At 39.6% G+C, this 144,179-nt stretch overlaps 1 protein-coding gene across 1 annotated transcript; it reads right to left on the bottom strand.

Moving 5' to 3' along the window:
• Positions 1–28,602: 28,602 nt before the first annotated feature.
• On the bottom strand, positions 28,603–141,690 carry CGNL1 (cingulin like 1). Its single transcript, XM_063449100.1, has 19 exons — positions 141,628–141,690; positions 121,182–122,791; positions 109,313–109,407; positions 102,416–102,509; positions 96,908–97,009; positions 96,233–96,381; positions 87,958–88,099; positions 85,551–85,763; positions 63,691–63,897; positions 60,080–60,184; positions 59,167–59,319; positions 49,454–49,624; positions 47,312–47,473; positions 46,279–46,368; positions 35,407–35,490; positions 33,518–33,642; positions 31,308–31,416; positions 29,698–29,861; positions 28,603–29,290 (listed from the first exon to the last, which is right to left on the bottom strand). The coding sequence occupies exons 2-19, from the start codon at positions 122,772–122,774 to the stop codon at positions 29,155–29,157; spliced, it is 3,894 nt and encodes a 1,297-aa protein (XP_063305170.1). The 5' UTR covers positions 122,775–122,791; positions 141,628–141,690; the 3' UTR covers positions 28,603–29,154.
• Positions 141,691–144,179: the final 2,489 nt, after the last annotated feature.

The raw sequence follows: 144,179 nt of genomic DNA, 5'->3' as shown, positions 1-144,179 counted from the left end.
GCTAGACCAGTCACATAGACAGTGACTAGGACACTATAGCATTAGGAATACATATTCCTTTAAGTAATATAAAGAAATAAAAAGTTACATAAAATAAAACATTTTTCTCCATGAGATTAATTTGCAGTAGGTGAAACGTGCTTGATCTCTACTGCCATCTAGTGTCTTCTTTAGGATCTCCAGTTAATCTATACACTCCTTTCCATGCTTTGGTCTCACTGTGAATTATGCTAACATTTTGGACTATTAACAGTTTGTTGACCCGTTCACATACTTACATATCTTACTTAGCTTGTTACTATAAACTGCAAATCAAATGTTAATTTGAACCAGGAAAAAAGTTCTGACGTCCTTTAGAGTGTCTAACTAGCCATTTGAAAAATACCTTAATTAAAGAAATACTTATTTTTGCATAATAACATTGTCCTCCTAACCTCCAAATGCTGCATTGCTACTGCTCTGATTTTGTACTCTGTTGTTCCCGTATCTGCTGTGTGGTAGTGTGATTTTGTGTTTGCTGCTGTCTTTTAATGCAGGATGAAGCCCACAGACTCTGTAAATACCGTTAGTGCCCCTGTAAAGGACGAGAGAGAGAGAGAGAGTGTGTGTGTGTTTTCCCTGAAATCGGAATGAGTTTAGGATAACATATTCTCTGAAGATCTTGATTTCCAACTTCACCAAGTGTCTTTTTATACCAGAAATACCAGACAGTTGTACGAAGCAGTCTAAACACATTTCATTGCTGTTCAACCAGGTAATGTCTACCGTTTGCCCTGAATAACATCAGATTTATGTTATGCAGGAGACCATAGTAGGAATACATCACATGGCAACAACATGAATCGTGTCCCATGGCTCATATGTCATTAGAACTTACAGCGAGCGCTGCTTCTACACCTATGTTTTCACTCAACAAAGCTGCCATTCTTTATTTGTGGATTAGGCCTAAAATATAATATCTCTGCCGCCCCAAGGTATTAATGGTTATCTGTATCTGGGTATTGTGTTGTCTTTTTATTGTGTTTTTTCTTTTTCCTTTTTCTGTGTTGTCACAGCAACTGTGCCCTTGCCAGCTCAGCAAATCTATCAGATGGAAATCACCTAAACTTTGGCTTGGGGAGTTGTGGTCTGCATGGAAGCTGGCGGAGTGTGTGAACTGCAGTGGACTTTGGTTGAAGTAAAGGTTTACCTGTCTGCCTGTACTCAACCGGTAGTTAGCAGTTTGTTATTTTGGATGGTTACTGGCAAGTTAAATAAAGCTGTGGTCTATGCCCTTTCCAGTTTGTGAAGTTGCCAGTCTCATTATTTGGGGAGTGGTTATTCAAAGAAGGGGGGTGTAGGCATATACTTGAAATTTATATTAGTGTTTAGTGTTAAGTAATTGTGTGTCAGCAGTTATGAACAGGCTCAGACTTTCACCATAACAACATTTAAAAACTACTCGCCACGCAGCACAGTGAGATGATGGTAAGGTGAGGTATAGAAGGGTGATTTTTCCAGATCCATTCTCCCACGTGGACACTAGCGGTGTACAATAAGACAGGCGGAGGAAATCCTGGCACATACAGCATAAATCTTCAAAGGCTCGCGGCGTACAAAATGTAACAGTGTACGCGTCAAAGCAATAAATACACACCTTATCATTATTTCATATAAACACTTTCATCTAACATAGTGGTAGTAAAAGAAAACAGTCATGATTTTTATTATTTCAAATAAAAGCTTGTATGTATTATAGCGTCTGTGTGTGGTGATACCAACACTCCGGGGGACTGAAGGTGAGTAAGACATTAATGTACTTGTTAAGGAGGAGGCAATAATCTAAATCTATAGGAAAACGTATTTGTATTGTTAATGTTAGAGTGTTCCTGTAAAGCCCCACAGACAGGCTCTGTAGCTGCATTGATATGAGGTGTTTATTTATTTGTATGAGTTACAAAAAATCTATAATACATGTAATATTTTACTTTCAACAGGAAAATGCTCAAAGAGGGTGTAGCAGATGGTGTCAGGGCTGTCCTAAAAGACTGTACTATTATTGCAATTCATGTGTTATTTTTGTTCCTATGGTTCAAATGTATGTGGGATTCGTATAATTGTTCGGTAGTTTCCATCCGTACTCCATACGAATGTAAACTACCGAACCAATAGACCACCTCAGAGAGAAGTGTGTACCTTATTAATCGTTCACACTTCTCTAACCGGAGGTTAATTGGTACTTTAGTGCGGTATCTGGGTGGCCGCTGTTCAGGATGCGAACACGTGGCGGCGGCCATCTTACGCACGAAAATCTCAGCGGTGTTTGGTCGTCGAGTGTCTGGAACTCAAATCGTACACTCGATTACCCGAACACTGCTGAAACCTCCATAGCTCCGTAACTCACGAACGGGAAGGCTAATCAGTCCCCCGTTCGGTAGTTTCAAAGTACCGAACAAGGGGATTCATACGAATCCAAGATTAATCGTGGATGGCAGTATTTAATGTGTGTTTTACCTCCCGAACGAAGACCGACCGGAGGGTCAAAACCTATGGAACTCTTTTCGGATACCACCTCGTGTGCGGTCGGTCAAATTATACCCTCCACCTAACTCCCGAACCCCTGGACCGATCTGGGTGATTGGATATGTTAGTCACCCAGATCAGGGCTACCAGGGGGTACCCCCAGGATTATTGTAACTACTTGTTTTAGGGTACATTCAGAACTGGGGGGAAACTACAGTATGTGTAATGGGATTAAGTGTCATACTGAGGGGAGGAGATGTGTGGGAGGTAACGGTTATACTATTGGATACTGTCCTAATTAATGTGAATCCATCCCTTGCATGGGAGAATGCTTTATAAGGAGACTGTGTGAATTAAAAGAGAGTTCTGTTCCTGATGCTGTGTGTCGTCCAGTTATTGGGAGTGCTGCTGGGATATTATTGGGATATACTTGTTCCTGAGCCTCACTGGGATCTATAGTGGAGTTAAGCTGTGGAATATCAGGCCTCCGCTACAGAGGGGAATTCGGAAACACCCAAGAAAGAAAAACGTTGAATAGAAATGTTTATTTATGTTTTCTGTCCTACTACCAAAGTGTTACATAACCCCTCTCTTCTCCTATCATGATATTTTTATATTAATAATAGTAATATTTTTACATTACCCTTCTATCAAAAGCACCCATATGTTAAAGGGATACTCCACGGCCCAAATACGAAATAAATAAAAATCACAATTTAGTAGAAATACCCAAAATAAAAGTTTGCACACATTTAAATATGCATTTTTTTTGTCATTGGGGGTATGTCTAAAAACAATTTTCTGCTAAATCTCCAGATCTCTTGTCTACAGCCTTTGCAAGCCCTCCCCTTCTAACCCCGCCCAGACATTCTGTGGCTGTCCACTCGCAGACTTCCCAATGCAGCTCAATGAGAAGTCTTCGCAAGGCAGGTGCTCTGGGCAATTGCTGCCTCTTGAGTACAGCTCCACTGAGCTAAACCAGGAAGTAAGAGAACCGATTGACTGCTTCAAAGCCAGGGGGTGTAATAAGGTTGATTTATTAGTCAATTTCAAGTGTCAATTTCTATTGACATCTGCACTTTTTGTAAAATTAAGAACAGATGACACACTCTTCACACATAAAGCATTTCAGCAAGCTAAAGCTTTAGGGGTCTGGAGTGTCCCTTTAAGATGCATTTATTTTAATGACATGTTTACAATTATTATACCTGCAAACAGTGGCGTACTAAGGAGGGGGCGGTCTGCCCCGGCTCCCACAAGGTAGAGGGGTGCCACCAGGGCTGGACAGGCTTGGGGGAGGTGTGAGCTGTGTTGCTGCACAGGATGCCAGGCAGCCGTCACAGCTCACACACGCAGGGGCCAGGAGAAGGAGTACTGCACGGAGAGTTGGGAGCGGGGCCAACTTGGCAGCAGGGGCGGAGCTAAATGCAGCCTCCACCCACTGCTGCTGCTACTGCTACTGCTGCACACAGAGGAGAAGCAGAAAGGAGTCCCTGCTTCCCCAACACCTGCAGACCAGGGACTTCACTGACTCCTCCCAGTGGCGGATCCAGAGCCTGATCTCGGGAGGGGCACTTGTAGATTATTTAAAGAAATAATCCAGGCACAATACCCACTACAGCTCAGTGTAGTAGTTATGGTGCCAGTAGTGCCAGGATCCCATCCCAGAGTAGGTCACAATGCCCTACCCATATGTTCTGCCATATGAACTAACGCCGGTGCTGCACACAGTGTGTGTTTACATTAAAAAGCCTGCAGGGACAAACTATAGACACCAGAACCACTTCATTAAGCTGCAGTGGTTCTGGGGACTAAAGTGTCCCTTTAATGTGAGGTAAATTAGAGATTAGTGTCACTAATAATATACTAGATTGCCTACTTACAGCCAGATGAGGATGGTGATGGGCTCTGGCTGCAGTCTGGCTCCACTGGTCTGGTGTAGAACAGGATCTCTGGAGGCTGTTTGTAACTGTGGTCACAAAATTCAATGTTCTGGGAGAACGGGAAGCAGCTCCATTTTTGGGGGCCCCTTATACAGCTCAAGGTCTGGGCCCCAGGGCCTGACGGTGAGTATGCCCATAAGGTCCACCCATAAGTCCACCTATTGTAACGAGTATATACCCCTACACGCAGGATCCAGCCAAACAGAAGACAGCACAGAGGAGAGATACGTCTACCGGACCTTAGAGTGGCCGGACTCAACGTAAGAGGAGAAGTACAGAGTCAGGAACGATCCGAGGTCAAGGGCACAAAGAGACAGCGTAAACGAGGACTAGCCGGGGTCTGGTACACAGGAATCAGCAAGCCGGCAAACAGTACAGACAAGGATAAAGCGAAAACGAAGTCAGAATACAAAGCCAAGGTCAAATACGGAGAAACACAACTGAACACAACAAGCACTAAAGGGAACTGTAGCAGAAACCACGATAGGGCAAGGAACTAAGGGAAAAGGGTGAGTATAAGTAGCCTTCAAACTAATGTGATTGGCTCCTGTCACTTCCACACCCCCAACAGGTAAGTGTATGGGGTGATTGGCATGACAGGAGCCAATGGGAGCCTTTTTGCAATTTAGGCTCCCACTGTCTCTTTAAGAGCGCGCCCGAGACTCGCGGCGCGCTCTTAGCTGCAGGCGGGACACGTGACCGCATCTCGCGGTCACTGCCCGTCTTCCTGTTAGGAGAGTCGGATGAGCCGCGCGCGGCTCGTGCAGCCGCAGGACCGCGCGCGGCTTGAAGAGAGGACCGCGGCCGGCCCCCGGGTAAGGTAAGTAACGCTACACCTATATGTTCGCTCACAAGAAGTGGAGTGTGTAGGGGATGTGTTATGGTAGAGGATCTAATGTGTGTGCTTATGGAATGTAGGTGATACAGTGTGTTTGTGTGTAGTGGAAGCTGTGTGTTTTTGTGTAAGGGATAGAAAGCAGTGTGTGTTTGTGTGTAAGGGATGTATTGTGTGTTTCTCGTTGTGTGTAAGGGATGCATTGTGTGAATCTGTGTTTGTATGCATAAGGGATGCAAAGTGTGTTTCTGTGTATGTAAGGGATGCAGTGTGTGTGTCTGTAAGGGGTGCGTTGAGTGTGTGTAAGAGATGCATTGTGTTTCTGTGTGTGTGTAAGAGAAGCAATGTGTGTATGCAGTGTGTTTGTCTGTAAGGGGTGTGTAAGATGCATTGTGTTTCTGTGTGTGTGTAAGAGAAGCAATGTGTGTTTGCATGTGTGTGTAAGGGATGCATTGTGTGTTTCTGTGTATGTGTGCAAAGGATGCATTGTCTTTATGTGTAAGGGTTGCATTGTGTGTGTGTGTAATGGATGCATTGTGTGTTTCTCTGTGTGTAAGGGAAGCATGTTGTGTTTCTGTGTGTGTAGGGATGCATTGTGTATTTCTGAGTATGTATAGGGATGCATTGTGTGTGTGTGTGTGTGTGTGTGCGCGTAGTGTGAAAGATCTCCCTGTCCTGCCCCCTGTCCTATAGAGCTCTCCCTTCCGTCCCTTAGAGATCTCCCCTGCCCCTTAGTGGTCTTTCCTCTCCTCCCCTGTCCCTTAGTGGTCTCTACTCTCCTCCCCCCACCTCCCTTAGTGGTCTCCTTTTCTCCCCCTTAGTGGTCTCTGCTCTCCTCTGCCCCACCTTTCCATTAGTGGTCTCTCCTCTCCCCCCCTTTCCATTAGTGATCTCCCCCACACCCTAAGTGGTCTCTTCTCACGCCCCCTTTCCATTAGTGATCTCTACTCTCCCCCTACGCCCCCTAGTGGTCTATTCTCCACACCCCCCCCTCCCTCCCTTAGTGTTCTCTGCTCTCCCCCCCACCCTCCCTTAGCGGTCTCTCCTCACCCCCCTCCCCTAGTGGTCTCTCCACCACCCCCTCCCTCCTTTAGTGGTCTCTCCCTCCCCCACGTTCTCCTCAACGCCCCTCCCTGTGTTCTCATCCCCCCGTTCTCCTCCCCTTCTCCTCTTCTTTCCCCCGTGTTCTCCTCTTCTCCCGCCTGTAATCTTCTCTTCTTCTCCCCCCATCCCTGTAATCTCTTCTTCTCTTCCCCCCCTCCCTCCCTGCAATATCTTCTTCTTCTCCCCCTCCCTCCCTGTAATCTTCTCTTCTTCTCCCCCCTCCCTCCCTGTATTATCTTCTTCTCCCCCCTGTAATATCTTCTTCTTCTCCCCCATCCCTCCCTGTAATCTCTTGTTCTTCTCCCCCCTCCCTCCCTGTAATCTCTTCTTCTTCTCCCCCCTCCCCCCGTAATCTCTTCTCCCCCTCCTTCCCTGTAATCTTCTCTTCTTCTCCCCCCTCCCTCCCTGTATTATCTTCTTCTCCCCCCTGTAATATCTTCTTCTTCTCCCCATCCCTCCCTGTAATCTCTTCTTCTTCTCCCCCCTCCCTCCCTGTAATCTCTTCTTCTTCTCCCCCCTCCCTCCCTGTAATCTCTTCTTCTTCTCCCCCTCCCCCGTAATCTCTTCTCCCCCCTCCTTCCCTGTAATCTCTTCTTCTCCCCCCATAATCTCTTCTTCTCCCCCCCTGTAATCTCTTCTTCTTCTCCCCCCTCCCTCCCTGTAATCTCTTCTTCTTCTCCCCCCTCCCCCCGTAATCTCTTCTCCCCCCTCCTTCCCTGTAATCTTCTCTTCTTCTCCCCCCTCCCTCCCTGTATTATCTTCTTCTCCCCCCTGTAATATCTTCTTCTTCTCCCCCATCCCTCCCTGTAATCTCTTCTTCTTATCCCCCCTCCCTCCCTGTAATATCTTCTTCTTCTCCCCCTCCCTCCCTGTAATCTCTTCTTCTCCCCCCTCCTTCCCTGTAATCTCTTCTTCTCCCCCCCGTAATCTCTTCTTCTCCCCCCCTGTAATCTCTTCTTCTTCTCCCCCCTCTCTCCCTGTAATCTTCTCTTCTTCTCCCCCTCCCTCCCTGTAATATATTCTTCTCCCCCCTTCTGTAATCTCTTCTTCTCCCCCCCGTAATCTCTTCTTCCCCCCCCCCTGTAATCTCTTCTTCTTCTCCCCCCTCTCTCCCTGTAATCTTCTCTTCTTCTCCCCCTCCCTCCCTGTAATATATTCTTCTCCCCCCTTCTGTAATCTCTTCTTCTTCTCCCCCCTCCCTCCCTGTAATCTATTCTTCTTCTCCCCCCTCCCTCCCTGTAATCTCTTCTTCTCCCCCTCCCTCCCTCCCTCTAATCTCTTCTTTCACCCCTGTAATCTCTTCTTCCCCCCTCCTTCCCTGTAATATCTTCTCCCCCTGTAATCTCTTCTTCTCCCCCCTGTAATCTCTTCTTCTTCTCCCCCTCCCTCCCTGTAATCTCTTCTTCTCCCCCCTGTAATCTTCTCTTCTTCCCCCTCCCTCCCTCTAATCTCTTCTTCCCCCTAATCTCTTCTTCCCCTCCCTGTAATCTCTTCTTCCCCCTCCCTGTAATCTCTTCTCCCCCTCCCTCCAATCTCTTCTCCCCCGTAATCTCTTCTCCCCCTCCCTGTAATCTCTTCTCCCCCTCCCTGTAATCTCTTCTCCCCCTCCCTCCAATCTCTTCTCCCCCGTAATCTCTTCTCCCCCCTCCCTGTAATCTCTTCTCCCCCTCCCTCCCTGTAATCTCTTCTTCTCCCCACCTGTAATCTTCTCTTCCCCCCTCCCTCCCTCTAATCTCTTCTTCCCCCCTAATCTCTTCTCCCCCTCCCTCTAATCTCTTCTCCCCCCCTGTAATCTCTTCTCCACCTCCCTCCAATCTCTTCTCCCCCCTGTAATCTCTTCTCCCCCCTCCCTGTAATCTCTTCTTCCCCCCTCCCTGTAATCTCTTATTTCCCCCCCGTAATCTCTTCTCCCCCCTCCCTCTAATCTCTTCTCCCCCCTCCCTTTAATCTCACGCCCCCTCCCTCCCTCTAATCTCTTCTCCCCCCCCCCCTGTTTTCCTCACCTCCCCTTCCCTGTAGCGTGGCCGAGCTCCTCTTCGGTCCGCGGTACAGGAGTTTCTATTTCCTGTACCCGGCCGGACTGAGTGTGCACTTCCTGTCAGTCCGGCTGGGACCGCGGACCGAAGAGGAGCTCGGCCACGCTACAGGGAGGGGGAGGTGAGGCAGTGCGGCAGCCGCCTGAGCGCTCTCTATAGAGCGCTCAGGCGGCTGCAGTATTTAAAGGGCCGGCCATGGGGATGCAGAGCGCCCCCTCCTATATGGCGCCCTAGGCGGTTGCACGTCCTTTCTCCTGGGGGGCTTCCCGGCCATGTGAGAGTGAGGTCCTTGCCAGGTTTTGTTTACGTTTTGTTTTGTTCACAACGTGTACATTTGGCTCAGTCCTTAAGGGGTTAAGAGATGTCAGCCAGCCCACAACAAGAAATCTGGGTGGCTAATGTGAATTCTATTAAAAAATCATGCTGGCATCAGACAGCCAATGGCAGCATATTACCACATAAATTGTTCCTAGGGTCGCCTCTGTGTCTGCATGTGTGTCAGTGGGTCTATGTATCTGCATGTATGTCAGTGTGTGTATGTGCATACATCTCAAAATCTCGCCAACACTACACAGAAAAACACACCCCTGCATTTCAACGTCAACACCAGTGGCGTACTAAGGGGGGGTGGAGGGGGCGGTCCGCCCCGGGTGCCACCAGGGTGGGGGGGTGCTATGAGCTTGGTTTGGGAGCTGGAGGGGACTGTGTGAGCTGTACGGCTGCACAGTGCCCCAAGTTAGTTAGGGTGCCGGGCGGCCAGAACAGCTCTCAAACACGCTAAGAGCTGCTGAACTGGCCGCATGGAGGTAAAGTGGGGGCGGAACTAATGAAAAATCGGGGCGGGGCCAAACTGGCAGCGGGGGCGGGGCTTAATATGGCCCTTACCCGCTGCTGTAAGAAGGTGCAGCAAGATGGAATCCATGTTTCCCCACAGGCTTCAGGGAATCCAGTCATCCTCCAGCCCACTGTCTGTAAGTAAGAGTGTGTGTGTCTGTGTATGTGTGTGTGTGTATGACTGTGTGTGTGTGTGTATGACTGTGTGTCTGTGTGTGTATGACTGTGTGTCTGTGTGTGTATAACTGTGTGTCTGTGTGTGTGTGTGTGACTGTGTGTCTGTGTATGTGTGTGTGTGTGTGTAACTGTATGCCTGTAACTGTGTGTCTGTGGGTGGGTGTGTAACTGTATGCCTGTAACTGTGTGTCTGTGTAACGGTATGCCTGTAACTGTGTGTGTGTGTAACTGTATGCCTGTAACTGTGTGTGTGTGTGAGACTGTGTGTGTGTGTGTGTGTCTGTGTGTAACTGTATGCCTGTAACTGTGTGTGAGACTGTGTGTGTGAGACTGTGTGTGTGAGACTGTGTGTGTGTGTGAGTGTGTGTGTGTGTGTGTGAGACTGTGTGTGTGTGTGTGTAACTGTGTGTGTGTATGTGAGACTGTCTGTGTGTAACTGAATGCCTGTAACTGTGTGTGTGTGTGTGTGTGTGTGTGTGATACTGTCTGTGTGTAACTCTATGCCTGTAACTGTGTGCATGTGTGTGTGTGCATGACTGTCTGTGACTGCATGTGTGACTGTGTGTGCGACTGTCTGTGACTGCATGTGTGACTGTGTGTGCGACTGTCTGTGACTGCATGTGTGACTGTGTGTGCGACTGTCTGTAACTGTGTGTGTGCGACTGTCTGTAACTGAGTGTGCGACTGTCTGCCTGTAACTGAGTATGCGTCTGTCTGCCTGTAACTGAGTGTGCGACTGTCTGCCTGTAACTGAGTGTGCGACTGTCTGCCTGTAACTGAGTGTGCAACTGTCTGCCTGTAACTGAGTGTGTGACTGTCTGCCTCAACTGAGTGTGTGACTGTCTGCCTGTAACTGAGTGTGTGACTGTCTGCCTGTAACTGAGTGTGTGACTGGCTGCCTGTAACTGCCTGAGTGTGTGACTGTCTGCCTGTAATTGAGTGTGTGACTGTCTGCCTGTAACTGAGTGTGTGACTGTCTGCCTGTAACTGAGTGTGTGTGTACCAAGCACAGGATCCGCCCCGGGTGCCAAATGCTCTAGGTACGCCCCGGGTCAACACTACATACAAACCCCACCATTATATATAACCACACCACTGCATTCAAAAACCACACTACACACAAATGCATGCTTGCATTTAAACGCCAACACTACATACAAACACACCCCTACATTCACTCAAACATACTCCATACAAAAACATGCTAACATTCAAACACACAAACACTGCTTAGTGCTAAATACAAGATGCATTCGTTTTTTACATTTTAAAGTGGGGAGGGGGTGGACAAAAATAGGACCCTCCCCAGGTCCCAAATGCTCTAGGTACCTGCCTGCATATATAGCAATATGTGTACACATATGCTTTTGCAAACTTCGGGCATGTAGGCATATATGTATGTCAGTGCATATATATATATATATATATGTATGTTGCATAAATTGGCCCTAGCAGCACCCTTATAATGTATGCATGTTCAGATGAGTGCAGCCCTATTAGTTTTGTGTGTGTATGATTATTTATATGATTATTTATATAGCACCAACTTATTCACATAGAGCTTTACAATACCATAAAGGGAAAATTTAACAATAAATTAGACAATTACAAAATGTTACAGGAACAATAGTTTGATCATTCGATCTCTCTAGGCATCATGCGTATTGTAGATTCTTAATCTGTGTCTTTTTTAAATCCTCCCCATCTAGTACCATCTCCTGCTTTGTTTGTTTTCTCTCTCTCCTCTCTGATCCATATGCAGGATATTTACGACCCTCTAGAAGACTATTTTATTTTTATTTATTACTGGTATTTATAAAGCGCCAACATATTCCGCAGCGCTGTACAATTGGGAAAACGACAATGCAATAAGAACAGGGAGAGGGTCCTGCCTCTATTTTATCTTTTCTTTCCTTTTTCTTACCCTAATTAGACGTGGATTATTTAAACTCATATCGCTATAACCCCTGTATCAAAACACGATTTTGAATTCTATCTGTTTAGGGCCGGCTCAAGACATTGTGCTTCCTGGGTCGAAGGATGAAATGCTGCCCCCACTCCACCCCAAACCATGCGCACATCCAGGAGCAGGGCCGTCTTTAATAGTGATTGGACCCTGGGCAAGCATTTGCTTGGGCCCCCTGGACCCTGCTGCCCTCCCACTCCCTGGCATGCAATCATGCCTTACACTCCAACCCAGTGGCGGAACTAATGCAGAGAAGCCCTGGTACAAGAAAGTTGTTTGGGCACAAGAGTGGTGAAAATATACACCCCCATCTGTCATACAACTCCCACAATGCTATGCCAGCTGGGGATCTATACTTTGCCCATCCTTGTAGGGTTGTATTTGTGTGCAGTGTTTGTGCATTTGAATGTAAGCCTGTTTTTGTATAGATTATATGTGTGCATGTAGAGGTGTATTTGTATGTACTATTACAATTGGAATGCAGAGGTGTACTTGTGTGTAGTGTTTGCGTTTGAATGCAGTGGTGTGTGTTTGTATGTATGGTTAACTTTTAAATGCAGGTGTGCAACTGTGAGTTGGTTTATGCATATCATTTTGGCATTTTAATACTGGGTTTTGTTTGTATGTAATATTTGCCTTCAGGGTTGTTATAGGACGTAGTGTTGTCTTCTAAACATTTGTGTATAGTATTGGTGTTTGAGTAAAGGGTGTGTTTTATATATAATCTTGGAGTTTGAAATCAGGGGTGTGTTTGTATGTAATGTTTGTGTTATCAGGGATGTGTTTGCATGTTGTGTTTGATTGCTGGGATGTATACACATACACAGTTACATACACATCAACACAAATATAAACATACTGACACATGCACATACCTTGACACACAGATACACACACTGGCACATGCACACAAATTCTGATATGCACACTGGCACACACATACACTCACTCTGACATACATGTGATCATTTTTATGTTTGCAGCAGGGCAGAAGCAGAGAGTTGGAGGAGGCACAAAGCTTGTAAATGCTGATGCTGCTGTGGCAAGGCAAGCTGGTACTGTTATATGTAATGCACAACAAAAAAAAGAATTAAAACATAAAAAAACCACTGTGCTTAAATGCAACTGCAGCAATAATTAAACTCATCTAAACAGAAAAAAAGCAGTGAGTGGGGGCACATAGTAGAAAGGCAGTGAGTGGGGGCACAGGGTAAAAAGCAGTGAGGGGGGAAGGCAGGAGCAGTGAGTGGGGGCACTGAGAAGCAGTAAGTGGGGGAACGCAGGGCAGGGGCAGAGAGTGGGGGCATAGAGAAGAGAAGAAGTGAGTGGGGGAAGGCAGGGCAGGTACAGAGTGGGGGCATAGAGAAGAGAAGAAGTGAGTGGGGGAAGGCAGGGGCAGAGAGTGGGGGCACAGAGAAGAGAAGAAGTAAGTGGGGAAGGCAGGGAAGGGGCAGAGAGTGGGGGCACAGAGAAGAGAAGAAGTAAGTGGGGGAAGGCAGGGCAGGTACAGAGTGGGGGCATAGAGAAGAGAAGAAGTGAGTGGGGGAAGGCAGGGGCAGAGAGTGGGGGCACAGAGAAGAGAAGAAGTAAGTGGGGAAGGCAGGGAAGGGGCAGAGAGTGGGGGCACAGACAAGAGAGGAAGTAAGTGGGGAAGGCAGGGCAGGGGCAGAGAAGAGAATAGGTAAATGGGGAAGGCAGGGCAGGGCCAGAGAGTGGGGGCACAGAGAAGAGAAGAAGTGAGTGGGGGCACAGAGAAGATAAGCAGTAAGTGGGGGAAAGCTGGGCAGGGGCAGTGAGTGGGGGCACAGAGAAGAGAAGAAGTGAGTGGGGGCACAGAGAAGATAAGCAGTAAGTGGGGGAAAGCAGGTCAGGGGCATTGAGTGGGGTGTTTTTTCTAAAAACAATCCTAGCTGCAGCCATTCACCCAGAAGGAGAGGATCAGGGACTGGACACACTTACCTTCAATTCAGCTTAGAGCTGGCTGAGGCTGATGGGAGTGGGAATGAGCAGCAGCTCATTCCTGCCTCTCCTCCCCATGCTGCTACCTCCTTCCTCCCGCGGTGCTCTCTTCTGAAGCTGGGAGGAAGTGATCGGCTGTCACTTCCTCCCAGCCAGCTAATACTACAGGGGCCCGGTCGGCTCTTAAAGGGCCAAGGCACCCCACCGGGTCCCTGTTCAGAGATACCCATCGGGTGGCCCTAAATGCATGGGCCACCTGATAGGCCCCTCCAAATTGTTGTGGGCCCACAGGGCAGCTGCTTTGGGCCCCCCAGGAGTAACTGGGCCCGGGGCAGCTGCCCTGTTTGCCCTGTGTTAAAGACGGCCCTGTCCAGGAGATGCAGTGTGTGTATTGTATGCAGTGTGTATAGTGGATACAGAGTGTGTGTGTAGTGGATACAGAGTGTGTGTGTGTAGTGGATGCAGTGTAGTGGGTAGTGTCTTTCTAGTGGATGTTTTATAGTGGGTGCAGTGTCTGTGTATTGGGTGCATTGTCTGTGTTTGTATAGTTGATGCAGTGTCTGTGTAGTTGATGCAGTGTAGTGTGTGCAGTGACTGTGTTTGTGTATTGTGTAAAGTGTAGTGGATGCAGTGTCTGTGTGTGTAGTGTGTGTAGTGCATGTAGTGTGTGTAGTGCACGTAGTGTTTGCAGTGCACATAGTGTTTGCAGTGTGTGTCTGTGTGTAGTGCATGTAGTGTGTGTGGTGGATGCAGTGTCTGTATATAGTGCATGTAGTGTATGCAGTGTATGTGTGTAGTGCATGTAGTGGACCTGTGAGGGGTGATTAGTTTTTTTTAAATGTATGATTAAGTGTATTTCCTCCTCCCTGCCTCTTACCTATGGTCACTAGTTTTCCTGGTGGTCCAGCGGCACATTTTGCTGTGTCTTGTGGAGAGGGGGCCCAGGGGTATGCTGTTTCCCTCCTGCAGCTTCATGTCTTCTCCTCTCGCAAGCCAAATGAGCGTTGCCGCGGGTTGCTATGGCAACGCTCCGCGCAGCACGTAATGCACGCCTGGGCGTTGCCATGTCAACCAGCTGCAACGCTCTCACGGTTTGCGAGGGGAACATAAGACCTCTTGGTCCCCACAAAGTAGCGGGGGCCCAGAACTGTGTGTATATATATATAAGAGTTATGGCCCCTACTCACCTCTGCCGCTCAAGGTGATTGTAAAAGTGCCCCCTGCTGCCGTGGCCCCACTGGGGCCAATGGACGGGCCGGCCCTGTATCTGTTCATGAATTATATAGCTCAGAAAGAGAGGATCTCCCTAAAGATAGTCATTTCCAAATTCTGTAAGTCCAATGAAAAAAAATATTACAAGATACTAGTTTCTGTTACAGCTACAACCTCTTCATACATACATACACACATACATACACACACATACACAAGAATATGAAGCAGCTGTTTAGTAAACGACTTTTCAGGACCCATCTAGATGCTCAGTCACTCATATTGCTTAAATGCTTAGTACAGATTTCGTTGTCAGCTGTAGTGAATCTGAAAATAAAATAAAATACCACTTTTGACCACCAGGTGGTGGTATGCTTCCATATATTGTACACAAATAATATGCAGTCTAACATATATGAGTGCACTCTTAAATAGAGTTATTTGCACCTGATTCTTTATTAGAAACATAGAAACATAGAATGTGATGGCAGATAAGAACCATTCGGCCCATCTAGTCTGCCCAATTTTCTAAATACTTTCATTACTCCCTGGCCTTCTCTTATAGTTAGGATAGCCTTATGCCTATCTCACGCATGCTTAAACTTCTTTACTGTGTTAACCTCTACCACTTCAGCTGGAAGGCTATTCTATGCATCCACTACCCTCTCAGTAAAGTACCGTATTTATCGGCGTATAACACGCACTTGTTTCCCCTGAAAATAGGGGGAAAATCGTGGGTGCGTGTTATACGCCGATATCCCATAATTACTTACCTGTCCTGAAGCGTGGGCCGGCTTCACAGCTTGCACCGCGGTACAGGAACTTTAATTTCATGTTCCGGTTTCCGGCGGGACTGAAAGGAAGTGTGCACAATAGTGTGCACACTTCCTTTCAGTCCCGCCGGAAACCGGAACATGAAATTAAAGTTCCTGTACCGCGGTGCAAGCTGTGAAGCCGGCCCACGCTTCAGGACAGGTAAGTAATTATGGGAGGGGAAGTACACTATGGGAGGGGAGGGGGAAGTACACTATGGGAGGGGAAGTACACTATGGGAGGGGAGGGGGGGGAAGTACACTATGGGAGGGGAGGGGGGGAAGTACACTATGGGAGGGGAGGGGGGGAAGTACACTATGGGAGGGGAGGGGGGGGAAGTACACTATGGGAGGGGAGGGGGGGAAGTACACTATGGGAGGGGAGGGGGGGGAAGTACACTATGGGAGGGGAGGGGGGGGAAGTACACTATGGGAGGGGAGGGGGGGAAGTACACTATGGGAGGGGAGGGGGGGAAGTACACTATGGGAGGGGAGGGGGGGAAGTACACTATGGGAGGGGAGGGGAGGGGGGAAGTACACTAGGGGAGGGGAGGGGGGGAAGTACACTATGGGAGGGGAGGGGGGAGAATACTATGGGAGGGGTGGAGAATGGGAGGGGAGGGGGAGAATACTATGGGACGGGAGGGGGAAAATACTATGGGAGGGGAGGGGGGAGAATACTATGGGAGGGGGGGAGAATGGGAGGGGAGGGGGAGAATACTATGGGAGGGGGAAAATACTATGGGAGGGGAGGGGGGGAGAATACTATGGGAGGGGAGGGGGGGAGAATACTATGGGAGGGGAGGGGGGGAGAATACTATGGGAGGGGGGGGGAGAATACTATGGGAGGGGAGGGGGGAGATTACTATGGGAGGGGAGGGGGGAGAATACTATGGGAGGGGAGGGGGAGAATACTATGGGAGGGGAGGGGGAGAATACTATGGGAGGGGAGGGGGAGAATACTATGGGAGGGGAGGGGGAGAATACTATGGGAGGGGGGGGAGAATACTATGGGAGGGGAGGGGATGGGAGAATACTATGGGAGGGGAGGGGGGGAGAATACTATGGGAGAGGGGGGAACACTATGTGATGAGGGGGGAATACTATGGGATGAGGGGGGGGCGATACTATGGGAAGGGGGGACATTTCCTGGAATTTCTTTCTAAAAATGAGGTGCGTGTTATACGCCGGTGCGTGTTATACGCCGATAAATACGGTAATACTTCCGGATATTATTTTTAAACCTTTGTCCCTCTAATTTAAGACAATGTCCTCTTGTTGTGGTAGTTTTTCTTCTTTTAAATATAGCCTCCTCCTTTACTGTGTTGATTCCCTTTATGTATTTAAATGTTTCTATCATATTCCCCCTGTCTCGTCTTTCCTCCAACCTATACATGTTAAGTTCCTTTAACCTTTCCTTGTAAGTTTTATCCTGCAATCCATGAACCAGTTTAGTAGCCCTTCTCTGAACTCTCTCTAAAGTATCAATATGCTTCTGGAGATACGGTCTCCAGTACTGCGTACAATACTCCAAGTGAGGTCTCACCAGTGTTCTGTACAATGGTATGAGCACTTCCCTCTTTCTACTGCTAATACCTCTCCCTATACAACCAAGCATTCTGCTAGCATTTCCTGCGGCTCTATTACATTGTCTGCCTACCTTTAAGTCATCAGTAATAATCACCCCTAAATCCCTTTCCTCAGATGTTGAGGTTAGGACTCTATTAAATATTCTGTACTCTGCCCTTGGGTTTTTACATCCAAGATGCATTATCTTGCACTTATCCACATTAAATGTCAGTTGCCACAACTCTGACCATTTTTTAGTTTACCTAAATCCTTTGCCATTTGGTATCATCAGCAAAAAGACATACCTTACCATCAAGACCTTCTGCAATATCACTAATAAAAACATTAAAGAGAATGGGTCCAAGTACAGATCCCCGAGGAACCCCACTGGTGACAAGCCCATGTTTCAAACACTCCATTGACTACAACCCTCTGTTGCCTGTCACTCAGCCATTGCCTTACCCATTCAACAATATTGGAATCCAAACTTAAAGATTGCAGTTTATTGATAAGCCTTCTATGTGCAACAGTATCAAAAGCCTTGTTGAAATCTAGGTAAGCAATGTCTACTGCACCACCCTGATCTATTATTTTAGTTACCCAATCAAAAAAAAACAATAAGATTAGTTTGGCATGATCTCCCTGAAGTAAACCCATGTTGTCTCTGATCTTGAAATCCATGTGTTTTTAAATGTTCAACAATCCTATCCTTTAACATGGTTTCCATTACTTTCCCTACTACTGAAGTAAGGCTTACTGGCCTATAGTTGCCCGACTCCTCCCTATTACCTTTCTTGTGAATGGGCACAACATTCGCCAACTTCCAATCTTCTGGGACTACTCCTGTTAACAATGATTGGTTAAATAAATCTGTTAATGGTTTTGCTAGTACACCACTAAGCTCTTTTAATAACTTTGGGTGTATTCCATCAGGTCCCATTGACTTATTTGTCTTTACTTTTGACAGTTGAAATAGAACCTCTTCCTCTGTAAACTCACATGACTCATTTGTCCTTTTTCCTCAGGTCCCTTTCCTTCATTTTCATCTGTAAATACTGAACAAAAAATATTAATTGAGGCAGTCAGCTAGACCTTTATCCTCTTCTACATACCTTCCTTCTTTTGTTTTTAATCAAACTAATCCTTGTTTTACTTTCCTTTTCTCATTTATGTATCTAAAAAATGTTTTGTCCCCTTTTTTTTTCACTGACTGTTCTATTTATTAAATCTAACCTTAAATTCATCCTAAATGAACTAAACAATCACACATGATACTGATACAACATAATACTTGATCTACAGTTCAGCAAAAGATTATTTCTACTCTGGAGGTCTGTTGCAAGGGAGATCCATCTACCATAAGCACCAATCCTCCTCAAACTTTACCGTTATAAGGGCGAGTTATGGACAAAATGTAGGACACGTGCAGTCAGTATAACCTCAATGCTTTAAGCAACTGTATAATACTTGCATAAAGCAAGCTAAACGTCGTAAGCTTAACAGGCAAATCAATCAGTAAACTATCAAATTCATCCAACTTCTGAAATGTGACCAAAAACTGTTCTCAGACCAGAAAGAGACCTTGGACCCATACAAAGTCCAAGCCCACTGCGACCACTTTTAACAACTTTTTGTGTACTGTCTCATTCCTAATAAAAGTGCAATAGTTGGGAGGTGGAAACCAGTACTGACCAAACATAAGGAAATACTTCCTCTTAACTGGTTCTGTTCTAACTCATCAGACAGAACCCAATATGTGAGTGTGTAAGTACGCATTGACAATGTTCTAATCCATTTAAATGAATATGTGGAGTTTTCCAAGGTTTCATTCTGGAGGCCTTTAGGTATATTCAAAAATGGTTTATCATCTATCAACACCTTAACTTTGCTTATTAATGAAGGTCACTCCATAATCTATACTTGGAAGCATCATAGCTTGAGCTTTTTTTACAACAAGATTTCTCTGAGATTGAGAGTTGGATCTCCAAAACAAACTGTTCCTTAATCCTAAAAATAGTTTAGAACAAAAAATAATCGAAATTAAAAAAATGATAACATTATAATGATTATTATATTATATTACAATTATATATTTCCTCAAGATATCTGAGACCCTAACCACTCATTTGTACTTCATTTTCCAATAAACTGTCATTTAACCCAGCTGGTGCCCAAAGGGCAGCTTCTAAAATGTTTTAGAACTGCAACATCCATGATGCTTGCTCATTCTAAAATCTGGCAAAGCATCAACGTTCTTGTAGTTCTAAATAATCTGAGGGCCTACCGTTTGGGGGCTTATCATCTGAAATCCTCTCTTACTCTGTGATCTGTTGTGAAAACAATATTTAAATCCAGTGGTAAGGTAAAGGATAGTGCAACAAATGCATCTCTTTTCAACACTCAACACTTATAATTAAAGTTGTTTATTTGTTTATTTGTCCTGCAATATATAAAATAATTAAATGGTTAATAGTCAAACCCATCTGTTCTCATTCATTTCTTGCCTGGTTCGTAACCACTTATCTGGTACCTTCCCAAACTGTAACAAACTTCTATTGGTATACTATGTTTTTGTATTGTTTATAAGGATCCTTTCACTGCCAGGCAATTTTTGTTAGATAAATAAAAATAGCATTACATTTAAACCTTTTTAATGCATATCTAGCAGAGAAAGGTGTGGTAAACATAGTTTTTTTCTGTTTAGAGAAAAGTTACAATTCTGAAAATGTATACATTTTTTAGTTTGCATTTATAAAGATAATAGAGGAATAAAAAGCCGTAGGCAGTATACATTTGCTCACATAAGCCAGGTGTGACTAAAGGTTATTGTTAATAACCCTGATGGCTTTACTAGCTGTACTGCTTACTAAAAATCTAAAAAGAATAATGTCTGTATTTCAGTCTCATGCCCAAATACAGTGAATCCAGTTTAATCATATATTTGTAAAACAAAGTTGTTGTTTTTTAAAGTTTTTTTTTTTTTTTTAATAGTAATCTCTGTAATTCTAATTGGCATATGAGATAACTCGTTATTTCCTGCCCCCATAGACTGTAGGAATGGTATAACTTTTGAAAACTTCTTTACTGTTTGGATGAAGTAGCGAGGCAGCTGTCACTTCCAGGAAATTTTCAGACATTAAATGGGTAGAAGTGGTTTTGGCAATTTGTCCCTCTACAATAATCTGGTAATAACTCCTTGCGTATAAACGTAGGTAAGGTTTTATGCACTAAATTTTATTTCGCAAAGCAAATTAAAGTAAATAAGCAAAGAAATAAAATAAAAAATAAAGAATATATATAATTTTGGTAGTGAAGGGGTTATATGTACATTATTGTAACAAAGCTTATATTGCTTGCCATAATTGAAATTAGAGAAATCTCAATATGCTCATGTTAAAACACTTTCTAGATATAAATCACAGTAATCACAAAGATAAAGCACCACGCTTACAGCAGCAGTAGCTTAGTATCCAACAGCTTAAAATACATAGTAAAAACCAAGAGAACGTTACCTGCGCTCTGGCCTAAATCCCCATGTGCATTTAAACAAAATGGAGGCTCTTTAGTTTTATTTTATTTATTATTATAAATCACAGTAATACCTGTAAAAGACTGAAACCTACTATGTTGCTCACACGGCACTCTTTATTTTTGCTTGGTTAAATTTGTAGGGGGGTATTGTTTTTTGTTTTTTTTTACTACTGAAAATTGTTTTTACAAAATAAAATATAATAATTTAATTTGTGTTGATATGTTGCATGTTCATATTCGTCATAAATAAAACCAAATTGTTTCAATTTGGGGGGAAAAAGGTTTTCCCAATACAAGTTGTGTTTATAGATCTATATTCACCTTGAAATGTTCTGAAATCTCCTAGAAGCAATGCATGAACATATGGTGTCAGATTATTGATTGTAGATTTAGAACAACCTTGTTAAAAACAAGCGATACAATCCAAGTGTAAGTCACGTTGAGCAGATCAATAACCTGTGGCATCAACCTTGTCTGACCCTTAAATTTTATTCTATCCTTCCTACCAATTAAAGATGAAGATCTGATTGTATAAAGAGGAATACTGCAGGCTAACGAAAAATGGGCTTATTGGAATGCAACTGCAACACTTAAGTTGTACAATACGATTAAAATAAATCATCTCCAGAGGACTGAAACAAGCATACTGTAATACAAACCACAAATATATCCAGGTTTTCATGTCAGTGCGCTCACTATTTTAAAAGTACCTGTATGTATTCTCTATAATTTGTAAATGTTGTAAAGCTGCCTTGAAAGACATCACAAAATATATTTCTCAACTCCGATACAAAATAATTCACCTGCAAAATATCTTTTGCTTTCTGAAAAATAATATAATTTACCAATGCACAAATGATTATGTATGGTTACTAAGAGATAAAATGGCAATAGAGATTCAGTAGAAAAAGAGAGAGCTCAGGGGATGAGACTCCAAATGCAGAGTTAGCATTCAGTATTCCAATGAAGATAACATCTAGCCTTTTATTCTCCCAGGGTTGGTTAAGTTGAGAAATCATCCTATGTATTTGGAAACCTGGGGAAAATATATATATATATATACCTTCCCTGATTAAATACGTATATAAGAAATGTAGAGTATTGCACAGCATCAATTTCATGAAAGAATAGAAAGTAGTTGGTGCAACACTTGGATCGCAGCATTGTATAATAATACACTATAATAATACACAGGTAATGCCGATATTGTGTGCCATTTGTCAGAGTTTGTCTATAAATCCAGTCACAAAAAGGATTTCTTTCTAACGTAAAGCCCTCCTTCCACTGTTCACCCCCCCTCCCACCCTCCTCAAAGTGTTGGTGTGTGCTCTTAGTTGTGGACAAAGTTCCAATTAAATAAAGCATTGAATTGGATAATGGAATAGGCATGGTGACATCAGGCAGGGTGTGGACACCAGCATGTGGAGCTTTTTCCAGTTCTGGATTCCACATAAATTTTAATCCATTTTATGAAAAAGGAGGGGGTGGACGATTGTTATCATACCCATTATTGGCTGAAAAATTATTTAATGGAAAATAATTATAGTAACCCTTTAAATAGAATTAGTGATGTCCCGAACGGTTCTCTGGCGAATAGTTCCTGGCGAACATAGCTTGTTCGCGTTCGCCACTGATGGCGAACATATGCGATGTTCGGTCCGCCCCCTATTCGTCATCATTGAGTAAACTTTGACCCTGTACCTCACAGTCAGCAGACACATTCCAGCCAATCAGCAGCAGACCCTCCCTCCCAGACCCCCCCACCTCCTAGACAGCATACAATTTAGATTAATTCTGAAGCTGCATTCTTTTTTTTTTTTTATTATTATTATTATTTTTTTTAGACAGAAGTGTGTTATATTTGAGCATGCTACACTGAACATGCGTATATCATGGCTAGTTGCACTGAGGGTATGAGTATATAGCAGTACATTGTTGTGAAAGATGGCTGTCATGTTTAGGGTGTAGCTTACACGTTATCAACTGTGTATTTATATCAGCAGCTCCACCACTAGTTATAAATCAAGTGTGAGTCGCCCCATGAGATGAGACTAGTGAATAACATAATACATGAACGGTTAAGGTAAAGGCATGTAAGGAACTAGGACAATAAACTCTTTAGGAGGTGAAATAATGACATGTTTAAATGCTTGCTACTTTACGATTAGTTAATGTGCAGAGAGCAGTTCATGTGATCAAAGGCATGGTATGGAGGATCGGCTATAGTGGGACATGCTTGGCAGGATGCTGCTTACTGCTTGTGCTCATCCGATCCCTTCTGGGTGCCAGGTGCAGACCCTGGGAGTCCCTGATACCTGGAACAACAAAGGCAAGTCTCTGGCTGAGTGCCGGGTTCGCGGCTTGAGGTGGTGGAAGCTTGTTTTGTCGGTTGGTCGGATCTGTCCCGGTGGTGCTTCACGTCCGGTGCGGGATTGTGGTGGCTTAAGGTGGAGGCGAGTGCTTGACGTGAGGCAGGCTCTGCATTTCTGTTTGTGCCTCCGGTCCCGTCTTCGACGCCTTTTGCGTTGGTGGATTTTAATGGGGACTGCTTAGCTGTGGTGGAGCTTGTTGGGGCTGTGGTGGAGCTTGTTGGGGCTTCCTGCTTGTTATTTGCTTCCAAAATTGATTAAAGAGTCTGTCCAGCTTAGACTCAATATCCTGCCATGCTTTGCTGGTACCAGGAAGACACGCGGCTGCCGCCATATTGGGAGAGTCGCAGATAAGTACGTCAGCCTGGGCGGCTGTGCTCTGTGCGTCCATTAGCTCCAGACAGCCTCTCAGGGGTAGACCGGGATAACCCCCACCAGTCCGAGGGGGGGGATAACGGAGCTCCTGCTGGGAAGTAGCTGCTCCTGGGCATCCCAGGATCGGGAGATCGGCCGCCTCTCCCGCCTGGTGAGCACCAGGCCACACTTGCCACGCGGAGGTAAGTAAGACTCTGTCGAGTTGCTGACCGCTATTAAGCATGTCGGGTCAGTCAGGTAGGAGCAACATTGCTGGGTCATCCCCTTCTGGGGTGAAATTCGCTTGTTGATAGTTGCTTAAAGTGAGATATTGAGGGAGCACACACGAAGTGCGTCTTTCCTCCATAACAGCTAGGCCCCGCCCCCTGGAAGCTGCATTCTTAGTGAGAGGAGGGACAGTGTAGCTGCTGCTAATTTAATAGGGAAATCGATAGCTAGGCTAGTGTATTCAGTGTCCACTACAGTCCTGAAGGACTCATCTGATCTCTGCTTTAAGGACAGCACCCCAAAAAGCCTTTTTTAGGGCTAGAACGTCTGCTTTTTTTTTCTGTGTAATCTGTGTAATCTAATTGCAGTTGCCTGCCTGCCTGCCTGCCAACTCATATCTGGTGTAACAGTTGTGTACATAAAAAAAAACTAGAAATTTGACTGTGAAATAATAGCAGTTTCCTTCACACGTGTGCGTGCCAGGGCAGTGTCACACCAGTGCAACTCATATCTGGTGTAACAGTAGTGTACATTTAAAAAAAAAAAAAAAATACAGGGGGCTTGTTGTCACCTTTCGGGGACCCTTGGTGTTGTACGTGGCTGGGTGGAGGAAGAGACCTTCAATGACATCAGTGAGGACAAGGAACGGGACATGGCTAGCTTGGTATCCAACCTTGTGCAAATGGGGAGTTTGCGGTTGTTTGCGGTGCGTTAAACGGGGAGTTTGGTCTGTCACTGTGAAGCGGGTGTAACCCTTACACTACAACATCATACCTGATGTTTTAAAGCACATTATTCATGCCCTTTATGGATTAAAACCAGATTCTGCATCAACTATGTAATTTTCCATGTGAGTTTTGCCATGGATCCCCTTCCGGCATGCAGAAGTCCAAGTGTTAGTCCCCTTGAAACAACTTTTCCATCACTATTGTGGCCAGAAAGAGTCCGTGTGGGTTTTAAAATTCGCCTGCCTATTGAAGTCTATGGCGGTTCGCCCGTTCGCAAACATTTGCGGAAGTTCGCGTTTGCCATTCGCGACATCACTAAATAGAATGCTATACTGGCAAGTGCACTCAAAATGTCACCAAAAAACATCTAAAATAAGAACACTGTTTAAATTTATTACAAACGTAACATACCAAAAAAAAAAAAATACATGCTAATAAATTAACCTGGTCTGGAAACATGGGGAAGTTTAAAGGCCTAATCCAGGGGTTCCCAACCCAGTCCTCAGGTACCCCCTACCAGAAGAATCCTACCAGTCCAGGATTTAGGGATTACCCAGTTGTGTCTAAGGTTTTTTTTCTTTTTTTCTAAAAGCACCTTAGACATAACTGGATAATCCTAAAATCCTGGACTGGTAGGATTCTCTTCCTAAACATACATACATGGAAATGTCAGTGGGGTTAATTTTTATTTGGACTATATTAAATATTGATCTATATAATTACCTAAGACAGGCATAGGCAACCTTCGGCACTGCAGATGTTTTGGACTACACCTCCCATGATGCTTTGCCAGCATTGTGTGTAAGAGCACTTTTGGGGATGTAGTCCACAACATCTGGAGTGCCATGGTTGCCTATCCCTTACCTAGCGTTTTTCTCTCTGTTGATTTTTTTTGTTACTCATCCTGTACATTTGAGAGGGGCGGGAGGGACAAATAAAACATTTACAAAGAAGGAACCCTCTGGCTACCTATTCAGGAGCAAACCCCACTGTGATCTGAAGATAACAATTTTCCGTTCTAGGAAATTTCATTAAACTAGCGATGTGACTCATGCACTTTAAAGGAAACACACCCTCCCCCTTTCACTTGTTTATCCTTTAATTTCCCGCTAGACAGACAATGTACTGAGCGGAGTATGGATTCCACCCAATGCATGCTGGAGTGTGTAGTGTGTGTGTGTGTGTGTAGGGATGACAGGACAAAAAAAGGGATCGGGATCGATAGGAAATAGTAGCATTCATGCATCACAATCCTCTCTGAATTAGACTAACCTCTAAATGAAACTCAAGTCAGGAACAATATAATTTCCCAGAAAAAAAATAGAATAGGATAAAAGCAAAGTGGGAGGATAGGGAAACAGAATATATGGACACGTTATATGTACATAACACATTTTATTGGGGATGTATATTTAAGAAAACATTTTATTGAAAACTAAACCATCTTAAATCATCTCTTTTAAAACTCGTTTTTGTGTTTAACTTTTTTTTTATTCCTTAATTTTGCAATGCATTGGATGAGTCATATATAAAGCTACTTTTTTAAGTTACCACCTGAGTACTAATGACAAAGTTCCAAAATGCTTTTTAAAATTTTTCATCATCTAGTACCTCCAGCACACTTTCAAATCTTCCCCAAGCCTAAAGTCCTTTAAGAGATCCCTTTCTACACATCTCAAAACATCTCAAAACAGAATGCACGTGTTATGGTTGATTATATATTTCCTACCTGTTCTATGTTAAATGTTTTATTTATTGTGTATTATTTTTTTTTTTGTATTTTGTTGTACCCTAATATAACAATGCAGTGTTTTGTGGACCCAGGACATTCGTGAAACGAGAGAAATCTCAATGTATCTTTCCTGGTAAAATAATATAAATAAAATAGTACAGTGTTATAATTCCTCTTACCCTTCTTCCACTACCGCACAAACTGACTCACTGATTATAAATGACAGCTGTCTGGAGCACGACTGGGAAAGGGTATGCCCCTAGAAGTTATGGTTCAAAAGTCTTTAAATTCGCAATGAAACCCATAACTTATGAGGTGGGCCTAGAGTTGGACAAAGCTCTGGAAGGAAATAGGTCATGACTCTCCTCATTCTCCACCACATCATTACATAGGTGGGTGTTACACTTCTTTCACTCCCACCTGCAATCTTCTGTGATTTGTCCTGATTGGCAATCTCCTCTGTGACAACCACTGAACAGAGTGAGGTTAGTCACTCTGTTTCTATATTCCCTAGCCATCTCTCACGTAGTCAGATAAGGAGTTACCTTAACAACCACAGTGCATATGCTGTGGTTGCTATGCTTGGGAGAGCAGAAGGATTGTCTCTGGAAGGTTTCCTTTGCTCTATCGGTCAGTCAATTCTTCGGCATAAAGTCTATGCCGAAGAATTGATTGACATCTGTGGGAAAGACTTATTTTTTTTAAAATAGGTTTTTCTCCTAATTTATACATTTGATCACAAATTTGCTAGAAGGAAGTAAAAATGTGATTTTATGCTATAAATTCATAAACACCTTGACAGGTACCATTTGACCACCAAGTTACAGAGGAAAACATGAAGTAGCAGAGCACAGATTCAATACTAGTACTATGTGTGTATAATGTTAATGGGTCATCCAATAGGAACACACAGAGTGCCTTCTAGAAATGTATTCCTCTTGTGAGCAATGTGTGTGTCTGAAAATGTATTCCACAAACTCCAGCACTGTGTGTCTCCTGGAAATGTTTGTGCGTATGTGTGTTGAAGCATTCTGACAGACGATACATGTTTTTTTTGAGGTACAGTTCCATTACTGTTTTACCCTGCATCCTTAAATCTTTAAAAAAAAAATAAAAAAATGTTGTGCTCACAATGGTAATTGTGTTTTAGCATAATTTACTGTATCAAAGCAGAAATAGTGCAATTTCCTACATACTAAGTTTTTGATAATTCTACGTTTTAACCCTTTCAGTTTGCCACTCACTTCTTTGCAATGTGCTGGTCATATCTCTGGCAGTCAAAGTCTAATGAAATAAAGGGTCCTTTTTTTTTCCAATTTGACAGCTATTTTAATATTTCACGGGAGCCCAATATATAAGGAGTTGGGGTTTCCAGATACAGAGGAAGGAGACTGGCACCTCAAAATCTTTAAATTTACGATAAATTACGATTCTAATTGCCACAGTGAACACAGATATATATGTACATGATTTCTAAGAGCTCCCAAACTGAAAAATATACTGGAAGGGTTGGCCTGAATCAAACTATCCAAAATGTTAAGCATAACAATCTGGTCAGGCTCGCCCACGTCCATGATAAGTTCTGAGAAATATGTTGTTTTTTTGCTGGACAATAAGTCAGAATTCAGCATTATTAATGTTATGAGTAACTAACAGGATTGGTAAGAGGTAAAAATTCAATGAATTTACACTGCAGGATTTGCTTAAAATCTAGTTTGTGTGGTTTGTTCTAATTTATTTTTTTACAGTTACAAAAGTGGATGTCTGTAAGTCATACAAAATGTACTGGAATAGACTTGCCTGCGCGCCACACCTGTTTTATTTTTATTAAAAACACACAAACATTCTGAAAGGTCACATCCGATTACTGGAAACAATAATAATGAAATCTGACTCAGTGCTGATATGCTAAGGAGTGAATGTAGAATGTCTGGATACTATTAGTCAAACGAATTTCATTTATTGTTATACTTTTCATATATAAAATTCAGCTCATCCATAAGTACTTATTTTTAAACTTCTTTACATCATAGTGAACCATTTAAGTCATTACTTTGTTTTATATATATATATATATATATATATATATATATATATATATATATATATATATATATATATATATATATATATATATATATATATATATATATAAAGGAAAACTATTAAAGTTAAAAAATGACCAACGTTTCAGTCCCCGGTTGGCACTTTCCTCAGGGTCAACAATAGGACAACATGGCAACGAGACGTCGCCGGAAGACGTGATTGGTTGCAGGAATGGTGTTCCACACAGTAGTGCGCATGCGCAGTAGGACCGGTCACACGCCGGGCACCGGGAGGGATTGGAAACAGCTGATTAGGGGAGTGCTTACTGATACGCGTCCTGATGAAAGTTCCGACCGGGAGCTGAAACGTTGACTATTCTGGATTGACTGCAAATAAACAGCGATTTTGGAAAGCCTAGAGTGTCGGTATTTTTTCGAATTTATATTAATATTGTGAATATTGTGGCACCGGGTAATACCTTTTTGTATAGTTGGAGTGCAGGAGCTTTAATTTTGTATATTTTAAAAATTATATATATATATATATATATATATATAATTATTTTTTTTTAAATGTAAACTTTATTTTAATTTGTTTATTGCTATTTTAAGATAGTGTAAGAATGTTGAGCCAAGTAAGAAGCACACACCCTGAAACAAAAAGGCTACATTAAAAAGTTATTTTATTCAAGGAAATAGAAAAAAAATAACATTTCATATGGCAGGATAAACATGTAATGAGAATGACTTGCATATTGATTTTACAGTAATTCAGTGACGGAATCATTCCATACCAATATTTACATCACAGTGCTATCTTTCCCATCATTTGATAACAGCGGATTGTCCGTGTCATGGGTGGCGAGCCTGTGACTATACACCTGACTTGCCAACACGCCACCCAGGATTGATATTCAGCAGCTGGGAAGTTAAAATGTAGCCAACCCCAGTCAAGCCGTCCTTTAAAAGTAAAAAAATATATAAGACATGATTTGTAACAGTTATGTGAAATGATTTGAAATATATATGTTTTATATCAAAATTATAGTATTTACAAAGAAACATTCTGATAATTGCAAAATATAGAGTCTGTTTGCTTCAGGTTATATGCAATACAACAGTCACAATGTTCGTTCTCGGTGGCTTGGTGCCATTTGGCGACAGCTTCTTTATAGATGAAGAGCTTTTAAGATGTACTGCATATTTACAGGGGTTTCGTTATGACGCTAAGACCTCGTCCCTAGATAATCTATATGGAGAGGCAGCATCGTAAAGGCTATCTCCATCAGTGCTGATGTCATCGTCATCATCTTCAAGTTCATTCAAGATTTTGTTGGAAGAACTCTTGCGCCTGCTGGGAGGGGGGGAGGGAGAATGTAGAAAATATTCTGTTATAGCACATTTCAATTTTGATATAAAATTAAAATAGGTTTGAAAAAGTTAGGATTAACCAATTTTACCTGTATTTTTTGTTTCTCAAAATTTAGAAGAATGTGGAACAGTAAAAAAAATAAAATAAAATAAAATATATAGGAAAATGCAGATTAGAAAAAGAAATCCGCTCTATAAATTACAGATACAATTCCCTTAAGTGCACTAGGGTATCCACCTGCTTGACAATAGTCACCACAATACCAGAATAAGCACAGCAGAGTACATTATTTTCTGATCAATAAAACATTTCCCCAAATGTTTGAACGTAGGGACTGCATTGAATGTATAAGCCTTTTAGGATTTGATTGTTTATACAACATTTCCTACCTCAGCTCCTTCTTTGCAGCATTCAGTTGACTTTGCAGTTGGTCATTTAGATCCACTTGCTCTTCCAAATCCCTTTGAATCTTCTTTTTGGCACTTTCTAGCCTGTCTATTTCCTCTTCAGCTTCTTGAACTTGCCTCTTCATTGATTTCAGTCTTAAACTTAGCTGGAAGATAAAAGAAAATAAACATTCAAAGAGTGGAACATGCTATTTGTTTTAGTGGTGGTTATTCATAATCTTCTTAAAGGGGTACTGTCACATCTCTGGAATTTACACTATTGAAAATCTCCTATAATTTGTGTTAACCTTTTATTTTTCCATGCAAGGCTCCATTTTTTTTTACATTTTTCTTTTTTATTATATTGAGAATTTATCAAAATGATACCATAATCCCAATCAGATGAGGCAAACACTACAAATGAAGTAAGATAAAAAGAAACATGTCTCCTCTTCTCTTTATGCTTACCAGAAGCTCTCTGCCAGGATCAAAGGACATAGCTTATAAAATGATTGACATGGTGGTAAGATGGTGGTCCCTTGTTGATTTCTACTTTTACATTTTTTTCACAACTCACAAATATGTATTTGTGAGGGGGGGAATGTACAAAGCACAGTATCTTTCATGATCAGGTTTAGTAAATTCATTCTTGAAATCAGTGATTTTCATATGATGCTGTACAACAAAAATATCCATCTTTTTTGTTTACCAAGCTGGATCTGTCAATTTCAGGGGTGTTTGCATATTGAAAGGCTCCCAAAGGTGCCATTACTGCTTAGTACCAGTGGCAGCAGAGTGCAGTGGAAGGTAGGTATACTTACCTGAAGCTATCCCTCGAGGCTGCTGCCATCTTCCAGAATAATAAATTCAGCTCCTGAAGCTTCATCTCCCAGCAGCCGCGAGAGTACAAGACTTTGATCTATGGTGGGAGCCACCACAGACCACATCTTGTAATGAGAGAGATGAAACCTGTATCCATACTTGTGATGGCTGCTGGGATTGACAGCAGAACCTCACCCTTTGACAGCTTTTAGTATTGTCTATCCACATACATCATGGGAAAAATAATTTCACTTTGTATTTGTTTTTCGCAAACGTTACATTTCACAAACTGTTTATTCCAAAACAGAAGTCTAAAACTTTACCATGAATCCATAGTTTGTGAAAACTCGGCTTATTTATAGAAAAACAGGGGGGGGGGGGGGGGGGGTAAATCTCTCAATACAGAACAATTCAAACCTCAAAGTTATAACATGTTCATAAATAAAAGTTAATTTAACTGAAAAAAGGCAACGTTCTGTTTAGAAAAAAATGCAGCAATGTTAATGAAAACCACCATCCCTCCTTAAAGATACACACACCCTTCCCTTTCCATAGTTCCTAATCTAGAGAGCCTGTTTTGTAAACCGAGATTATCAAATTGTTTTAGGTTCATGCACCATAAAATTCCTTATTGCCCCAATTAATTATCATGCTACAAAGTAACAATGAAGACTGATCACACATGCAGTTTAAAAAAAGGTATTACAACAGAGTTAAAATATTTGAAATGGTATAGATGTATCCTTTACTGACCCTTTAAATTGGCAAGTAAACATTACAAAGGTAACTACCTGATCTTTTTGATCTGTTAGACTGAGGTGTTCATCATCAACTTGCATCATTAACTCCTTCACTTTCCTGTCCAGCCTGCGATTGCTAAGTTGGAGATTTGCCCGATCTCTGAGAAAAAAGAGAAAGCACATTGTGTGGACATTTAGTAGGGACATGAGCCAGGTCCTTTTCAGTGCTCTAGTATTTGATCTGAATACTGATCGCACAAAATCCATTTAATACTTTGTGGGATTATTACAAGCACAACGCTGATTATTTAAAAAAACAAAAAAACAAAAAAAAGGAAAACAATACATCAAACTATGCCACTAAAATTCATACCGCACATATTAGCTGTTCTAAATGGACCATGGATGCTCTATCATTCCAGTTATTTTTGTTTTAATAAAACTACTGTAATTACAAAGATTCCAGAACCTTTTCAGCTTCAGAAACTACAGCAACCAATGTCATCGTAATGTGGCTTTCAAGAGATTGATACAAGGCAAACACAAAAGAGCTTTAAGAATCATAAAAGGATTAAAAAAAAAAAGAAGAATGCCCTTGCTTAAACTTTTACAAACATGTTTTATATGCGTAAAATTAAAGATATTGCATGGCTAAAAATCTTTTTAAAAAATAACTAAAAAAAATTGGGGTTCGCCAAATCACTTCATTCAAAACTGAAATTTAGTTCGGGACCTCTGACACTCGTTAAGTTGACAGTTTGTCAGATCTGGATATCATCCATGACGACAAATTGGCAAAGGATTAGGACGGACAAACAAAAAAGGTATGAAAATGGGCCATTGTTCAACAAAATATATACATAATATAAATATTTTAAAAATGCTCCTATCCATGTACTGCAATATATATATATATATATATATATATATATATATATATATATATATATATATATATATATATATATATATATATATTGCAGTACATGGATAGGAGCATTTTTAAAAGAATTGATTCATAGATCAAGTGAGAAAAAATAACCAACATAAGGAAAACAAAGATTAAAAATATACTAAAATATCTATATTTATAAATAGATTTTTTATTTCTGCTTCTATTTTTTCCCACTCTATTGGTCACTTCTCACTTGATCTGTGAATAAAATCAATATTTTGTGAGTGTCCACTAGCCATCAATCATCTGATTTACCCCACATCAATCATTTCTTTCTTTTTCTGCCACAGGCGGAACTCAAAATCCCGAATGAAATTAACATGTGCGGCTATTGTAGTAGCAGTCATTTGCTCAGATATGCGTACAAATGGAGCGTTGGAGATATAGAATTAGGCCTAAACTTGCACGAATTGCAATTGAGCAGAAACCGAATGCACAAATTTAGTAAATATATAAATTGTATAATAGTGGTTTACATATTATATTTACCAGGCATGCCTCCTGGAGTAATATATTACACATTTTTTCAATGCAGGACAGTAAATTACTTCTCCATTAACGTCGCTCTGTTTCCTCAAAACAAAATTGACTGGATTGAAGTTATGCTTTAGATAGGGTTTACCAATTCCTCCAAGTTTTCATGAGCACAAATGATTACCGGTAAGTCATGCAGTAGGGCAGTGCAGGAATAGTGCTACTCTGCAGTTCAACGATAATATTGCCTCTAACAGGCTGCTGTAATTTCAAGGATTCTCTTCCTGGTTCATGTAAATCACAACGCGCATAGTGGGGTTACAATCTTGTAACATGGTACGTTGTTACGAGCCAATTAAAACATGCAGAATACAGCAATCACAGATCCATAGGATTGTGTTGTACAGGAAAATAAAATGTAAATCTGAAACTAGATAACACTGACCTTCCAGATAATAATCTTACAATTGTTAATGTGCATTTTCACAGTTAACTTGTCCATTACATTGCTCAGATCATCCCAGGCCAAGTTCCATGCTGGGCTGCATTGTAAGTACTTGCCGATATTTTCACATGGTCACAGTGGTGGGAAACCCTCTACTACATACTACAGCGTAAATGTGAGCAGTGTCCAACACATAAATTAAAAGCACGCATTAATTACAATACAAAACAAACCATTCACTGTATAAATTCCCTAAACGTTCTTCAGTCCTTTTACTTCTAGAAGACTCAGGGGGCATATTTGTAAGTGGTGCATTGCAAGCCTTCTGAAAGCCAAGGGTTAAAAAAAAGAACCACTCCACATTCATCTTCTTTTAAATCACTGTACCTTTCTTCATTTTCTAGGCGCTCCTCCAATTCCGCTATTCTTACTTCCATCTGAGCGACAAGCCCTTCTTTATTAGATCTATGTGAACTTTCCAGATGAGCTATTCTGCTCTTGAGATCTTTGTTCTAAAACAGAGCAATTGAATCAAACAATAAACAACGTTATACAAACTAAAAGGCATAGACAATAACAAACAAAAGAGGATCTGAACAAAACCTTATGAATTTGGCTAGCACAATGTGTTCTTTCTGTTGCTTTCATATTTCATAATGGTTTTCTACAACCTTAGAAATGAATTCTTCAGACATTGCTGTTTCACGTTTATCTATCAACGTTTATTTAGTATCACAGAAAAGTTTGTTGTGAGCACCTTTAATTTAATAGACTATATAATCACATGTGCCTTAATTGTATTACACCCAGAAGAGTGAACACAAAAATGCAAACACAAAGAACAGTTTAAGTTTAAAGTTTTGAGCTAAATTACAACTGAAAACAAAGATGGACAAGAATCCCAAGGAGAAGAAACTGACGATGTACAGAGATGGCATGTAATCTGGTCACAAAACTGGCAAATTGTGTTGTACCAAGGAGAACCATCCCAAAGATAATGGAGACATATCCCATACATCGAAAACTGCACTGACAAAGGGGAACAGTGGTGGCAAGTGTAGATCCACCCTATGTTAATGGACATTAAGGACAGCTGCTAAATGACAAACATTTAGAAGCACCAAAAAAAAAAAAAAAAAAAAAAAAGAGAACAGAAGTGAAGCAGTAGCTTTTTTTTTTTTTTTTAATGATAAAGTTAAAGCAAATACGAACCAAAATTTAATGTCAGGCTTATTTTAATGGATATCTAAAATTTTAGTAACTGTAAAAATAACTAAAAATGCAAACATGTATCTTATCATGTTTCATGTCCTATACCGATTACTGTTCAACAAGTCCTATCCTATACCGTTTACAAGTATAACACATCTGCATCTATGTTTGTTTTACTACGATCTTTCTATTCTAATTTGTATTTACCAATAAAAAAAATGCAGACATTCACAGCTGCTTAGACCCAAGAGTACAAAGACACATACCATGGTGTAAAGAGCACTCCAATGAGAAGGGAAGAAAATATGGTCTGATGAGTCTTTGTTTGTGCTATTTTCAAGATAAGAATGTGTTAACATTTGGAGGTTATCAAAGAATTCCTTCCACCCATAATGATAAACATGGTGGGTGATCTCTAATGGCATGGGCAGGTATATCTCAGGAGTCATGAGGTCCATTGATTGCATGATCATAAGCCCATTTGCCACAGACAACCTTACTCTTCAAACATTCAACACTGCAAAACCCTCTACCAGATGCCTAACACTTTCGAAACACTATAAAAAAATAAATTAAAAAATAAAACCCTACATAAACATTTAATCTGATTTAAAAAAGTTAATGTAGTGCGTGCATGTTTAATGATGCAGAGTTAATACAGCATGGTGTGGAATACATCAAGTGTGGTGTTTATATTAACCTATATTTAATAATCATTAAAATATTTCATATGATGTGATTCATAAAACACGATATGGTTAAGGATTGGACTTAGGGTGTTGTAAACAGGAGGGCTTTAAGTTACAATTAACCATCGGATTATAGTAGGTTTCCAAATTACATTGCCCGGATTGGAATAATAAATATTCGTTTATATTTCTTAATATAGTCAAAATCATCCAACAGTCTTAGTTTTACGAAGATCCCTTTCTATGAGAACTGGATATCCCATTCTATGGAAACTGGATAAATCAGAGATGAATCCGTTCATGATCGCTCACTATGAATACACTTAACCTCAAAGTTACATTCATGATAAAATAAATAAAATAGACAGGTCTTACCTGTCTCTCCAAAGACATTTTATCACATTCGAGGTCTTGCCTTGTTGCTCTTTCTTGAAGTAGCTCCCCCCTTGTTTGCTCGATCTAATATAGAAAACACATATTTTGGATTTATGTTTCTGCCATATTCATCAAATCCAATCCAGTTACTGTTTACAATAATGATAAAGTATTTAACCGTAAAACATATTTGAAGTCTACCTTTGTATGAAGATGCTGGTCAGTCTACAGTAATCTTAAAAATCTACAATCCATATTAATGAAGTATACCTTAATAACCAGTTTGAGCTTCATATAAATGCCCCAACATAAAACATTTAAAGAAATATTCACATCAAAGATTTACATAGAATATTAAAGTAAATGTTACTTTGTCTATAGGTTGTCCATAATTAACAGATCATCACTCAACCCCATCCATAAAAACAAAACCATGTAAAACTGTTCCATGTAAAACTGTTTCATTATGAGACATAATTTTAAAAAAAAAATGAAACACATAAAAGATATTTTTATACATTTTATAAATTAAGATGCCTCTGAGTTGTCTTTTTGTGTTCCTCATTCTCGAGTCCTCTACCAGAGGCCTGGGAGTCTGAGGGTTCTGCGTAGCATGTAAGCTGTTCCTAGAACGTCCCTCTTCTGGACAGCAATGTCCAACCTGGAATCTGCTGAAGCCACTCTTAGGTTCCTCTTCCTGAACTGGTTATTTCCACATCCACCACCTGTCATTCAAGGTCCAGCCATATTTTATGCAGATAAATCAGTACAGAATCCCAGCAGATAGATGGTGGTGTTCCCTCATGAGGGTCCTTCATGACCAGTGTTGTTCTGCCTTGTGTTAGCCAGTCAGGGTGGAAGCCTGTTGCTAGTAGCTGGTTCATTTATGCTTCCCAAGTGCCTCTGTATTTCCTCAGTAGCCAGCATCTGTCCGGCTTGACTTTCTTGGTTCAGGTTACTCTCATTATGGAGGTGGGCGAGTACATATCATTAGGTGTCTTGCCCAGGGACACTTACAGGTGAAGTGGTATGACCAGAATCTAAATAATACTCAGTAAGATGCAGGTCTAAATCTACCTGTTCTAACACTGGGGTTAGACATCAGGGGAAAATATTTCAATAGATTTAAAAATCTACACCCCTCTAAGCCAGTTAGATAGTACAACATATAGATCAAATTATGTGCACTCAGAATAAAATACTCAGACATACTGCTTAACAAAAAACCCGAGTGCCATTTAAATAAGACATAGCTTCTTTATACTTGGCAAACAAACGTTTTGTTTAAATACATATGTATAGACACACTCTATGGGCTGGTGGTACATTTCGATTCTGGAAGAGAAATGTCAAGGTTGATCTTTGACAATGAGAAAGAAAAAAAAGTGATCATATGCCTCAATTAATCATTTTGCATTACTCTCAGTCAAGCATTCACCCAGCAAACGTTTATATTTTATGGCTCTAAATTAGCCTAATAATGCATTCAGAATCACGTATGTTGCCAATGTCTCTTGTATAAAAGGTGCTTGGCATTCCAAAGCAATGAGGTCACTTTAATCACTTTGCACTGTGAATGCTCGCATGGACTCATTTTTACTGTGCAGAGATGGCTATTCACATCCTCTTAATTGAAATGTACAGAACAGCCCCTGGGTGCCATAATTATACTTTGCTCCTGTTCGCATAACTTATGCACTCATAAAAAGGACTGTAGCAGGATCATCTGAATACTAAGGACTTCTCTCTCATAAACAAAAACCTTTTTTTATTCAATTTAAACGGTTTGATTTATTGGAGCATTATATTTTAAATGACGGCTTTGTGATATTTTTTTCAATGCTTTATCTAAATAATGCATTAAAAAGGGGGCCAGTTGATGCACATTGAGTCTCTTTAAGCCCATTAGAATATATAGGAATAAAATGGATTTAAAACCAGTAATATGTAAAACATTGCCATTTTTCACTAGTGGATGTCAGACATCTTGTAGAAGTCCTTCCTCCCTATAATCTTTGGTTTTTAAATCGGGTTGCCATACATCCACAACAAGTGGCAAATTACCAGATCTTCGTTGAAAAAAACAAAAAAAGGAACATTTTTCGATAAGTAAAAAAAATCATATATTTCGTCTGTTGCATACCACAAATATACCAAATACACCTCCTATATGCAAATATACAGGAGACAATGAATCAAAAACTATGGGAGCTTGCTTTTAGTTAGGAAATGCTATTTACGGTATGTGGATTTTGCCCATAGTTATAATATCTGCATTCTGCCCAGGGCCATTTTTATTTTTGTAAATATCAAAAGGTAACATTTTGAAAATGTAAGGTTTGAATATGACTGTCAAAATAAAAAGCAACGTGGGTCACTCCTGGCAGTTCATTTAATGCATTATTCCCACCAAGAGAGAGACAACGTACAACGCAGCTTATGACATAAGTTAGCACAGCTGGGTTCGGCGAGTAGTGGAAACAAAGTATTATCGACGAGACATAATAGCCCTCTGAGAACAGGCTTGGATTTAATAAACAGAACTTGTGTTTATGCTACACAAAGTATTATAAACAGCTGGCTATCGGCCCCTTGTTAATGAAACCAAACAATCTTGTTTCTTTTCAATTATTAATATCACAAAGATTGCAACCACTGCTTCAATCATAGCTTTTGTAAAACAGTTTGGAATCTTGCAGTTCCCATAAATACTGTGTTTAATATCAGAGCACATTGCAGAGGGAGGAAGGGCACTGTAAGTGTTCAATATCAGCAGACAGCTGACTTCATGCAAGGTAAGAGCACTGGTTAAGGGAATCAACCGAAATTCCAGATTCTTCGTTCTAATTTGTACATTTTGATTCACTAGCTCTAAACAACTGGGTTAAAGCAAGGAACAGGTGTTGAAGAAGAATCTATTGGGAATGCTATGTGCAAGTAAAAAGATTTATAAAAAAAAACACCAAAAAAACAAACAAAAAAAAACCAGACCACAAAATCTAGGTAGGAAGGCCAATGTAACTTTATACGTTTTCATTTACATGGTAACTATAGAAACTACCTTCTCTCCCACGGTTTAGGAGAGAAATCCACAGCCAGAAGGTTCTCGTTTGTGTTTTAGTTTTCCCCCTACTTTGAAGACTTTTTGCAATTAACTCCTTTCCGGTTACTCGGGTCCCAGAAGCTGCATTAGTTAATGTGCTAGAATTAAATAACGCACAACCACAGGACAAGTAATAGTTCTCCAATTAAGAGAGTGAACATTCAGTTAAAGAACAGACTTTAAAAAAATAAAAGAAATTGACAATATTAAATGACCCATCAAGGTTATATATCATGCAGACAAATCATCTCAATAATGCAATCAATATGAAGGTAAAGTATCACTACATTTAAAGAAACCCAAATCATATATATAGGAAGATATAGTTTGCAATGGCGTATTGTATACATACACATCTGTATTGAGAGAGGGTAGTAGTAGAGTAAGAGATATTGTTCCTATATCAATTTACTAACTTTATACATTTATACAGCACCAACATATTCTGCAATGGTTTGTACAACAATTCTACAATTAATAAAAAGGGTGCGTGATGGCATAATGACTACTTTCATATTCAATGATTATGGTGCTTAGACTGCACCCTTTAAAGCAAGATAGACAGACATAAGAGAATGGCTGCCAAAAAAAACATATCCCTGAAATAAAAATGTAAAAATTAATCTAGACTATGAGAGGACATTAATACAATTAGCTGGGCCTGCACTTAAATTAGTAGGAGTGAAATATGACTTTAATGATTCAAAATAATGTGTTTTATACAATTTAACAGATATAGAGATATATACACAGAGATCCGCAAATAGATAGATAGATTTTCAAATACCATACTGCACAGTCGGTGATGTCACCCTATGCAGTAAGATAGTTAACTTTTTTTTTTCATAAGTTTAAGGTAGGGGTTAATATTAAACAGTGTAGTGAAGTAGTACCCCTCACAAAACCTAAACAAACCCTTTCCATATTCCCAAATGTAATCACTCAATCCCTAAACCTAAAAATAAAAATAAAAAAATGAAATAGCTTTACCTTAGTCTTAGGCTTACCTCCTCCTAAATACTAAACACCCCGTCGGGCTGGGTGGACACAGACAAGACACAGAGTGAGGAGGGAGCACTTGACAGAGAGCCTCAGACTCCCATCAGTGGTAGCCAGCCTCAGGAAGTTACCTCTCTGCAACCAAAAGGTATGGAAGCAGGCTGGTAATTAACAATATGTAAATTGCAATTTGTGTGTGTGCATCTGTGTGTATGTAGGTATTTATGTAAGTGTATAGGTATGTAAGTGTATCGTAGTGTGTGCGCCAGATGTTTAGGTATGTATGTATATTTGTATGGGTGCCAGTATGTGTAGGTGTGTGTGTGTGTGTGTGTGTGTGTATCAGAGTGTGTGCCAGTGTAGTTATATGTGTGTATCTTTGTGTGTGTGCGCCAGTGTGTCTGTGAAGGTACATTTTTGTATCTGTTTGTGTCAGTGTGGGTACATGTGTTTATCTGTGTGTGGCACAATATGTGTATATGTGCATACATCCCAGCATTTAAACATCAAAACTATATACAAATACACTCCTGTATTCAAAAGCACTACACATGTACACTGCTTTTAAGTAGCAACAGTACATATTAACACATTACACAACTACATTTAAAATGACAACACTATACACAAGTATACCCCTACACACACACACACACACACACCATAAACAAACATGCTTACAATAATCAAACACACAAAAACACACTAAAGCCCCTATTCTCCATCTACAACCCCCTAACCTACAGCCTCCTATAACTCTAATACAGTTCCACACAAACTAGTTACAACCCCTACTCCCAACACTACAGTCCCCTATCAGTGCCCTGTTAAGACCTGCAGTGGTTATGGTACTGCGGTCTTCTATTCCTTTCCCAATAGCTGAGCATAAGTGATTATAACTGCAGTTAGGATGTAGAGGAATAGTGTAGATGAATGCAGCTTCCAAGACGATTCTCCCCAGCAAGTAGAATATTCCCCAAGAATGAGCCTAGACTTCATGAAGGGTGTAACAGGAATAACTTGTATTGATGCCACACTGGCTTTTATAAGAATCCTCCTGCAAGAGGACCTCCCACAGTAAACAAATACAATAACCAATCAGCATGCAGATTTACAGTAACACCCTCCCTCTCTCTGCCTAGGAGATATTGAGATAAGGTAAGGAATGACCCAATTATCTCCAGGCAGAGGGCACACAATTTTCCCAAAAATTAGAACACCCCTTTATACAACTGGTATCCCCTGATAGCCCCGATCTGGGGGACAAACATATTCAAATTTCACCCAGATCGGTTCAGGGGTTCTCAAAAAGTATGGAAGTCATAAGTTACCGACCACACATGAGGCTTCTGCCCAAAACAGTTCCACGAATTCAGCGTGTGCGGTCAGGCAATTCAGAAAATGGCATAAAAACAAATAAAGTCCCAAATGGATCCTCCTGGCTCATAAGAGCGATTGCTCCCTTTGTTCGTATGAACCAAACTACCGAATGGCGCTCTCCTGGCTGGTCGTCAACTAAAGGAAGCAGGCGTTCATATGTTTCAGCGGTTGTTCAGGAAGTCGAGTGTCCGATTTTAGTTCCAGACACTCGACAACCAAGTCTCGCTGCCTCCTTTCGTGCAAACAAGATTGCCGCCATTTTTCTGTTCCATGAGGCATTCGGCTATACGAACGGCGGCCGCCCAGAGAGCGCTTAATAGACGGTTCTCTTTGAAGTTAATGAGCCAGGAGGGTGGTCGGTGTTCGGTAGTTTTAAACTGCCGAACCAATAAATCTAAAACAAACGAAATGTTGCAGAAAAGCACGAACACAGAAGAAAATGCAGAAACTCAGTCTATTTTCTTCACATGCCCCTACCGAGATTTGGTTATGGATCTGCCCTTGCCTGTATACTAATCCTATATGTAATCCCGCTCTAACTCTAAACCCAATAATACTAAGCACCCCTTATACCATACGTATGTTTCTTCATTTTTGGAGGGTGGGGGAGGAGGACCTTAGAATTCTGGCCCTCACTTAATTCTGGTCCGGAATGAAAGGGCAGCATTGTCCCAGGATATATTTTCAGAAAATAGTTATTTCAGCTGACGCCACTGAAGTGGCATCATGTGCTACTCAGAAATATATTTGCCGATAATTCAGCTAGACTGCAACATGTATGTCATGGTTCTGCCATGGCAAGAGTCCCCAAACTGCAAAGAAGAGATTCAGGTATTATTTCTCATTGATTAAAGGAAATAATTACACAGATGACATCATATACACACACCGGCACCACCCGACACGTGATTATCCATACTGAATAAACATACTAGATTTCAAGACAGTTATGGCTACAAAGCTGCTTAGAGTGGCACGGTTTTATTGTTTACATAACATAAAAATGATTTATTATGTAATTATAAAGTCGTTACAGGAGTTATTTAGTGGGTCAGATGCACAGAGCACTAAATGAAATACTGCGTAATTCAGGCATGAATAAAAACATTTTGGACACAAAACTAAAACTTTGTTTTATACCTTGTATAGAATGTACATGTTAACCAGCTGTTAAGATTCCAAGTTAATGCTAATTAACTCATACACTGAGCTGCAATTTAATTTGGCTAATTTGTTAAACTATAACAGGCTATTCCTTGGTGTACATGCTGTAGTGTTTCACCTTCATGTTAAAGAATGGCAAGTAATTTTATTACTCAAAAGGCAGGGGATGGGAGATGCAGGAGGGCACTTTAAAGGTCTACAAATTTGACTGCATGGAGTTTACATAGAGACTGAGATTTACTTCCCCAGCTGTGTGTGCATGCTCCATTGCACCTCTATTCTCATTGCCTATTCTGTAAACCCCTTCAGTGATCTCTGCTAACATGATACCTAGAGTATTGAACCGACAAGAACAAAACAAAGCCCAGTATAAGACACTTGAGTTTAGCTAGCGTGATGTAGGAATGCTAAAGGGTTCCTATTAAGCTCACAGTAATGGGGAGGAAAGGTTAACAAAATAAAGTAAATATGGGTTAAAGGCACAGAGGAGGTGGATTGTTATGGTAGCGCTCCGCTGGGTACGCAAACAGTAGCCTAACCAGATTTATTGTAGCCTGAATGAAGTGCCCAAATCGTGGAGGGTTCATTTCTTTGTCAGGTCCTCTACAGTCAAAGCTAGGATAAAGTGTGTGAGAGCCCAGAGTCTGTTTGCCAACGCTGCACCAAATATATTGTGTAAAACCTTACACAATAACCACCTGCAGGAACGTTATATTTTATGCAGAATTAAGTGGTTTCAAGTGTTTTGATTGAAATTATAATAAGAGGATATATAATTAGAGACTGAAGAGATTAATATACAATATATATATATATATATACACACACACACACACAGTATCTCACAAAAGTGAGAACACCCCTCAAATTTTTGTAAATATTTTATATCTTTTCATTTGACAACACTGATGAAATTACACTCTGCTACAATGATAAGTAGTAAGTGTACAACCTGTATTACAGTGTAAATTTGCTGTCCTCTCAAAATAAATTAGCACACAGCCATTAATGTCTAAATTGTTGGCAACAAAAGGGAGTACACCCCTAAGTGAAAATGTCCAAATTGGGCCCAAAGTGTCAATATTTTGTGTGGCCACCATTATTGTCCAGCACTACCTTAACCTTTATTGGCATGGAGTTCACCAGAGATTCCTCTTCCACTCCTCCATGATGACATTACATAGCTGGTGGATGTTAGAGACCATGCGCTCCCCTAACTTCCGTTTGAGGATGCCCCACAGATGCTCAATACGGTTTAGGTCTGGAGACATGATTGGCCAGTCCATCACCTTTACCTTCAGTTTATTAAGCAAGGCAGTGGTCGTCTTGGAGGTGTGTTTGGGTTCATTATGTTGGAATACTGCCCTGCAGCCCAGCCTCCGAAGGGAGGGGATCATGCTCTGCTTCAGTATGTCACAGAACGTGGTTCTCTCAATGAACTGTAGCTCCCCAGTGCCGGCAGCACTCATGCAGGCCCAGACCATGACACTCCCACCACCATGCTTGACTGTAGGCAAGACACACTTATCTTTGTACTCCTCACCTGGTTGCCGCCACACACTATTGACACCACCTGAACCAAATACGTTTATCTTGGTCTCATTGGAACACAGGACATGGTTCCAGTAATCCATGTCCTGAGTCTGCTTGTCTTTAGCAAACGGTTTGTGGGCTTTCTTGTGCATAATCTTTAGAAGATGCTTCCTTCTGGAATGACAGCCACGCAGACTAATTTGATGCAGTGTGTGGGGTACGATCTTAGCACTGACAGGCTGACCCCCCACCCATTCAACCTCTGCATCTATTTCCCAAAGACAACCTCTGGATATGACGCTGAGCACATGCACCAAAGTCATGGCGAGGCCTGTTCTGAATGGATCCTGCCCTGTGAAACCGCTGTATGGTCTTGCCCACCGTGCTGCAGCTCAGTTTCAGGGTCTTGGCAATCTTCTTATAGCCTAGGCCATCTTTATGTAGAGCAACAATTCTTTTTTTTCAGATCCTCAGAGAGTTCTTTGCCATGAGGTGCCATGTTAAACTTCCAGTGACCAATATGAGAGAGTGTGAGAGCGATAACGCCAAAGTTAACACACCTGCGACCTTGTAACACTAACGAGCCACATGACACCGGGGAGGGAAGATGGCTAATTGGGACCAATTTGGGGGGGGACAGCAAATTTACACTGTTATACACGCTGTACACTTAGTAGCAGAGTGCCATTTATTCAGTGTGATCACAAATAAAATAAAAAGAGAGACACACACAATTTAACAAATAAACTAATACAGAATTATTAAAGCCATGAAGTGGGGGAATTGTGAACATTTCTTCATAACTGACATTAATGCATTAACATTTTAATGTAGGGTTTGCTATGCAATGAGAAATTCAGCATTGCTGTAAATAATTAAGTCTTCATCCTTCTCACAGAGAAACCAACAAGACAAAACCATTACAAGCAGTGGCGAAAAATACCCACCTTTAAAAGATGCTCAAGTGGCAGCTTCCCTTTTAACACACCTCCCAGATGTCCCTATTTAGGATCGAAGAGTCCATATTTTGGGTCTAAATCTCTCTCTGTCCCACTTTTCTATCTAAATTTCTCTTTTCCAGGAGCTCCATATTGCTGGTATGTCTAAGTGTATAACAGAGCTCCACAGCATTAATACTCACAGTAATGAGTCTTTAAGTCACTATAAACTTCATTAGAACTCAGTCTGTGTAAAGAAGATACATTATTCTTGTTCTAAATTATATTCTAGTTGCATGAATTGTGAATAGTAAAACACCTAAAAAGAGCCAAGATATCTTCTAATATTGAAGGTATATAATCCGCTCAATGGTGCCTCTCCCAATCTGTTGAGGGAAAATAGTCCCAATCCTTCATGGGTTATGGCTCCATTTTTACACTTGCTCCAAAACAGACTAACAGAATCTGGTAGTTTAATAAAAACATTTTTTATTGCTTTATTAAGAAAAAAAAAAAAAAAAAAAAAAAAAGTAGTACAAAAGACTACCAAGTTCAGTGTGTTATTCCTGTTGACATGACTTCTTTAGGGAACACTTGGTTATAAAATGCACAAAAATGAATATCACAATGCAAACATGCCATTAGCAGATAACTTGGAAATATGAATATAGGTATCCATGTAGTCACTTTCTGGGTGGGAAAATGAAAAAAGAAATGCAACGTTCCAGGCATTCCTCTTTTTATTGAATACAGAACATTTCTTCCTCCACCTCATTTCTGCCTCTGTTATTAAATCTTTCTCTATTTAAATGTACTCCTGCCATCTGGTTCCTCCTCCAAACCTCCTACCTTTATCACTTCCCATTATCAGAACATTGCCAGCAGTTCTACACATCCTAAATATGTGTAGCTCAAACTGCATTACAAAAGGTCAATGATAAAAGGAGTGAAACAGAACAGATACAGGAGTGTTGGTGGGCACTCCATGATTAAACAGATAGAAAATTACCAATTCTTAAAACTACACCTCAGCAGAATGGACAGGAGTTGATGCATCGCGGCAAAATGAACGCATATTTTTTTTCAATGTGGGATTTATTTGTTGTTTCATCTTTGGACTGTGTTACATCTTTACTAGAAGTGCTGGAATGAGCACCTTAGTGGAAACACTGATAATCTAACCACCCAGGCCTTCTTTTCCCACTAATGGGGAGAAATATTTATTGAACCAAAAGTGACCAAAAACCTACAATTATTTCAATATGCATAGTGATTTCACATAGTGCTCATGTAACGATTTTCTTTGCTTTTTATTGTATGCATTGTGGCTGATGTGTACTATGGTAATTGCTGCCACCCAAGAGTAGTGGAAGTTTGAACGCAGGACTTATTTCTGTACATTTGTATTGGCTTTTGTATCACACAGCTATGTTGCAGTGCAGCCGCCTATACCATGTGTTCTTTATCAAGAGTTAATGTAGGAGTTTAGTTTAAAAAAAAAACACTGTCTCAGAGATTTTTTTTATCTGAAGCTAAGAGAAACAATGTGAATTGTTAATGTATGACTCACCTAAGAGGTTTTGCCTGGTTATGGCAGGTGAGCTTACACTCAAGTGACCATTGGAGTGATGCAAAAAAACTCCAGTTATTTAAATGTGCACAGGGACTTGGGATAGTGTGCAAGTAACTCTTTTCTTTAGAAGTGACCAAATAGTTCATTGCATTTCTCCATCTCCAATTAAAAGATCATCATACCTGCTCCCTGCACCTGGTTATTCGCTCCAAAAGTAGGTCTGAATTGTTCTTTTCTTCATCAAGTTCCATTTCAAGCTGTAACATCTTGTCCTAAAAAAAAGTAAACAAAGCCATGTCTGTATCTAAAACCATACTGATGCAAAGATAAATGAATGGGATCATTAACCAGCATTTGTTGCTACTACGATGATTGATACACTGGTCTCATTAGCCATTAAACACAGCCCATGTGAACAGATTAATTGTTCGAAAACCTGAATGACCTGACGTGGAAGGTAAACTTTAAGCTGTAGTGATAGCCTCACATGGAAACAAATTAAAAGGGAAACTTGTTTCGTGTTGTCCAACATTCCGATGAATAATATATAGCTGAAATTTATATTATGTAAGTATATTTAGCATGGAATTTCAGAGGCAGAGCAATTCAAATATGTACGTTCACCGTAAATCGAAAGTGGCCAATAGGCCAAGAAGCCAATAGTAAAATTACTATTCTAGTTTACAGTCACATTTATTTAATGCTGGAGTTTACTTAGTAAACCGTAAACTGGGGTGGACTGCCATGGAATGGTAACATTTAGACAATGTTTTAACCGAAAAAAAAAAACCATGAGATTTCTTTTTCTGTTTATTGAAAAATCAGTTTTAAATTCACCAATAGTAACAATTTATACAATATAAGCTTTTCAAAAAAATATTTTATATATATATATCCCCAGAGATAAGATGATCAGTGTTTCACATGAAAAAAATCAAAAGATTTACAGTTATAACATAAGTATTACATTTCCCTTTCTCTATCACACACCAGGACAACTTCCTGCCCTCTTCTTATCACACATCACTACCTTAAATCATACAGCTTCCTTTCCTCCATTATATTGTATGACCCCTTACCCTTTGCACCATTCCTAGTCACACTGCAAAGACAGACATACAATGCACAAGCACACACATACAATATTGTAAACACTTGAGCTGCAGACTCCATACACATGAAATAGATTAGGTGTAAAATGCTACTTAATAATACCTCCATGGATTTAATCTGTCTAATACGATCATCTTTGAAGTGCGTTTTAGCGTCCAGTTCATACTGAAGGTCTTTAATGGTTTGCTGAAGAAGATGGTTCTTGGTTAATGCCTCATCGTGAGCCCTCTGTTGGTCTTGTAAATTCTCTTCCAAGTGCCGAATCTGTGGCGAAAACAGAAAATGGAAGCCATTTCGTCATTAATATAACTTTACTAAACGATCATTTCGCATTATTATATGTTATGTTTGGCTTTAGTTAAAAAAACATAAGATTCTATTAATCAGAATGTTTACAATTCTGTGCAGACAGTACCAAGAAAGCACCAAGAATTTAAATCACTGATTAGTGGCTTGTTGTTCAAGGAATATTAAGTATTTTTAGAATATACTCCAATTCTTCGTGCACGCTGTTTGGCTGAATATACTAAACATTTAAAGGAACACTAATTACTACTAGTAATATAATACGGATATAGACATCAACAGTAAATACTCAAACAAAGCTGAGGGTTTCAGCATTAAGTGATACTTTTTTCCTATTCCCTAGTGTGGTTTTCCGTCTAGTACCAGACAGACAGTGATCAGTTCATTAAAACATTATGCAAATGATTTAAAATAGCAAACAGCCTGCAGTTAGCTTATTTTCCACAACTGGAGACACAAGCAGAGATCCTACCTGGCTTATGTCAGATGACAGATGAGATTTTTTTTTTTTTATATATAAAACATGAAATGTAAATGATCTATGGATGGACAATGACCAAGTGTATATTTACTGAACAAACCTCCTCTGATAGTCCTAAATGGTATGTAACCTTCTACCGTTAAAACAAAGTTATTGCACAAAATTTGTACTTTAACAAAATGTGGACATTTTGGTTGAAATATATTCCCAAGAATTATAGGAATTACAGTCCAATAAAGTCAAGAAAGCTAGGAGTTCGTATCCCTGATATGTATCTCCATATCGTAAAATAAAGTGTTCTATGCTCCACATACAATGTTGGTTAAATAATTTAAGTGTTAACTTTTTGCCACTTCATCCACTAGTCTAATGTGAAATGTTGATTATACGGACAATTCTTTACAGCAGGCATCCATCAATAGATACTGTAATCTAATCAATAATATCACTACATTGAGGTGTATTTTCTACCACCGTGAGCATTAGGGGTACAGAAGATAAATACTGCCATTGGACACCTAAAGGCAAGAACATGATAGTGAATCAACTATAGAAACCTTTTATTATGGTGAACCATCGGGTTACAACTAAGTGAATATTGATATATACTGCACAGGGAATTGCAAATTTGTTGGGATGTTTTATTAATGCGTCCAACAACACAGATTCACTGGCATACAGGTGAAGTCCTGATGTTGGTGGATTGCTGATGTGGAGCTTAAAATCAGTATTGTATGGCTCGACCACGGTCAAGTGAGGACTGGTAACCTGGCTTATTAAATTAATGTTAGTATTGAAAAACATAAGCCTTTCCGTGGGTTTTAGCAATAAGTAACACACCAATATGTATTGTACATTTTTTTTGTTTCGTTTTTTCGGCCTAACAAATTTGTTGTTTTAGATTACCGGTATGTGCACTTTTATTCGGTTTCTTTAAGGTGCATCTTGGGCTTTGCTGCTACTACACATAATTTGGACAAGTAAACAGTAATTTCTCTTCAAATGCTTTTATTAATTAATTTTCAATAGCACAATAATAAAAAATAACTAACATCCTCCGATGCTCTAAAACAGAGACATATATATATACATATACACACACACACACACACACAAAGTAATATATTGAACAACTAAAAAGTAACGGTTAAGAAAGTTAAATAGGAATTTCTGTGTGTACATACAGTATTATTGCATCTTCGGTTAACACAATCAGCAAATGGAGTGGATATATTATTAATATTTAACGTGCATACATTCTACACAGTGAATTAACTTATTTAGAATGATTTCAAATAGTGTGTTCAGATTGTTTTGATCTGTACTTTTTTAACCCTTCCTAGTAATTGTGACAAGATATTCGCCTGATGGACTTTATTAAATGGTTTTATATTTTTAGTACAAATATTTTATTAATCCATGGTTGTAATAAAAATAAGTAACCAATAAAAAATTACCTCATCTTGTAGCTTTTTAATCATCTGCAAAGCCTTTTCCACTTCCAGAGTTTTATCATTTAAATGTCTTTGCATTTCAGATGTGTCCTTACGATGCTTGTCTTTGTACTCATCAAACTGCTTCTGAAGATCCACTGTAGTTGTTCTGGAAAATGCAACATTTTCGGAAATCTGATGTGAAAAAAAAAAGAAGCTCTTTTATACACGGGTGGCTTTATCATTGTGGAGATGTAACCAGCTGGTGGCGCTAGATTAGGTTTCTGATTTGAAAGCAGTCACATATTGCACAAAAGGTTCTGATCTGATACGTTCAGCTCATTTGTAACCTGCACATATTTAGTTTTAGAATGTAAGAATGGGTCATAAATCCAGTGAGACACTTTACATTACAGAGTCTCCTTTTAAGATGCTGATACATCTATTTATGCAAACCTCAGGGGCGTTTGAGAGAAAGTTTGACAGAAAGCATGCATGCAATATAAATATTCAGAAAACCACATATAGGTTTCAAAACCTTTTAATTAAATGACAAGAGAGAGAAAAAACGTATCAGACGTTTGTAAAATTAGACTTTAAATACCAAAGTTAGTTTATTTTATTTTTAATTATTAGAAATTAGTTTTATTGTGCCCTAATAAATTTTACATTTATTGAGGTCAAGTACCGATCCTCCCTTCCCCCCACAATGTGCTGTACGAAATACAGTAGCTATTGTGTGGATATTATCAAAATATACTTTCAGCAGTGTTTATTTCTAGTTTAAAAGGCTCACAATGGGTTTTCAAAGCTCACATTCATGTCATTGTTTCAGACCAATTACAAAAACATACTTGGTAGTGTTTTCAATGCTATAATCAATAAAACAAATTGTTATTGCACTATGTTTTGCTGTATTTTTCTATCCCCAGATATTTAATCAATGCTGGACATTTATGTTTAGTGTTTATATTCACTATCTAGCATTATGTTTAAAAGTGAATTATTTTTGGAATCGAATCCCTCTCTCACTAGAGGTACTATAGCATTCAGCAAGTTGTGTTTTAGTTCTGCTACAGTATCATCCCACTTTGTGGCATAAAACACAGCCAGCAAAATGGTCTATTTTCTGTGAATTTTCAAGACTGGTGCCCTTATCTGAACCCTACAATAAAATTACAATGATAAATTTAAGTTTAAACTCACCTAATAGGTTTTGTCTTGATGTGACAGGTGAGCCACCACTTAAATGGCCATTGGATTGATACTAAAAAAACTCCAGTTATTTAAACGTGTATAGGGATTTGGACAGTGGGCAAGTAACTTTTGTTTTTCTGTATTGGGGCTGATGTGTACTATAGTCATTGCTGCTGCCCAGGAGTAATGGCAGTTTGAGCGCAGGGCTTAATTTTGTATGTTCTCATTTGAAATCTAGTTGGCATTTTATTCACCTGTCATTGTGGACTAATGGATATGATTTCAAGGTTTTACACTGGTTTTAGATGGACTATTTATATTTCTTTCGGTTGGCTTATACAGATTTATACACTTTATATCAGCTCCTGGTCTCACTCCCAGTTTTCCTGGTTCTGTTTTTTCTTATAATTGGCTGCTGCCTCAGGCTCAAGTAAAAGGTTTAATGAATTATAGACACTATTGACCTTGAAAAAGACATGTCCTTTTGGGAATCGGTTTGCAGTTTCGTGATCCAAATAACTTTCAGCATGGCTCATGGGTAACAAGCAAAACGTCAAAGCAAAGCAGTCTTTGGACGCACATAGCTCAGACATAATGATTAATGTGTAACAATCTGAGTACATTTCAGTGTAGGTCTGTAGTCCAAAATGACACAGTAACGTGGTTTCAGAAATGGGGATTTTGCTGAAGGGGAATACTGTAGATACAGTTTAGAATAGAAAGTGAAAAAAAAAGTAACATCGTAGACACAGACTTGAAACAACAGCAAAAAAAAAATAAAAAAAATACAGAAGTAGTTTGTGTGTGTAACTTGCAGGGTTCCCTCTAACATGAGTTCCCTCAAACAGGGGATCTTACGGATACAGTAAACCATGATTGTCTGTCAGCGACCCGATCTCCTTTCATACAAACGTCAGACATTATATAAAAAAGAAGGAGTGTGTATTTTAGAAAGTACACGCCATGTTTCTCTCAAACAAAGAGAGGTTCTCCAACCTATTATAATATCTATGGAATGATTTGCAAAGGAGAGACAAAGCTCAGGAACACACTCCTGAGTACAATGTTATCAGTAAGAGGCAACGTGGCCCAACGAGTGATAGATCATAGCAGCAAGATCGCTTGACGTGAAGAAACATACCAAGATATTTCAGAACATACTTTGATTCTGAAAAGCTTTTGATATGATGCCAAAATGGAGGTCAGTGGACGTAATTTATTCTACAATCATATGGGACGCTATTGTTACCTTGCAGGAAAAACGCCTTTATTGTTTGCCAGAGAACATATTATCTTGTTAAATTTAGAACAAATACGATATCTGGGTGAGGTAAGTATTGAAAGCATTTAAAACCACAAAACATGTATGCATGTGGTGACAACATTAATGTACTTCCATTAATTAAGTAAAATGAAGTAGTATCTTCCAATAAATTCTCTCGGCCAATAACCGTTGATAATTATTGACTTTTTAAAACCGGTAAAAAAAACACAAAAAAAACCACTCTTACGACACAAACAACAGTGCCGTGGGTTGAGGCATGTCTACTATATGTCTAATTATGTAGAATTAAAAAGGCTCACGGTCATTAAAAACTAGCACTGTCGGTTACAAAATACAGGTCACCCCGAATCCCACCCATGGGCATTGGGTGGGGAAGGAAAATGAAATGGGGATGGAGAGTAATCACACATAGCCTGTGACAGGGATCTATTAAGTAAGAAAACAATTTAGGTCATTCTATCGTCCTCCCTGTCCTTACCTATGGGTTGCGAGTCAGTGAATAAATTGGGAGACATTCTAGTGTCACTCTCAGCCCCCACCTATGATATAAATGGGGCAGGACATTGCAGGTACGTTGGTGCTATTTAAAAAGAGAGAAGGAGTGGATATGCCTTTGTTCACCTCCTAACCCCATAGGCTTTGGGTAGGGGGTATTAAAGACAATACCTTTTGATTTATTTTTATTCTCATCTTAAGACCCACAAAATGCCAAAGAAAAACACAACAACCTATCATTATATCAAAGCCTCCACCCACTGCCCATGAGTGGGGGCTGAATGGGACAAAACAATTTCCCTACCTTTGTTAATAATAATTTTTCGGCATAATGAAGCAGATGATCTGGAGCATGGGGGAGGCGGCCAGCTCCCGACTCTGTGCAGCCCTGCCCCCCCCTCCCCACCCCCCAGAACGGCGGGGGATATCCCAGTCCCCACTGGGTGCATCTACACCTCCGCAGAATCAACATGACAGCCTAGCGTGTCGGGGACCGCATGGTCACCTAGGATGGCGCACGCGCTACAACCTCAGCCTCAATATGCCTAAACTGGTCTAAAGGGCCTGTCATGGAGGGAGACCTGTGAGGCTAAATTCAAGAAGGTCTGTCAAGCCAGCCTGCAACGGAGGCTACTTGACCTCCCTCTAGGTGTGGGGTCTTACAGGAGCTGAATCCAGCCTGACGCCCTCAAACCCAGAGAAGCTCCCAGCTTACTGTGGTAAAATTCCAGAGAAGATCACCGAGATGTCTCTCTGCAACATCACCCCAGCCTGACCCATTGCAAAATACAGCCGTGCCACGATCAGCTGGGATGAGACCATGTCGCAGTGCGGATGGTGAGGAGACAAATGGGAGCCTCAACAGCGGCGCAGATTCCCGCAACACGATCTAGCTGTGAGGAGAGCGCTCTCTGGGCCACAGCTCATTAAGGAACATCCAACACTCACACCCTCGGGAAGCTCTTACCCAGCAAGCGCTACAGAAGCATGTTAATGGGCCCCAAAATCAAGCTCAGCCCGCTGAACGAAAAGGGATTCGGGATTGTCTTCCTGCAGATGCCAATGACCTCCGCGCACTGGGGATCAGATAGAGGGGGACTTTTGTGGCTTACAGACCTTCAGCCTTTGTGTTGTTCACCCAGTGGAACTTTACTCTTAAATGTCACCAGCCTATGTTAAAGGGACACTATAGTCACCTGAACAACTTTAGCTTAATTAAGCAGTTTTGGTGTATAGAACATGCCCCTGCAGCCTCACTGCTCAATCCTCTGCCATTTAGGAGTTAAATCCCTTTGTTTATGAACCCTAGTCACACCTCCCTGCATGTGACTTGCACAGCCTTCCATAAACACTTCCTAGAGAGCCCTATTTAGGCTTTCTTTATTGCAAGTTCTGTTTAATTAAGATTTTCTTATCCCCTGCTATGTTAATAGCTTGCTAGACCCTGCAAGAGCCTCCTGTCTGTGATTAAACTTCAATTTAGAGATTGAGATACAATTATTTAATGTAAATTACATCTGTTTAAAAGTGAAACCAGTTTTTGTTTTTTTTCATGCAGGCTCTGTCAATCATAACCAGGGGAGGCGTGGCTAGGGCTGCATAAACAGAAACAAAGTGATTTAACTGATAAAATGACAGTGAATTGAGCAGTGAAATTGCAGGGGAATGAGCTATACACTAAAACTGCTTTATTTAGCTAAAGTAATTTAGGTGACTATAGTGTTCCTTTAAGTATTACTGCATGTGTTCTAGATTAGATTTTAGTTATTTTCATTAAGTGTGCATACCATGCCAGTTTTAATCTCTTATCTCTAACAGGCGAGTTAGTACTTCAGGTTACACACCAATAATTCAAGAGATACTAGCTTGTGTCTAAAGCATTTAGAATTAGTGAGCGATCTCCATGTCTGAATATACTTACCTCCCTATAATCTTAGAGTGTACCTAATTCTTGGACATGCCAGTTTAACCTGACTATATACTAACAAAAAAAATATGCAGTTGAATCGATTTGTCACACTATTATGCTCAATATGGTGCTTACCATTGCTGTTGTGGCACTGGAGACTTAATTGTATCGCTATGCACAACTAAAATAAATAATTTTTTAAATTTTTTTATTTTATACCTCGTTTTCCATATACAAACAGACAATGATCAGCTTCCGATAAGCCTTTAACAGCTTCTATTTAATCTATCCGAATTAATAAATTTGGATCGATTAAATAACAGATATCAGGAGCTGATAAAAACACCTGATAAAGATCCCAAGCTCTGATTAAACCAAGCCCCAAATGTAAAAGTGAGAAAGAATTAATGAATTTGTGATATTTCTGGTTTTAAATGTATGTTTCATTTAATTAAGCTGTCATTTAACAGTATTATTACAGGTGCTATATTCATCCATTATATTTATGTGATTGACAGCCACAGATAAGCTGCAATATCTAGAATACATTTTATAGATCTGCATAACTATTTCAATTTATAGTTTATGATTAGTGATGTCGCGAACATAAAATTTTCGGTTCGCGAACAGCGAACACAAACTTCCGCAAATGTTCGCGAACGGGCGAACCTACCGTCCTCCCCCCGGGCCCCCACCCCTGAGCAGTGGGTGGGGGCCCTAGATAATAATGGTGGGGGGGACCTACCGTCTTACCCCCGGACCCCACCCCTGAGCGGTGGGTGGGGGCCCTAAAAAAACAAAAAACCTACTGTCCCCAACCCTAAAAAACAATAAGGGGGGGGACGACATACTGTCCCCCCCGGCCCCCACCCCTGAGCGGTGGGTGGGGGCCCTAGATAATAATGGTGGGGGGGGGGACCTACCATCCTCCCCCCCGGCCCCCACCCCTGAGCAGTGGGTGGGGGTCCTAAAAAACAATAAGGGGGGACCTACTGTCCCCCCCGGCCCCCACCTGAGTGGCGGGTGGGGGCCCTAAATAACCCCCCCCCCAAATCAAGGTGACTAGGGGTCCCAAGCCCCTAGTCAACCCCCCCACCCAAATACAAGCTATCCCCTACCTACCCCCCTCACCCTAAAAATAGTGAGGGGGGAATAAAATAACTAACCTGTAAAAAAAAAATTAAACTTACAATTTGACGTCTTCTTTTTTCTGAAATCTTCCTTTTTCAGCCCCAAAAAAGGCCAAATAAAAAGCCATCATACCCGACGAACTTAAAATAAAATAAAAAACCTGAGCGCCCAAAAAAAAAAAAACAGACGGAAAAGAAAAAACCCGAGCGCAAAAAAATAATCCATCTTCACCCATGGAGGGCTCCGCGCAGACTGAGCTACGCAGGGCGGGGGAAGGCTTATAAAGGCTAAGAACACTCTGATTGGTGGGTTTAAGCCAATCAGAGTGCTCTTTGTCATTTTACACAGCGTGGGAAAGTTCTTTGGAATTTTCCCACGCTGTGTAAAATGTCAAAGTGCACCCTGATTGGTGGGCTTGAAATCCATCCAATCACAGTGCTCTGTGTAATTTTACACAGCGTGGGAAAATTCCAAAAAACTTTCCCACGCTGTGTAAAATGATAAAGAGCACTCTGATTGGCTTAAACCAGCCATTGTATAACAATGTTTGGTATTTAGTGAATATTCCCCTATATAACAATGTTTGGTGTTAGTGAATATTCCCCTAACAATGTTTGGCATTTAGTGAATATTCCCCTGTATAACAATGTTTGGCATTTAGTGAATATTCCCCTGTATAACAATGTTTGGCATTTAGTGAATATTCCACTATATAACAATGTTTGGCATTTAGTGAATATTCCCCTGTATAACAATGTTTGGCATTTAGTGAATATTCCCCTATATAACAATGTTTGGCATTTAGTGAATATTCCCCTAACAATGTTTGGCATTTAGTGAATATTCCCCTGTATAACAATGTTTGGCATTTAGTGAATATTCCCCTAACAATGTTTGGCATTTAGTGAATATTCCCCTAACAATGTTTGGCATTTAGTGAATATTCCCCTAACAATGTTTGGCATTTAGTGAATATTCCCCTGTATAACAATGTTTGGCATTTAGTGAATATTCCCCTAACAATGTTTGGTATTTAGTGAATATTCCCCTGTATAACAATGTTTGGCATTTAGTGAATATTCCCCTGTATAACAATGTTTGGCATTTAGTGAATATTCCCATGTATAACAATGTTTGGCATTTAGTGAATATTCCCCTATATAACAATGTTTCATATTTAGTGAATATTCCCCTGTAGAACAATGTTTGGCATTTAGTGAATATCCCCCTATATAACAATGTTTGGCATTTAGTGAATATTCCCCTATATAACAATGTTTGGCATTTAGTGAATATCCCCCTATATAACAATGTTTGGCATTTAGTGAATATTCCCCTATATAACAATGTTTCGTATTTAGTGAATATTCCCCTGTAAAACAATGTTTGGTATTTAGTGAATATTCCCCTATATAACAATGTTTGGCATTAAGTGAATATTCCCCTATATAACAATGTTTCATATTTAGTGAATATTCCCCTGTATAACAATGTTTGGCATTTAGTGAATATTCCCCTATATAACAATGTTTAATATTTAGTGAATATTCCCCTATATAACAATGTTTGGCATTTAGTGAATACTCCCCTATATAACAATGTTTCATATTTAGTGAATATTCCCCTGTATAACAATGTTTGGTATTTAGTGAATATTCCACTATATAACAATGTTTGGCATTTAGTGAATATTCCCCTGTATAACAATGTTTGGCATTTAGTGAATATTCCCCTGTATAACAATGTTTGGTATTTAGTGAATATTCCCCTGTATAACAATGTTTGGTATTTAGTGAATATTCCTCTGTATAACAATGTTTGGTATTTAGTGAATATTCCCCTATATAACAATGTTTGGCATTTAGTGAATATTCCCCTGTATAGCAATGTTTGGCATTTAGTGAATATTCCCCTGTATAACAACGTGACAGAGCATTTACCTGTCAGAGCATTCTGATTGGATGGCTTAAACCCACCAATCAGAGTGCTCTGAGCCTAATTGCAGGGCGGGGCAAGGCTTTATAAGCCTTCCCCCGCCCTGCAGAGCTCAGTCTGCGTGGAGCCCTTGTCCTTATGAAATTATTACTTTTTTCTTTTTTCTCTTTTTTGTACATATCTAAATACCTATGAAATGTATGAATTATTAAATATAGCACAATATTTTCAAATGTATTGAGTGCGGTATCATTTTGTTTTTAGATTATTAGGAGGTTAATGGGCTACCTGGACACCTTGCACCAATACGGATAAAAGAGTGCCTGTATATATGATTATTTTTGTACATGTCTTAGTCCACTTACAATATTCGGTGTTAGAATTACAATATGCAATAGTCCTTTTCTCTCTTTCTGGTGTTTATTGGGGCTTTTCTTCCAATAAACTTCCACCTATTACTCGCATTTGCATAGCATAGCATAATCTAAGCTCTCTCCGCTCCATTCTTTATTGGGAGCCGATGGATAACTGGGGCATTCGTTCTCCCTGTAAAATCAGAGGTGGTCCTACTGCTGATGCAGTTCATTGATGTCCATAGGTAGAATGCTGCTTCTATTTCCTCTGCCTTGAGTTTTGAGCAAATTGGAGATAGGGTGACATTTAGTGTATAGATCATGTCCCACCACTCAATTCTCTGCCATTTAGCAGTTAAATCACTTTGTTAATTCACACCTAGTCACACCTCCCTGCATGTGCCCTTCAGTCTCCCTACACATTTACTGAAAGAGAGTTTACATTTTAGATCTTCCATTATTGCACAGTGTGGGTTGATAAAATGTCTTATTTCTTGAACGGTTGTCTGCTAACCTTTGTGTGTTTAAAGTTATATAAACAAGTAAAAACACTGTGCTGTAAAACTTAATCATTTTTAATTTGTCCCTTGTGGGAACCACCATTATCTTCTGCCTTGTCCTCTTCAAATCCTGGAATAGGCGCGTCAGTTGCCAAATGCAGACGTCAGCGATATTGGTACTCTCGAGTAAGTACTTCTTGTCCCTCTACAGCCATGTTGATGGATGGGAAAAATGGCAAGCCTGACAAAAAGGTATCCCTGCCTTTTCTCAAGCGTACAATAAAATACGCTTGGTAAATGTTTTTTTGACTGTGTTGGAATTTCAGTGAAATTTTATCGTCCTTCAGGAATGCACTGCACCCATACTGACCCTCTAAAATGTGTTTTGTAGGACCCAAATACAGTAACTATTCATTTTAATTATTTGATTATCCATGTTTCATAGATACCAAAGAATGCTTCACAAAGCACCATTTTGGCAAAGACCCAAAACATTAATTAGTAATTAAAGGCAGAATCGAAAAAAGTCTATTTCAACTAAAAGGTGGAGAAAAATAACTACAAAAGTAACAAACGTATTGGACTTACATAGATTACCATTTCAGTGTATAAAAGAAGAGCAAAATCTACACATTGGTTCTTCGAAGTAGGTTCCCCTTATAGTAGCTTCTTCGTTCATAAATACATAAAAATAATATGTTAAACATTCATTAGCACTGCAAGCGGAATAGAAGCATTATAAGACAAGTGAGTGTTGCAATTTGCAGTGTTCTGTTACACAGAGTGAATTTTAGCTTGTTTGGCGTCATCAGGTTTTTTTTTTTTATAATCATTATTTTCATACATTGCCTGAGCATGATCCCAATGCATAGCATTACTAAAATGTTTTGTATAACGCAACTAGTTTGACAATCACATAGCTTTAGATTTACCTCCTTTTGTAATTTTTCAATGGTCTTGTCAAGTTGCCAACGTTCATTTTCCATCTCATTCTTCAAATTTCTTAATTGTTCTTTTTGGCTGGACTCATCTTTTAATCTCTCAGATAATTGGTGGTGCTCATGAGTAATTCTATTGAGGCTTCTCTGCAACACAGAAGCATGCCGTCAACATCCAGACTCCATCTCACCCACCTCCCTCCCCCAAAAAGGCTACTAGCCAAAGAAGCACACATTACTAAATGCTTAAATTATTGCGTAACAAATTAGTTTGACATCAGTATTTAGAATGACAAAATGTTACACGCCAAAAGGCTATCCAATTATCAATAGTTTTTTTGAAGCAGGAGAACAGCCCCAAGTACTCATTAATGTGTTTTTAGGGTGCAATGACTCCAGTCCCGTCAAAAGGAGAATGTACAAAAGTGAAAAAACAAATAATGCAATAGACCACTCTTTCTGGGGGGAGGGGGCTTTGCCCTTTAATAACAGTCAACTGTACAGCAGCAATCAGTCTTAGTAAATAAATTGCCAAGACTTCGCCATGAGAAATCAAGGTGGAAATATTTGCGATATTATTCTTTGAGTTTTTACTCATGTCAATAGTATTTATTCCTAACCAAACACAATGAATACTGTAAGCAGTAACCTTAAAAAATAGTTTAAAAACACACACACACACACAAATAAATATAAATGGTTTTCAGAGTGTTACAAGCTATATATTGTTGCACAGCTCACTAGTTTTACTAATTTGAGGTTCAGGGAACATTAGAGAGGAAGCACAAAGGTGACCGCTTTTCCCATGCGTTTCAGGGGTCACTGACTGGGGATGTCAGTCATGTGTATACAATTGCCATGGAAACAACGGAGCTTCACAAATTTTAAATATTAAATCTGTGTTTACCTTCATGTCTTCCAGTTGATTTTCTAGCTTTCTCGAAACTTGCAATGTCTCCTTCACTCGTTCATTGGCTTTATCCAAAGCTTCAGCCAGCTGCTGTTTTTCTCTCTGTAACCATTAAAAACAAAACAAAAAAATTAAGTTGGGGTTATTTACTAAACTGCCAATTGTAAATAAAAAAAAAAAACTAAAAAAACAAACAAACATTGAACCTTTCAGGAAAAATATTTCCAGCTCTAAAAATGTACTCCCGCACACTGCTCATTTTTTTTTTTTAAATGTGTAACATTATATGTGTTTAGGGAATTGGTTTGGGTGTTGCTGCTGAAATATCTACATAGGAAAATATGGCTGTGTATGTATGCATGCTCGCTCTGCACCAGATACTCTATGATACAGACCCTATACCATAGAATCTCTTACATATATACACAGAACACTGACCAGACAATATTAAAACCACCTGCCTAATATCATGTACTCTGAACTGGTTTACTGCCAAAATAGCTTTGTGGCATGCATGGATTCCATAAAACCTCTGAATGTGCCTGTGGTATCTGGACCCAAGACAGTACCAGCTGGTCCTTTAAGCCTGCATGCTACAAGGTGGGGATTGGATTTTGAAGTGAGATCTGGGGAATTTGGGGGCCAAGGCAACATCTTGAACTCTGCCATGTTCCTCAAACTTTCCTGAAACATTTTTGTGGTAGGGTGCATTATCCTGTTGAGAGAGGACAATGCCATCAGGGAACACCACTGCCTTGAAGCGGTGTATGTGGTCTCCAACAATATCTAGGTAGGTAGTTGTGGTCAAAGTAACATCCGCATGAATGATCAGGTTTCCCAGCGGAACCTTGTCAGGACACAATACTGCTTCTGCCAGCCTGACTTCTTCCCATATTGCATCCTACTGCCATCTCTTCCCCAGGTAAATGATGCAGATGCACCCAGTTATCCACCTTATCGAAAATAAAAAGTGATTCATCAGAACAGGTAACCTTCTTCCATTGCTCCATTGTCCAGTTCTGATGCTCACATCCCCAATGAAGGAGCTTTCAGCGATGGACAGGGGTCATCATGACCCAAACGCCGGTTCACCACTTTTGGTACATACTAACCACTGCATACCAAAAACACCGCACAAGACTTGCTGTTTGGATGCTCTGACCCAGTCTTCTAGCCATTATTCTATGGCCCTTGCCAGAGTCACTCAGATAAGTAAAACATGTTCCTGCTTTCAGTACATGAAATTTAAGAACCAACTGTTCACTTGCTTCCCCAATATATCCCACCCCATGACAGGTGTCATTGTAACAATATAATCAATCACTTCACCTGTCAGTGCTTTTAATATTGTGGCTGATCAGTGTATGTATAGTATACATTTTGGAAGAGCCATTGCTGTATGGCCAGTCGTCTGAAAGCCCCAATACACAAGGGGGCAATGTGTATGTGTATAGGTTTCTGAATGTTTGGCTGTTCCAATGTGTGTATCTATGTGATGGCATCACAGCACGGGCACACCAGAGCAACACAAGAGCAAACCACCATATTATCCCCCCTCATTCTGATTGCATAAACGTTCTAAGTATTGTTTGCTATATAAATGAGAAGGCATTATATGAAGAGCAGTAAAAGAGAATCTCCAAAACTTCTATAACTCATTCAATTAATTCCCCAAATCAAACTGAAAATGAATTCCTAAAATCACCTGTTACTTTCCTGAATGGGGAACAATAAACTCAATTCATCATTTTACAGAAAGCCTACAGACAGGCACAGCTCCAGCTTTTCATCAAAATCACAAACAAAGTCATCATTTATAGCCAAGCTTTCAGATTCCACAGGATTTGTTCTCATAGAGAAAACCATCATAAATACATCCATACATTATGGGACTTATGTAGAAATTTTACAACTGCATTTTTATTTTTAATAACTAAATAAATGCTGTCCTGCAAGTGCCATTTGCAGAATTGTGACAAGACAGAGACTAGATGTGTTGTGCTACTCACAAAGTGTCCAAGCAATCTTTATCTTGTCACATTATTCCCTCTTCTCCTTTTTCCTGTTTGTAGTATGTATTTTATTTTTAAATAAGAGTGGCTCCGTGATAGTGACCTTGGCTTGACTTTAGAATGGCTCTTATTTGTTATGCTTTTTTACAGAAATGAGAACCACCACAGGGGCCCTTCTAGTAGTAACTCTACGTTTTAAATCATCTGAAAGCAGCAGTCAAGAGGTCAAGATATTTTTCCACAATTTCGTGGCATTTGAACAACCCAAAAAAAAAAAAAAAAAGAAGAAAAAAAAAAAAAAAAAAAAAAGATCCACGTTTCAGTCCTGCATAGAGGACTTTCATCAGGATCAAAGTCCTCTATGCTGGACTGAAACATTGATCGTTTTTTTAAAAATGTTCTTCTAAATTTTAGACTTTTAACAAGTGAGTGCTCCTGCCTATTTTGGATGGATACATAATACTAGCCATGGCATGCTAGCACCCGATTTTTAAGGGATACTATATATATATATATATATATATATATATATCCAAAGTATTCCTGCACTCACAATAGAGATAGATATATATATATATATATATATATATATATAAATAAATGAATGAAAAAGAGATGCACTCACAGGTCTTGATAAATAAAAAAAATCTGTATTTTTATTCTCCAAACAGGGTACACATTGTCCGATCGACGTTTCGACCCCTTAGGGTCTTCCTCAGGATCCTGAGGAAGACCCTAAGGGGTCGAAACGTCGATTGGACAATGCGTACCCTGTTTGGAGAATAAAAATACCGATTTTTTATTTATCAAGACCTGTGAGTGCATCTCTTTTTCATTCATTTAAATACTACAACGTGGGATAGCACCTAGGCATCTATATTTATCAAATTTTTTGTTTTGGAAAGGGTGAGTGCCAAGATACATACTTTTTATATATATATATATATATATATATATCTATATCTATATATATCTATATCTATATATATCTATATCTATATATATCTATATCTATATCTATATATATATATATATATATATATATATCTATATCTCCGCACGTAACTGGCACAGGAATAGAACACAGAATAGCACTGGTTCCTGAAAAAAAACCAAAAAAAAAAAAATGTCTGCAAACTGTCAGCATAGACACCACATTTTATATTACTCACTACATTCTATCAAAAACCACAAAAAAACATTCACTCCATGTAGAGACCATTTGACCAGCTGGATCACACAATCTAAAAAACTTAAAAATACTTTGACAAACACTATACACATACTACAGACATCACACATATCCACATCACCATGCACCATCCACCATCGACCATCCACATCACCCCAACATATATAAATGTTACACAAGAAAAACCGCAAAAAAAAAAAAAAAAGCAGTCCTGCACCAATAGGTTGCCTCTCTGTATAAACTAAATATGACTAAATGCATATTCTACATTTTTACTACATTTTATATAGCTTACATTTATATTTACAATTCAAAATCCACTTTTATGTATGCGGACAGATTTGTACCCTTAAAAACTTCAACCCCTTATTGAACGTATTACATAGTCCAGATTAATTTTTTACCTCTGATTTCTTCATTTTCTCTCTCGTTCTGTCTGTGTCTTCATTTAATTCCTTAATCTCGGCATGATATTCAGCTATTTTGGCCTCAAGCTGCTGTATTTTCCTTCTTAGCTCTTCGTTCTCCTCCAATAATCCTTTCACTCTTTTTTCACATTCAGTTTTTATTCGATTGGCTTCACTCTTCTGTACAGTAATATCCTTTGTACTCTATTGGAGAAACGGAATGCATATAAAAAAAATAAAGTCATATACATCAGAACAAAAAAATAAAGTCACCTTGCCATAGAAATGATAAAACTTTACTAAGAACCAGAACTAGACAACAAGGATTATTTACCTCTCCAGATTCAACATTAGTTATAACAGACCCCCTGGCAGTAAATATATGATTTATTGTAAGTTGCTATGGAATTAGTTACCTGCTGCCCCTTGTACCAGTGTTGCTATTCTCAGAGGATATGTGGGTGTTACACGGTTGTAAAAACTACCCTCTGCTGCCTCCCCTTCTCTGCAGTGATCAACAATGACATTCTAACTTTCCTGCCAACACATTGGCAGAAATAAAATAAAAAATAAAAAAAAGAATTGGCTACAAAACAATTATGGAGCAGCAGTTTTATTAGGGGATTAGCCCCTACCAGAGATGAGGACGTTTTGGGCTTCTAACCTCAACATCTGTGTAGCTGTAGGCCTGTTCTTTGCTTTTTCAGCATTGATTGTGTGGTTTGCGGTTCCCCTAGAACTGTGCTTCAGCTGGTGGTTGCGTATGTCCGGAGTATGGTGTGTCTTTAGTGTATCATGCCAGCAAATTAGCATCTGAATACCCTATAGCAGGGGTAAGCAACCAAAAACCAAGATCTTACAGTTCCTCCTTGGCCTGCCGGTCCTATTTTTTTTTTAAATTGAGGTGTGTATTTATAGGTGCTACAGTTGTAGCGTTGTATTTGTGTGTATGTGAGCTGTTATACTATATAAATTCATGAGTAGTTTGTGGGCTGTGTATGGGGCTGCATGTGTAATTGTGTGTGAGAGGCTGCTTGTGGGGTTGTGTGCATGTACGTGGATTGTCAATTGTGTTTGTAAGAACTGTATGTGTGTGTGTGTGGGGGGGGGCTGTTTGTAATATTTCTTTGAGGGGAGGCTTCTTCAGATGCTCTGTGTATAGCAGTGTGAATGGCTTTCCTGGGTCCAGTGGGCTCCGGGATGGGCAGGTACAGATGATGTACAGGAGCTGCGACAGTTGCTGCAGGCTGCACTACTCCAGTGCAAATTCCCTTTCACAAGAGCTGGGAGGAAGTGATCTGAGATCACTTCCACTTAGTGCTGCAATTGTCCTTCACCACCTGCAATCACAACTGTTTGGCACTGGCTCCCTTGAGTGCCATGCAAAGGCAACTCGAGTGTCATAGATTGCTAACCCCTACCCTATATTCTCCATTCCAAGGTCGAAAAATGCTTACTGGGAGAGTAGCACAGTGATCGGGAGCAGAGAATGTCTACAGGACAGTTCTCTTGGTCTTCTCAGTCACCCAATACTCGGGTGAGATCTTCTGTGCCACTAGTGCAGTTAATCGAAAGGTAGGGGAGGGACTATATATACTGTACAATATATAGAATAACTATAATGCGTTAACAGACAAGTAAACACAGTCAGTAAACATATATAGGAGTACAAGCTTTTACCCAAGGTTTAGCTTAGTATTTAAAAAGTGCACATTACTTTGTTTATTCTTCTAATGGATTTGTAGTGTTACTTAGATATAATACAGCTCAATTCAATGTTCAGGGGTTTACAGGTCACATTACAAATTGTATTTTATCGGTGTAAATATAAAATACCAGGCTAAACATATAGATAATTGTTCACTAAAATAATGTGACATTTACATTTTGGAACTTCGTTGCCAAAATACTACAACTCATTGTTCTGTAAATTATCCTTTTTCATGTATCCTCAGACAAAAGGATCATTGCATTTTCAAAAAAAAATAAAAAATAAAAGAGTCAAGGTCTCACAAAAAGTCAGGCCCCCTTGTTTGTTGTGCAACATTAGAGAACACTATAGCTCCTTGTAAATAGAATGTGTAATACTTAAAGATACTATCCACGCGAATATAACTTTTTCAGAGATATCAAAAGGTATATTCAGGAAATGTAACAATATTTATAATTAAAAAAGCAAACCGTCTGTTTGTGCACAGATCAAGCACAATCCAGAATAAAGAAGTACTTTGAAACTTAGACGCCTGATTGGCGCCTTACAGCAAGCATGTCAGTCAAAGAATAGAAGAAAAGGCAACTCAATAAGGAAACAATGAATGTGGGTGCCATAGCTGACATTTATTCAATGGGTGAAATGTGCCTGTTACATAATCAGCAGGAAGATGAACAGACAGGTTTATTAAGAGCTACAAGAGACAAGGAGACGGCATTTGTCTGGATTTGTAGCTGGTGAGTGTGTATGATGAGATCTATTAAAGGGCAACCATCACTTTTATCTTGCGGTATCCTTTATGTGATGCCTTGTTTTCATGTAAATTTATAATAAAGATTTATCAATTGATATCACAGTTGAGTTCTGATGCTTAGTTCCAGGATAGAACCAAATGGATTTCTTCTTTTAAATTGTATTTTTCACAACTCACAAACACCTGCAATAACCTGAACTCCTCCTTACACATAACCCTGTTCAATGTCTTAGTTAACTGGGCTCTGTTTTGGTATTGGCAGAGCAGAAGGCTGCACAACAGGGTCAATATTGGCAATGGGAACCTAGATCAGAGTTCTGTGTAGACTGACTAAAGGCTCTGGTGAGGTTTTTGCATAATTAGCATGTGCTAACCCAGAATCCCTTGCAGTGATAACATCACTGCAAATTTGAGATTTCTGTGGGAAAAGCAAGTCTTATGACTTGACTGGTGTGCAGATCTGTGTTTAACAATCTATTGACTATCCACTGACACCAGGTTGAAGGGGTTTCCAATCACTTTTTTTCTTCCACCATAACTTTCTTGGTTTGTGCTCCGTAAGCAACGCCAAGCCTTACTAGCAAGCCAGTAACCAACCTAATGCCGATGAGTTGTATTAAAGGACCACTATGGTGCCAGGAAAAAAAAAAAAAAAAATTTTTCCAGGCACTATAGTGCCCTGAGGGTGCCCCCACCCTCAGGATCCCACTCCCGCCGGGCTGAAGGGGGAGGAAGGGGGTTAAACACTCACCTTTCTCCAGTGCCAGGCTCCCTCTGTGCTGGGGACTCTCCTCCTCCTTCCGACGTCATCGGCTGAATGCGCATGCGCGTCAAGAGCCGCACACGCTTTCAGCCAGTCCATAAGAAAGCATTCTCAATGATTTCCTATGGAAGCTGGCGTCTTCACACTGTGAAAATCAGTGAGAAGCGCGGAAGCGCCTCTAGCGGCTGTCAATGAGACAGCCACGAGAGGCTGGATTAACCCATATGTAAACATAGCAGTTTCTGAGAAACTGCTATGTTTACAGCCGGCAGGGTTAATCCTAGATGGACCTGGCACCCAGACCACTTCATTGAGCTGAAGTGGTCTGGGTGCCTATAGTGGTCCTTTAACAATAAAACAGCTGTCCATGAGGAGATCACTAGCTTTGTATCTCTTCCTCTGTTGTGTTTCAAAGCTGTTGTATACAGCAAAAAACTCCAAGGAATCCATGTTCAAAATGGAAAAATTAGACAAAATGTGATTCTTTGTTGAACTAATTAACATATGCCAACCCAGAATCCCTTGCAGTGATAACATTACTGCAAATTTGAGATTTCTATGGGAAAAGCAAGTCTTATGGCTTGACTGGTGTGCAGATCTGTGTTTAACTAAAATCAATAGATCAGATGAAATTTATATCTTGTAAATAAATTGGTTCCCAGTCCTATTCTAGCAGGTGTTTTAACAAAAACAGCACATCACGGCACATCATCTTTAGACCATCAATTGCCAGAACTGAAATGGAACATAAAAAGGAGTATATCTTCTATCTGCATAGATCATAGCATTTACATCTGTACTTTTACTTTCTACAAAACTGTAGAAATTCTTCTTCCCCATGGTTTAAGTTTTGATTGGGTCAGGAAAGTCATCACTAGAGAACAATTCCTGTATTGGATGATTCCAGCGAGACAAACACGCTTTTGGTCCCCCGTTAAAATTGGGGGAGGCACCCACATAATGATTATTTTATTCCATCTTCCTGTGAGTGCAACTATTTAAAGCTCAGAAACAGAAATGGTTATATGCATTATTGCACTATGTATCGTTTTTTTGTTTCTTTCTTTCTTGTACATCTGTTTTTGACAGGATCCTATTTTCTTTTGTATTTGTATATCTAGAATGCCTAACCAGCCTATCAACCAGGGAAGCCCATGCAGCGCACAGCAGATACAGTCTTGTATGAGCAGAAATGTCTGGTATTGACACTTGCAGTGTCTGCATTTCCTGCAGAATGTTCTCAGGTGGAACCAGAAATGGTACACCGCATGACAATACCTGGGACCACAAAACAAGGAAACACACAGAAAAAAAAAAGTGGATACTAGACCACAAAACAAGGGTCTAGTATCTGCTATATTCAGCACAATTGGGAGTTAAATGCATAATTCAACAGTATTCCTAACAGGTAATATTTCTGGACCCAGGACTTGTGGAGTGCATGAAGACTAGATTAGGATCACTGCAGCAATACTGAATCGTTCCACCACTGGAGAGGTGGTGCCCTCACATCTTGTTCCAACAGCAAATTGACAGCTACTAGCACAGAACAGGGAGACAGAAATAACTGGGGAGATATCGGAGTGGAGTTTGGTTTCAGGAATAGGTTGTTTTACAGCACTGATTCTATTAATACTGTGATTGAGAGATAAGGTGTAGTTAATTTTAAAGATAATTTGAATACAGAGAATATCATTATATAGGCTTAAATTGTCAACATTGTTTGCATTTACATTCTTTCCATTCAGTCTGTTTCCCAGTCCAACCGATCCACCCAGTAAAATTGCTGAAATACTTTGACTTGAGACAAGACCCAGATACAATCAGCTCACTTGTTACATGCATATTGTATATTATCAGTGAACTTGCCCTACAAGAAAGGCATCCAGATTCTTTGTCAGTGCTATTCACACTGGATGTGCTCTGTATAGGTGAGGAATTACTACATTAAGGTATTTAAAGGGACACTCCAGACCACCAAAGTCTGAAATTGGTACTTTTATAAATGAAACTTGTTAGACCCCTCTGACTGTCAGACAATCCATCTTGTTCCTTCCTGGTTTGGTTAGCTCAGTGGAGCTAAACTCCAGAATCAGACAATTGCTCAGAGTTCCTGCCTTGCAAAGATTTCTCATTGAGCTGCGTTAAGATGTTTGTAATTGGAAAGTCACAGAAAGTAAGGGCTGGGTTAGAAGTGAAGGGCTTGTGAAAGCTTCAGACACAATATCTGCAACCTTTTCAAGCTGTAAATGTAATTAAATGTATACATGTTTTTTTTTTTTTTAAATGAATGTATGCATGTTTGCATTGGGGGTATATCTACTAAACATGTTTTTATTATTTGAGCAGTGGAGTGTAGCTTTAAGGATAGTTTTTTTTTACAAAGCAAACATTATTTCTATAGCACAGTAATCTAAGCTGAAGATTTATGACTATCAAGTTCAACCACCTATTGTAGTTATAAAAAAAAAAAATAAACACAAATAAATGAAAAAGAAAAAAAAAAAAAGCACTCTACCCTTACAAGTATTTGTCTTGGTGCTTCCACACTAATTGTACAAGATAAAATAGAAGCACTTGCATCAAACTGTTCCTTTATCTCAATCTGTGAAGTGTTACATATGAGATCAACACCCGACCCCACCTGGGTCTTTCTCAAGATGAAAATATAAAACTTCAATGCCAACTATATATGAGAGATACGGAAAGTGACTTGGTAAGCAAGTCACTTTACTTACCGTCTATAGATTATTAGTTTGGGGATTTTATATAGCACGCGCGCACACACACACACCTTTGTTATGATGGTTATTTTTATCTATAGATACATTTCTTTCATTTACCATACTGGTGATTTACCTTCTTGACATTTCCTTTATACATATCTGGGAACAATACTCAAAGACTGAATGGCCTACAATGCTATTACTCTGACATATATGATAAAGAGAAAAAACATTTTTTAAGTATTTTCCCTCATTATTGATTAGATAGAGTAAAAAAAACAAAAAAAAAACGACACACAAACACTTGAAGAACCGCCTGATCAGTTAAACGATCTTGGGACTCTCAGTCCGTCCAGTCACTTTACTCATATTTAGTGATGTACCGAACTGTTCGCCAGCGAATAGTTCCCGGCGAACATAGCGTGTTCGCGTTCGCCGCGGCGGGCGAACACATGCGCGGTTCAATCCACCCCCTATTTGTCATCATTGAGTAAACTTTGACCCTGTGCCTCAGGGTCAGCAGACACATTCCAGCAAATTAGCAGCAGACCCTCCCTTCCAGACCCTCCCAGCATCCATTTTAGATTCATTCTGAAGCTGCATGCTTAGTGAGAGGAGGGAAAGTGTAGCTGCTGTTCATTAGATAGGGAAATTGATAGCTAGGCTAGGGTATTCAGTGTCTACTACAGTCCTGAAGGACTCATCTGATCTCTGCTGTAAGGACAGCACCCCAAAAAGCCCTTTTTAGGGCTAGAACATCAGTCTGCTTTTTTTTTTTTTTTCTGTGTAATGTAATTGCAGTTGCCTGCCTGCCAGCTTCTGTGTCAGGCTCACAGTGGATACTGTGCCCACTTGCCCAGTGCCACCACTCATATCTGGTGTCACAATAGCTTAAGCTTGACATTTAAAAAAAAAAAAAAAAAAAATTCACTGTAATAGATTGAATAGCAGTTAGTTGTCTGCAAGTGTCTGGGTGTCAGGCCTTCAGCGTGTACTCTGCCAACCTCTGCCAGTGTACTTTGCCACTCATATCTGGTGTCACTATAGCATGCCTTTAAAAAGAAAAAAGTTTTTCACTGTAAGCTAATAGCAGCCAGTGTCCTTAAAGCGGGTGTCAGGCCTTCAGCGTGTACTCTGCCAACCTCTGCAAGTGCACTTTGCCACTCATATCTGGTGTCACTATAACGTGCATTTAAAATAAAAAAAAACTTTTTCCACTGTTATAGATTGAATAGCAGTTAGTTGTCTTCAAGCGGGTGTCAGGCCTACAGCGTGTACTCTGCCAACCTCTGCCAGTGCAGATTGCCACTCATATCTGGTCTCACAGTAGCTTGCACGCATAGTACCACTAATCCAAAAAAAAAAATGACAGGCAGAGGCAGGCCACCCCGCAGGGGCCATCGTGGTCGTGGTGCTGTGATTTCCTTTTGCCCTAGAATAATGCCCAGTTTTCAGAAGCCACGTACCCTGAACTTGAAAAGTTCTGAGGACATAGTTGACTGGCTAACACAGGACACCCAATCTTCTACAGCTTCCGCTCGGAACCTTGACGCACCATCCTCATCCAGCTTAGCTTTGGGCATATCCATTGTGATTTAGGAATGTTAGGTGATTTATGCCCTTTATGGATTAAAACCAGACTCTGCATCAACTGTGTAATTTCCCATGGGAGTTTTGCCATGGATCCCCCTCCGGCATGCCACAGTCCAGGTGTTAGTCCCCTTGAAACAACTTTTCCATCACTTTTGTGGCCAGAAAGAGTCCCTGTGGGTTTTAAAATTCGCCTGCCTATTGAAGTCTATGACGGTTCGCCCGGTTCGCGAATGTTTGCGTCCGCCGTTCGCGAACCGAAACTTGTGTTCGCGACATCACTACTCATATATATTGTCATCTGACCAGGTTATACTTTGTTACTACATATTGTCTGACCAGCAAGGCTTTGCTTTCGTTACCTGTCGCTACTTTGTTCATGTTTTTGTTTCCTCTCTAGTTTAGCACAGTACACAACTCTGGTGATTTCACCTTTAGTTCAGTTGCCTCTAAAGGCACATGTAGGTAAAGATTTAGCAATTCTCTGGGGTGGAATCTAATAATTTCTTGAGTGTTCTACTCTCTCTGCTATGTGCTTGTGCCTTTTTGATACTATTTGTTATACTGTGCCAATCAGCCTCACTTTCTAACAGTTTACAATGCAGCGGATTTGTTTCAAAACAGCAATTTGTTACCTAGTACATTAACATTGTGCGTGACTGTAACCCTCTCTATCACCAGCCATTTAGTTACATTTACTTGTCAGGAAATCTGTCACTTCCAAACTGTTACATAACGAACGACAAGTAACCTATAGTTAAAACTTAAAGGAACACTATAGTCACCTAAATTACTTTAGCTTAATCAAGCAGTTTTAGTGTATAGATCATTCCCCTGCAATTTCACTGCTTAATTCACTGTCATTTAGGAGTTAAATCACTTTGTTTCTGTTTATGCAGCCCTAGCCACACATCCCCTGGCTATGATTGACAGAGCCTGCATGAAAAAAAAACTGGTTTCACTTTCAAACAGATGTAATTTACCTTAAATAATTGTATCTCAATCTCTAAATTTAACTTTAATCACATACAGGAGGCTCTTGCAGGGTCTAGCAAGCTATTAACATAGCAGGGGATAAGTTAATCTTAATTAAACAGAACTTTCCATAAGGAAAGCCTAAATAGGGCGCTCTTTACAGGAAGTGTTTATGGAAGGCTGTGCAAGTCACATGCAGGGAGGTGTGACTAGGGTTCATAAACAAAGGGATTTAACTCCTAAATGGCAGAGGATTGAGCAATGAGGCTGCAGGGGCATGTTCTATACACCAAAACTGCTTCATTAAGCTAAAGTTGTTCAGGTGACTATAGTGTCCCTTTAAAAGAACACCAGTGTCAGGAATACAAACTTGTATTCCTGATTCTCTAGTTCTGAAGTGACTCTTTAGGTAACTGGCCTCCCTCCGATCCTAATAAAATTGTGACTTCACTCATCTTTTCTTCCATGCTGCTCTACCTCCATTGCGGAGATCATCCATCGTGAAAATCTCAGCCAATCTAATGCTTTCCAAATAGGATAGCATTATGAGGCTTTTGAACATGTGCGGCAAAATGCTGATCCAAGCAGCATCTTCTCATAGACATGCATTGAATGACTACATTTCTATCGTAAATGTTTAGAGCATGGAGACACTAAATGAAGCACCTCTAGTGCTGTCTGAGGGACTGCCCCTAGAGAGGTTACTAAACAACAATGCAGGGACAAGCTATGGGATTTTTCAAGACGCAGCTTCATTTTATGAAATTAAACTTCAGGAAGTGTCTCTAGTGGCTCTCTTTAAAATGGTAATATTTGCAGGTGCAGGCTTAATGGGACAGGGACAGTGCATCCAGACTAATTCAATGAGATAATAGTGCTCTAGGTGCTTTTAGTGTCCCTTTATAAATTTCAGATTTTTTTTTTCTTTGTAAAGGGACACTATAGTCACCAAAAGAACTATAGCTTAATGAAGCATGCTTGGGGTTTAGATCATGCCCTGCAGTCTCACTGCTCAATTCTCTGAAATTTAAGAGTTAAATCACTTTGTTTATGCAGCCCTAGTCACACCTTCCTGCATGTGATTTACACAACCTTCCTAAACACTTCCTGTAAATAATCATCTAATTTTTACACTTCCTTTATTGCAAACTCTGATTCATTTACTATTTCTGATCTCCTGCTCTGTTTATAGCTTGCTAGTCCCTGCAGTTCAATATACAGAGCAGGAGATAACCACTTTTAAAGTAAGTTGCATCTGATTGAAAACAAAAGCATTTAGTTTTATTTACTTATTACTGCTATTTATAAAGCGCCAACAGATTCCGCAGCGCTGTACAATTTGTGGAGAACGTACAATGTACACAGACAGATACAAGAGGTAGAGAGAGCCCTGCCCGTAAGCGGATATCTAGCCATTGGATCTCTTTTAAACAAAGTGCTTAGCTAGATGGCCCGTGAGCTTACAATCTAAAGTTTTCATGCAAGCTGCGTTAGTCACAGCCATAGGAGGGTATGGCTAGGGCTCCATAAAAAGAAACAAAAGTGATTTAACTTCTAAGAAGCAGTGAATTGATTAGGGAAACTTTAAAGGCCTGATCTATACAGCAAAACTGCTTTGATGGCTATAGAGTCCCTTTAATAAGCTAGCTTAAATGGGAACTGCATAGAGAATCCTCAGGTGTTGCAGAGAGGCCTCAGTGCACATGTATCCCTCTTAGCTCAATCCTGCATCCAAACACATTTACAAGCCATGGGGAAGGCAATAACATAAATCCATAAGTTCTGTATCTGCACTTGAGTCGGCAAGTAAATATTAGGCATAGCTAGCAACATCATTTAAATTATGAGTTCTGGTTTTATTCTATAAAATTATAAATAAAATAAACATTTTGGAATCCATTTAAGGTTTGTGAATTTTGTGACAATTTCTGCACCTTTTAGGACTTTCATTTCCATTAACATACTTTTGGCGTAGGCGGAATTACAGTATTCTCAAAGTTTAGTGTGTTGTGTGTATATATATATATTGCTTTAGTCTTATAAATCACAGCAGTGAATACAATGATCTGTGTGTGTCAGAACAAAGGTATTTAGGGAGTTTATTGCAAAGAAGATAAGCAAACATGTGTGGTCAAACATGTCCAACATACTTGGATCTATAGAAATATTCCAGTAACGTAAACCAGTAACTGCACTAATCCTAAAGCGGAGATAAATTCACTATGTATACATTACATGCTCTGCTCTCTCCTGCTAGAAGAGTAAATGTATGTTAAGTCTTAACACAGCCATTCCACAAAATCAATAGCCGTCAATGGATCAAGATGTGATACCATGACATTACGAAATACCAGTAGAAAGATACCTTTTTTTTTTTTAACCCCTTCACCCCCGAAACAAGACGGGAGTGCCTAATGAAGGACAATAGACTTTTGCAAACAAAAGGAACAAACAAATAATATGAAATTACACCACACTTAACCAGCAACAGACTGCATTACAAATATAACAAAAAATAAAAAAATACTAAAACATCACTAGCAACAAGTGCTGTTGCTATAGTTATTATGAACATTTACTATAATACACTGCAAGACCGATTACAATAGAAACATAGAATGTGACGGCAGATAAGAACCAATTCGGCCCATCTAGTCTGCCCAATTTTCTAAATACAAATTGACAAAACTCCTAAATCTTAACAGTGGTTTTGGTGCATATATTATGTCCCTTTTTCTTTAACGTATGTATGTAAACAAAAATTACAATTTCACAGAGACAGCAATATTTACTCGTAATTGCCAGACAGTCAGTAGACCTGATTTTATAACTCAATGTCATTTAACTCAACTCATTTAAAATAAAATTCAATTCCATGCTATGTATGGAATGTAGACCTTTCCAGGGCATTTTGTTTTCTAAATCACACATCAATTATTCTGAATTTTTAACTGGGTCAAATTGCCATTTTAAAGCAACAGACCATGGCTAATTGAACACTATAGCATTTGGAATACAAACATATGTTCTTATGCCAGTAGGTGGCCGCAGTCCCCTGCCCTTACATCCCGCGGTTCGCAGGTTCATGCGAAGGCATGCTTCTTTGGCTGATGTAGCCAACTTGATGATCTCGGCCAGTCTAATGCTTTGCCATAGGAAAGCATTGGAAGGCTAATGTGCATGCACAGGTACACTAAATCATCTGCACCCATTAAGATATTAAAATCAAGTGGAAAAAAAATAAATGTTTGAAAAATGTTAATTCTTGTTTGTTTTTGTTTTTTGGGGGGGGGGGGGTTAAATTTAGTCCTTTGATTCCCACAGTCTGTATAGAAACATTCCAAGGTTACCCCTCATTCTTCTATCGCTTAGAATTTTGAACTATATTGCCACTTTTTATATAAAGCTATAAAAAAAATTGCCTTAATTGTATTCGAGCCTCATTAAAGATCTTTCAAGGTTTAGAAACGTGTAAAAGTATATTGTACATGAGAACTCCATAGAATTCATAGAGCATACTGTTTTTATTTATAGCATGCATATTTGCCTCCTAATTACATCCCCATTTAGGAATGAAACGTAGCAGAAGTCATTAGTCAGTTCACAAAATTAAAACAATCATTGTATTTCTGCAACAAGCAGAAAGATGAACGTATGTAAAATATGCTAATGAGTCTAAAAATTCCATCTCCATTCAAACACAGCAATGGCAAGTTACACACAATATGTTCTCTTTATCATAGCCACAACAATCTCAATAGTCTGCACAGAGATCCTCACAACATGAATTAAAAATGGAGTCAGTTTTTCTCTAATTAGAAAGCACTCAACAGAAACTGGCTTTGCCCATTTTACTGGGTAGGAGGAGGTGGTGAAGAATAGTTTTACTTTGATTTGGGTAACATTTTGGGAATATAAGGGGGGGGAGGGGCAGGTTCATCCTTAAAGTAACATTTCCATCTGAGTTGACCCATTTATTTTCTAATGCATTATATTAGGGATCGACCGATATTGATTTTTTAGAGCCGATACCGATACTCTGTGAACTTTCAGGCCGATAGCCGATATAATTTGCGATATTCTGTACATTTACCATTTTGGAAAATAAAAAAACTATTTCTAAAGGTAAATGCACAAAATATACATGCCACGTGTAGTGGATTCAGTGTGTTTAGACAGGGGAGCTGTGTATGTGTGTGTAGTGGATGCAGTGTGTGTAGTGGATGCAGTGTGTGTGTGTATATAATGCAGTGTGTTTGTATAGTGTGTGTGTATATAATGCAGTGTGTTTGTATAGTGTGTGTGTATGATGCAGTGTGTTTGTATAGTGTGTGTGTATATGATGCAGTGTGTTTGTATAGTGTGTGTGTATATGATGCAGTGTGTTTGTATAGTGTGTGTGTATATGATGCAGTGTGTTTGTATAGTGTGTGTGTATATGATGCAGTGTTTGTATAGTGTGTGTGTATATGATGCAGTGTTTGTATAGTGTGTGTGTATATGATGCAGTGTTTGTATAGTGTGTGTGTATATGATGCAGTGTGTTTGTATAGTGTGTGTGTATATGATGCAGTGTGTTTGTATAGTGTGTGTGTGTATATAATGCAGTGTGTTTGTATAGTGTGTGTGTGTATATAATGCAGTGTGTTTGTATAGTGTGTGTGTGTGTATATAATGCAGTGTGTGTTTGTATAGTGTGTGTATATAATGCAGTGTGTGTTTGTGCAGTGTGTGTGTATATAATGCAGTGTGTGTTTGTATAGTGTGTGTGTATATAATGCAGTGTGTGTTTGTATAGTGTGTGTGTATATAATGCAGTGTGTGTTTGTATAGTGTGTGTGTATATAATGCAGTGTGTGTTTGTATAGTGTGTGTGTATATAATGCAGTGTGTGTTTGTATAGTGTGTGTGTATATAATGCAGTGTGTGTTTGTATAGTGTGTGTATATAATGCAGTGTGTGTTTGTATAGTGTGTGTGTATATAATGCAGTGTGTGTTTGTATAGTGTGTGTATATAATGCAGTGTGTGTTTGTATAGTGTGTGTATATAATGCAGTGTGTGTTTGTATAGTGTGTGTGTGTATATAATACAGTGTGTGTGTATATAATGCAGTGTGTGTATATAATACAGTGTGTTTGTGTAGTGTGCATTATATATACACACACACTACATTATATATACACACACTATACAAACACACTGAATTATATACACAGTGTGTTTGTGTAGTGTATGTGTATAATAATAGTGTGTGTGTGAGGGGGCACTTTTTATTAAAAAATGTTTAAATTTTTATAATTTTTTTTTTTTTTTATATATTTAATTATTATCATTTATTTTTTGTTGTCCCCCCTCCCTGCTTGTTGCCTTGCCAGGGAGGGGGGATATGTTAATCCCTAGTGGTCCAGTGGCATTGGCTTAGCTGGGGGAGGGGAGGGGAGGGAAGTGGGGTGGGCAGCAAGCGTTTACTCACCTCCCAGCAGCTCCTCCAGCTCCCCAGTGTAAATCTCGCGAGACCCGCGGCCGTCAGAGCTGGCCGCGGGTCTCGCGAGATTTACACTGGGGAGCTGGAGGAGCTGCTGGGAGGTGAGTAAACGCTTGCTGCCCACCCCCCCCAGGAAGGCGGGCTTGTAATGAGCCTGGCGGTCCTGGGAGGTATTATCGGCAATATCGGTATCCCTATTGGCCGATACCGATATTGCCGAAAATACCGAATATCGGCCGATTATATCGGTAAAACCGATAATCGGTCGATCCCTAATTATAATGTATTAAATATGCAAAAATAATTAGAAAATAATACATATATACTCTTATGAAATGACTGCATTTATTTTTTTTGTCCATTAAAAGATGGGGTAATTTCGCAATCCACCAACTAAAATTAACACCAAAGTACATATATATGTATAGATTGTAAAGTAGACACAGCATACTCCCTACAAAGCATTCCATTACATTATCCTTGCACAAACAATACAATACGTGGTTCTAGATGTAAGATAAACAACTCCTCATGTCTGCAACTACTCTCTAAGATGGAGCTTATGTCTTACCTTACAAATCAGCCAATGTGTTGGTGTTACGATTGGTTAATTTATTTATTTATTTATTTTCTCCTTAGCTTACAAAATCACAAATCTAACCAGCATTCCACTAATCAAACAAACAAACAAAGCTCCCCAAACTGCCAGGAAGTACAAAAATATATATTTAACTCTAAGGCAGTGTTGGCAACACAGCCCACAGAATGTTGATTGGCTACAACTCATACAAGTCTTTGAATACAATACATGGGCAGAGGATTATGGGAGTTGAAATACAACAACATCTATGGTGCTGAAGTTTGACAGCCCTGTCTTAATGTGGTCCGATAAAACAGTACAGTACTGTTTAGAGTACAGTGATCAAGGCTTTAACCCATTCCAAACATGAGGAAGCAGGGGCCGATATATTCATTACATCTCTTGCTTTTTGACATTGAGTGAGCATGAGACTTGGAGAGTCAAACAAACACCACATTCAATCTCACATGTGATTTTGGATAAATTCGAAAATGTAATTCCAAGTATCAGTGCCATCATTCAGAGACAACCAATTATTTTATGCAACCATCCGGACGTCATCCAGATAGAAAGGCATTAAGCTACAATGTGTCCGCTGCCTACTTACAGTGTTTCCATATTAAACGATTTCTAATATTCCCCCATCCATACAGGCAGAACGTTATTCTCAGAAGAGAAACACATAGCACACCATTTATGGCAACGATAGATTTAACCCCTTAAGGACACATGACATGTGTGACACGGCATGATTCCCTTTTATTCCAGAAGCTTGGTCCTTAAGGGGTTAAATTTTATCTCATATAGTCCAAAATGGACCCAAGTATATTTCAATCTTTAACTATATTACCGGTTATGTGTAAAATTTAAATATCTTGATAAAGACCCAGGAGGGTCGAAACGTTGATTACTCGTTCAAATACCCTTTAGTAATAATTCCTAAGGAGTGCTCCGTTCATTTGAGAGAGAGAGAGATATATATATATATATATATATATATATATATATATATATATATATATATATATTCTTTTTTTAATTTTTTTTTTTTTTATTATTATTATTTAAAGTAGATGGCTGCACTCTCGGACTTCCATAAAAAAATACTTTTATTATAGCATTTAAAACAGGATCGACGTTTCAGTCCTCCTTGGGGACTTTCATTAGGTACTGTAGCATATATATATTTATTTATTGGATTAGCCGTATTAACTCAGATTGATCTGTATTGCTTCAGACCTGAGGAAGAGAGGAAAACTCTCGAAAGAAGGTCTTTGAAAAATTATGTTAGTCCAATAAAAAAGGCATCATTGTCTACAGCAATAATCTGGTATTTTGGATAGATAGATAGATATATATATTTATTGTATCATATTGTAACAATGCAATGAGAAATCTCAATGTATCCTTCCTGGTAAAATATTTTTGGTATGGTTTTTCCCAATATGGTAATAGGATAACTCATTTAGTAGCTTACCAACACCTTACTTTTGTTCTGTTAACTCACAACAGTTGAGCACTTTCTTTAGGTTTATTATATTGTTATTCACAGACTAGCAGCAAACAAAGAGAGGTACATTTAGAGTATTTGTATCAAGGATCATAACAGGTGCATGCAAATTTAAATATCAAATAGATAATTTATTAATTAGTTTTAATATAAACCTTGTGGTTTTGGCTGCAAACTGGTATACCATGTGATATAACGTGTAGCTGGACGGGTCAATCTTCTGTTTAATAGAATTGGTAATTACTGTAACTGTTACTCAATAGACTCACCAGTAATCCTTCAAGCTCACTTAACAAAAGTAAAGAACCCAAAGGAAACGGCCGTGAGTGAAACATCAAACAGAAGCATTCCAGGCAATCCACAGACAATCTGCAATGGATCGCACAAGTGGTTCTGTTGCTTAGAATTGTGTGTGCTCTCTCATTACTGAGAATTAGAAGGTCAAACAAGCAAACCTTGAGAATCCAATTTAAAGGATTAGATTATTAGACTTCAATGAACACAAACATCCTGTAAAAATGTCAGATCACAACAACCAAAACAGAGTTAAAGGGAGATTACAACAACAGCAACTATTTACGTTCACTGTATAAGGAAAGACGCAATGAAGAACGCTTGGCCCCACCTCTTTCCAGGTACAATGTGCATTAAAAAAAAAAAAATGAGAGAGAGAGAAAAATAAATAAATAAACAAAGCGGAAGCTATAGTCCCCAGCTCCAAATGAGTGTTGTCATGGGGGAAGCATGACTAAAACATATGTGAGAAAGGCTGAACTTGATGGACTCTTTTCAGCTATGTAACTATGTAACCTGTGCAGGTTCTCTCATAGCTTTCTGTGACAGATCCTGCACTGCCGTCACATAGAGAAAGGCCACACACAAAAAAAACAACAACCTTATTTATATAATTGAACACCCTGCTGAGAATAGGTTTATGGGATAGAACACAAACATTTACATAGTGTGTTAAAGTTTGAATTCTATCCCATAAACCTATTGGCAGAAGGATGTTTGTGATATGTAGTTAACTTCTTATGTATTTCATTCCTGCAAGTAAAAGCTTTAGCCATGTTCCACCTTCAGCTCTAGGACATAATTCAATTCTGATTGATTCCCGCTAATAATGATTGACTTTCTTTAATATTTCATTTACATTTGTGTATATTTAAAGGAAAGTGTACTCAGGAGGACATTGTAGTGAAGATAATGTCCTTTATTGTGTAAGAATACTGCTGGATATACGGTTTTTACATTTGTGTATGAATATATATTGCTCATTAATTTGGAACTAAAGTATAGGGTTTGACACGCTCTACATTGCTCTTGTTATACTCTGGAAATTTCCCCAGATATCCCAGTGTAACAAATACTCAAAAATAAGTCCTGCGCTCAAACTCCCACTACTCCTGGGTGGCAGCAAAGACCACAGTACACATCAGCCCCAATACATACAACAAAAAACAAATCCCTATGCATATTTAAATAAATTGAGTTTTATTTAGTAACTCCAAAAAGCCATTAGATGGAAGCCCACCTGCCATGTCCAGGCAGAACTCTTATCTTCAGGCAAAGAAATCTCTAATGGGGGGGAGATGGGAATTTTTCTAAACCCCTACATACCTATTGACCCTTAATATGGAACACATGGGATGGGTGGCAGCATTGTAATATGGCTCTGCGAATTGTTAGTGTGGGACCCACCTAAGAAGTTTGCCTTGATGTGGCAGGTGGGTTTACATCTAATGACCTTTAGCGTTACTAAATAACCTTGATTTATTTAAATATGCATAGGGATATGGACAAGTGTGCAGTAAACTTTTCTCTTTGGTTTTTGTTATATCCCAGTGTAAGCCTGTCAAAAGCAATATGGAAACATTGTGATAATCTGACTAAATAAACGGCTATACAGATTGACATATGGAAAGGATTGTTGCCTTCAATTCCTGTAATTGTGTAACCGACTACGTCAAAACCAGGAATGCAATGCATATTTCCACTTCGATAAACACAGTGTATGTTTACATTTTCACTATGTAAAACCATTTATATCTTCAGGCAGAAGTAACAGGTGCATAAACTGTATACCGGTTTGACACTTCCTAAATTAACTGGCTACCCTCAGGAACCAACAGTGCATACCTCCAAACACCTCAAATGTAATAACAGGAACCTCACTAAATAGAGCATTGTAGTGACCCACCTAATTAAAGGACAAAAATTTATTTATTTAAAAAAAAAAAAAAATGTTTTTACCAGGAAGGATACATTAAGATTTCTCTCGTTTTCAAGTATGTCCTGGGTCCACAAAAATCCCCAAATCCCAAAATAGCAGATTTGGAAAAGAAATCCAAATTCAATAAAATTCTCTGCATCCATTGTTTAAAGGATAAATCCATTATTGTATTGAGTTTGGAAAAGTGGCAGGGAATTACAGATGATTATTATTGGCATTTATATAGCGCCAACAGTTTCCGCAGCGCTTTACAATATTATAAGAGGGGGCATTTAACTCTAAATAGGACAATTATAAGAAAACTTACAGGAACGATAGGTTGAAGAGGACCCTGCTAAAACCAGCTTACAGCCTATAGGATAATTTTTAGGGGGATATATATATATATACATAACTATATAATAGACATAACTATTAACGGCAAAGTTTAACATTTTCCTCAAAAGGGTTTATACATACATTTGCTGAAGTTTAAAAATAAATGATATGTTGATACAATTTAATGAACGTTGATTGTTAGAATAGCCCTCTGTTTATCCATAGTACAAGGTTAAATATTGAGAACTTGTTCTGCATTTAGTACAATAATATGTAAATATAAGAGCAAACCTTAAATGTTTTGGAGTTATATTTAACAAAAAAAAGAAACCGAAAAACACACAGACCCACCTACTGTGACCTGACAAAAAGCAAAGGTCTCTGATGGAAATGCCAATAGCCTTGTTTCGATCAGTTCTTACCTAAACTGGGAATTTCTTTGAACAGCTAAAATACACAAAGCAAATTAATGATTGACTGTTCATGTTCACCAAACATTGTGAGTTTCACTGATTTGATACACTTTGTCTTTTATCACTTGTTATGGACATTGCCAACAAGGAACCAAAGGATAAATTACTCTACTGTGGCAGAGAATAGGTTAATTTTAACCTTGCTATTTGCCTGGGGCAGGGCTTGCCAAGAATGAGCAGAACCTCTGGTGGTTCTTGCCCAATGTTTTTGCAAAAACATCAGCTACCTGCATAGCAAGTTTTAGGTACACAAGATAAGAGATAAGCCGTGCGCAAACCACACCCTTAAAGAGATCAGTGAAATTATGGAACAGAATAGAAAAATCAAAGGAAAAACTATTTTTCTGATTTTGAGGAATGGAAATTTTTTACGTTTTACTCAAGTCCTCAGCTTGAATATGGAAATGTATGCATCAGTTTTGGTGTTTTATTAAATACAGGCTTATTTTTCCCCTCCTCCTTACATGATGCCTTAGCCTAGCTAGGGGATGTTTTTACACTCTAGGTTGTACAATTGTTTTTTTTTTCTTCCTCTAAACACAGAATTGCTGCATTAATGATGTTTTCTACCTGAGCATCAATGAGAAAGCAAACCATTATGCTATTACAGAAAATGTAAATACCTCTCAAGCGTCATGTATCTGATGGAGATGGTGTTGGAGGGAAACTCAAAGGATCTTTAAAGTAAATTCATACACCCTAACAGCAGTGTTCAGTGAAGCAGGAAGTAAATAGGCGGAGTAAAAGGGTGGGCCACTGACGCGAATCACATGACCAGAATTGCCAAAAGGGGCGAACATGCCCAAAAATGGAGCATGTCTTTCTAAAGAATTGGAAGGCCAGCCTATGTATCACAGTGTCAGTGTCATGGGGACACTGGGAGAGAGTGTCTCCGTGTCCCAATGTGTATTCCAATGTCCCTATGTCTCACTGCGTCCCCATGTCTCACAGTGCCCCCTAGTGTCCCCATGTTTCCCTGCTGCCTTTCCCCTCATCCCTCACTTCCCTGAGCTGTAGTTTGTCTCTGCAGGCTGGGAGCTGCTGTTTGAACTCTCTGTGCTGTGTAGCTGCTCCCCCATGGATTAGTGAGTAGAGAGAGGCAGGGAGGGATATGCTGTAACTTCCTATCCCTGCCTCTTTCCACACACAGTGATCCCTACTGGCTGGTGCTGGTATTACAGAGTTATCTCCGTATATACTGAGAAAAATATCTGCATTTGTATGAACGATATTACTGCAGTACCAGCACAGCCAGGCAGCCTCAAATACCATCTGTTCCAGTAAAATACCAGTCAGATGGCAAACCTCAGAGTAATGTGTAAAAAAAAATAAAAAAAAAAATGGGCCTATTCCATGCGCCTGGGCCTGGAGCTGCAGCTCCATCAGCCCCTATGTTAATCTGGCCCTGCCCCCCACCACTCAACTACAGCTCAGTGAGATCCGGACACTCTTGAGACACACGCTAGAAGTGCAGGGCTAGTGGAGTGACAGAGCGCATCATCTGATCTCTCTTAGCCAATTATTTAAGCCCAGTATAACTCTATGAGTTTCAGACTCGCCCTCAGCAGTAGCAGAGTCGGGAAGTGGTAACTGGCAATCCCCAGGTAAGACGTCAAACCATTCTCAAACATGCAGAAAGTTTATGAAGCTTGGAATGCTCCTTTAATAAAGCTTTGCGAACTTATGTTCACAGCAAAAGCCATCTGAAATGCAATCCACTGGATTTTCTAATATAGTGCACAACTGAATAGTTTGAAAAGAAACTTAATATTAATATTTATATAACCCAATGAATATCGTTGTTCACAAATAAATCCTCTTTATAGAACTACAATGCTGCACTACGGAATTTCACAGTGCTAGTGAAACCTCCCCACACAGAAAACAGAACAGGTTATATCACAGATTTCCAAGATTATGTCCTTTTTCATTCATTTTTAAGATTGTGCTTATAGCTGTACCAATACAACCCTCAACATATGAATTGTTATAGAACACAGACTACACCTAGTAAAAGTAAAGAAAAAAAACGAAACAAAAAAATCCCAACTTTTCAAAATGGTAAATATTATGATTTCAAGTAGCACGGGGTAGTCAAACTGTTTTAATACAATATTAAAACTTATATAGGTCAACTTCCGAACCTAGTCTTCTCTGGCAAGAGAGGCTGCATGTCACTATAGAATTAAGGATGGCCAACATAGGGCCATGCTCATTTGCTGGCACACTCAACCAGTGAGCACAGCCATCTTTTGTCCGATAGAGCAATCTGGTTCTCCTGATGAACAAGAGTAGATGCAGGGGAATCCGCACTGGTGCCCAAGGGAGCCCTGGTAAGTTGTCAAATCATGATAAAAAAAAAGTTTGGCCACTCCTAGCATCACTGCCAGCAAGCTGTATTGGTTCTGGTGCTTGGATAGTACTTTTAAATTATGATTGTTCACAAACCCCTGGATATTTTTGTAGAATGCTTTCACATTAGAAAGAGCTGTATTAACTATACCATGGGGATTCCCAGGTAACGATAGTGCATTAATAATATAGATCATCATGCTCATATTCATCCTTCCTAACATCTCATCCTGTTGTACTAACTCCATTCAGGATTATGAGAAAATAAATAAAAAAAAAAGGTAAATCCAGAACACAACTTTTAAGTTTTAGCCATGCTGTGATCACAGGTTCTTTGAAATAATTAGAATGTGTAGAATGGGTAAAAATGTATGTTGTTACTCACCTCAACAGCTTCTTCCAGACTATCACGTAGCTTCTTAAGTTCTTTATCATACTGGTCTTTGAGTTTATCAATCTCTTGATCATGGGTGGATACCTCGTCCTTTAAAGCTCCCTTTAAGGCAGTGAGCTCACGTTCTCGCTTTCTTAAGAGGTCTTCTTGCTCTTCTTTAGCAATCAGTAACTCGTGGACACCTTGTTTCATTTGAATCAGCTCCTAAAAGACACCCAAGAATGCACAAACTGAGCAAACATAGAACAGTTTACCAAAGTACAATCCAGAGTAATTTTACTATACTCTCGATAGCCCATCATTCCTCTGTTCATTCCCTTTCTCCATATCATCCTCATATATCTCCCTCTATATTCCTTTGGCACCTGTGGTCCTGACTTCACGTCACTCCCACTTTGTATACACACATAACATAGCTAATGGTATATAGGTAATATAGAGGATGGTAACTTAAGAACCATGTGCTATATACAATGTGGTCCACTCCTGTAAGATAAGAACAGGAAACTGAAGCTACATTCGGCATAGGTGCACCAAAATTGGACAGTAGAACACCATAAATATTTTTTTCTGAACTGCCAGATCTCCATTTTCTGTTGGAAATGGAATGTTTGAAATCTTATGTAAAAAACGAAGCAATGAATCAGTACTACTCGGTGCCAAAGGTTCAAGTTGGTGGAGGAAGTTGAATAGAGTGTAAAATATTTGAGGCACATGTTGGGCCTCTTAATGCCAACTAAGCATTGTTTGAATGCCACAGCCTACCCAAGAGTTGTGTTTGATTACATGCATCATTCTATGGTCTACATAATATTCCAATAACTACTGCCAGCAAGAAAATGCACCATGTCACAATGTCTACACCATCTCAAGATGGTTCCACATGCATGGTAATGAGTTCAAGTGTGCTTCAACAGCCTCTAAATAAATACCACTCAACTAATAACTATCTACGTAAAATGTAAAAAAAATTCGGTATAATACTTGATAATGTGAAATATTAAATATTTAAACTACTCTAAGTTAACTGGTGTACTACTGGAATTTTTTTTTTTTCTTTTGCACTATTTTATATGTTATGTTCAGGAGCTAATTTTATGAAAACTGCATCAGTTTTGTAGATGCAACACTTTGGTTTTTCAACCCAGGTAAACATGAAACAAAAAACAAAAAAAGAAGTCACAGGTCCATCAAGTTTAACTTTTCAAAACACATCTTTTCGAGCAATTGCTCCAAAAGAAGGAAAATAAAAATTGAAACAATTTGAAGCAATGGCCAATTATGTCACAAAATGGGAAAAAAGGCTTCTTGACGCCATAATTATATAATAGAAAACAGGCAGCACAAAACATTCCAGTAGGCTAGGATAAACACAATTGATTGGGGAATGCAATATCTAAACATACAACGACCCACCAGAATAAAGCAACTCGAACAGGTAAGGCATGTGTAAAACTAGTTAAATGTAAATTAGTGCAAATGAGCAAAAATGCAAATAACCACGCAGCAGAATGTTGGCTTACCATAACCCTCAGGCTTTATTCAAAAATACAACATGCAAGAGTATACCGAGAACAGACAGCAGCTTTATTCAAGCCCTGGCCTCTTGCAGAACTCAGGCAAAAAAGGATGCAAGAATAAAACACCAGATCGCAAACACATTAGCAGTAAAACAATGAGAGTCGCAGCTATATGCTCTACCAATGTAAAGACATATAATGCTTCAATACCATGTCTTCAAAGTTTGTGAATGGTCAATAGTTGGAGAACCCTAATTCCATCCATAAATAATGCCAAACCTGGATATGAAAAAAGTTGGATTCATAACGTGGTATGCGTGAAACCTTATACGTATATGCGCTAATCATTGTAAATCTTTAACATAATGGTCTGCTTCTTGCTTCTGCTAACAAACAATTCGATATTCCATGTTTTTTTTGGGTGGGTTTTTTTAAACATTAAGAATTCATAGAACATAAAATAAAAGAAAAATGACTAATTTATAAAAGTAAAAAAATAAATAAAAAAAGTTTATGAACACAATATTTCCATAAATATTTTACTACCTAGAGGGGTATTCACTTAACACCGAATTGTAGTGAACTGAGAATTGAAATAACAGAGTCATAAAGAGCACGTTGACAACAGTCACAGGTGGTCTAATTTAGATTTTCTACAATCAGGTGTTTATTGAATAAACCCATTAGAGATTCCCCTTTACAGCTGCAGTGTTATTTTGTACCAATTCCATCATCTTATATGGATCTTTTGAAGACCATTTTCACTTGCAGTAGGCTACTTATCATTTAGAAGGATTAAGTGCCTTGTATGCTGGAAAGGTTTTTTTTTTTTGGAGGGGTGGACTGACTGGGAAGGTAGTTAAGGTTTCCCCACTTACGTCTATCAATTCTTCTCTCTCACCATCGTCGACCACAGAGCTCTTGGCATTGTCCAGTTCATCATGCATTTCTGACAGCTGTTCCTGCAGGTCCCTTATCTCCGTTTGATACTGCTCTTGCTCCATTTTCAGTTCAAACAATCTGTCAGGAAAAAATGAGCAGTTTTACCATAAACAAACATAGGGCATTCGGTTACAGACACCAACTGGTAGATATTACATTAGCAAAAACATCAGGCTATCCATTGAAGAAGTCCAGCACCTTACCGGACGAAACGCGTTGGATCTATTTCTAGTGTATTTTATTTCAAGTTTTATTTGTATTTTATTGTCTATTTGGTTTTGGCTGCCTCTATGCCATTGCTCCTGGATTCCCACTGAGGATGCCGAATACCATCACTCAGGAGTTCCATGATTATATGGAGACACGCTACTTTTATATCTTCTATGTGTAAGTGCAACCAATAAATGTGATTTTGTATTATTATAACAAACTTCACTATATCTGATTTCCTTTATTTCCATATATCTTACTGGAAGACATACAAGCTCATATTCATCATATTACCCCTGAGAGGGTGACAAGCCTGATTTCACGTTCGTTTGTGAGTGTACCTATATTCACACTTACTTATTTAATTTTCTTTATACTATTTTACGCTATGTTAGCTGTCTGATTTTTCTATACAGACCATATCCACGGATATGTCACCTGAATTCAGGTTGTTCTATTTTATACTTATTTTACGTATTCTGGCTGTTTTCCACTTTTTTTGTTTAGTTGCATATTTCTTTAGGTGGTTGTGAAGTACACCTGGGATCACTTCCAGTTATACGTTCTCTATATTTTAGTGCATATACTTTTTTCTGTTTATATATCCATTGTACGTTCAAACATGAAGAAAATATTAGGAGAAAAAGGAAATGGAATTTATATGGGTGTTATTATGGAGTCTTAATAAATATCATGATTATCAGACATCCCTTGCATTCCAGTAATACCATAATGAAAAGGCATGTTTAAATGCCAAAGTAACCTAGAGCAGGGTTGCCCAAAAGGTGCATGCAAAGCATCATGGGAGTTGTAGTTCCACAATATCTGAAAAATCTAGCGTTACTGCACCCCTGCTCTACAGGATATCAGAAAGCATCAAAATAAAAATAAAAACACTAGGGTAGAAATTAAAACCTATTTTAATGCATTATGAGGTAGTGCCTTACAAAATATTCCTTATTTAACAGAAAGAAAATGGAACAAAAAAAACCAAACAAACCATATTTGTATTTGATTAGCTTGCTGTACCCTGGGAAATATCCAGCCTTAACGGCAACCAGGAAGAAGCTGAGATATTGCAGTCAATCACTGATCTCCTCTATTTTTCCTCATCAATCACTGTTCTCCTGACATAATACATGTGATTACATACAAGCTCTCATCCCCAACATTTAAATCTTACTCGCACCTTCTCTTCCTTTCCATCCTACTACTCCTAGCAGCAGGTGATGTCTCTCCAAACCCTGGTCCCTCCACTACTCAGCCACCTGGTTCAAACACCAGAAACCACTACAACCTAATACCCATTCCATGTAATTCTCACTATAATTCCTCTTTTAAAGCTGCCCTCTGGAATGCACGCTCTGTGTGCAGCACCTTTAAATCTACTTCCATCCATGACCTATTTATCTCACACTCCCTAAACCTACTTGCACTAACAGAAACATGGCTCTCTCCCTCGGATACTGCTACCCCTGCCTCACTGTCCTTTGGTGGTCTTCACTTTACCCACAATCCAAGACAAGCGGAGATTAAAGGTGGCGGTGTAGGTTTTCTTCTCTCACCCCACTGCTCCTTTAAAACCCTGCCCACCCCCCCTTCCCTCTCTTTCCCATCATTCGAAATTCATTCAATTCGCCTTTTCAAACCCTTCTCTGCTAACATTGCCGTCATCTATCGTCCCCCTGGTTCCCCTCTCCTCTTCCTTGACCACTTTGCTGCCTGGCTACCCTACTTCCTCTCTTCCAACATTCCATCCCTAATTCTTGGAGACTTCAATATTCCCATTAACCCACCTTTAACCCCAGCAGCCTCTAAACTACTTTCAATTACTTCCTCCCTTGGACTATTGCAGTGGGCTAATTCTCCCACTCATGTAGCTGGCAATACCCTCGACCTTATTTTCTCCTATTCATGTACATTATCTAATATCTGCAATACTCAATTTCCTCTCTCTGATCACCACCTCTTATCGTTTGCTCTCAATTACCCCCTCACCCAACAACCTCAGCCTAACCCCCCTCAGCTCAGGAGGAACCTTAACTCTATTGACCTCCAGCAGCTGTCGGCTGACATTGATTCACAACTGCTATCCATCCCTTCCCTCTCCTGTCCCTCACTGGCCATCTCCACATATAACACTACCCTCACATCTGCCTTGAACACTGCAGCCCCACTCCAAACATGCACCACGAGGAGAACACGACCCCAACCTTGGCATAATAAATCAACACGCTATCTGCAGAGTTGCTCCCGCTGTGCTGAACGCTCCTGGAGGAAGTCCCGCACCCAGGCAGACTATCTTCATTATAGATTCATGTTGCTTTCGTACAGCGCAGCCCTTGCCCTCGCCAAACAGTCCTACTTTTCCTCTCTCATTAGTTCATGCTCCCGCAATCCCAGACGTCTCTTTGACACTTTTAATTCCCTTCTCCGCCCTGCTGTGGCCACCCCCCAAACTAACCTTACAGCTGATAGCTTTGCATATTACTTTACTGACAAGATTGAACAGCTAAGGAAACAATTCTCCCCTCCTTGCCGTTCTCTTTCTCAACCACACATAAATCATGCTTTCCCTACCCTTCAAACTTTCTCCCCAGCTACTGAACAAGAGGTGGCTGCACTTCTCCATTCCTCTCGCCCCACCACTTGCCCACTTGATCCTGTCCCATCTCACCTCATCAGATCTCTCTCCCCTTGTCTTGTGCCTATCCTAACACACATCTTTAACTGCTCTCTCTCTTCTGGCACTGTTCCTGCTGACCTTAAACATGCCACTGTAATACCTATCCTGAAAAAAACATCTCTTGACCCGTCCTTCCCCTCGAACTATCGTCCCATATCCCTGCTCCCTTACTCATCAAAGCTTTTGGAAAGACTTGTCTTTACCCGTGTGTCTCACTTCCTTAATTCCAACTCTCTCCTTGACCCTCTTCAGTCTGGCTTCCGCCCTCTCCACTCTACTGAGACCGCTCTTATCAAAGTGACTAATGACCTAATCTCCGCTAAATCCAAAGGTCACTACTCCATATTAATTCTCCTTGACCTCTCTGCTGCCTTTGACACAGTTGATCATTCTCTCCTCCTTCAAACTCTTCAATCACTCGGTCTCTGTGACTCTGTCCTCTCTTGGTTTTCCTCCTATCTCTCCCAACGCTCATTTAGTGTCTCCTTTTCCAAGGATACCTCCTCCCCTCGCCCTGTCTCGGTTGGAGTTCCCCAAGGCTCTGTCCTTGGTCCCCTTCTATTTTCTCTTTATACTGCCTCTCTTGGAAAACTTATTGCCTCTTTTGGATTCAACTACCACCTGTACGCTGATGACACTCAGATATACCTCTCCTCACCGGACCTCTCCCCGGCCGTCCTGCAACGTGTCACTGCTTGCCTCTCTTCCATCTCTGACTGGATGTCGTCACGCTTTCTCAAACTTAACCTCTCTAAAACTGAACTCCTTGTCTTTCCTCCTCCTAATACTGATCCTCCTCTCTCACTCTCCCTTCAAGTCAGTGATATCCACATAAGTCCATCCCTACAAGCGCGCTGTCTTGGCGTCATACTTGACTCTGGTCTCACCTTTGAGTCTCACATCCAGTTTGTTGCCAAGTCCTGTAGGTTCCAACTCAAAAACATAGCCCGCATCCGCCCCTTTCTTACGCAAGATGCTACCAAGGAGCTTGTCCATGCTCTAGTAATATCCCGCATGGATTACTGTAACCCTCTCCTGATTGGTCTCCCCAAAAGCCGTACTGCCCCGCTACAGTCTGTAATGAATGCTGCAGCTAGACTGATTTTCCTATCCAGTCGGTCCTCTCACACCTCGCCCCTCTGCCAGTCCTTACATTGGCTCCCTGTATCCTATAGGAGTCAATTCAAAGTGCTAACCCATACATTTAAAGCACTGAACAATTCCAGCCCCTCTTATATCTCTTCACTGATCCAGAGGTATGCCCCTCCTCGTACTCTCCGCTCTGCCCGCGACCACCTCCTGACCGCTGCTCGCACCCGTACGGCCAACTCACGCTTGCAGGACTTCTCACGGGCGGCTCCTCTCCTATGGAATAACTTGCCTACTGCCATCAGACTCTCCCCTAGTCTTCAATCATTTAAGAAGGGCCTTAAATCCCATCTCTTCAGGAAAGCGTATGGCCTCCCAGAGTAATCTCTCCCTTACATACCTGTCCCTATGGGATAGTGCTTTGCTCTCTCCTCCAGCTCTGCTTCACTCCTACTTGATATTTCCTATCCTAATGTTTCTAATACCCCACTTCCTATAGACTGTAAGCTCATTTGAGCAGGGTCCTCTTCAACCTATTATTCCTGTAAGTTTTCTTGTAATTGTCTTATTTATTGTTACATCCCCCCCTCTCAAAATATTGTAAAGCGCTACGGAATCTGTTGGCGCTATATAAATGGCAATAATAATAATAATAATAATAATTACGGTCTATAATGAATGCGGCAGCAAGGCTCATCTTCCTGTCCGCCCGCATCTCACACGCCTACCCCACTTTGTCTGTCTGTAAGATATAGGACTCAATTTAAGATCCGGATACTTCCTTACAAATCTCTACACAATGCTGCTATCCTCATTAATACACAAATATGTCCCATCTAGGCCCCTACGCTTTGCCGGAGATCTATGTCTATCCTCTGTTCATACTCCTACCTCTGATGCTCACCTTCAATACTTATTTAGGGCTGCACCAATCCAATGGAACGTCCTTCCCCCTCTCTGTTAGACTTTCACCCAGTCTCCACTCCTTCAAAAAAATCTTTGAAAACCTACTTTTTTAGGAATGCATATCCGTTAAACTGGGAACAGCTTTCCCTCCCCACACCCCAATTCCTCTCCTGCAACGATCATCAAAACAAAACACTAAGCCCTCAGTGAATACTATCCTAGCAACCTACTTTTCTGCCCTTACCTTACAAATTGTGTCACTCTACCCCACTCCTTCTAGCATGTAATCCCTCAATCCCTCTGTTCCTCTGCGTCAAACTTGTCTGGTTACAAATACGTGTCTGTTAGTCCACCCATTGTACAGCGTTATGGAACTTGTTGGCACTTTATAAATAATAATAAAAACTGCAGTGCTCCTTCATATGAATGGTAGGTCATGCATGCGCAAATACTGCATCCCAGAGAGCTTCCATTCATCTGAATTTAACTCCTGTAATAGTGATGTGATTGTGCAAGTTTGGTCACATTTATTGCTAAGGAGAAGCTCATTCACGTGCAGCCTTCTTGATATTCACAGTCTTTATACTAATGGAGGTGTAAGATGGCGTACAGCTATTCACTCTGGGTTTTCTTCCGGGAATTTCAGAAGTTATAGTTCTATAACAACTAGACTGCTACATGTTGGTTAGTAGCTACCACTCATCTATAGCAATCCATCACTAAGAGCAGTGAATTATACTAGGGTGCCTTACACATAAAGACATTTTATAAAAGTGACGCCCTTCCGATTTTAATAAAGCCCTCACCCAATGAGATGTCCTATCCTGTTCAACACCATAAACTTACAGATACATATATTTGGGAAACAATATCCACATCGTCTGCTTTAAAGAGGTCAGGTCGATCCCCTGAAACTGTGACTCAATACCAGCTTAAGAAACCAGGCCAAAATGCAGGGCTGTTATTTTTTATGGATTCCAAGATCTGACAGCCCCATGCAAACCCATTGAGTTTATATGCAGTGATGGGGGTAAGTTTAAAAAATGCCCCAAAGTCTTGACATGGCTAGCTGCTCATGCGCTCAGCAGCATTTCCAGATAATAATAAGGGGGAGGAGGAAACTGCAGAACGACAGACAACATGTAACATATGTTTATTTGCTCTGGGTGCTACCTAGTCAAATTTTATTTTTTCCTTAAATTGACACTATAGTCACCAAAACAACTTTTACTAATCAGCTTTTGTGTATAGATTATTCCTCTGAAGTCTCACTGCTCAATTATCTGCTATTTAAGAGTTAAATCACTTTAGTTTCTGTTTATACAGCTCTAGCCACACCTCCCCTGGCTGTGACTGACAAAGTATGCATGGAAAAAAAAAATTGTTTCATTTTCAATTAGATGTGACTTCTTTTACAAGTTTTTATCTCCTGCTCTGTAAATTTATATTTAATTACACACAGTGGGCTACTGCAGAGTGTAGCAAGCTATTAACAGGGCAGGAGATTCTAAACTAAATAGAATTTGCAATAAATTAAGTCTAAACATTAGATGACTTTACAGGAAGAGTTTAGAAAGGCTGAGTAAGTCACATGCAGGGAGGTGTGACTAGGGCTGCATAAACAAAGCATGTTAGGTCCTAAATGGCAGAGAATTGAGCAGTGAGACTGCAGGGGCATGATCTATACAAAAAAACGGCTTCATTAAGCTATAGTTGTTTTGGTGACTATAGTGTCCCTTTAACTGCAAAAAAAAAATATTATGATTATATTTTAAAAGCTGATGGGAATGCTTGGCTAAAAGCCAAGTTTATTTAGAAGAAATTAATTATGGTGGAGTTGACTAGCCAAGTTCTACCTGAGCTCAGTGTGCAAGAGCGGTTTTCTCCAATTTATTATATGTACCGGTATTTCTGCATTGGGGCCATCGCATAAGCTTTAGCTACAAATGTGGAAAATGGCTAAAAGGAATAAATCCACGGAGTCTGGATCTATCTCGAGTAGCAACCAAGATGACTGCTACTCTTGCGCAGAGGAGCCCACTTTGGATGTTTATTGTCCTATTGTCAAAATAATTGTCTTGCTGTATACAAAAATAAAGGGGTTTGAAAATAAAATGAAAGTACAGCCTGGTACATTGTAACCTTGGGAAGGTATTATACCATAAGTCACTATTAAAATGTATTTTGGAATGGCCTAGAGGAAGTGATTCATTGGAAATAATGAAAAAACTTCAGAGAAGGAGTTTATGTTCAAAAACACTGATAAGACGCAGATGCTTTAAACTTGAGGAGTATCAATAAAACAAATGTTCGCTTTAAAAGGTCACTTTAAACTTTACAGTGTAGATGCTGGCAGAGGTCAGGTCAGTAGATATATTTTAAAAATAAAAAACAGTTCATTGGCATAAATCAGGTTGGCATTAAGGTTTTAACTTCCTGAACATGAGTTTATCTGTAAAGGTGACTCAAAAGTCTGGATTTTAACTCATTAATTCATAAACAGCCAAAAATAATTATCACTGATCACCTCCATGCTGAACAAAATTCTACTATGTGACCAAGAATAAACAAAGCAGGAGGTAAAAACCAACAAGTCACAGTACGGTATTGAAATATAGCATCTCAATACAGAGAATACAAAGTTATATAGCCATACAAATACTTTGAAAAACATATGTGCTCTATTAGAGGAAAGGTGTTACATTTGTCAAATTAACCAGAGAGAGAAGCCTGCACAATATAAAATACAATACCTTGGTTCTGGCCACAGGGAGGAAAGAGAAAAATATTTAGAACACCCTAACAACAAGAAAGGGACATTCAACATTTGATATATTTGGTTCAGCGTTTAAAATATTTTTTTTCAAAATATTAAAATATAAAAAAAAATATTGCACATAAAAGAAATCTACAATTCAAAAATATCAAAATATGTTTTTAAAAATATTACATTTTAACACGTTACCCAAAAATATTACATAATTAAAAAGATGTATCCAATACAATTATGAATCAAGGCCCGAGTAAGAAAACCACGAGTGGGCACAATTTAAAACAAATCAGTCACCTGGAAAAAATGCAGGTTTAACTACTATCTGTAGGTTATCTTAACATTTTAGATGATACAAAAATCTATTTTTTTGAGATAAATAATAAGGAAATATTATCATCATGTGATCTCCCTTTAAACATTTACAAATATCTTTATATCCTACTGAAAAAAAAGTTTCAAACTTGTCAGTCAACTACTATGAGTTTTATATTCCCACCCTTTAAAGTGCTACCGAAAATAATAAAAGCAATAATAAAATTGAACTTACTCTTCAAGATGCTTTCTTAATTCCTTCTCGCTCTGGCCAAGTTTCTCCCGGAGGACAATGTTTTCTTCCATATTCTTTTCAAGTTGTTCTTGAACATCCTTCATGTTTGCTCTGGTCTTAGATTTCTCTTCATAGTGGTTATCCTGATTCTATAATAAATGACAAAAGTTTTTTTTTTTTTTTGTATATTGCAGGCAAATTTACCATCACAAACACATGTTTTAAATTCTGGTCAAATGGCATCATGTTGAAACAAGCATTCAAACTTTGGCTTAAACAACAGAGATGTTCCGTAGGGGTCAAAGATTGTCCAAAATTTAATTTCAGGTTTGTTCTCATAAACTTACCCCAGGTGCTAAATTTGGATCAAGCAAAAAAGTTAACTATTTAAACTATACATTTGCCATCCACGAGTAAAGACTTTATGAATGTTTTAAGGGTTATCTTAAATTGTGAATCAAAGGGATTCCAAATTGAATTTTTCGTTTTTCGCAAGTATGTTTTCATTTAGGCTATTTTGTGCTTAAAAATTGAAACTCAGTTTGAATTCCTAAAAATTAAATTGACGAATAACTTATTCATTCATTTTTTTTTTTTTTAAATCAAACTGACTTCTGCTCAGCATTCAGAGCTTCATTTTCTTAATATCATTGGATTATACAGTGTATGTAGTACCTTCATCTGCTCATCAAGCTTCTTCTGAAGAACAACGAGTTTCTTTTCCAGTTCAAGTTTCTGTTCAGACAAAGTTTTAACGTCTAATGAAGGATCAGAAGCCTGCCAACATGGAAGAACAGTAGCAGTTATATTTTAACAATCTCAAAAATGAAATATCCAACTACAAATGTTTTGAATATATTTATCAGTATAACCATTTTGAAGGTACTTGGTATTTTAATTGAGGTCTACTTTATATCTGCATAATTCAACCTTGTACCTTTTGCGTCTTTAGTTACAAACACTGAACAATTCACTTGTCTTTAACTCTCCTTGTTACTCTACTTCTGAGACTTCCAGAACAGATCAGATTTCACTAGAGTAGATTTGTGTTTGGTTTGTTTGTTTGTTTTTTAACTTATCAGTGGAACCCAGGATGTAGGGGAGTGTGGCTTCAAGATGAGCATATCAGGCAGCTCTGCTCTTGCTTATATAACAACTTTCATCTCCACAGTTTCCAATTGTCACTTAATTAAGTCTCAGTGGTTCAGTTTGCTAGTGAAGTTTTCAGGAATAACCCAGGAATCCAGGATGGCAGGGGCCAGATCACAAAAATAAATCGAAACAAAACATTTCATATTTCAGTAATTTCCCTACAGCAAAATTGCAGTTTCAATCAAATATTTAAAATGTAAAAGCGTTTTAAAAAAACAAGGTGTTGTGTGAATAATGCCCCTTTGGGCATTATTGCTAAAACAGTGTGTTTGGTCACAAGTTCAACAACATTTATTTTTTTTTGACAATAAAAATGGTAAGGCATGTAATTTGTCATCACTCAATGTCTTAGCCTCATATGTTAGGATCCAGGTTTATTTTAGTTCAACTCTGTACATATCAGAAAGAAAGAAAAAAAAAAATCTGGTATGTACAAATGTCAGCCAAGTTTTGAAGCTTACTATGGAAGCTTAAAACAAATCCGTTTCCCTGGCACTAGAGAATCCTGGAGTGCCCCCCACCCTCCCAAGGGGATAAAAACCCCTTCAGCTACTTACCTGAATCCAGCACCGATGTCCCTCGGCGCTGGATCAGGCTCTGCCCATGCTCCTCCCCTGCTGACATCAGCCACACGTGCATTAAACCCCCCATAAAAAAAGCATTATTCAATGTTTTCCTATGGGGAAAATCTGACGTTGGAGGTCAGTGAGAACTATGTAACTGGGAAAACTAGGTTCTAATCCTGGTCAGACAACTTTTCCAGTAAGTGTCCTTGTGCAACAATATACAAGGGTTGTTTTAACCCCTTAAGGACACATGACATGTGTGACATGTCGAAGTTTGGTCCTTAAGGGGTTTAAAAGTATTACCGGTCTGCTATTTGCTCAGAGACTCAAATTTGAGGTTTACACCACCAGATAGAGTTAACTCCTTTTGCATGACTGACATGATGTCTGTAATTCTAGGTTAAGGTTGAGCAGAAACAAAGTGCTGTCATAGAGCTCTTGTCCAAGGAAGGATGTACTGCTGCAGACATCTACCAATGGCTAAGAAAATTGAATGGTTTGACGACAATTGACACGAGCAGTGTGCAAAGTTAGGTGGAAAAGTTTAAAGAAGGCAAAAATAGTGTTGAAGACAAGTTGTATTGTGGAAGGCCATCAACTCGAACCAAAAAAAGGTGGACAAACGAATTGATGCAGACCAATGTGTCACTGTCCGAGATTGTTGAGGAGCTTGGTTGTGGTCTCAGTACTGTTTAGTAGATTATCCAAAAAACTGGGATAGTGGAACGTGTTTGCCAAATGGGTTCTTTATCAAATAACAGTGGAATGCAAAAATGGGATGGCCAGAGGTGTCACATCCACCTTACAGCCCCAATATCACACCCTCTGACCTCTACTTGTTTGGAAGGAAAGTCTTTGGGGACAGCACTTTCATGATAGAGGTGAAGTGATAGAACAGATTAGATGCTGGGTGAGGGAGTGCGCGAATGACTATTTCCAAAGTAGCTTTGACAAGCGGGTTCAACGTTGGAACAAATACATTGCCACTAAAGGAGACTATTGAATAGCAACATGCTGAAGATAACAAGTTACTGTACACATGTATGTAGTTCTACATTTCTCACATTGTTAATAAAGGACCTATTATGTGACCGGCATTACTCTCAGTACAACCCTCATATAGTCACAATCCTCAGACTGTAAGCTCATTTGAAAATGGCTTTCTTTACCTCTATCGCCTTTCTAGATTTGTAAAGCGCTAGAGCTGCAGAATATGGTGGGGTTAAAATATGCCAATACTAATTAGCTCAAATTAAGCATAGTGAAAATTATAGGGTTTTAAACTAACCATTTTCTACTTGTGTGTTAACTCCTGTTTAGTTGAATGTAAATGTTTAATGGGCTGCTACTGTACATTAAGGGAAAAATCAATTACTGAGACAACAGTGTAGACAAGGTACTAGGGGATGGCAAAAGCAGCATGCCAGCCTGGAATACAATACACCAGTCTGACAGATGGCATCTCTGGCTAGTTCCACTCACAGATAACCATGTGCAGAGTGGTCTGCCATGGATTCAGTGTCATGAGGATACTCTGCACAACTGCGTCTAGTGATGACCCTTTGTGATGCTGATGGGGGACATTCCTTGTTTCAAGATGCCGTATACTATAGGACAAACTTGGGATGGTGACACAGGACCCTGAAGTAGTGACAGCCCCACCAAATCTGGGATATTTTAGAGGTATGCAGTCATTTACTTTCCTAGGAACAGAATAAAAGCATAACAAACATTTCAACCATTCCAAGGATGAGCGTTCGTGGTCGATGGATATTTTCCCTTACCACCTATTTATACAGGAGTTAAATGTCACACCGAAAACTGATCGTGAGGTTGTATGGTGACACATGCAGAATCATACTTGCTGTACTTTTCATGTACAAGAAGGGTTAACATAACTGTTCATGTACGTAATGAAATGGGTAAGCTTTGCTACTTGGTATTCACCCTTGTAGAGTAATAAACATTTCTTCCTCTCAAAGTATCTGTCCAAAGATCAGAAGAATATTGGATACCAAGTAGAATTTTAATAGATTGGATTACATGGATTATGGATCTAGAGATACCGCATATGGATCTGTTCTAATGGGTATATTATTGGATGTAATGGTCCACATTTATTTTGTTCTATTGCTAAAACTAACATAAGGAAAGGCAATTACAAACAAAATATTAATTGAACTCTGGCACATATAGAGTTAATAAATAACTACAAAGGTGAAATCTAACCCTAAATTACCGTACTCCTTTCATTCCTGCTGCTGAGCAAAACAAAACTACATTTACAAATTTTTAAACTTGGCCTGTTTTTTACGGGGGCGGGGAACAGTCTCTGTGTCCTGTCCAGTTTTTGGGATCCCTGTTCATTTTTTTTTATTCTACATTTAACAGTTTAATACACCTGTTTTATTTCTCTAAGTTTACTGGCAGCACATTTTATGTATATATTTGTTATGTCCATTTTAATACAGGATGCATCTGCAAATGGATACTGCAGGACTGAATTTATTCCTGGGAATATCTGTTTCCACGTACATCCCGTAATCCTTTAGAAGACTGGTTCGTCTGAGCATCAACAAATACAAGCTTGCTTTGCATAGATTTTCTAAAATTGCTGCTTAGGCTTCCAGCTGTACCACTCAGTCTATTGCCACCACAGCTGTAGAGAGGCACTAAGCTAGAGTTTAATAAATACATTTATATACATAAGCTGCAGAATAAACTTTTTTTTATTTTGTCCATATGCTTCCCATTTCAACTCCTCTAGTGCCTCATCATGACATACTTGCCCAGGTCGCTATATGGATTGCTTAGTCACAAATCGACATAGATTACAGAAATTACCAGTGTTCAATAATTCAGTGTCATTCCATCAATCCTCAATACTTATTACAGGTAAGAGATGGGTTAGATATACACGTTATAAACATTATAATAAAATATACATAACATTTTTCAAAATAAAGTAATTAAAACTCCAAAAAGGTATATCTATTATTAAATTACTGAATCTACCTAAAATAGCTACAGAAAGCCACTTATTGAAGAAGTGCATTATACGTACGTGTGTGTCAACATATTAGTATTAATCTGCTTTAACAGGCAGTCATGAGATTTGGATATTAGCTAAACACATGTTCTCATGCTCTTTAAGGCGTTAAATATTTGTGATTCACGTTAATATAATTCCATGCTCAGCTGGTAACATTCATGTTCTTAAGCCAGAACACAATGTGCTTAACCTGCCGCCTAAAGCTGACCTTTTGAAGAATTCCAGGACTAACACTAAAGTACTTTAGCATTCCATACGACAAAAACATGCCTTTAATAAAGAGACTAAAATGGAACACATGCACTGAAACACTGTGCTCCAAAGCAGCGTATGTAAAATGCATTCCTTCTATACCGGAAATCAAAGAGCATTCACTTAAACATGCACACAATCATAGGTAGACATGACTTAATCCACAAAGCTAGTGCAAACTAGATATAAGAGCTTGAACAACTACATTTATCCCTAACCTCTTTCAGCTTTTCACATTGTTGTTAATATGTAATCTTTTCATTTGTTTTTGGTAGGACTGTCCCAATTTTGGTTCCTTGTCCTTCATCCTGGATTAGCTTCCTGGTTTTTCGTATCTGGAGAAACTAGAGAACTGCCGCTACGTTCTGTGTAACACGCTCGATGGCACAACATTAAACTCATGGTATTGAGTCTATGCCCAGACCACTTCAAACATGCTTTGGCTGCACATGTGCAGAGCTGAAAGGGTGGTCACCCGGGAGGTCTGCTAATCAGCCAGGTATGCAATCACACCAAACTGACATGCCTTTTTTTTTTTTTTAGCCTCACCCCCACCCCCCCTTTTTGGGGGGCTGACCCACTTACTAGGTTGTCGTTGGCACTGATTGAAATGTTGGAAAGTTATGACACCCTGTATATTGATAGGGCAGGTGTTAAATGCTTTTCAGCTTTACCTCTCTGGAAGACTGTTCCTGAAGCAGGAATTCACTCCTACATCATGCCTCCAACTGTGCAATCTTAACACAACCCAGCGGTGCACAGACTTGGTGCTTCTAAATCAAGCATAGGAAACCCTGAGCTCGTCTTTGTAAAGACTAGTTAGCATGTGCCAATATCACCCTACAAGTGTTCACTGACTTCAACCTGAAAGAGCTCCAGAATGCCAACCTGGCACATGATTAAGATGAGGAATGAGCTGTAGCTCCACATCCAAGATTATCTAATACAAGAATTGGGAAGACCTAAAGGGACACTCCGGGCACCAATACAACTTGAATGCATTTGATAGGTTTAGGCCTCATTAATAGACTGTTTTCTGCATGTTCAAATCATAATAGTTAATAGGCAGGCACACCTGGCGTGCATTCAGATCAGATCCGTAGTGATCTCTAGATCCGCAAAGCATTTCCACCATTAAGGAAAAACAGTGTAAATATTTACTTGCGATGTGCTGGATGCTCTTGATTTTAAGGTTTGAATTTTTTCAAATACCAGGTTGACTTTTCGTTTTGTTGCATCATCATTATCAGGACTCCTAAAACACAATAAAAAATAAATAAAAGTTCACTATTGAATTTTATAACAAATATATTGAATAATAACAGGGTATATTTGAATATAGCACTAAGCAGTCATTATATTAGTTTTTTTTTTTTATCCACAAACATAACAGATTAGCCCTGAGTTTAAAACAACTTCTCAACAATGTTTTTTTTTTTTTTAAAACATGTGCATAAAGTGTTCAAAAAAGAGCTTTAAAGTTAATTATTCAAACTGGCAGCTAACACACTCATGTAGGTTTCTCATGTGACCAACACAACAATCAAAACAGGCAACATAGGGTATTATTAAATAAACCTCAAAATAAAAAGTATTTTACATAACAGTTTAGATAAGTTATACCAATTTTCAATTGAGATATTCTCATTACATGAAATGCAAACAGAAAGTATATATACAATAAACAGTGCAATATTGCTTGTGTACAGAATAGTACATACCGGTAAATTTGATTGTGAGATTGTACAGACATTTTTTAGAATACAATATCTAGTGCAATATGTTGGAATTTGTTAAAAATAATGGAGGGGTGCAAGAGACATTCAAAAGGTCCAGGGGTGGGACATCCACACACAAGAGGGGGGTTGGTCTAGTAGGAGAGTGACACCGAAGGGCGGGTTGTAAGCAGCACACAAGGGAGACAAATTAAGGATAAGATACACTAAAGGCAGTTAGGGATAAGAAACACAAAACCGGGTTAAAAACATTTTTTAAATCAAAAGTGGGGCTAAGAGCAATACAGGTGAAGATGCATTTTTTTGGTGTGGTGGCAAAATGCATCTTCGCCTGAATAGCCAGAAATTCTTGCACCTGACCTGGCCTAATGCAACCACATGTGTGATGAGTTAGAAAAGCAAACTGCTTAAATGAACCCACTTCTGCGTGAGTTATTCATTCCGATCATAGGACTGTAAATCCACACATCAAAGCGTTTGTGATAAGAGAAGCAGATTTTCTGCATGAAAACAATATACATACTTTTATATTCAGTCTAATCATGCTCTGTTTAATTAAAATCACCAGACTGCAGGTGAAATCAGGACATTGTGAAGCCAATGGTAACAATAATAAGTGAAGGCACTAAAGAACGGAGTATATGACTTCCTGTTTCGACACCTGGTGAGACACTAAGTCTATTCACTGTGTGCACAGCCAGTTTACATGCAGGTAGATATTAGCTATGTACTGTGCTAGCAAAATCACAAGCAAGTGTATTGACCTAAATATAACATTAGATGAAGATCGCACAGCATGGTGCCTTGGGCAGAATGGAGCTAATGCAGTCTTTGCAAAAAGCAATAAGATTTAGGAAGGTAAAAATAAAACATTACAATTAGAGAAAATCTCTTCATCTATACATTTGATGTCAATGTACGGATTTAATTGTATATTTTTTAGATGGACACCAAGTTGTCTTGTATGACAGGCGCACTTTAATTTTAAGTTGGGTGGATAAAGTTTTGGCCAAATAAAATTAATTTTAAGAACATTTACTGTGCATGAAATTCTTAAGTTTCCTGAGGTTCAGAATAATAATTGCATTCATTTAAATTATGTGGTCTTTACAGGGCACTCAAACTGTTAATAGCTCCCAACTGATTCCTATCCTGCAACGGTCATTACTTCTCTAATACTACCCTTACCTTTTGTGTCACTTTACCCCACTCCCTCTAGCATGTAAGCTCATTGAGCAGGGCCCTCAACCCCTCTGTTCCTGTGCATCATACTTGTCTGGTTACAATTACATGTTTGTTAGTCCACCCACTGTAAAGTGCTGCAGAATTTGTTGGTGTTAAATAAATAATAATAGTAATAATAATAAAAGCACCAAAACAAATTTAGGTTATTGAAGCAGTTTGGTGTATAGATGGTGCGTTGTCTCACTGCTCAGCTCTCCTTTTTAGGAGTTAAAGGACTTGTTTTGGTTAATGCAGCCCTAGCGACTCCTCTCCAGACTGTGACTTATACAGACTCCATGAAAAAAAGGTTTCACTTTCAAGGTGAGGTTACATCACAGTGTGTTTACTTTAGAAGTTCATATTTCCTGCTCTGTTAATTTAACTTTAATCACACATAGGAGGCTAATGTAGGCTCCAGCAGGTAATTAAAAAGCAAGATACAATAAACTCTAAATTAAATAAATACACTGTGCATTAAGATGAGGCAAAACATTTTTTTTTTCCAGGAAGTATGACTAATTCTGTATAAACAATGTGATTTAACTGCTAACATAGCAAAAAAAAGTGAGCAGTGAGCCTGTAGCCCAGGGACCAGCAAAGCTAAGGGAATGGGCCTTGACTAGGAGGCACGTATATGGAGTGGTGGGTGTTTATTGGCTAGGTAGTTGTGGGGGCGGGTTTTTATTTGAAATCAGTTAATAATGGACATTTTAGATTAGGGGCCATTTTATTTAGCCATACTTGTTGTGGTTGTGTGCTGGAGGTTTTTGTGGTGTTTTTCTGCTTTATTTTTTAGATGGATCCTGGCATGGAGGCTCTGATGGACAGAATCCGGTCTACAGTTATGAGAGGGGACTTTCCTGGCTTCAAGACTGCCTTGGTTCAATGGATCCCGGGCCTTGTACTGCGCCAGCCCACGACAATGACAAGGCCACCCCAGCGATTGAGCCCCAGTACAGTACCCAGGAGGCAGCGGAGGAGGAGCCTGTCGGTGGGGCATGCAGTCAGAAGCGGTGATGTCGGCAGTGAGGAGAGTAGCGGGAGCCCCGGTGTGCGGGGTAGGAGCCTGAGCGTGGCCATGCTGTGTCTGAGTAATCCTGTGATCACAACGCCATCTCACCTTATGGCAGACGTGGGACAACGGCACGGAGGGGGCCGCACCAGACGGCAGGACAATGGCACAGATGGCGCCGCGCCTCACGGAGGACGTCAGGGCAGAACAGGCTCCTTCAACAACAGGCTCTAGAGGCTTACAGATGCAGCTAGGGTGGATTCATTGCTGACTGCTGGGGGTCCTGTACCAGGTAAGTCAGGTCCCAGTGGTCCACTGCCATCACATATGGGAGAAGGGCTGGGGAGCAGCTCAGGGGGAGCAGCTCAGGGGGAGTTAGCATGACCATGCAAGCATCAGGTTTTCAGGCCCAGGAATAGCGCAGCTGCAAATGAGGTAGGCCCAAAAGGAGACCAGCTAGCAAGCTACAGATAACACCCTTGCCATCTGCAAGGGCAGGATGGCAGGCAGTGGGGTGGCACCTAGGAAGGCTAGACGAGCAGGTGGCGTAGCACCCCATTAGGACTGGACGCAGTAGTGAACAGCCCCTGACGCTGCGGAGGAGTCCGGGTAGGCATGAAGAAGGGGTCAGGGACAGCAGCAGTGGATCCCCTGCAGGGTGCACTATGGAGAGGCCCATTAGGGCTGACTGCATACGGGTGGGCGGATCGTGCTGCTCCCAGGACCAGAGCCTGTAGCCCAGGGACCAGCGAACCTAAGGGAATGGGCCTTGACAGACCAAGGAGGCAGGCATATGTAGTGGTGGAATACAAAAAAAAGGAAAGAGTTAGCGCTTAATAACAAGATAAGGCAGCAACTTTAAAAGGGAATCCCTCAAGACCCTTAAATTAAAACAAGAAAAGGAAAGAATAAAAGCTGTGCCAAATAAGACCAATAAATAGTAAATAAGAAAATAGTCCAAATACAAAAAGTCCAAATACAAACAGATGACCAGATAGTGTAATATGTTCACTAGGGTATAACAGATGATGCACATGCAATTTAACAGTTTTTTTTGGGGGGGGGGGGGGTCGCGGGGGCGGCTCCGGGTGCTTGATCTGAGGATCTGGTCTGTCCGGGCGACTTGTGGCAGCTAGGGACCTCCTGTTTGGATGTCTGATCAGAGAGTCGTTGGCTCCAAGTAATTGGACGGCATATGTTAAGGTTTGGAGGGCTTAGGATGAGGCGTGTGTATGTGCTGCTGGACACCACTTCGCAGAGGTACAGTTGGATACGCTGTTGTGGTATTTGTGCAGATTGTTTTCTAATGGAGCTTCTCTTTCAGTGGTCGATAGACATATGTCAGTCTTCGCATTTTTGTTCAAGCTGAATGGTTGGAAAGATATTACAAATAATTTTTTAGTTCGTCAGGCTTTAAAGGGTTTTCGAAAAGGTCGGAGAACACCGGATACCAGGAGACCGGTGGCTTTTGAGATTCTGCTTGAAGTGCTGCCTGGTCTCTGTTTCTCCTACCATGAAGTGCTTTTATTTACGCTTGCGTTTGTTTTGGCGTTCTTTGGGGCTTTTCAGGTGAGTTGGTGAGTGGTAGTCGAGCTGGTGGGGGCATTCAATTGGAGATTGTCGAGTTAAAGCATGATCACGTTGTCATCTGTCTGCGGCGGTCAAAAACAGATGTTTTTGGTAAAGGGTGCATGGTTACTCTTTATTTGTTACATGGATTGACAGTGTGTCTGTTTTTCTGTGCTTCTGCCTATTTAATAGCTCGTCCTAGGATTCAGGGTTCTTTTCTGATGCAATACCAATTTTTCCATGTTTTTCGCTTGGGTCTAGGCCGTTTGGGGTTGGATCCTTTACAGTTCGGCACACATTCTTTTAGGATTGGGGCTGCAACGGAAGCAGCACGGTTGGGCCTAGGGGCCCTTTTAGTAAAAAGGATTGGACGTTGGGAGTCTGTCAGGTTCCGGTCATATGTGAGATTAGACCATTTGATATTTAAAAAAAAAAACAAAAAAAAAACTACATTTTGGTTGTTCCTTGTTGGTAACATGTTCCTTTCTTTCGTAGGTTGGGTCGCCTGGTTGGTGGGCCACTCATTCGTTCATTGTGCGCACAAGAGAGCCGCAGTTAGACATCAAGGAGGACAGCTGGGCTTTCCACGGCGCTTGGTCCAATTATTTTGGTTTGGCAATCGGGGTTTTGGATGGAGGGAAGTTTGTTCAGAGATTTTTAGGTGTTTAGGTTCAGGGCAGTCACCAGAGATTCTGTTGCTACATGCAGGGGGTAACAATTTGGGTTGGGTGCCCCAAAGGGAACTAATGCACTGTATGAAGCAGGACATAAATAAGTTGAGGGCAATGGTGCCAGGTGTAGTTTTAAATTGGTCGGAGCTGGTGCCCCGGTTCCATTGGTGTCATGCTAGGGATACTGTGGATGTGGCTAGGAGCAGGAGGAAAGTTAATAAGATGTCCATTTTCGTTAGACGCAATGGGGGTATAGTTGTGAGACATGTTGATTTGGACGCCAGGCTTCCCAGTTATTTTCAGCATGATGGGCTGCACCTCTCGTTACGTAGGAAACAATTTTCTTAATATGGGTTATCAGGAAGGCTTGCCGCGGGCATTGTTTATGCGGGGATTGGGTGCTCAGATAGCATGAGGAGTCAAGCTCTGAGCTGTGGCGTGGGCTGGATAAGACATTGTGGGGTAGGTAGGTTTGGTAGCTGTGATGTTTGGTTACAATATTCACATTGTTTGTTACTGGTAGGTTGGAGCCCGTAGGTGATTTTCAACCTGGGTGTGTAGGAATATCTCGCTATACCCTTACAATGTTAAATCACTTTGAGTATGATGCCTGTTGTGGCTGTGTCTTGTGTTATTTATATCTTGTTATATGGATTATTGTTAGCTTATGTTATGGGTCATTGTCAGTGGGTATAGTACTGTTAAAAGTTGGGGTGAATTATGGGTCTGTGTTAAAATTGGGTATGTTTGGCAATGACCCATTTTGTGTTTTTATATATATATATATATATATATATATATATATACACACACACACACACACATATATATACACACACACATATATATATATACACACACACACACACACACACATTATTAAAGCTGTGATATTTTATCCACTTTAAATTTGGTGTCCTTGTCTTTTTGGGGGTATAAGGTTATGGTTTTATGACAAATGTTTTATGTCATGCAGGGGCACAAGTTCATTTAAACCACTTAAAGGGAACTGGTTATGAAAAAATGAACTTATGTGAAATTTCTCCCATATATTACAAAGATACATGGCATATTTAATGTAAAATCTAAAGATTCAGTCACTTTTCCCCTCTTGGTGTAACACTCCACCTGCACTACTCCCAAAGTAGTCTTTGATATGCCCTGCTTGGGACACATCCTCAAACAAGGCAAATGTCATCAGTGACGTCAGCTTGCTTGCATTTGCACAGAGTGACGCCACGTCATTCTGTTCCTATACTCCCTATCCAGCGCTAGAAGCACCGGCTAGGGAGTTTCCATAGCAACTAAAGCGCATTTGATGTGGTTGCTATGAATGGAGAGTAGAGGGACTTCCTGTGTGAGACACGCTGAGGCATTGACTGACAGCTGGGAGAAAAACCTATTTGCAAAACTGCTAGCACAATGTATAGATAAAATCTTATGCTCAATCTAACAAACACAAGTTGTTTGGGGCACGACAGGTTCCGCTTAAGCTACACATATCCCAGAGTTGATCTAGACGTACATCATTTGGGTTTTAGGAACACACTAAATAAATAAAACCAGTATTTCTCTTATTTTCTCCACACGCATTCACAACGTGCTGCTTTTTAATTCGCAAACTCAAGATGCTGAAATTACTTTATACTTTACATTTCATTACTCAGCAGAACATGTTGCCTTCACTTGGCTTTTCTTATCCAAAAGGCAGCCATGTTCATTACCCTCATCTCCCTAGTTGATGCCTAAAACTCTATTTTGGTTAAAATGGCTTGGCTCTCTCCACTGCAATCTATCCAGCCTACTACAAGCACTTTAAAAACTGTATCCACATGTTACTACTTACCCGTCTTTCAAATAATTATAAAGTATCTGTTTTGCAGTTTCCTCATTGGTTTGTTGAGCAAGTTGTTGCTGGCCTTTCAATAAATCAGGGGTCACCTAAAAATATAAAACATGTTTTTTTCAAATGTTGGTTCTAGATTATTTCACAAGAGGCAGTACTTGTACACAGAAACGGTCATCCAAATTCACAGGAAGGGTGCAGCAATAAACCTTATAATTTTTGGCATATAGGTGGATACCCTGGAACTGTCCCTTTATGTAAAAAAATATAGTTTTATTAATGGGGGGAAAAAACTGGAAAAAGGTTTTGAACAAAATGCTAATAAGCTAATTTCTAATGAAGGAGTGTTAACCATTAGCTCACTCTCTTTTCTCCCCCATGCCACCTCCTCTCCTCTCTTCCCCTCTGTGATAATTCCAAGATCGCTACCCTTTGTACCCCAGATATTTCAGGGGAACAGAAATTATTTTAACTCAATTTTTAAAGAAAGGTTTAGATTTGGAAATGTTAAACAAACAAGAATTTAATTTTTTAAATAAAACATTTCTCAAAATACCTGTTATATTATTTCTTCCCAAAATACATAAAAATTAAACCCAACCCCCAGGAAGACCAATCGTGTCAGGCATTGGTTCCCTTCTCTGTAACCTTTCGCAATATATTGACACCCTCCTGCAACCCTCTGTAAAAAGAATGCCATCTTACCTACAAGACTCCATGTCATTACAAAAGTTTGTAAAAAAAAAAAATTAAATGGCAGTCTAATTTTATCCTTGTTACATGTGACGTCCAATCTCTCTATACTATTATACCTCATGACATTGGTTGCCAAGCAATTAAAGAGATTTTAACATCAGAAGGAAAGATGGCACATATACAAATGGATTTTATAATTGAAAGTATTAATATTATTTTAAAGAATAACTATTTTTGGTTTCTTAACTCTATCTCCAAAAAAGGGGAACAGCTATGGGGACTAGGTTTGCACCCAGCTATGCAAATCTGTTTATGGCACACTGGGAGTCTGAAGCCATTTTTGGTGATCATGCATGGACGGCAAACCTAGTCTCCTATTTTAGATACATTGATGATCTCTTTTTTATCTGGGAAGGTCCAGAAGATGGCCTTATTTCTTTTATTAATTATCTTAATATTAATAATAGAGGCATCATTTTAACGTACGAATATAGTAAAGAACAAATCAATTTTTTAGATCTGAATATTTTTATTGAAAATGGACAAATACACACCAAAACATATTTCAAGAAAGTTTGTGTAAATACTGCAATTGAGAAATCCAGTTGCCATTATCAACCATGGCTGGATAGTGCTCCCAAGAGCCAAATCTTACGATTACGTAGAAATTGTTCAGAATTTAAAGATTTCAACGAGCAAGCAGATTTATAAAAAAATAAGTTTATTGAAAAGAATTATTCTGAATCAATCCTAACAGACACAATCAATCACATTCAACATAAAGATAGAGATGAACTTTTAATATATAAAACTAAAGATACAGGTGAACCTATGCCTCTCCCTATTATTTTTTATTTTAATAATAAAAGTGGCAATATAAAAAAAGATTATAAAAAAACATTGGCATATTTTAAAACAAGATGATACCATTAATAAAATTTTACCAGAACGTCCTAATATAGTATTCAGAGGAGCTCCTAATTTTAAATCTCTCCTGACTAAAAATTTTACTAGAGAAACAAAAACTAAACCTACTTTATCCCTATTCCCTAAAATTAAACGTTTTTGCAAATGCAAATCATGTATAGTTTGTAGAACTACTGATTCATCATTACCATCTAAAATAACTGAATTTACCTCCAAAGTAACAAATAAGGTTAACAAAATTGATGATTTTATCAACTGTACTACAAAAAACTTGATTTATCTGCTTGAATGTGGCCTCCAATATGTTGGAATGATCACAAGGTGCTTCAAAACAAGAATAAGTGAACACTGCAGAAACATTAAAAATGGATATCTGAATCATTCAGTGTCCAAACATTTTCTCATACATAATAAAGACCCAAAAATGTTAAAATGTATGGGTATCAAGAAATGTTCTGTCCCCTGGAGAGGAAGAGACATAAAAAATATCTTGGGACGAATAGAAATGAAATGGGTATATGAGCTTAAGACACCCCAAGGCTTAAATTCAGATTTTGATTTGTTTAATTTTATCTGATATTTTGTGCCTTTTTATTTTGCTTCTTCTTATGGTATTATCAGCTTTTAGGGTTCCCATTATATTTATTTTATATAGTTTTATCTTATGTTTTATTTAAAATTTTTTCTCTATATTATTGTTTATTTATTTCTACAACATGTGTTGCTAGCATTTCCTGTGTTTTTATTTATTTATTTATTTATATATATTTTTCCTTTTGCCCATGTATTTGTATATGTACTTTTATTTATTTATTCTTTATTTTTTATTTTATTACTATTCTTCTCCCCATACTATTTATTTATTTCTTAGCATTCTGGTTCTCCTATCAATCCGACTGTGCTAGCCGATTTCTAATTTACATATCCCCCGCCCACTCTTCCGTCATTGGTGGCCAGTGCTTGCACCAGCGTGTGTCCCTCTCCCCCTTCTACCCGGCTATTTGTTTATGCGCGCGCGCACGTGCGCATGCGCGCAAGTAAATACTACAATCCCCATAACCCCTAGCAGACCACGTGACCGCAATTAAAAATGAATAAAAAAGCTTGTTTTCGATGCCTGGCACCTGTATCAAAGTGCCACTAATACCTATAAACAAATACTAGCATTAAATGTGTATTTTAAATGTATTAACTAATGTTCGATTTTATTTCATTTTCTTGTAATCTGATTGGCTAACCTCTGTTTTAGGTGCCATTTCTTAACATCTGTACCCCTATTTAAAGTCACCCTGCCAGGTTATATGTTTTATTCCATATTGATAAAGCCATTATAGGCGAGACACGTTTATGGACATTTTAACTGTGTATTTTATATATTAAAGATTTTTTTGGTCACTTTTTCGTTTGTGCCAATAATCTTTATATACACTTCATCTTTTACCTGGCATCTTCTACCTAGGGACTCCAAGCATATCCTTGGTGGGGATTATTGCACCTACGCTATCAACAAGGAGCAGTCAGCCAGCTCCATTCTTGTGAGTACCATTTCATGTATTTATTTTATTTATTCATTTTATACATAGAATACTATTGGTTGTGTCTTTTTATTCTCTTTGAGTGGCATTTTTTCCATTGAAGAAAAGAAAAAGCTGCAGTATATTCTACAAGCGGGGATCTAAACTGCTGTACGCGTTCCACACTAGAGCTAGCTATAGCTCTACCAAATGTGAGTGCTATACTATTCTTTCTTAAATTTGTTACACTATAGTGAATATATAACACTATTTTGGAAATTTGTTTTATCTTTTCATATTATTGGATTTACCTGCGGAAGGACAACGAGGACACAGTTCTCCATCCAGCATTGTATAGACCATCTTATCCAAAGAAGACCTATCCAGCTAAGACTTTACTTATTTTACTTGGACTTTCCCCTTTATTTGGATTATTTTATTGACTTATTTATATTTTTATATTTTTTTAGTGGCGCAGCTTTTCATTTTTATTTTTATTTCACAGGTCAGAGTACCACTGCCTCCTATTGCTTTGTGGGTGGCTGTGGGATTAAAGGACCACTCTAGTGCCAGGAAAGCATACTCGTTTTCCTGGCACTAGAGTGCCCTGAGGGTGCCCCCACCCTCAGGGACCCCCTCCCGCCCGGCTCTGGAAAGGGGAAAAGGGTTAAAACTTACCTTTTTCCAGCGCTGGGCGGGGAGCTCTCCTCCTCCTCTCTGCCTCCGTTCCTCCCCGTCGGCTGAATGCGCACGCGCGGCAAGAGCTGCGCGCGCATTCAGCCGGTCGCATAGGAAAGCATTCATAATGCTTTCCTATGGACGCTTGCGTGCTCTCACTGTGATTTTCACAGTGAGAATCACGCAAGCGCCTCTAGCGGCTGTCAGTGAGACAGCCACTAGAGGAAAAAGGGGAAGGCTTAACTAATTGATAAACATAGCAGTTTCTCTGAAACTGCTATGTTTATAAAACAATTAGTTAACCCTAGCTGGACCTGGCACCCATACCACTTCATTAAGCTAAAGTGGTCTGGGTGCCTAGAGTGGTCCTTTAAGTAGATCTATATATTGTTCATATTTCTGTGTTTATTGTTTTAGCTCATTTGCCAATACCTAGATTTTATCTCATTTTGTGCCTGTTCTCTGTAACCAGGCTCTACTTATATCTCCTTTTTACTTTATTTTCCCTTTCCTCCATTTGGGGGATTCCGTTTTCTGGTTTCATCCCTTTCCCTCGTCTTTAAGTTTTTTTTTACTTTATTCCTTTATTTTATTGCCATCTATGTTAGTCTCAGCTCGGACATCGTGAGAGACTGCCATTTAGCCTCTTCTTCCGATCTCCCGAGCACCTGAACCGCAGAGTACGTCTCCGGCGGCCCCACATGTTTGGATCTCGTGGCTTTTTGGCCTCAGGCCACAGCGCTAGACCAGTTTGCTGGGACCTCTCTCCCCTTACCGCCTTCATTCTCCCGTCGCTGGGTCGCGGAAAAACTCCGGGCTCGTTTGCAATACGGAGCCTTGCGAACCACCGATCAGATTGTTGCATTCTACTCAGGATGAACAACATCTCGGCTGTGCAATACATCAACCGCCTAGGAGGGGCCCGCTCTGATACTGTCATTGGTATCGATGGAGATCTACAGCTTTTGTTTCCAACGCAATATCACTCTCCAGGCGGAGTATCTCGTGGGAGTGTCGAACCTGACGGCAGACTGGTTCTCCAGACATTGGAGGGAGGCAAGCGATTGGAGGCTCCATCACTCTGTTTTCCTCGAGGGCGCGGACCGGAGGGGCCGGTTCACAGTGGATCTTTTCGCCTCCAGGACAAACTTCCAGGTTCCAACTTACTTCAGTTGGCTTCTGGATCCAGAGAGCACAGCGGTGGATGCTTTTCTTCATGAATGGCCATCTCAGGGAGCTTATGCGTTTCCTCCATTTGCTATGATCTCCAGAGTCCTTTTCAAATAAGTTGTGCTTCCTCAGGATTTCGGAATTTGCGGATGCACACTAGCTCTTTTATTACCAGGATGTTTTTGATCTGATAAGTGGTGTTTCTTACCAAAGAGGTTTCAAGATGGTGGCTCTCACAGAGCATGTCTTAGTCCGGAAATACACCAATATACATACATTACGAATAATACAAATAATACACACAAACTAAAATACATTGAGTTGTTTGCTTTAAATAATGAAAAATGGCAGATTGTCTTTGAGCTATACATTTTATATTACAGGAATACCAAGTGTTAAGTTACTGGCATCTTATAGTTTATGTTTATTAGGAGTCCCTTCAAGATTTTGACTTATCCACAGAAACTGAATCATTCTATTATGTCTAGAGCTTCATTCACATACCGTATATACTCGAGTATAAGCCGAGTTTTTCAGCCCATTTTTTGGGCTGAAAAACCCCAACTCGGCTTATACTCGAGTCAAGGTCTGTATTATGGCAATTTTCATTGCCATAATACAGACTGGGGGGAGAGGGGGGCTGGCAGAGCTGTAACTTACCTTCACAGCAGCTCCTGTCAGCTCCCTTCTCTCTCCTCCGTCCGTGCAGCTCCCAGGTCAGCTTCCTCTGCAACTCTCGCGAGAGCCGCGGGGTCAGAGCGTTGCCACGGGTTACCGTGGCAACGCTCCGCGCGGCCGCGAGAGTTGCAGAGGAAGCCGACCTGGGAGCTGCACGGACGGAGGAGAGAGAAGGGAGCTGACAGGAGCTGCGGTGAAGGTAAGTTACAGCTTCCTGCCAGCCCCTCTCCTACAGCCCATCCACTGGACCACCAGGGAGTGAGAGCCCCCCTCCCTAGCCAGCTAACAGGCAGGGAGGGGGGACGAAAAAATAAAAATATTAATAAAACAAATAATAACAAAAAAAATAATACAATTAATAATAAAATAAAAAAATAATTACCTAAAAAAAACAACAAAAAAAATATTAAGATAATAATTAAATAATAAATAAAATGCCCAACCCCCACCAATGCTCTGCGCACAAACACACACACACACTGCATTCATACACACACTGCACTGCATTCATTATATACACACTGCACTCATATACACACTGCACTCATATACACACTGCACTCATATACACACTGCACTCATATACACACTGCACTCATATACACACTGCACTCATATACACACTGCACTCATATACACACACTGCACTCATTATACACACTCATATACACACTGCACTCATATACACACACTACACTCATACACACACTGCATACACACTGCACTCATACACACTGCACTGCATTCATTATATACACACTGCACTGCATTCATTATATACACACTGCATTCATACACACACACTGCATTCATACACACACACTGCACTCATACACACACACTGCACTCATACACACACACTGCACTCATACACACACACTGCACTCATACACACACACTGCACTCATACACACTGCACTCATACACACTGCACTCATACACACTGCACTCATACACACTGCACTCATACACACTGCACTCATACACACTGCACTCATACACACTGCACTCATACACACTGCACTCATACACACTGCACTCATACACACTGCACTCATACACACACTGCACTCATACACACACTGCACTCATACACACACTGCACTCATACACACACTGCACTCATACACACACTGCACTCATACACACACTGCACTCATTATACACACACTGCACTCATTATACACACACTGCACTCATTATACACACACTGCACTCATTATACACACACTGCACTCCATTCATTATATACACACTGCACTCATACACACTGCATACACACACACTGCATTCATATACACACTGCATTCATTATATACACACGCTGTAAATAAATATTCAGTTAATATAATTTTTTTAGGATCTAATTTTATTTAGAAATTTACCAGTAGCTGCTTCATTTCCCACCCTAGTCTTATACTCGAGTCAATACGTTTTCCCAATTTTTGGGGGTAAAATTAGGGGCCTCGGCTTATATTCGGGTCGGCTTATACTCGAGTATATACGGTAGATCAATTATCCCAAAGAAAGGATACCTAGTACATTTAATAATCACAGAGCCAAAAACATCTCACACTGAATGAATCCATTCTAAAAGTGAACTGGGTGGAACTTGTCTAATGTGGATCTCCACCTCCTGTGTACACATGTATTTAAGGAAGGATCACATGGGCGGGTGGTGCTTAAAAATGGAAGAAATAATTGCCTTGTAGATAAGTAAAAACAAACAGTCACAGTGATCTATTATATTTGACATGTCTACAGAATAAGATCACAATACCTTCGCAGCACTGTGATACGTCAGACAATAAATGGAAACTCTAAATCTTGCACTTCATCAGATATATCCAAATTTAGAAGACAAATAAATCTCTTTCCTAAATCACATTGTATCAGGTAGCTTAGTTTTGGTAATTCTTAATTTGCTTCAATTTTCTTTATACGAAATATAAGTTGTATTTATTTTGCCTGCACCATGTTTGGTTTTGTACCATTCACATTGTTTTTTTCTATTCATGTTGACATTTATAAGTCTTTTGCTAGTGGACTATTTTGTGTCGTTTAGCAGGTTTTAGAAAATGTGTATTTTAATTAAGAAGAAATTAAATAGTTTACAAGCTAGTTTTCGATAAAATACTAAAATTACAGTTTTATATAGCAGGGATGGGCTTCACTTTGTTAGTACTGGGTCAAATTGTATGTGTTGGTGTGGTAGTTATGTTACATGTTGTATGTGTACGGGATGTCTGATGCGGAAAATTGCTGCTTCTGTGGTTGTATTCAATGTTTACAATAATGTATGTGGGACTTTAAAAAAAAAATTATTTATTGTGGCACAGTTTATTATGTTTTGTTTTATTTCCCCCCACCCTTATCATTCGGCTTGCATTTCCTTTTGCACTTCATAATGTTACGTTAATGAGCAACACTCCGTACTGAATCTTGAGGGGAAGGTGTAAGAGGTCTGCACCCCCTTTAGTTCTAGACCATAGGTTACTTTGCATTTGCAAAGGGGAATGTCTGATAGACTTAGCCGGTCCACTTAAGCCTGGCAGCCTCATGTGCCAATACACCCCGCATGTCATGGATGGCACACATGGCAACCTGATCTCTGATTTAAAGCATCCCGTTAAAAATTAGAAATAATTTCACGGCACTGCACGCCAGTGGCGGATCCAGAGCCTTATCTCGGGAGGGGCACTTGTAGATTATTTAAATAAATAATCCAAGCACAATAACCACTACAGCTCTGTGTAGTGGTTATGGTGCCAAGAGTGCCGAGACCCCCTCCCAGAGTAAGTAGTCAAACCGTTTAAGAAGAGTTTGACAACTTACCTGGTTTCTGCTGGGATATGGGGCTGTAGTAGGGCATAGGAGCAGTGGTTTGTAGTGTGTGAATGTGTAGGGTGTGTGGGGCAATGTGTGTGCAGGGCATGTGTATGGTGTGTGGGGGGGCATTGTGTGAATGTGTATGGTGTGTGTGGGGGCAGTGTGTGAATGTGTATGGTGTGTGTATGTGGGGGCAGTGTATGTTTGTGTGGGGGGCAGTGTGTGTGTGTATGGGGGCAATGTATGTGTGTGGGGGGGCAATGTGTGTGGGGGGGAGGCATTGTGTGTGGGGGGGGGAGGCATTGTGTGTATGTTTGGGGCAGTGTGTGAATTTGTGATGAGGAGGGTAGGGAGGCTTATTTATAAAAAAATTTAACAAATAAATAAATTGATGTCCACCGTCCCTTCTTACCTTTACTGAGTGAGGAGGGGGGACATATCTCGAACCCTGGTGGTCTGGTGGGGAATCCCTGGTGGTTCCAGTGGTCAGTGAACTCTAGCCCGCGCTTCAGGGCTAGAGCTCAGTCTCGCGAGATCCGGAGCGTTGCCGTGGTAACCGCGGCAACGCTCTGTGGTCACAAGAGAAGGACCAGGAGTAGCTACAGGCGGAGGTTGGAGTCATAATAAACTGTAAAAATCCACTCACACTGACTCTTGCGTGATCAGATAAGGAAAGTACATATCTATAAAATTGGTATTACCTTTCAATTCATCTAAGAAATGAGAAGAGAAACATGCTACAATAAACAGAATACAAATTGTGTTTCATGATTATGTATGTTTATTTTCTGGAATGTTGTGTGTTTATGTTATGGAACTGCATTAATTTGTTATTATATTCATTTTGTAATTCTTTCATGTTTTAAATAAAAACACTGTGATAATGTAATACATATTAAACCTTTATACAAAAACGCTTATCTTGTGATCTCTGCTCATCCGTCTAAGCTCTTGATGATAGCCTCATTTGTAACATAGCTCCTATTTATCTAGAATGGACCTGTTTTTGAGAAGGTTTTGGTTCCAGATAGTATAATATGCTTGGGGGGTAAACTGGGCCTCAGAGCCATTAAAACACTGGATATCATCTGGAAGCAGTAAGCAGTGTGAGAAGGTAGATTACTTACAAAGGCAGACAAAAGAGACAGACGTATTGAAATTACCTGATTAAAACTCGTGGACACATGCAAACTGTATGATTTAGGATTAATTTTCCCTAGCTTGGCCTGGGTTGAATCAGGTATGTGTCATCTCCAGCCTTATACATGTTAACGTGTGTGTTTATGCACATTTTTATACAGATGGTGGCATTTTGATAAACGGTCTGGGCCTTGTCAATGATTAATTTCTCAGATAGCCCTTTTTTGTGAGATATATGTATATTTTAACGCCTCCACTACATGGAGGGTACACTGAACTGCATGGTGACCTGTATATTTGGTGATAAACTGGGCCACATGAAAGAACAAGAGAACAACCAAGGGACATGTGTAGACCAGGCCCACTGAACCACTACGGTGACCTAACTCATGCCCAACAGTGAACCAGAAGATCAGTCCTGTGACCTATTCCCCTCTAACCGATCCCACCTTTGTCACATACCCGAAAAATAAATAAAACACGCCACCTAACTCTCCCCATTATCTCTACTTACTCCCATGAACTGATTATAAAACAGTGATGTGTAACCACTGGCAACCAAGCTCTTTTGGACTACATTTCCCATGATGGCCAAGGTTTAGCAGACATGTTTACGTAGACTTTTTACTGATGGAGAAAGACCGTAGGTATTACATAGCAGGAGGGGCATTATTACTCGTGTAGCTCTGTGCTTTCCGTTTTAAACTTCTGAACCTTGTCTTAGTAGACAAAGGGTTCATTGTAATAACAGATCCCAGTGAGAACCACAAACACTGAACATGGCTTCTCATCTGTTTGCATTGATTGGATACAATATAACAATTCTGTGTGAAGTAAATTAGAGAAATAATTTGTTCTGCATTAAGAGAGGCCAAATTGCACATAATTGCTCATGTGTTTAGGGTCTTTTTCAAATCCTTGGTTAAAAAAAATGAAAATAAATTAAAAAGCACCTATGGTGTCACAGACACAATTAACCTCTTCCGATCACGAAGGCAGACAATGAAGGCCAAATGGTTCATGAAATAAAACTGCTACTCTGGCTGGCTTGGTGCCTTGCAGCAGTCTGAGAGAAGGGATGTAACATGTTGATTAATGAGACATGGCATTTATTAAAATGATTGGGGTCACAGGAGCAATCCTGGACTTCTACAACAGCCAAGTTTAACAAAGTTTATTGTAAAAAGGGCAAAACAAAGCACGTGATGTTATAGACTGTTTAGCTGCTGGGGAACAGTAATCTTGCCTTCAGCAGATTTTCCTTCTTTTTGAATCAAAACAAACATTTTTATGCAACTTGGAAACTAGAATAAACACATATACTTATATTATACACTACAGCTACACCAAATGGTTGAAATAACAGACAATGTAAACAATAAGATCTACTGCAGCTAAACTAGTGTTCAGTTCTCTCCCTAAAACACTCGTGATTCTCAAGCGATTATCCAATGTGGCTCAAAAGAAGCTGGACTTTCATTCCAGGTGCTTCTACGGTCAGCATAAAGTGCACTGTTCCTCAGAAATATATTTAAAAATATATATATTTTTTTATTTTTTTTTATTGATTGGCTGACTTGGACAAAATGGATATTGCTAATGCAAAAAGGTAAGCACTTGATATTTTTCTCAGACAGAAGGGGAATGTGCGAGGGGCATCTTAGCACTATAATCACTATAGAGCTCCCCTTTAACTAACTGACTAATAATCTAAGACAAACAATAATAAGACTGAAAAATCAGCAATCTACACAATATCTTTACACAATGACCAGGCTGTAAGACAAACAAATGTTTAAGGTTTTAAATTGCAAATCTGCAATTTGCAGGGGGAGGGGGGAAACACACAAATGCAAGAAACTTTGCAAAGCAAGTGGACATGCAAAGTATACCATTCTTAGAAGATTTTGCATCTTAATGATTATCAATATAATTACTCGCATACTTTAACAAACATCCTACTATACTACCTATACTCCATACTTCTACCATAGTCACAGTAAAAATTCAACCTGCCCACATCCTATAACCATGCCATAACCTGAAATATTCCTGAAGATGAACTTCTGAACATTCGGTCTACCTACAGCAATTTTAGGTGGTTGGTACTAGTTTGGCATAGTTTGGTAACCACTTGGTGCCTAGCAGCAACATATCTACTTTAACCACTATAATTAAACAGGACTCAAAGCTCCTTAACTTTTATATAAAGTCACAACATAAATAGTGGAACCAACCTGTGCACTTTGTGATGAAGACTGTATTTTAATAGAACCCTTCTTTGCTCTAGATTCTGATGATGCAGAAATGTGATTTAGTAGCTTTACTGAAGAGGTCATGCATTTGATGTCACCATTTTCTTGGTTTCCGTTCTGTAATGTGGACAAGACCGACGCGCTATCCGTTTCATCCAGCTGCAAAGGCTCGCTATTGGGTTTCTCTCTGTGATACTGTAAAGAACCAAAGCTATTCTTCTGAACACTATCTTGAATAGAAGACTGGGCAGGAAGACTACTGGTGGTGTTCTGTCTTCTGAAGGGTAGTTTATAGCTGTGAGTATGTGACTTCTGTAGGAAAAACTGAGAGGGTCTCAATAAGTGTTCATTTGATTTCCCCAAATTCTTACTGAACTCATTTAAGTAATCTGAATTGCCTTGAAGACCAAAAGGTAAAGCACTATCAACACTTCTAGATCTTTTACGGTCATCTGGATGAATTCTATTTCTTCTGGCTGATCGGCCTCTTCTTTGTGCAGGGGTGTTGGAATCAAATTTCTCTATCAGTTCATCCACTGCAGGAATGCACCCAGTATCAATATCTCGGCCAGTGCCAGGCACAAACGGAATGTACCGTCTATTTTGATGGCGGTTAACATTATCCGCGTACAGTGCATCTTCTTGCTCCTCCAGCAAAAACCTTTGCAATGAATGAGATGAGGTTGCAGTTGAGGAACAGGAGGACCTGCGTGACCTTGACCCCTCAAGAACTGGGCCTGCAGAATCCTGTCTTCTGAATTGAAGAACGTCTGGCCTTGCCTTTCTGGGTTCAGAAAGAGCATTAGAAAAGCTGCTGTGTGGGGATCCACTGCTAGTAGAAAACGATTCATTAGTTATATTTTCACTTGGGCTACTTACAACACTTACATTAGCTGGTGGGACCTTGTTTTGGTTTTCCTCCTTTGTAGATGAAGATAATGATAATTCTTTGTTATCAAGTCTCAATGAATCAAGAGATTTTGTGTTTGTATTTTTAGTGGCTTGCCATTTATATGAAGAAATCAAATTACTGGAGTCTTTTTTGGGTTTCTCCTCTATATGGTATGTGCTTTGATGTTTTATAATTAACTCATTATTCTCTATATTCAAACAGTTTTCTTCCGGGTCATATGGTTTCAAAAGTTCAGGGTTTCTTTCAAAATTCAACAAACTTGAACTTTGTAAGGAACCATTCTTGAATTCTGTCTGCTCACTACCAGAACCCCAAAATTGCAGTTTTGGAGTAGATTTAAATGACTCGTATGGGTTTTCTGGAAAGGGTGGATCTTCGTGAAGGTTTCTTACAGAGGATTGAGTGTTACTTGAATTATAGAACGGTCTGCCAAGAGACATGGAATCAGGTTCAGTTGGAGAAACATTACTTTTCAAGTGTCCATCCTTATTATTTAGCACTATATATGGATGCCCATCTATTCCTTGTACTCTGATGCTTACTCCATAAGAACTTTCTTTAGTATTCTGTGAATTTCTTTGCTTTCGTGTTCTACCTTCAGAGGGTCGGCTGCGAACATTGCTACTCTGATCATATCTTTGCCCATCAAAACTGGAATCCATGATATTTAATTCTTCAGCTGTAAGGAGAGAGAAAACCTAAATTAATCATTTTTAATAATTATTATTTTTTTATTTATTAACTTCTTTACAACCCAGTGGGGGAATGCATCTATGAATGATGAGAAAGTGTAGGAGGATGGATGCATAGACACAAATCGGAGTAGATCCTACTTTACGGAATATTTATCTGTTTAACCTTTTACATTTCAGTCTCGATTAGCATTCTAAGGACAATTCTCGAAGTTAAGACTCCAGTACACTTAACAGTTACAATATATACGTTTATATCCGTAGGTCTATATATTGTTTCCGTTATTAAAGCTGAGAAAACACGAACGCTCCATCAGGAATCCCTTAGCATGCTAATCTTGTTTTATATCCTGAAAAAAAAAAATAGTTAATTAAAGTACTTTGCAGGCTCTGCTTGAATTATTTGTTATAGCTCTTTCAGATGGATGAATATTTCAACAAACTATGACAAGTACACACTTAATACTCCCAAATGTCTAGCACAGCACTTACTTTAACAACTGTAAAAGTCAACCAAGGTGCTACAGACATCAACCAATAAATAATAATGCCGTGATAAATATGGATGACACCATGACAAAATTGCAGGAATGGGCAGGAAGGACCAATTTTAACAATTTAGCAAACTTTTAAGCAAGTAAATAAATTGAATTTAGATATTGAAAATAAAAGCTACAATAGCCATCCTCTCCCCAAAATTAAAAAATAAAATATATATATATACCCCTGGTCAGGATACTCCTGGCATCATAACAACAGGCTGTTGTGGTTATCATGCTTGGAGTCACTTTAAACATGTTCAGTCCCCTAATTCCAGCAGATAATACATCATATCACTCATTGGCACATTGCAGGACGAGACAGTGTCATCTCGTGTCCTTCAACAGAGAACACACAATAGAGCCTTGGCAGAGAAATTAATTTCATAAATATCCCACACTTACCTATGTCCTTAACAATATTTTGTCATTATACTCCTCGGATGCAAGGTGAACAGAATAAAGTTCACAATATTGCCAGAAGGAAATATGTATTTAAATTCAACAATCATTTAAAAAGTCAATATTTTTCTTTAATAAAGGCAGTGAGTATCTCTTTAGGGTTTTCCTCTTCATATTCATATTCAAGGGAAGAGTTTTGTTCCATTTACAAGGCAAAAAGAGTGCAATGGCAGATGCAGTTAAAGCCACTGGTAGTACTGCTGTATAGTAGTAATAAAAATGATTTAATCCCCATTGAAAGTCAGGTTTATTGTCAACATTTACAGTCTTTCAGCAATTTGCAATGAAGAAAAAAAAAAACATTTTCAGTTGAATTTGGGGAAACCACTTGAAGCATCTGTTGTGTTGACCTCTCAATTGCTTGTGTTTGATTTGTTCATTTCAAACAGATGAAAATCTGTGACTTGACAATGAACCTGATTTCAATGGGGATTGAATAATTTTGAATACAAATCAACGATGAAGGTAGATTGTTATAGTGGTACTGTCATGGCCGAATCCCGTTTTGTTTTTTAACCCCCCTTCCGACTTAACTTCATCTAATTGTCCCCCTAGTCACTCACAAATGCACCCAAGTCCCCCATCTCATCTATTTTTGCATTTTTATTTCATGCCTGGAACTAGGTCCTGGGCGCCACCATCTTTGGGTGGGTAGATGAAGTCCCTGTGGGACACGACATCTGCCCACACTAGATAGCACTGTGAAATTCTCACGCATGCCCAGTTAACACTTAGGAATGCGAATGGGAATTTCATCTATTCATTTATTCGTCAGAAAGACAAATAAATTAATAGAAATTTCAGACGAATGAACGAAGACCTCTTCATTCGTTTGTTTGGTTTATTACAAGGAGAGAGCTACCAGCAGCAGCTCCCTCCTTGTAATATGTAAAAATAGAAGCGGCAGGGAGCAGTGCTCCCCGCCACTTTCTAAGCCCCCAATGTCCTCCATCACTCTATATGACACCCATAATACCCCCATAGGGGCATGCCTACTAAACAATGAGAAGCCAGTGGCCACTCCGGCCCCCTCCCCATGAGCGGCGTGTGGGAGTCCTAAACGACTATGGGGGGACCTATTGTCCTGCCCCCCAGCCCCGGCCCCCATCCATTGGTGAAGTGTGGGGGGTAAATGTAAACCCCCCAGGTGACTAGGGGTCCCCAGGCCCCATTCACTCCCTCCAGCCAAAATTGTTTCAATAAAAAACCTACCCCCCTCACCCTAAAAAACCCTAATCCCTAATATCCGTCACAACTGTAAAAATGTAAAATAAAAATAAATAAATAAACCAGATGCAAAAAAAATAAAATAAATACATCTTCACCCAGCAAGGGCACCGTGCAGACTGAGCTCTGCAGGGCGGGGAAAGGCTTATAAAGCCTTCCCACACCCTGCAATTTAGACCAATTTAGGTCTTGTAGCCTTTTGGTAGATAGCTCCATAATATCTTGGCATGAATAGGATCGGAGTTTCATTCATTCAAATGAAATTCTGATACGAACAAAGTCCCAAATTGCGTCCTAACACGAATGGAGAAACTGTTCTCATTCTGTTAGGACGAATTTCGGTAGTTTTGCAAGCGTTCAGTCTAAATGACAGGACGTTCGGGAATACTGACAGCAAGCATCGTAGGAACAGGGAGGAAAGGTGTGAATTGTGGGAAAATTTATATGACAGGAAATGGAGCACACTTTGCACATCCGCTGGTCATAGCTGGTCAGGCGTAGGAAACCTCCATAAGACAAATTGTCCCTATGTTTTAAAGAAAACATATGTTTTATATGTCTTATGTTTTAAAGAAAACTAGAGCAGACAGGAAGAAATGAAGAACAGATCCTGACACAGGGAGAGAAGAGGCTGGGAGGCGGAGCCAGAATATGACGTCATCTTCCGGCTCCCAGCCTCACTCTGCAGCGCGCGAGGGAGCTGAGCAGACAGCTCAGAGGAAGAGCTCCCTCGCCAGCCGCCCGCACAGCAACCAGCCCAGCAGCCCGACCGGCAGCCCCACTAGACCCCAGGGAGGTAAAGAAACCCCCCCCCCCCCAGCATTCCCAAAGGTAAGGAGGCTGGGGGTTATATATTATATATTATATATATTATATATATATTATAATATATAATATATTATATATTATATATTATATATTATAATATATATATAATATAATTATATATATTTTATATTATAATATATAATATATATTATATATTATATTATATTATATAATATTATATTAGATAATATTATATAATATTATATTAGATAATATTATTATTATATATTTATATATTACATTATATTATATTATATTATATATCAGAGAGTGTGCGTGTCTGACAGAGTGTGTGTGTCTGACTGTGTGTGTGTGTGTGTGTGTCTGTTAGCTAGTGTATGCGTATCTGTCAGTGAATTTGTGTGTGTGTGTGTGTGTGTGTGTGTGTGTGTGTGTGTGTGTGTGTGTGTGTGTGTGTGTGTGTATTTAGAAGACGGGGGGGGAGGGGAAGGGTTGGGTGGGGGTGTCGCGCGGGCGAGGGGGCGCCTGAGTTTTGTCCTGCCTAGGGCAGCACAAAACGAGGATACACCACTGCCTGTACCACATTAACAGAGAGAAGAAAGGTGACAAAATAAAGAGTTTGCATTAAATACCATCGATTCTATGGAACACGGTAAGGGTGTTTTTTTTTGTTTTGGAACACGACTGCCACCAGAACATGCTCACTAGTTATTGTGAATGTTGGTAACAGCAACATGATGAATCCTAAAGTGTACAGAAACATTTATTAAATCAAATGTCAAATGTTTGGAGATTTTACCACCAAAAATGCCACGCTCATGGCTTGCCACATCATTCACCCAAGCCTGTCAGAACATCACCAGTGACTAATGATATAATGAGACATACCAGATGCAAATTCAGACAGTTTTCAAATATTAAATAAAATGCTTCCATGTACTAAATACCACTATGCATGTCAATGGGTTTAAAATTATTGAGGTCTCCTAAAACAATTACACTAGACATTAAAAAAACAAAAAAGCAATCCCTCCACAGCCAGCAGTGTTTATATGTAAATACCAACTAACTAAACAATGTAACAATTCGATTTAATTAAGAAATCTAAAATAAAACAAATTTTTACAAAAAATAAATAAAAAAGAAGAAGGGACTGGCTTTGGGTCAGTGTCCAAAATGAATTAAGATTAAAATATTTATATTCAGAATCTATAAATGTCAGCATTGTTTCACTTCAAAGAGTTTACAAGTAGCCAACAAGGATATACATTTTTCCAATCAGGATACCCGATGTGATCAAAAGATAATTGGTTTCAAGTACCGGTATGTATAAATATTTGATTAAATAATAATGGTGTTGTTCCAAATGTAAACTTTCTCTAGTGATTAACTACAACTCTCTGCACTCTAAGTAGCCATTTCTGAAGAAGACGCTTTGTCAGACTAGTTGGTTGGTTATTTCAAAGTCAATCTCCAGTGCTTTTTTCTAGCTAATGATTAAATGAGTACATTCTCAGATAACACTTCAGACCTCTCAACACCAAACCAAAAGAAAAGGTAAATTAAATGCATCCGATTATTAAATTAGTTAAAATAAGGAAATATATTTTTCTTTTCAAACTCTCATGAGCCAATACAGATTAGTTGGCAAAATTTTGTAAAATAAAAGTATACGTATTTTAATAGAGATCTAATCGTATTGAAATTTATTAAGGAAAATACAGCCTTTACAATGCGAATAAAAGTATTTAGAAAGGTGATAGGACCCAAAACATCTGAATAAATACATGTACATAGTACAAATTGCCCTCTATTCTTTGTTTGGTTTGCTTGATAGAGATAGATAGATATATATATATATACACACACAGACAGACACACACACACACACACACACACACACACACACACAACAAAGCTGTGCCTTTTGTCAAGCAAAGGAAAAATACAAAAAACAAAAATGTTTTGTTATCTTGACTGGTTGGAATTTCAGTGAAGAGATTTTATGAGCATTTCATAAAGAGGTTATCTTTATGAAAGGCTCATTAGGGAAAGAGCCGCTTTTAGGCAAGGTCATGTATAAACATCAGTAAAAAGACAAGAAACCGAAATTGACATTTAATCCTCTATTTTTTTTTTTTTTTTTTTTTAAATTGACATTCATTATTTTGGGCATGCATATTTGAACATAAGCTTGCAAAGACATTTCAGCAAAATTAGATACATAATAAATCGTTACAGGTTTAGCATAAAAACGTCATATGGTAAAAGAGCACTTTTTTTATTTTATTTTTTAAATTCTTTATTTGTGTGTGCATAGTAGTAACAGCATTGCGAACAAAGCCACAACAGCTTTTGTTCACAGATATAATAAACATTTGAAACAAAGGTGGCTTTTTGTAGTCTTGCACTTTTTAAAATACATTTAACTCTACAGAAAAGGAAAAAAATAAAAAACCTTCGTTGTAGTGGCTTTTGTGCCCTGTGAGGGAGTGAGGAGAATGTAGCCCTGCGATCTATGTGTCTGCCCTTGAGGGCTGCACCCCTTGCATTTATACTGTGTGGTTGCTTTCAGCGTGGTCTGCCCTGTATCGGTGGGGGGGGGGGGTCAGGGTATCGTGCTTTAATGTGGCTTTGTTATGCGTCCGCCTATTCGTGTGGGCATGTGTAGTATATCTACAGCTTTTGTGTTTGTGCGCCTTCTGGTGTGGTCAGCCTTGTCACATAGAGTGGCTGTCCTCACGAGTGTGAAGCAACTAGGTAGTTCTAACAAACTATAAGAGGGAAGCAGTGCATACATTTACTAATAGGAAAAAAAAGAAAAATAATAATAAAGAATGCTGCATTATTGTACGTGTGTGCCTAAAGAGGGTTAGTCAGTCCGATCAGTGTGAGTTTCTGACTTTGTGGACCGTTTCGTCTGCGTGGTTGGTGGAATGGGATGGCGAGGAGAGTTCCTCTTGTAGTGGCTGGTCTCTGCCTCCTCAGGTGGGCGATCCGCCCGGAGAGGTTCCGGAGGAGTTCCGTGGGATGAATTCTCGGATGCTGGTCGGGTTCAGCTGGGACAGGCCCTGTCTGATTGCCGGTGCCGCTGGCAGGATGCCTGTTGCTTGTAGGTGAGTTTCGAGCTCCTGTTGATTTAGTGCCTTGTATAAGATCTCGTTATGGGTGAACAGTATGGCTCGAGGAGTGCCCCATCTGTATGGAATGTCTCTGGAACGAAGGTGGTGCAAAAGGGGTTGCATTGTTTTCCGCCAGGTTATCGTGTTCCTGGTCAGGTCCGGGAACATTGTAAGCGATGCCCCCTCGAACAGTAGGTTTTTTTTCCCCCTGCATCACGGTCAGAAGAGAGGTCTTGTCGGCCAGTGTTTGAAACCTCAGTATGAGGTCAGCAGTCGCCGCTGTCGGTGCTCGGGGCGATTTCGGCAGCCGGAACATGCCATCTAGTTTCATGGTTTTTACTAGTTTCGGTGGGAGTAGGACTTCAAGGAGGCGCCTGATGTAGTGGGGTAAGTCTGTAAGAGCTACCGACTCCGGTATCCCCCTTATTTTTAGATTATAGCACCTCCTTTGGTCCTCCATGGCATGTAGTTGGTCGTTGGTCGTAGTTTGCCAATTGACCAGATCGGTAATTTTCTCCAGCCTCCAGCTGTGTAATTTTTGTCGTGGCCCCTTCTATGGCCTTCCTATAGTAAGCCATGTCTGCCGCCAAATCTTTGAGGAGTTCTGCCAGCATTACCTTGAGCTGGTCAGCCGTGACCGGGTCCCCGGTTGGTAGGGGCGCGTTTCTGCCGTCCGATGGGTGCCTGTATGATGCTCCCTCCTGGACGTCTGTGGTGAAATCCTCTGAGGAATATGAGGACATATCGTCGGGAAGCACCATTTTGGACCATGCGGCCTGTTGTGTGGTCCGGAGCATTTCTCCGATGTCCCTCCCGTGCGGGCTTTTTTCAGCCTTTGCCTTTTTAGATTTTCTGCCCATGGTCTTTCTGCTCACACCTGGGTTGATTGTGTGTTATTTTGGGCCCGGTTTCCACCATATATCGCAATGTTTTTGATAGTCAGAGATGGAGCTCTGAAAAATGCGTCCTCTCTGCTGCTCTGTTAGCTCCGCCCCCAGAGCACTTTTTATAATCGTAAATCAGGTTAGACTAATGCAATTCAGAACTGGGTTAGAGTAGCATAAAGTGTTGCTAGGAAAGATAACGGACTACGAAAAGTGTCACACATAAGGTCATATCAACAAATAACCACCTATATTGTGTTGAGTGGGTCATAAATGCATGCTTCACGTGGGCAACCTACAAAGTCAATCATGCATGCAAGAGACAATGATAAAATAACAGCTGACCCTTAAGCTATGATCAGAGAGAATTTGTTATGGGGGCAACACAATAAAACAGAGTAAATGTGTGGTTGAGGAACATCCCTCTGGGAGGTTGCCCAACCCAAATACAAAACATATGAAAACCAGGACAAAAAGAAAAATTTAACTAGGCCCTCCAGCAAGAGTATAATTTAGCTTACAGGCACATGCAGCTAAATTAAGGGGCTACCACTTGATATCAGGTTTGTCAGCCCATGCCCTGTCTAGATAGTGGCAGAGACACAGTCTACAGCATACTGCTATATTGCCGCGGAAACCTCAGATTCACGTCACGCCAGCTCCAGGCCTATATCGGAGCCATCACCTGTGCTCCAATGTCCTGGACCTGAAGTCCATGGGACTCTTTCTTGTGTGCTGCAACATTGAAGGTTGGTATCGCCTCGGTCGCAGGCCCACCAAGGATGTGAGCGGGCCTTCTTCGTTTAGTTCTCGGCCCTCGAAGGCTCCTCTGCAGAGATGCAAACTGGGTTCGTGTGGAACATTGGTCACCCACCAGCCAGTTGGGTTGAGGTAAGCAAGCTGTCGACTGCAGAGCTATCTGTGCCAGGAAGCTTTCAATTAGCCAATCATATTTAGCCAGGGGAACTCCCTGTGGTGAGCATGGGTCAGTGCCATGCGGTCTGTCTTGGAGGGTAGGCCCTTGTGCCTCTGCTAGGAGTATGCATTCAGGCCCATATGAGCAATCTCCACAGCGGGGACTGGGATAACCCCCACCCGTCCAGAGGGGGGAGGGGGGAATGGGACCAGGAAGGTGTTGAATAAGGTGTCTATGCGCAGCAGTCGGGTCTAGAACCAAATCAGCGGCCATCCACCTCGCCTCCAGCCCAGGTAGGCCGCATTCACTGAAACCACGATTCATTCTACGGGGCTCAGAATCGCCCATTCTCAGGCGTATCAGCTGCACTGGGAAAAGTCTGCACAGTGTACTGCAGGTTTCTGGCAACATGCTAGAAGGTAAAAATCACTTTTTTTTGCCATAAAAGGGCCAGATTCCTTGGGAGCTACAATGACATGCAGCCTGCTATCCAACGTACTTGGAATTGAAGGCCCCTGTGGCACAAGTGATTTCCAATAAAGGTGCGTTCCTCTTTGTGGTGTTTAATTTAAAGGGACACTCAAGGCATCCAGACCACTTCTGCCCATTGGAGTGGTCTGGGTGCCAACTCCCACTACCCTTAACCCTGCAAGTGTAATTATTGCAGTTTTCATAAACTGCAATAATTACCTTGCAGAGTTAACTCCTCCTCTAGTGGCTGTCTACTAGAGGGCACTTCCTAGTTTCTAGCACAGGTTTTGTGTGAGGATCAGCGTCGCTTAATTCCCCATAGGAAAGCATTTTCAATGCTTTCCTATGGAGAGGTCTAATGTGCGCGCGCAGCATTGCCGCGCATGCGCATTAGGTCTCCCCAGCCGGCGGCCGCGCATGCGCAATCTTTCTCCCCCCGCTGGATGACGTCGGCGGGGGAGGAGTGTGGGCGGACCCGAAACCACCGCTGAGGGACATCGGCGGGGGTCTCAGGTAAGTCACTGAAGGGGTTTCCACTCCTTCAGCAATATGGGATGGGTGGTGGGAGGGAGAGGGTACCTGCAGTGCCAGGATAACGTTTTTTTTTTCCTGACACTGGAGTGTCCCTTTAATATCTGTGCATATCATCCTTCCCTTTAAAAGGGACACTGTAGTCACCAAGACAAATATAGCTCATTGAAGTGGTCTTGGTGCATTGTCCCTGACCCCCTTAGTTCTGCAATGCAAGTCATAGTTTTAGGGAAACTGCAATGATTATAATACAGGACTAAGACTGCCTCTAGTGGCTGTCAGACAGCAACTGGAGGCGCTTCCTGGATCCTAACAAACTATTGGTCTGTACAATCCCCACAGGAAAGCATTGAAGCAAGGGGGTGGGCCTAATGCACTCTCAGTGCTTGCTACACTTTCACATAAGGCTCCCCCCATTGGATGACGGAGGAGGCGGCGGATCGCAGACCCAACACTGAGGGACATCGACGGTAAAATCCGGTGAGTATACAAAAAGTAGTTTGTTTTTTTTAGCCTTTAATTGATGAATTTTTTCATCCTAGATTTTGTTTCATACTAGATCATAATCATAAACTACATTACTCGAAGTGCAGTCTTGTGGAGAAGAGCTGTGTATTTGCAGACCTAGCACAGTTTGTAGCACGATTATGTGCATGATATTTCTGTGTTTATCCAATCAGTGGGATCTCTGATAATCCCACTGATTCCCGATAATTTTTTGTTGTTGTAGGTTTGGGGGTTGTCTGAAGGTCAAAATGGGAGTTTTTCAGAAAGGTTAATAACAAAGAGATATAAAGAAGAATAGAAAGATATATCAAGAACATATTAACTTAGACACCAAAATATGCTGCATATATTCAAAAAACATTTTTAAAGAATAATTTACAGCATTAAAATGGAACGTTCTAATTGTCTATATATAGAATGCAAGACAAAACAATTAACACTAGCAGCACTGCAGAAGACAATGATTGGTGTGTTGCCAAAACATCTGATGTACCAAACCCTTTCAACGCGAATGTAGGGCTATTCTCCTAGATTTTCCTCACATTGTGATTAACAAAAGATTTGCGTCCTATTCCAAAGGAAATAGCCTATGCAGAGCCAAAATGACATAATTCATGTTAAAATAAATACACACATCATGCATACATTTTCAAGCAAATTGTTATCTTAGTCACCACTTGTCAAAACAACTGCAACCTAAGAGCTTATGTGTACAAAACAGCAGTACCAGTGATTTTTTTTACACTGCTACAGGAGCTAAGAAAACAAATTCAGCCACGGAGCACTGACAAGTTTGGAAGAGCCATACTAAACTTCTGGTCCTATGATATACATAGTTGACCTCTATATATATATATATATATATATATATATATATATATATATATATATATATAAATAATTTAACATATATTTTATTTATGACTGAGAATCTTTCATGACAAACCCCATGATTTAACAGACAACACCCCCCCCCCCCCCCCCAATCATTCGGGTCCTTAAAGTCAGCACATTTGCCTTTTCTTCATTCTTAAGTCTATCTCCCATCAATCTTCTCAGAGACAAGCCTTCATTTACCCCAACTCCAGCCCTAGCGGACATGCCTTTTCAGTCAACCACAACATTCTATCTCTGAAAATGAAGGAATTGCATATTCCTGGAAAATGTTTTAAGAGCTTTGTTTGGCCACCACTCGTTACACTGGCCATTCTGTAAAATCCTGTTAGAAGCTCCTACAATATGTAACTGGATATTTTAACAGTTGCCCCTTCTTAATGTTTTCACCTACATCACAATAATCCTAAAATGTGGACAGGAATTTGAGCTCCCATCTAGTAATAAACCCATATCCTTCCTTAAAATGTATCTTCAGACCCATAAAGCACTTTGGCTTGCTGAAAAGTGTTATGTGTGAAGAGTGTGTTCTTTTATTTCATTTTTATTTCTGTTACTTCCTGCTTTAGTTGGCTCAGTGAAACTAAACTCAAGAGGCAGCAATTGCCCAGAGCACCTGCCATACAAAGACTTCTAATTAAGCTGCATTGGGAAGTCTGATTGGACAGCCACAGAACGTCTGGGCGGGGTTAGAAGGAGAGGGCTTGTAAAGGCAGAGAACATGAAAATGCATGTTTTGCAAGCTGTTTTTACATATAACCCCAATGAAAAAATGCACAATTAAATGAATGCAATTTTTAAAAAATTTATTTTGTATTTGGGCAGTGGAGTGTCCCTTTAACATCAGTGCTATGTTCTATGATAAAATGTTGGCCATGAGCTGGCAAACACAAAACCCCCGCAGGTAGGATGGGCCAAAAGCCCAGGACAACTTGAAGGCTTATCAGTCTCTTACACAGCACAGATACTTCTCCGATCCACAGATGCGGTGAGAGCATTTAATCTGATCTCTGAGCATTATCTATTCTTTACTCTCCATCACCTTAGTTTCAAGCGTAGACTCCTTCAGTGGACTGCTGCCATATACTATAACCCTATCTTTAGGATATTCGTCAACGGCTTCTTTGTGCAACACTTCACCATCACCAACAGAACCTGGCATAGACATGCCCTACTCCTCTGTGCACCTTTTCTTTCTGCCGCATGTATCATTTCAAACATTGGGAAGACAAAGTGACATGAGTGAGGGTGACAACAAGGATAGAATAAGCCTAAACCAAAACTATTCTAAGGTGAAGATGTAATGACATCTGCTTACCATAAAAAAATATATATATATATATTAAATTATATTTACTTTATGAAATATCAACTACTTACCTCCTGTTGGGTTCTTGGATGTCAAAATTAATATAACACCCAGCCCCCCCAACCGCCTTTTCTCCTGCCTCTGCATGATTAGTCTCTCTTATAAACTTTATCAAAGCGGGGTACACCTCCTCCATGGCACTGATAGGCTGACTTTACTGATAGCACATTATCCTCAGAATGGGTGGCACAAAACGATATCATATAAAAGCAAAGTGCGAGACATGCATGTGACAGAACTATCACAGCAACTACAGGCATGAGCTGTAACTGCGCCTGTGAAGAACAGCAATAATTTCCTCCTTCTCTAACCTATTACTCAATTATTGGCACATAGGTCTACGTTGATAATTGCTTGACAGGTGAAGGGAGAGATTATACCTTCTTTTTCATAAGACCTACACTTTTACTAGGAATGCTCTTTCATTTTGATGGAAGTAGTGAGTATTTAAATATTAACTGTGTTCTTATTTAACCTTGAGAAGTCCACCCCCTGTTTGCAAATATTATTCATAGTTATAATGCAAACACTGGAGACATTTTAATCGTTCGATAATATGTGAGTCATTTTTACAAAAGGGAAAAAAAATATGCCCTTGTTTACCATCATTAAGAGCTCACTTATTAATACAAACTGTGGTTAGTTGAAAACGACAATTTGTGGTTGGAATGTGTATCCTGTATGAGACCTGCGGTGTTGAACTGCAACATCTTATTTGTATCATGGTTTTTGTGGCAATTAATTATATTTATTAATATCAGCCCTTTCAGTACAGAGAGTAAGTGTTGCATTGTAATCTTTAGAATCGAAAATGTAATAGCCTCGAAGGACTGAGGTTTTTGCAATTCTTTCTTGACTCAAGCGTAATTTTTCATAACTGCATTTTCAGTGCATTTAAAAAAAAAAAAAGAAGCATTAAAAAAAACAAACATTCAAGAGTTTTCAGTCAAAGCCAGCACAACATAACGGGCACATCTGATTAATCAAATCATTTTTGTGTTAAAGAATTAACTCTGGCAGGGCTGATGTCATACCCAAATCAGTGCTGCCCTGTAAGGATCAGTAGAAAAGATAAGGTGGGTGGGGGCATTGGCAGCCTGCTTCATATTACTAATTGGCAACAGTAGAGAAACTCGTTCTGCCATTAATTCAGCATACCAAAACCATAAGAGAAAATTAATGAACACAAGTCGAATCATTCCATCTAGGGAAAACCCAAGTTCCAAAAAAACTGCCTTTAAAGAAAACTTTAAATTAAGTTTGACTGGTGTAAAAATAAATAAATAAATAAAATAATTCTATGTTCTACATACAATGAATTGTCTAAGGCGAATGCACATAACGAGTTGGCCTCTTTCTAACAGCCAAAGTGTGTAAATTCACAGCCTGAGAATCGTGACTCTGACTTTGACCCCGGATTATTGTCTCATGGACTTTCCATATATCTTAAAGTCTCTCAAGCAGACTTAAAACCAACATGCAAAGAGGCAAAGGATTTAATACAGGCCTAACACCAGAGATTACTGCCTGTCTGTATACACTTTTTGCATTTTAAACTGCGTATGTTTTGGTATATTCCTCCCTCCAGCTAAAAACAAGTTCAGCAAGTTTGAAATATTTGGCACAGAGTCTTGACACATATTCACAGTCAGTGCTGGCAGGAAGACATTTGTAGTCATTTCCAAGTGCTGTTTTTTGGGGGGTTGGTATTTTTCTAAAAAAATATTTTATGAAATACTTTTCGGAAATATTTTTTTTCCTCAGAAATCTTTTGCATTAGTAGAATGCCTGTGATGTGTACATACTGCTACTGTCAACCACCTGCTCTGGAAAAATGTACTAGAGAAAAATACAACTGCAATTTTGAATTATGAAATAAAAAAATAAATAAATAGAATGAACACTACATCTGAATAATCTTTACAACCAACAACAAGATACAAACAATACAATGTTAAAACAAGTAGGAAAAGTGTGTAGACTAAGGAATAACAAAAAAATTAAAAAGGGAACCTAATGATCCTTAACCCCTTAAGGACCAAACTTCTGGAATAAAAGGGCATCATGACATGTCAGATATGTCATGTGTCCTTAAGGGGTTAAGCTCATGATTGGTGGGTGGGCACAACATTGCACTCTAAGGGTCAATACAAATTATTTATCACAAGTGTAAATTGGTTATACTAAGTACACCTTTGCATGCAAAGACAATGGCTTTTCATCCAAAAAAGACACCCTTCCTATTGTACGTTACAGTGAGCCCCATAGTAACCCCTTAAGGACAGACGACGGCTATATTCCGTCATGATTCCCTTTTATTCCAGAAGTTGTGTCATTAAGGGGTTAAATGGTTCCTGTCTGTAGAATGATTTAAAGGAGCCAAAGTGCAAGAGTGATACATTGAAGGTATTCCATAAACCCAATAGCCAAAACAAACAGCAAAGCTTTGCATTCTCTAAGGCTAATTATTATTTTATCATTTATATAGCGCCAGCAAATTCCATAGCGCTGTACAATGGGATGCATTTTATCTACAATTACACTAATAATGACCAAATAATTGTATGTACTGTTAGTACCAAGCATATGTTCCCTATTACCTAAATTAAGTTATTTTCAAATGATCACACCCTTTTCTTCTTAGGAATCTAATGATTCATGGGGGGGAGAGAAGAGATTCAGGAGGTGCCCAAAGTTCAGGAATGCAAAGAATGTTATTGGGAGCCCTTGGATCATCCCCACCCCTGTAGAAAATGGGTATTGTCTTTAGATTTCTCTAGCAACCATGCTGCAAAGAACAGGCTGATGAGTGCAGATTTAACCCCTTAAGGACACATGGCATGCGTGACATGTCATGATTCCCTTTTATTCCAGAAGTTTGGTCCTTAAGGGGTTAACCTGTTCATCACAGCCAGGTCACAATGAGAAACTTAAGGGTTCTAATGACACTGTTTTAATGACATGTTACGAACACAAAACAGCACTACCCCCTCCATTGTATCCACCATTACAGCTTTACTGATCCACAATATCTGTTACACAGTGTAAAAGGCAAGAATCACAGTGTAATCGTAAATCTTTCTTTAGAATAAGAAAGAAAAAAAAAAGTGTTGACACTAATTTCATCAATGATCCTATAAACATTAGGCTTGTGCATGGTGGAAAAGTTTGGGTCAGGACCTCCAACACACATTCAATTGATGGTTCGGTAAGTCCGAATATCATCCATGAAAAACTATTCAGATGAAATAGAAAGGGCACAAAAATTAGCCAAAAAGCATTATGTACACATGTTGCAGATAAACTAGTAGTGAATCAAACTAACATGTTTGGCCACTACGCCAGCCAATTGCTCAGTTATACGTCTGTACACTTTGGAGATCGGCTGTATGGCTAAAATCCCTATAGGCGTAAATTTAGATCAACTGCAATTCTGCTGAAACCAATCACACAAATGAAATAAATAGCAATTTAACGGCTTAGGGCACCTCTCAACTATGTGTAGCTGATCATGGTACGCTAAAGGTAACTAGCCAACATTAAAACTACATATCAAGAGAATGTTAGTTCAGCCAGCAGGAAAGGAAAACATTAGCCAGACAACAACACAGCACATATCTATGGAATGCCAACCCAGCTAAGGGGAAAGAAAACGTCAGACCTTCCAAAAACAGAAAGCTACTGTTGCGATTACAATTAGTTACTCTACTCTGATTGATGATTACATAATGGAAGATCTTTCTCCCATAAAAGATTTTTGATTACTAACACAAGTATAAAAACTTAACCACATGGCCAACAATCAGAATTTAAAGCCCATTAAAGTGTGATCGAAATTAATTAATTTACAGGTGCCATTAATCCATGTTTGATTAAATAGATTCATCAAATGAGAAAGCAGAACAAAGGAACATGTTCACATGGAATATCTGTTATTGTGGGCTTCTGTAGGTAGACAGCAGGCAAGCTGGGATGGGCAGTAGGTGGGCCTCATGAAACTAGAAGTGTGCTATTCGAAGAGTTACAGTGGAATGTAGGGCATTAGAAGCTATTGTATGATTGAAGTATGAACACATTGTCCGTTATGTGGGTGTCCATGGCAACAGAAATAAATGTCACATTGGGTGACTTTATTTTTACTCAATGACAAAGTACTTAAAGGATCACAATAGCATTAGAAATACAAATATGTATTCCTAACACTATAGGGTCCCCTTTCCTTATTGAGGAGTTCCCCCTCACCCATCCATTCAGCAAATAAAAGATTAAAAACTCTTTTTTATTATTTCCAGCAGTGAGGCTCCCTTGGCACTGCTTAGCGCTCCTCCCTCAGCGACATCACCGAGTAGGCATGGCCTTCTCCTCCGATGGTCCAATGCAGTGCTCCTCATAAAGGAGGATTGGGGACCTAATGCACATGTGTGGCGAGCGCATGCAAAACTTTGCAGAAGGAAAGCATTAAATAAGTGCTTTCCTATAGGACTTCCACGTCTCGTGACTCGCTCAGGGCAGTGGAAGCAACTCTAGTGACTGTGATACTGACAGCTACACGGGGTAGAGTGTAAACATTGCAGTTTCTCAAAAACAGCAATATTTTACATTATAATGTTAAAAGGACAGGGACACTGTCCCAACAATGAGTTGATGGTCTGGGTGATTATAGTGTAATAATATGTTTCTCGTTAGATAGTCAGACCCACCAATAAAACCCACAAGAATGAAGCCAAGACGCAGCTGGTGTTTACAGGCAATCTGTCAGTTGATATTTGATTCACCTTACATGGAGCAAGGTAGCGACAACATTTTGAACCAAAAACATTAATATATACAAGGGCTTATTAACTGAAATCCAAATTGGAAGAGAAAAAGAAATAAACCCTTTGCCCAAAACAGCTGCTTTGGAGAATTTCTCAGTTATGGTCACAACAAAAATATCAGATTTTTTTTATAGTCTACATCAGGGGTAGGCAGCCTTTGGCACTCTGGATGTTGTGGGCTATATCCGCTATAATGCTCTCACAACCATAATGCTGGCAAAGGATCATGGGAGGTGTGGTCCAAAACATCTGGAGTCCCGAAGGTTGCCTATGCCTGGTCTACGTGGTTATTTATTAAAGTATAAATAGAAATTACACATTTCAGGCATTAATGCCCAAATTAGATATATTCTCCAACTCACACAAGAGATTGAAGTTTGAATTGTATAAAAAAAAAAATGATATTTGGCTAAAAATAACGGAATTTGGGGAAACAAGCTCCAAGTCAATTAGGTATACTCCCTATTTTAGCCTAAAATTTGTGATTTACAACATTTGACACATTTGTGAAGTATGCCGACAGTTATTTTCAGTTTGAATTATTTTCTCGTAAAGTTTGCCATTTTCTGGTAGATTAGCAACTTTACTGGTTTAGTAAAATATCTTGTCTGAGTAACATCCCAGATTACACTCCGTTTAAAGTTACAGTCAGATTTATACGATTACCCACACATTTCAATTAAATAACAGGGACTAGAGAAGCCACATGCAATGATTAGGTTGGAGGAATGCTTTTGAAATGATAACTGAAAATGAATATGGTTAATGGCATGCTTTACGAATCTGGAAGTATCTCATATTAAGGTCGTGTGACATACCAAACACCAATACTGCATAATTATTAAAATTATTTTGCCCACACTGAAACTACCCATTGAGCACTAGCATATGTTACAATGAGATCTGACAAACCTGTTTGTTTGCTGATTCACAGGTCGCATTGCATAAGGCCGGTCTTACCTATAGGGGAACTACAAACATTCTGTTCACTTTAATTATTAATATCAGACAACATTGGGATGATCAGATTTCCCTACAAGTCTCCTATGTTCTGTTCTAACAGTACAGGGGATTTTTTTTTGTCCCATGAACAAGTGTTTATAAGGGAGGTGCTGAACACAAGTGTTTCCTTTTGAAAAAAATCTACCATGTATACTCAAAAAAAATAAAAATGATTTTAGGAAGACTTTGTAATGAGTTACAATGTCCCATGTGTTTCCTCTTTGGCCAAAAAGGAAACATTTTTATGAGGTGTTGTGTTTAAAACAAACAGAGGCAGAACAGAGTGTGCGTATTAAAGCATTTGGTAATTTATGGGCTAACTTAACAATATTTTATTTCTAGTAGCGAGAATATTTAATATAGTGTCAAACAGCACATCCCACAGTGATAAACAAGAAAAGAGTATAGTAGAAAAATCTGACACTGAACAAGTGTTAGCACAACAAAGCAAAAAGCAAGATTTTTTTTGTACAAGAAAAAAAAGTGACTCTTCCAGAAACTTATTTTTTAGCATTTTTAATCTATATTCCTAAAAAATGACCAATTAAACATCACTTTAAAATATTTAACTCCTAGACCTGAATGCAGAATAAAATAGTGTTAGCAGTTCCCTGAGGTCTGTACATAGTACAAAAACCACCTGTAACTCATCCCAAGGCTGGCTTTAATAAATAAAAAACATCATCTCTCTGTCAGCAGGCGATTGGTTGTAAAATCTATTATTTGTACTAGGAAATTGATCCTTTTAAAAAAAAAAGTGTGTGTTAATGAGTAAAAGCCACTTAAAACAGAGCACTTATCAATTCTCGAACAATGTTACCAAGTGCAACTCATGTGGAAACACAGCCAAGGTCATTCAATGCTTTGAAGTCAGGCGCCTCATGATAAACTTATTCTGTGAAACAACAACATACATCCAATCCTGAAAACTAACAAACTCGATTTAATGTGCAATAACATGCAACACAACCCTAATCTGTCATTATTGAATACACGACCTGAACGCACAGGCTCTCAGAGTATCATTAAACAGTCAGGGCTTTGCTCTAAAGTTTAATGGCTTAGTAAATACTGATCATATTGGGAGAGGGGCAGACTGCACAAACAAGTGATTGCCTACAGTAGGATCGTGTATTATTGCATAGAAACAATAAGTAAAGGAGTTAAAGGAACAGCCTTCCATAGAAACAGGTTCTGCTCCAGCAGTTAGCAAACAGAAGAATTATTAGTGCCCAGCAGCTAAGCACATGGACAGCACAAAGAGTGGTGCAAGTATACAAGGGGACTCCATACCTTATGTGTGCCTGTGTCTCTCCTCAGCAATGAGCATATTACCATATTATCCCAAACACAGCGTTTCTCCTCTCCCACCCATTACAAAGTAACCACCCCCTTCCTTCTATTGTTGAGAGGGACTGGGACTGGACGCACTGCTGCCATCTACTGACTAATCTGTATTACTGCACAGAGCTGGCAATTGAGCTGTGACACAGGGAGAATTATTCACCAAAGTTAGAATTCAAAGTGGGTTCAAAGTGACCTTCAAATTTAAGGTTAAAATAGCTGAACTGGGAAAATCCTCCAAGTCACCTATGCGTTTAGTTCAGCTACTCTGGCCTTGGTTTAGAAATTCACTTTGAATTCTCACATTAGGAAATAACTAATAAAAAAAATCTGGAAATTTTGTCATTTTCACCTGTCTAACAGATGCCCATGCTCTAAGTCAGTGATGGTTAACTTTGACAACATAATTTGTGTCTGAACTACATTTCCCATGATGCTCAGCTAGCTTTTAGACTCTAAAAGCTAACTGAGCATCATGGGAAATGTGGTCCAGAAACAATTTATGGTGTTAAGGTTAGCCATCGCTGCTCTAGGTGCAAGTATGAGGTGCCTTTTAGGATCACAGTAGATCCCACCTCAAGGAAATGCATTATGTACAAATTCAGGAAAGGTCCAGCAACTCCAAAATAAATCTTGTGAAAAAAGTGAGCGGTTTATTTCATCACCAGTGACAGACATAAAAAATGTTAGTACCACTGAGGAAACATCACTGATAATGGAACAAGATTTGTTTTGTAGTTACTGGATCTTGTACTGGATTTTATTTTATTGATTTGGAGAGTGTGGTGACCCTGGGATCTGGCAACTACAATTACTGGATAGATGGGTGGGTGGGTGAGTGGGTCAGGGTGAGTAGGTGGATGGATGGGTGGGTGAGTGGGTCAGGGTGAGTAGGTGGATGGATGGGTGGGTGAGTAAGTGGGAAATTGGGTGAATTAATTGATTAACTTTTCTGCACTTTAAGGAAATACATTAGGAATGTTCCTATTAATTAACCCCTTAAGGACTGAGGTAGTTGTATACGTTGTGATCAAATCAAAACATAAAAAAAAGTTGAATTTGCGCTATATGTCTGCTCAGGCGTAATTCGCCTCTTTCATATTATGTGCACCCACACTTATTATACATCATTTTATTATGGAGAAACAGGGATTTCATGTCACATCAAATATTTGTATATTAAACATAATTTAATATGAATAAAATATAAAAAAAAATTGAGAAAATAGATTTTTTAATGATTTTAGTTCTGCATGGCATTTTAACTATACTGTTAGCAGTTACTGCAATAAAGTAAAGTATTTGTTTTCGTTTGTATTTGTATTCAGCGATGTCTCACGAGTAAAACAGAACCCCCAATGTACAGGTTTTATCGTGTCTTGGAAAGTTACAGGGTCAAATATAGCACATTACATTTTTCAGTTTATACACATTGAAATTTGCCAGACTGGTTATGTTGCCTTTGAGAGTGTATGGTAGCCCAGGAATGAAAATTACCCCCATGATGGCATACCATTTGCAAAAGTAGACAACCCAAGGTATTACAAAACGGGTATGTCCAGTCTTTTTTGGTAGCCACTTAGTCACAATCCCTGGCCAAAGTTAGAATTCATAATTGCTGTGTGTGAAAAATGCCCAAAACTAAATTGAACGCTAATTTTGGCCAGTGTTTGTGATGTAGTTGTATCACAACTATTATATCATCAGTGAAAGTACAGCTTGTGTATGAAAAATGCAAAAAACTGAACCCCCTATGTACAGGTTTTATGGTGTCCTAAAAAGTTACAGAGTTAAATATAGGACCTGCAAGCCAAATTCTCTGGACTTTCTGCCTGGGTTGTCGGGCAGGTCCCTCAGATTGTAATTAATAAAATTACTTAATTTTGTAAAAATATTATAGAAATATATTTGTAGAATTTTAAAATATATGTTTATATATATTAAATTTTATATATATATATATAAATATATACTTTTTTTAAATAATTTGTATTTATATATAGATATATATATATATATCATTCTAAATGTATTTTGAATTTAATATACATGTACATTAATATCAAAATACAGTTAGAACAAATTAAAACTGGTATCTAATTTTTTTTAATGTATTTTTATGATTATTTTAATTAAATTTTTTACATTTTTTTCAATGTATTTATTGATTATTTTTATTATATATATATATATATATATATATATATATATATATACACATATATATATATAATTAAGAAAGAAAGTTGGATACCCAAAAGGAAAGCAACTGGGTGTGTGTCTAGGGGCGACCAGAACAGGGGGTAACCCTCACATAAGTGTATAAATAGAAAAGCAGACTTGATGGGTCAGAAAAGATTGGACGCCCCCTAGTATATAACTATACATATATACAAAAAATAATAAAACATGGGGGCCGGGGCCTGACCGCAGAAGGTTGCAGACGCATGTCGCTGCTGCTCCCTTAGCTGACCCGACCTAAAGCCGATTTTCGACAAGCG

This window comes from Pelobates fuscus, chromosome 3 (assembly GCF_036172605.1).
Source record: "Pelobates fuscus isolate aPelFus1 chromosome 3, aPelFus1.pri, whole genome shotgun sequence".
Lineage (NCBI taxonomy): Eukaryota > Metazoa > Chordata > Amphibia > Anura > Pelobatidae > Pelobates > Pelobates fuscus.
The sequence above is the reverse complement of the archived record's forward strand: the minus strand, read 5'-3'. Positions and strand labels throughout refer to the sequence as shown.

What these genes read in the sequence shown, in the direction of transcription:
- CGNL1 (XM_063449100.1), bottom strand. Translation starts at nt 122,774, where the DNA reads ATGGATTCCAGTTTTGATGGGCAAAGATATGATCAGAGTAGCAATGTT. An exon ending in CTTCATCACAAAGTGCACAG is followed by an intron (nt 109,408 to 121,181) that starts GTTGGTTCCACT and finishes TTATATTTTTAG; the next exon opens with GTGACCCCTGATTTATTGAA. An exon ending in AAATGTCTTTGGAGAGACAG is followed by an intron (nt 33,643 to 35,406) that starts GTAAGACCTGTC and finishes GCTCTGTTTTAG; the next exon opens with AACAAAGATCTCAAGAGCAG.